This window comes from Equus przewalskii, chromosome X (genome assembly GCF_037783145.1).
Source record: "Equus przewalskii isolate Varuska chromosome X, EquPr2, whole genome shotgun sequence".
Taxonomy (NCBI): Eukaryota; Metazoa; Chordata; class Mammalia; order Perissodactyla; family Equidae; genus Equus; species Equus przewalskii.
This window is the reverse complement of record NC_091863.1, coordinates 24,615,101-24,759,279: the sequence shown is the minus strand read 5'-3', so window position 1 is coordinate 24,759,279 and position 144,179 is coordinate 24,615,101. Positions and strand designations below refer to the sequence as shown.

Below are 144,179 nucleotides of genomic sequence, written 5' to 3'. Positions count from 1 at the left end.
GTAGAGGAAGATGGGCATGGATGTTAGCTCAGGGCCAGTCTTCCTCAAAAAAAAAAAAAAGAATACAAGTTGGTCTAAGGAAAATAAATGAAGACCAGTGCAAAACTATGGAGGGGTGCTCCATCTCCAAGGCGGCCGGAAAAATGGTGAAGAAGAAATGGTTATTGAGTACCCGCATGTTCCTGGTTATCTGCATACATTAACTCACTGAACCCTCAAAACAATCCTATAAAGCAGTGTTACTATCAATCCATCTTACAGATGAGGAAACGAAGGCTTGGAGATGGTAAAAAATTTGCCCAAGTTCAAACAGAATAAGACGTAATAACTAGGGTATGAACACTGGCCTTCAGACTTCAAAGCCTAAGCTATGTCTCTCCTTTCCCTGCCTTAGCTGTTGCCACCCAGCAGACTCAAATTTAAATTAGTTATCATTAAACAGTTTTCTTAGTTTTTATTTTTGCATATTTTTTCCTCTTATGACAGATATACATGCCTGTGAGAAAAATTGGCATAAAAGTGTTATCCATGCATCCAAGATCTTTTGTCCCAAAACATCAACTGTTAAATTTTGGGACATTTTTCCCATCTGTTTTCTCTACATTGGGTTTTTCTTTAATCAAGTAAAAAAGCATTCTAATTATTATTTTTTAAATCATGCATGTCATACATGAACACATGTTTATTATAAAAAGCCAAAGGGGGCTGGCCCCGTGGCCAAGTGGTTCAGTTCGCGCGCTCCCCTGCAGGCGGCCCAGTGTTTTGTTGGTTCGAATCCTGGGTGTGGACATGGCACTGCTCATCAGACCACCCTGAGGCGGCGTCCCACATGCCACAACTAGAAGGACCCACAACGAAGAATATACAACTATGTACCGGGGGGCTTTGGGGAGAAAAAGGAAACAAATAAAGTCTTTAAAAAGCCAAAGAATCAAAAAGTGTACAAGACAAAAAGAAGGTATCAATTTGGTGTGTATACTTCCAAACATATATTACATAAAAGATTGTATTATAGTATAATAAATTATGTCTTACATATATGCAGATATTGTATATTTTTGTTTTACATAAATGGGATAATTCTAGACATATTTATTGCAACTTTCTCTTTCCCTTATCAATATGTCTTGGAGATCTTTCCATATGAGAACATACAGATCTGCCATATTTTTTAAACTATGCAAAGGGTGCACGTACCATATTTTATTCACCTCTCCTCTTATCCAGGGACACTTAGGTTGTTTCCAATATTTGACAGCAACAACATAATTATGCGGATACATTTTCTAGAAACTGCTGCAACAAATGTAATTATCCATATAGTGTTGTAAACATTTTTAATTTTCAAAAATACTCCCAAATTGGGGCCAGCCTAGTGGCACGGTGTTTAAGTTCGCACGTTCCACTTCGGCAGCCCGGAGTTCGCAGGTTCAGATCCCGGGGGCGGACCTACGCACTGCTTGGCGTGCCATGCTGTGGCAGGCATCCCACATATAAAGTAGAGGAAGATGGGCGTGGATGTTAGCTCAAAGCCAGTCTTCCTCAGCAAAAAAGAGGAGGATTGGTGGTAGATGTTAGCTCAGGGCTAATCCTCCTCCTCAAAAAAAAAACCTCCCAAATTTACTCTCCAAAACATACTATTCCAAACAAGATATGACAGTCCATTTCCATCATCCTAGTGAATATTTGATACTATACAGACTTTTTATTTTTCCTAATCTGATTAGAGACAAATTATTATTGCTTAATTTACATTTTCCTGATTTCAAACAAGCATTAGTTCTTATGTTTATTGGACACTTAATTTTCTTCTTTAATAGATTATTAATTTGGTTCCTGTATTCCATCTTACTTAGATTATTTTTCTTTTGCCCATATATACACAAAATGGATATTGATCTTTTGATATATATATTTAAAATATAGTCCTGGCCTGTCACTTATCTTTGATCTTGATTTATGTTATGTTCCACCGTACAGAAATGTTAAATTTGCATGTATTCAGGTATGTCAATATTTTTCTTTATGACTTTCAGGTTTTTAAAAATAATTTCCCCGACTGTGTGTGTGGGTGTGTGTACTTCTAGTACTTCCTAAGGTTTTTGAACATTTAGCTATTTAATTCATCTGGAATTTATTTTTGTATTTGAAGTACAGAAGGGCTCTACTTTTAACCCAATGAATTGCCAATTTTCATAACACCATCTTCTATCTCCCACCAATGCCAAAGTATTTTTATTACTTTAGCTTTATAGCATGTTTTATGTCTGGTAGAGCAAATCCTCCCTCATTATTCTTATTTTTCAAAAACTTCATGGGGGCCGGCCCCGTGGCCAAGTGGTTAAGTTCATGCTCTCCCTTTCGGCGGCCCAGAGTTTCGCTGGTTCACATCCTGGGTGTGGACATGGCACCACTCGTCAGGCCATGCTGAGATGGCATCCCACATAGCACAACCAGAGGGACCTACAACTAGAATATACGGCTATGTACTGGGGGGCTTTGGGGAGAAAAGGAAGAAGAAAAAAAGGAAGATTGGCAATAAATGTTAGCTCAGGTGCCATTCTTTAAAAAAAAAAACACTTCTTTGTTATTATTGTACATTATCTCTTTTAAACTAAATTTAGAATCACCTTATGAAGAGTCTAGTTGACACTGCATTAAATTTATAGGTTAATTCTGGGGGAAAATGACAGTTCTATGCGGTAGGCAGATTAACATCCCCCCAAAGATGCCCACGTCCTAAAGCCTGGGACCTGTGAATATGTTATGCTACATGGCAAAGAGGAATTAAGGTTACAGGTGGAATTAAAGATGCTAGTCAGGTGACCTTAAAATAGGGAGATTATTCTGGATTATCTGGATGGGCCAAATGTAATCATAAGGGTCCTTAAAAGTGACAGAGGGAAGCAAAAGAATAGAGTTAGAGAGGGATATGACTACCGAAGAAGTTGCTGGCTTTGATGATAGAGAAAGGAGACCATGAGCCAAGGAATGCAGAAGCTGGAAAAGGCAAGGAAATGGATCCTCTCCTGGAGCCTCCGAAAAGCAGCGCAGCCCTGCTGTTACCTTGATTTTAGCCCCATGAAGCCCATGTTGAACTTTTAACCTGCAGAGCTGTAAGATAATAAATTTGGTTGTTTCAAGCGACTAAATTTGTAGGAATTTTTTGCAGCAGTAATAGAAAACTAATGCAATCTACAATATTGAAATTTCTGTAATGGTTGGGATATTTGGTTGCGAGCAACAAAAATAGACTCTGGATAAATTAAATATGAAAGAAATGCATTGTAGTGATATTTGAGATCTTAAGGAACCCACAAAACTTTAGAAAATCAGACTGGAAGTGAAGCAAGAACCAAGGGAGGCCAGACAGCAAGATGCATAACTATTTGCATCAGTCAGTGTTCAATTGAAAAATCAGAAACCACTCTGGGTATTCAAGCAGAGGGAATTTAATACAGGGAATTGGTTACATGGATGTTGGAAGTGCTGAAAGAGCAAAATGAAAAAGGGAACCAAAATAAAAGGGAGAAGGAGTTACTATGGATAGGAGTGTTAGAGATCAGTATGCTCCTACTGCCCCTGGGCTGGAGCCCACGAGCCTGCACTCACCATTGAGCTTCTAGAGATGCTGCTATTGCCAATACTACTATTGAAACTGCACCACTACTGCTGAGCAGGAAACTGATATCCCACACTCTCACTAAGGCTGCTGAAGTCCAGAGCTTCCCACACTCACCCTCAGTTAATTCCTCTGATGGTGGTGTTGTCAGAGACCTCCTCCAAAAGTGAAAAACAAGACTTCTCCCCTGCCTTCAAATCTTCCATCACTACTTTCCGTCAGCAGAATCCAACAGAAAGCCAGCTAATAAGGGAGTTTGGGGAATGTTGCTTGCAGGATTTTAAAGATTTTATTTTTCTTTTTTCTCCCCAAAGCCACCCGGTACATAGTTGTATATTCTTAGTTGTAGGTCCTTCTGGCTGTGCTATGTGGGATGCCGCCTCAGCATGGCTTGATGAGCGGTGCCATGTCGGCGCCCAGGATCCGAACCGACGAACCCCGGGCTGCCGAAATGGAACGTGCAAACTTAACCACTGTGCCACCACGCCAGCCCCTCTGACAAGACTTTGATGGAGGTGTTGGCCAAGGCTATGATCTCATCTGAGTCTCCAGGTCCTTATCCAAGATCATATGTTTGTTGGCAGAATTCAGTGTCTTGTGGTTGTAGGACTGAGGTCCCCGCTTTCTTGCTGGCTGTTGACCAGGGACTGCTCCCACCTCCTAGAGTTTCTTGCCATGTGGCCCTCTCACGATAATACAGCAGCTTGCTTATTCAAGGTAGCAGAAGAATCTCTTTATCCAGTCTTCTGGGACAGAGTTTTATATAATATAATCAAGGAAGTGAGTCTCTCCTCATATTTGCATTATTCTATTGCTTAGGAGCAAGTCACAGGTTCCACCCACACTCAAAGGGAAAGGATTATGCAAGAGTGTGACTCATTGGAGGGTCACCTTAGGGTGTGTCCACCATAGTTAGGATATAGTTGCTGGCACCAGCACCACTTACTGGTGGTGCTGGCTTTTTATGATCACCATGCCTATGAATAATTTCTAAACTTCCCTGAATCTTGATATCAGTCCAAGATTCAAGGAGTGTAGCATCCATTGGCCGAACCTTTGTCACGTGCTCCCTCATCCTCTCCTCCAATAATAATAGGTAGTATTTCTCTCCTTTATTTTCCATACTGGTTCCACCAACGCTACACAAAATAGAGGATCCGTCCCAAACAGAAAGGTGTCTTCTTGGATGCTCGCTTGTTATATCTTTCCATTTATTCAGGTCTTCTTCTAGAACATAATATGAAGTATTGTAGTTTTATTCAGATAAGACTTGCATGTTTTTGTTAGCTTTTTTTTTAATTAGTTACGAATCTCAGTTGCAAATGACAGGAACCAGAACAGATGAGCTAAAAGAAAAAATAAAATATACTGGCTCAGATATTGAGAATACCAGGCATGAAGCTAATTTAGAGACCCCAGGAACTATTGAGAGGGATAAAGAGATAACAGAAATAGAGATCGAGACAGAGACAGAGTTAGAGACGGAGAGATATGTAGATATTTCCTGCCTACAACCCTGCAAGAGCAGGAGACCTTCTTCCACGAGACAGGAAAATGTGCGACTTACCTGCACAAAGGTAGTGGATATTAAATTCAGAACCCCCAAATTTGAGTGTGTAAAATTGTAACTTTGAAATCTGATGTGCAAATATTTTACTGGAAATTAGAAAACATGAACTATGAGACAATTTTTTACTGTTAGAGTAATCACTACAGAAATCCCTTAAATAGTGTTCTAAATATATTTTACTTAAAATAATTAAATTTTCAAATAACCTAAAAAATGTAACTTTCTTCCTTTCTCCTTAACTATATTTAATTTTACTATGGAGCCCCCAAGGCAGCCAGCAGTATAAAACTTATTCTTGCGAATTCAAGGCAACTCAGCCATTTCCAGCTTGAAACGCAGATTCTTTTGAATAACTTAGTACTCCCCACTCCTGCTCCTCCGAAATAAGCTAGGTTCTTTCTGGGTGACTTACTACAAATCAGGCTTCAATATGAAGAGGGTTTCTAGGTACAGAGTTCTCGTCTTTCACCAGAATTAATTGGAATTTAACTTGCTCGTCTGGTCTTTGTCATTGAGTTCTGGCATTCATTGCTAGAGTTCATAATCCCATCATGACCTCTGGTCACCAGGACACAATTCTGATTCTTCTCCATCCTGACTCCAGGGACCCGCAGGCCCACTGGTCCTCTCTCAGACTCTCAAAGGTTTAGGAACACTCAGCTGCTGTCCCCACACCAGGCTGATGTGCGTGGGCCCCTGTGAGGCTGATATCAGGTACTCCTGCTGGGGGACCTCTCTCAGCATCAGTATCCTCTGTTCTGGTGATTGCTTAATGAGAAGCTTCTCTTGGAGGCTTCAGTCTCTTGACTACGCCTGAGATGTGTGGCACATTTCCTTCTGCCCTCAGATCCTATCGGAGGCTTGCATCACCCCCTCCCACTCCAGCCCCGCCCCAGAGAGTGGGGACCAGGCCCATGCTCTTTAGGGACACTCACTAATCTCTAACTGTCTCATTTCCCCTTTCAAATTCCACCCCTTCCTCACCCTGATAGAATCTTCACCTGGGCTGGGGCAAGAATTACTCTTACAGCATCACGAATTCTTACCCACTTTATTGTTTATGGATAATCCTCATGTTCTACTTCACTTAAGAGGTTATAAAGAGAGTGAAATAGAAAAAAATTGCTCTTTGAAAACTCTAAAGCTCTTTAAAAACATAAGGTGACATTTCAACTAATGTCTTCATAATGGATAATATCTTTTTCCTTGAACTTAGCATTTATTCAGACTTCTGGGGGAGAAAAAGAAAAACAAAGCAGTTCACAATGAACGATCTTAAACTCTGAATTTATAAAGTTGTTTGGACATGATATTCTTTAACAGAATATCCTATTTCTCCGAGCCATGATTCCCTTTTGCAGAAATTTGCATTAGCTGTAATAGCAGCTGATTTTTCTTCTAGGCATCAAAACTAGTTTTAGGCTTCATTTTTCTTCTTGTGTCACACACAATTAATTATAAGACGACTTCCTCAAAAAACATTGACCACACTATTAACATATTCAGGTCACAGTCAGCCCAAACAGTCCATGGTCTTGATTTAAAATGAATAGGAGGGGTCTGCCCGGCGGCACACCGGTTGAGTGCGCACGTTCCGCTTCAGTGGCCCGGGGTTCGCCGGTTAGGATCCCGGGTGCGGACATGGCACCGCTTGGCAAGCCATGCTGTGATAGGCATCCCACATATAAAGTAAAGGAAGATGGGCACGGATGTTAGCTCAGGGCCAGTCTTCCTCAGCAAAAAGAGGAGGATTGGTGGCAGATGTCAGCTCAGGGTTAATCTTCCTAAAAAAAAAAAAATGAATAGGAAAGTGTGTGACATTCAACTTTGAAGTCGGAAATAAGGTGCCCAGGATGTATCAGAGGGATTCTACAAGTTGAGGGACCGTTTCACAATCCTTTCTCACTCTGGTCCTGTAGCAGGCTATCCCTAGGGCAGTTAGACCCACAATGCTTGATATTTTATGCTTCTTCCTTCTACTTTGAACAATTTTACCCTGATATAATCTGATTTTTAACAATTAGATGCAAGCTTAAAGAAAAAAAATGTCACCGTAAAGAGAGTGCATGGAAGGGAGGCAGGCTGGTTGCATTTACCCGATTTACTTTGGTGACTACACCCTATAATAACAATAGTAGTTGATATTTATTGAGCCCTTACTGTGAGCAAGGCACTGTGCTAGATCTTGCACTTACATTATCTGGCTTAATCATCACAACAACTCCACGAGTTAGGTACTCTCATTATCTCCATTTTATAAATTAGAAAAATAAGACCCAGAGGAGTTAAGTGACTTACCCCTGATCAATCACACAGATGAAATACTGGGATAATGAGAACACCTATCTCATAAGGTTGCTTGAGCACAAAATGAAATATTCCATGTAAAGTAATTAGAATATTATAGAAGCTTAATAAACATTAGCCATTAGGATGAGAAAGAGGAAGAGAAGAGAATTAATCTGCAATGAAAGAAAATCCAGTGAAAGCAATGAGAGACGCAAAGATAGGATTCAGAGAGAAAAAAATACTGGCAATCACACCTCTGGTTCCAAATGTTGCTGAGGCCCAAGTACATCCGGGAACTCTATATGTCCATAAATGCTGCTTCTGATTAAGCTATTGCTATGGTCTGAATGCATCCCTCAAAATTCATATATTGAATCCTAACCCCCAAAGGTGATGGTATTAGGAGGTGGGGACTTTGGGAGGTAATTAGGCCATGAGGGAGAAGACCTCAGGAATGGGATTAGGGCCCTTATAAAAGAGGAAGTGGGTCCTCAGCAGCCACCATGCTGAATGTGCTGGCACCAAATAAGTTTCTGTTGTTTACAAGCCACCCAGTCTGTGGTCTTTTGTTATAACAACTCGAATGGACTAAGCTACTCTGAGTAAGTTTCTGAAATTTGCAACCAAACTAATAGCCTGCTTCCCCTCCCTGCTTTTCTACCTGAGTATAGGCCCAGTTCCATCAACTGCAAGGATGGACCACTCATTCAGAATCTAGATAGAAGAGACCCACTGAATGGGTAAGAAAAAACAAAAATTTAATCTTGGCATTTATTTTTGTAATTGTAGGCAAAAAACATAATCTTTGGAGGGGGTCCATCATGGTAACAGCTTATACTATACACAGGGCAAATTAGATGTCTGAGCTTGGGTTTTCCTAAAAGCAGACCCTAAAACAAGGATTTTGATGCAGATAGTTTACTTGGAAGATGATCCTAGGAAGTACATGTGAGGAATTGGGGAAGGTAAGAAAAGGGAGGGAGAAAAGCCTAAAAAGAATGTATTAATAACAAGGTTATCGTTGTAGGTGATTAAGGCTCAATTGTGCTGGGGATCCTCTAAGATGTAGTATGAAACACTCCTCAAAATGGTCCCAATGGAGGTCGAGGATTCTTAGGAATTTATCCAGCAACTCCCCATCTTGGTTGGGAGTTGTCCCCAGGGCCATCAACGGCCCCTCGCAGGTTGTGCCTACGTGAAGCTGAGCAAACTTTTGCAGTGCTAGAGAAAGCCCTTGGCAAAACAGTAGAGACATACAGATATTTTGCAGTGGGAAGCTATTAGCTTGCTGGGACTATCCATAGCTTCAAGTGACTCAGGTAAGCCAAGAGGATATGGAGCAGAATATCAATAGCATGATTATATTAGATACCCTCTGTCCCCCAGTGGCTCCTGGAACTGTTCCAAGGTCTCCAAGCAAATCTCTTATCACTACCGAATTTAATTTCTCCAAACTTATCTTTCTCAATAACTCAGGAGAGCCGCAGTTAACCATGATTCTCTCCAAGTAGACATCATACCTGAATTATCAGAAAACTATTTTTCTTTATATCCAAGCTCTTCATGAGGAAATGTGGCTTTAAAAACTCAAAGACTGGGGACTGGCCTCATGGCCAAGTGGTTGAGTTAGCGTGCTCCGCTTTGGCGGCCCAGGGTTACGCCAGTTTGGACCCTGGGTGGAGACTTAGCATCACTCATCAAGCCATGCTGACGCGGTGTCCTACACAGTACAACTTAGTAGGACCTACAACTAGAATATACAACTATGTACTGGGGGGCTTTGGGGAGAAGAAAAAGAAAAAAAGTAGAAAGGTTGGCAGTATATGTCAGCTCAGGGCCAATCTTTAAAAAAACCCTCAAAGACTGAAGTTTCTACTTCTAGCCATGGTGGAATAACTGGGACTCAAATACCCTCCCACCATAAACAACTACAAAACTGATCAAAATATATGGGACAATAATTTTTGGACATTGGACAACAAGAAGTACAGGACCATAAGGACATAAGAAAACCAAACAAATGAAGTGAGTCATACGATCACCCCAGTTTTCTGCCTAGTGGCGATTTCCAGACTTTGGTGCAGAATCCCAAGCACAGCAGGAAGGTGTTGCCAAATTGAAGAGACAGATAGTGTTCAGGAAGACTTAGATGGCTGGAATTTGTGGAGCAGAGGACCAGGGAAGAGGGAGACATGCAGAGAAATAGCTCCAAAAGTAAACTTAGGGGGCCTATTGAATCTATTGCTAAATACTAAGCTACATATGTATAGGGTGAAAATACTTGATGTTGGGCAAAAGAGAAATTGGAGCTGTAATCTGAACAATTCCCAGAGATCACACAGGATTGTGAGATGTTTGAGTTCTGACCAGCTAGAGAAATTTTGTGTTGGAATCCAGGCCTTCAGTAGAGAGTTCGGAGCATCACACTTCAGTAGAGAGGCTAAACAAGCCTCGAGTAAAGGCTATTCTACACCCACCCTAATAAAGCTAAAAACAAGCCTCAAAGGGATCAAACTCATCTGTAATTTAAATGCCTGTCAGTACAATGCCCAATACTTTTTAAGGAAAGACAAAACCTGGCACCCCACAATGTAAAATCACAATGTTCAGCATCCAATCAAAAATGATTAGACATGCAAAGAAGCAGGATGATGTGATCCATAACCTGGAGAAAAAAAATCAGTCACCAGAAGAAGAATCAGAAATGACAGAGAAGGCGAATTTAGTGGGAAAGGACTCTGAAAGAGCTATTATAACTATGTTCAACTATTTAAAGGAAAACATGAATATAGTGAGAAGAGAAGTGACAGATAAGATACATAACAAAATAGAACTTCTATGGATGAAAAGTTCTCTGTCTGAAATGAAACATTATAGCTACTGAAATGAACCTCAGTAAATGGGGCAGAATAGGCTGAACTTATTTAACGAAAGGACTAGTTCATTGGAAGATAGTACTGAAGGGTTCACACAGACTGCAACATTGAGAGAGACAAAATGTATCAGAGAGAATATCAAAAGATTCAACAACAAAAAACCAAACAGCCCAATTCAAAAACGGGCAAAGGACTTAAAGAGACATTTCTCCAAAGAAGATACACAGATGGCCAATAAGTACATGAAAAGATGGTCAACATAATTAGTCATTAGGAAAATGCAAATCAAAACCACAGTAAGATATCACTTTATACTGATTAGGATGGCTATTATCAAAAAAAAAAAAAACCTTGAAAATAATTGTTTTTGAGAATGTGGAGAAATTGGAACCCTTGTGCATCACCATTGTGCATTGTGGTGAGAATGTAAAATGGTACAGCCTCTGTGGAAAACACTTTGACAGTTCCTCAAAAAGTTCAACAGAATTGGGGCTGGCCCCGTGGCCGAGTGGTTAAGTTCGCGCGCTCCGCTGCAGGCGGCCCAGTGTTTCGTCAGGTGGAATCCTGGGCGCCGACATGGCGCTGCTCATCAGACCACGCTGAGGCAGCGTCCCACATGCCACAACTAGAAGAACCCACAACGAAGAATACACACAACTATGTACCGGGCTTTGGGGAGAAAAAGGGGAAAAATAAAATCTTTATAAAAAAAAAAAAAAGTTCAACAGAATTGCCATGTGGGGGCTGGCCCAGAGGCGCAGCGGTTAAGTTTGCACGTTCCACTTCTCGGCGGCCCGGGGTTCGCTGGTTCAGATCCTGGGTGCGGACATGGCACTGCTTGACATGCCATGCTGTGGTAGGCGTCCCACATACAAAGTGGAGGAAGATGGGCACGGATGTTAGCTCAGGGCCAGGCTTCCTCAGCAAAAAGAGGAGGATTGGCAGTAGTTAGCTCAGGACTAATCTTCCTAAAAAGAAAAAACTCTCTGAACCTCAGTTTTCTCATCTGTAATATGGGATGATAATATCTACCTTAGAGGGATATTATGAGGTTTACAGATAATGTACCATGCCTAGCCCTGTGTTTGACATAGAATAGTTGCTCAATAAATGGTAAAAAAAGACGTGGAAAATACATTGTGAAGTTACATAATATGTCTGATAGGGTTAGAGAAGAAGAGAAAGAGGGAAATAGCAAAAAGAGTAATATTTGAAGAAATACTATTTGAGAACTTTTCTTTTTCTTTTTTTGAGGAAGATTAGCCCTGAGCTAACTACTGCCAATCCTCCTCTTTTTGCTGAGGAAGACTGGCCCTGAGCTAACATCCATGCCCATCTTCCTCTACTTTATACGTGGGACGCCTACCACAGCATGGCTTTTTGCCAAGCAGTGCCATGTCTGCACCCAGGATCCGAACCCTTGAACCCTGGGTCGCCGAGAAGCAGAACGTGCGAACTTAACTGATGTGCCACCGGGCCGGCCCCAAGAACTTTTCTGTATTAAAGAATTGAGTTCTCATTTTTTTTAAAAAAAGATTTTATTTTTCCTTTTCTCCCCAAAGCCCCCCCCCCCCCCCGCCCGGTACATAGTTGTATATTTTTTAGTTGTGAGTCCTTCTAGTTGTGGCAAGTGGGATGCCACCTCAGCATGGCCTGATGAGCGGTGCCATGTCCACGCCCAGGATCTGAACCGGTGAAACCCTGGGCTGCCAAAGCGGAGCACGTGAACTTAACCACTCGGCCACGGGGCCGGCCCCGAGTTCTCACTTTTTAAAAAAGTGCATGCTATCAGCAGAAAACATGAATCCACAATCATATATATTGTGGTGAAGCTGCAAAATATCAAAAATTGAAAGAAAATCTTTGTTATCTACTCTACTATTCAGGGTAAGTAAAGCCAGATGCTGTAACAAACAAGTTTCAAATCTCAGTGGCTTAAGAAAATAAAAGATGTATTTCTTGTTCATATCAAAGATCTAGTGGGTATTTAAGAAAAGGCTTCCACTATAATAACCAAGACAAAAAATAACAAATGTTGGAGAGGTTGTGGAGAAAAGGGAACCCTCATCCACTGCTGGTGGGAATGCAAACTGGTGCAGCCACTATGGAAAATAGTACGGAGATTTCTCAAAAAACTAAAAATAGAAATGTCATATGACCCAGCTATCCCACTACTGGGTGTTTAGCCAAAGAACTTGAAGTCAGCAACTCAAAGAGACTTATGCACTCCTATGTTCATTGCAGCATTATTCACAATAGCCAAGACGTGGAAGCAACCCAAGTGCCCATCAACTGATGATTGCATAAAGAAGATATGGTACATATATACAATAGAATATTACTCAGCCAAAGGAAATGACAAAATCATCCCATTCACAACAACATGGATGGACCTTGAGAGTATTATGTTAAGCGAAATAAGCCAGATAGAGAAAGACAAACACTGCACGATTTCACTCATATGTGGAAGTTAAACACATGAACAAAGAGAACTATTTAGTGGTTACCAGGGGGAAGGGGGGGAGGGGTGGGCACAAAGGGTGAAGGGGTGCATGTATAAGGTGACTGACAAATAATAATGTACAACTGAAATTTCACAATGTTGTAAACTATCATGACCTCAATTAAAAAAAAAAAGAAAAGCCTTCTAGATATATATATATACACAATGGAATAATTTTCTGCCATGAGAAAGTAGGAAATTCTGCCATTTGTGACAACGTGGATGGACCTCGAGGACATTATTCTAAGTGAAATAAGTCAGACAGAGAAAGACAAATGCTATCTGATCTCCCTTATATGTGGAATCTAAAAAAGCCAAACTGATAGAAACAGAGAGTAGAATGGTGCTTACCAGGGGTCGGAGGGTGGGGGAAATGGGGGGATGTTGGGCAAAGAGTACAAATTTCCAGCTATGAGATGAATAAGTTCTAGGGATCTAATGTACAACATGGTTATTATAGCTAATAATACTGTGTTGTATACTTGGAAGTTGCTAAGAGAGTAGATCTTAAGTGTTCTCACCACACGTAAAAATATGGTAATTATATGACCCGATGGAGGTGTTAGCTAAGACTGTGGTGGTAACCATTTTGCAATCTATAAGTGTTTCAAATCAACATGTTGTACACCTTAAAATTACACAATGTGGGGCCAGCCCTGTGACCAAGTGGTTAAGTTTGCACGCTCCGCTTAGGTTGCCCAGGGTTTCACCAGTTCGGATCCTGGGCGCAGACATGGCACCGCTCGTCAGGCCATGCTGGGGCGGCATCCCACATAGAACAACCGGAAGGACGTACAACTAGAATATACAACCATGTCCTAGAGAGCTTTGGGGAGAAGAAGAAGAAGAAGAAATTACACAACGTTATATGTGAATTATATCTCAGAAAAGCTGGGGTGGGGTGGGGAGAAAAGTCTTCCACGTGACCTTCCAAAATCCAGTCTCTTTCTATTTTCTAGGTCCTTGGGATCTCTGTGGTCCTTCCTCTGGAACCGCTGTGACCAGCCAGGAGATAAGGAAAAAGAAAGTGTGTGGCTAAGACACACACCAGCTCCTAACTGCCTCGTATCAGAAGGGACACATCGCTCCCAGCCACCCTACACCGGCAAGAACCACTAGTCACATGGCTCCACTTCAATGCAAGGGACTGGGAAATGTAGTTTAGCTTTGTGCTTAAGAAGAGAAAACTGGGTTGTTAATCATATGCTAGTCTCTACCACAGCTACTAAAGACAGAGAGAAAAAAACCCAGATTATCTATATCAGAATGACAGTCTGACAACGGACTGCAAAACTATAATTCAAGAGTGAGGGACGGTGTAACACAGACTCACAGACTGTCCCAAAAATAAATATTAAAGGAAAAACTTCAGCAACAAGAAAATGAAACTAAAGGGAAGAAGCAGGAAAAGAAAAAGAACAGTGATCATGGGACTCACGAATATTTTGGTAAATTTGATGGCCTGTTATATGGAGAAATAAAATTATTTTTTTTACCCATAAAACTAAGAAGTATTTAAAAAGAGAGATTCCATTTGCAACAATCACAGAAATGCATGGGTACCTACAAACCAGTTTCACTGTTATTAAAGGACAAAAGAATATCTAAAGAAACTAAGAGCGAGATGGCATTCATGGCTGGCGCATCAGTCAGCTTAGGCTAAAGTGTGCTGACTTTGGAGTTAAGAATCTGTTGCTTCATCTATTCCTACGAAGTCCCTGAATTCAGGGCTCACTCTACTCCCTCTCATTCTTGCTTACAAAGCATCCAAATCTTGCCTGTGCGTATCTCTTACTTGTAGTATCTCTTCCAATGCAGCCAATACGAGCAAAATCCCATCACTAATATTGTTTCTTGCCCCCTCTTCCTAAACCCACAGGCTCGTTCAGCATCATATCTGTCTCTCCAAGGTATCACTAGTGATGTTTTACCAAATGGTCATCACTTCACAATATGATTGCCTTCTTCCCAGTCTTTAACCGTTTCTTTTCGAAACACCACTTAACTTCAGAGCCAATGCCCCGTAGTTTTATGGCAGCACCTGACTTCTGGTACTAATTATCTCCTTTAGTCAGTTTAGGCTTAGTTACAAAGCAGTAACAAACAACGCACAAAGAGTTCAGTGCCTTACGACAACGAAGTTGACCTTTTGCTTTTGTGACATTTCTGTCACAGGACATTGGTGGCTCTGCTCTAGTTTGTCTTCATTCTGGCATGCTGGCTAAAGGGGCAGCCTCTGTCTGGGGCATTGCAGAGGGAAAGGAGGCATGGGATGGCTCTTCAAGTTTCGTCCAAAATTGGTCAGGTTACTTCTCACATCAACTTGATTAAAGCAAGTCACAGACAAACCTTACTTGAAACGGGCAAGGGTATATGATGCTCTCCCAGAAAGGGAAAGTGGATATTTTGAATAATCATGTAATCTACCCCAGATATGAAAACTCAATACTGGAAAGATGTCAATTCTTCCAAAAGTGATTAGTTTGATGCAATTCCAAAAAATTCCCAGCATGTTTATTGCTGTTACGGGGGAGGATTAATTGATTAATTGCTTGCCTGATTGATTTAGCTTTTGTTTCGCTCATCTGTTTCGCTTTTGCAGAACCTGCAAAGCTGATTCTAAAATGCGTGTGGCAGCACACAGGACCAAGAGTTGTCAAAGCCATTTTAAGGGAGACAATTAAGGAGGGGAGATTTCCTTTATGAAATATCCCTCCTCATTATAAAGCTATATAAACTATGAGATTGGGACATTGGGACAGAAACAGACTCGGCAATTCCGCTTCTAGGAATATAGTGTAAAGATACTATTACATGGGCGGTTCATGAAGAGATGCAAAAGAATTTTTATCTGTGAGTGGAATTGCACTGTTTTTAATAGCACAAAACTGGAAATAACCTAAATGTGCATCAGTAGTTGAAGGAATAAATAATTTGTGGTGTATCAAAAAGTAGAATGCAATATTAACTGTTTAAATGACCCAGGGCTATACGGCAATCTATCAATATGTTTAAATCTTAAAAACACGCTAATAAAGAAAGGAAGTTGCAGGACCCATACTTTATAATAACATTTATATAAAGCTTTAAAAATGCAAGCAATACTGTACATTACATACCTGTAATATATATAATACCTATGCTATTCGCGTATATACACATATGCAGGTATAATATTTGCATTATTATGTATATTAAATATATAATTCAGGCAAATATAACATTTTGGCAAATTTAGGATAGTGGTGAACTTGAGGAGGGAGAAAGAGGAATGGGTTGGAGGGGCAATCCAGGGGGCTTCATCTATCTCGGAAATGTTTCATTACTTGGAGAGTAACTGAAGCAAATATGGCAAAATGGTAACATTTGATAAAACCAACTGCTAGGCACACAAGTATTTGTTATTTTATCTTCCATAACTTTGTGTGCTTGCAATATCTCATAATAAAATATTTCTAGCACCTAGCGATAGTCAGTTAACATCTACTGTAAACCTCCAGACATCTATGCATATATACATGCAAAAAAAGTTCAGGTTTTACAGAAGATTGAGCTCATAGAATTCATAGTACTTTGTTACATGCTTTTTTCACTCCACAGTATCATGAATATCTTTTACATTAATGAATATATATTTAAAATATCTTAATGGCTTATAATATTTCATTACACATTTATATCATAATTTTTAACCAATCCTGTAGTGTCATATATTTATTTCCATTATCTTATTGTCACATCCAAACTAAAATAAATATTATTTTACAAATGTCTGTTCAATTATGTGATTATGTTCTTCTAAAACATTCCTTACAGTGAAGCTGTTTAGATAAAAGAAATGCACTTCGTAAAGCTTCAATACATATTGTCAAGTTGCTCTTCAGAAAAATATATTCCAATTTACACTGCAAGTGTATCTGAGATGGTGTTTCTCTCTGTTTTAGTCTCTCCCGGTTTTAATAGTCTTTATTTACGGGTCTCTGGAAACCCAAACTTCCCAACTAACAGAAGGCTGCTAGGCTGCTTCTCCATAAGCTGGTTGTTCTAAGCGAGCGGTGTTTGTTTAAATGTAAAATTTCCCAACAAACCACCTACAATTAAAAATTGCATTTTGCTGAGTCATAGGAAATGCGACAAATCTTGGGAAAATAATGTCTATACCCTTGAGGCCAGTGCTATATATTTTATTATAGATACTTTGAACTCGGTAGAAAGTATACAATTCTCTTCCACTTCAGCTGGTGACTTAACTTGTCCTGAAGTCTAATTAATTTAATTGGATGGGCAGATTAAAAGGTTGAGAAAAGTAATCGAGAGCAAGGGTTTTTTTGAATTCCATTAGCAATTTCCTGCTATTTCTTGAAACTGCCCTTGGGGCCTGAGCGACACTTCCCCTTTCGTTTCCAACAGACCAATGAAAATTAAAATGATGTTGCAGGTTTTGGTAAATGAGGCCTCGCCCTTACAGTTTCTGGTTTGACAAGTACTTGTTGGGATGCAACAAAACAAAACAAAACCAAACCTTAACTAGGTGAGTGCGGTGCCAGAAGAATGGAGATAGAAGAGGCCACCTGGAGGGGTCTTATTACAGTTAACCCTTACTGCCTAAGAAATTGCTTAAGTAAAATAACAATGTTTTTAAATGTTTTAAGTAAAAGAAATTGCATAGGTGAAGCAGGTCCTTGTTAAATTATACGATCATCCCACATTGGGCCTCTGGAAGCACTGATGAACACAGTTCAGAGGACGTAGTGAATCCAGATTTTGAATCTAGCAAATGAAATTGAAGAAGCGCGTTCAGATTTCAGCTGACACTCAGGCAGCTTCCTTGACTCAGCTTTTATGATCCAAGGACAGCTACCTACAATTTTATTAAGCCCTCTTAAATTGTGTTGCTGGTAAGTCTTCTTCATACAGTATCAAATTATTTTTATGTGCGATCTTCTGAGTCATTCCAAACTACAGACATATTGGCCTGCTGATCACTCAATTTAAATTCAATAGCTGTTCCTACTTAGCAAATTTTGTGTATGAGATTGATCAGACAATATTTTACACGGGCATGAATGGCTACTAATATACTTTTTCCTAACTTTTAGGGACATCTGTTAAGAATAACAAGTTATGTGCAGGTTTGATTGAATTGACTGTTCCTTAAACATTGACTCATGATTATTCATACCTACTAGGGCTCCTCCCTCAGTGCTACTGTGAGAGTTAGGCTCTGTTCAAATGGCCTCCTGATAGATAAGTGAATAATTTTAATTTTACAGATCTGCATTCTATCTTCCTCCCCTCACTTTGTATCTTGACTGTATATAAACTTCTTTTAGATAACTTAGAATCATACCATCTCACTTTAACTCCCATTGTAGAATAGGAAAATCAGCATGTTTATTTATTGACATGAACTTGCAGCAATATGGATAGGCAATTAGTTTTGTTATCCAATTACCATCAGAAATACTTCTTAAGATCAATTACTCTAAAACACCATTATTTTGGGCAAATCATCCTGTATCACAATTAGGATTGGCTGTGAGTGCCAGTAACTCAAAAAACATTAGCTTAAACGCAACGGAAGCTTATTTCGTTCTCATATACTGAAGCATACGGTTTATCTCTCATGCTCTGGAGTGCATGTGACTTACCTTGGCCTCTAGCTTACTAGCCACTTTCTTCCTCATTCTTCCCAATCAGCATAATGTCACCAATGTAATGGATCGATGTGATATTCTGTGGGACTGCTCAGATCTCTTTGGACTATGTGATGACAGAGGACAGGCAAGTAAACATAGCTTCGTGGCAAAACTGAAAATGCATTTTTGTCCATTTCAGGTAAATGAGAATGATTTCTGATCCTCTTTACTGACTAGGATAGAAAAGAAGACATTTGCCAAATCAGTGGCTGCATATCATGTACCTGATGCCACGTTAATCTGCTCTAACACAGACACCAAGTCTGGCATGGCAGCAGTGGATGGGCCTATCGTGCAGCAGTCCCTGATCATTCCCCAGGATCCATCCGGTTCTACAGGGGCCAGACTAGCAAATTAAAGGATTCATGAGCTCCTTTCAGACCCTTAAGAGTAGCAATAATCTCTACCATCCCTTGAAACAGACTATTGTTTTTGAGTTACTACATTGGCTACTGGGGGTGAGGGTAAGGGAGTAGAGGGTAGAAGGAGGGTTGTGTTTCATCCACTTGGTCTTCTCTCCTATGATAGCTCTTACCCCACACACAGGCCAAGCACAATGTGGGGGGCAAATCAATTGCCAAGTACGTCCATCCCAATTACACATTCAAAGACTGGGAAAATGACTACCAGGTGGATTCATTAAAAAAAGAGACATTGTAAGCTAGACTTTGGCCCCCATATGCCTTCATGCTAACAGGGGTCCATGATGATGCCCTGAGTCTCTGTATATCAATGTCAACTCAGAGCCTATGTCCAATAGTCCTCAAAATGTCTGCATATTTCCCTTTCCCAACTGTAGGGGAGCAAAAATAATTTTCCCTCTATTCTTCCAGGTTCTTGGCTGAGATCCTCCTGTAATAAAAGACAGATTAACAGGAGAAAAACAGAAGTTTAATAATATGTATGCCTCCCATATACATGGGAGAGACCCAGAAAAACTGAGTAACTCCCCAAAATGGCCCAAGCCACCACCTTAAATACCATCTTCAACTAAAAAAAAAAAAAGATGTTGGGGTTGAGGGAGACCAGTTGTGGGAGGTGGCCAGGAAAAGCACGGTAAACAAGGATAAGGTTGTTATGCAGATTATGTCTTTGCCTTCTCCATTGATAAAGATTCTAAAGATTTAGAATCATCCTTCTCTTGCTGGTACAGAGAGGGAGACACCCTTACAAATGGAGATTTCCCTTATAAATGTAGACTATCTCTTACCAAAAGATAATTTTTACTCGATTTTCAGAACTTCTCCTGTGTCTGCAGTTTCTTAAAAATAAGCAGCCTGTAATAATCCCTATGCCAAAGGCATATTTTGGGGTGGCGAATTCTGCTCCTTTTCACAAGTGTCCAGTCACCTGAGTAAACGACAGCTGGTTCCTTTGGAAAAACACTGGGGGAATCATTGTGGTCTATATTTGCCATAGTGTTGCAGGCTTCTTCTACCTGGGGACCTAAGGACATGGCCCCCTCGCCATCTATTCATTCAAGGGGCTCCAATTCTGAAAACTGGCTCACTAGACAATGAAATGAGCAATGGGTCATGACTGTTTATTGGAGCAACACTTTAAGCCTTTTACACATGCATGTTTGCTTCCTTTTGATTGTGTATATTAAGCAGCACTCTTGTTGTGTACCCATCAGTTTTCCCCTAGGGAGCTATAGTGTTGCCCATAGGGAGCTGTAAGTTTTTAACCATCTTCACAATTTTCTCCTAGTTAAGGCCTCTTGGTGGCTACTCCAAACTTTCTGGTCACGATGATAATTGCGCTCCCATGGCTTCTGAAGTTTAAGCACCACCACCTGGCCTCTATTGCTTTTGAGTCCCACCCCATCATCTCCCTTGCTATCAACAAGCCAAGCTTTGCGACAGTCTCTCTGACTTAATCCCGGCCTTCATGCAGAGGAAGCCACCACTAAATGTCTTAGTAATGCTGAAACCTGGCTCCCCAGTGCATTTCTGATGGTCTTGGTGAATGGTGTGTTCTCTGGGCTTTTCCATAGGGCATAATCCACTGGAGAGTCATCTGGTCTCATATAATATATGCATTCCTGTCCGCCCGCTTCTCTCAGACTCTTTATTCCTCGCTCTACAATTTGTTATGGCAATTTAGGCATTTCAGTTTGGCTCATCTTGGGCCATCACTTTCTCAGGGCATCTAGAAGCCACCCTAACAATGAGTTTGCCTCATCCCCTGGGATCCTTAAGGGTGTTAAGTCAATAAACTCTCCCCCATCCAGTCATAGTTTTTGGCCCCAGTTCATTGGTACCCCTCAGCTCCTGCCTGTACATGCTTAACAGGTCTTGCAGCTCCATTGGGGTATGGTCCCTTTCCTCCTTTATCAGACCCAGCACTTCCCAGCTGAGTCATGCTGCCACGTGATCCTAGTTATTGGCCTGGCAACCAGGAGATAACGTAGGGCAGATCCTGAGGGTGGACTCCGTTGCCTCGTTAGGGAGAAGTCTCTATAGCATCTTTCTACACTAGAGGTAAGGAGCATGCTAGCTCTTAATAGGGATGAGCAGGCCGCCTCCGAAGGCTCTCGGGGTTCAAAGAAGTCTGGTGCAAAGAACAAAATCCAACTGAGTAAATTTTAAAGATCTTATTGGCTTTATTCAGTGATTTGTGAATCGGGCAGCATCGAATCTATCAGATAGAAAGGAGCTCCAAAGAGTTGTACAATTTGATACAGTTTTATAGACCAAGATGAGTAAGAATAAGTAAGTAAGAAGAAGAAAATTATGCTGGGCATTTGCTAGTTGGTTAAAGCAGGATTACTTTCTTTGTACCGAGCAAAGAGAAGTGTTGGCGCCAGGTCAGGCAACCTGTGCTGAGCAGGCAAGCACTGATTGGTTGACCTAGGCCTTCCTTTTCGGGGAGAACTGGCATAGAAATTTAGTAAAGTTTTGTTTTGCTGATGTGAGGCTTAGCATGAGTGACTCCATCTTGAGCCTAATGTGGTTTCTTTAACACTGGGAAGCCAACATCTTCAGGGGCATCCACCCACACGTCCTCAACCCACGTAGCAGAGTCCCGCGTTACCCCAAATAGCGCTCTGACCTTGACATAAACTGCCTCAGCTGAGCGTTCCATCATCTTTGAAGGTCAGTGATTATTAAATCTTGAGTTTTGTTTTCAGCTTTTCTGTTCTCCCACTGCAAGAGATAAGGGCCTCTTTGTAAACTACCAAAGAAGTCTTGGGGCCTCCGCACCTGTTTTTTTCAATTGTTTACTAACCGCCCTCAGTTTTTCATTATCTCTCTGTGGGCTGTCATTGAAACTTAATAGCAACCAGACAATTCCATTGTTCTTATGTGCATTGCCACCTCCCTCCCTTCCCCATCCCCCACCTCTGGACTTTCAAATCCTTGCACCAGCCAGAGCATTCCCTTCCATTGGAACCTTCTCCCAGTCACCACCAGTGCAAGTTTTAGCAATTAGACCGTGACAATAGGTCAGGGACTCTCCATGTCCTACATGCTATCCCAGATGGGGTCCTCATTGCCAAACAGGTGATGAGTGACCCAGTCACCAATCCCCTTCTTTCCTCCAGCTTTCTCAGACCATTTCCAGTACCAACTGCGTCAGTTCAGGTCCTCTGGGCAGCAAACGGTGAGACAGAGCGAAGAGTGCCTACGGTTTATTGGGGGGAGGTTAACACTTGGGAAAAATGAAGAGAGAGGAAGAAGAATCAACAGAGAAAGGCTTCAAACCGTGACGCAGATCTGTCACCTATGATAAAAGGCAGGGGAAAGTCGAATTGGGCAGAAAGAGCCTCAGACTGCAGTGCAGATCTCACAAAGTCTCAGCCAACCTGGTGGGGAGTTCCGAACAAAGATTGCCCGATAGTGATTACCTATGTTCTGCAGAAATGGCCGGGCCTTTATAGGCACATCATGCTCAAGCTTTGGCTAGGGCTGGCCCCAGAACAGCAGAGCCTCACAATTATGTGCTGACAGAGACCCTGAAGACATTGCATGTGGAGGCTGTCATCTAACTGCACTCCTTGCAGCTGGTGAACAAGTTCTTTCTCGAAGGAAGATGCAAGTGGTGCATCTCTTTGTTCTCCTTAGCAGGCAGTAACACCAGATGTTGACCTCATTTGCATCAGTAGTATGAACACCTTCTATACTAAACAAGTAAGTCGTAGAGGCTTTTATTCTTATGGTTCCTTTTTAAAGAAAACTGCCTCACCTACAACCTCCACAGAGAGAAAAGTAGATAAAGAGTGTGTCACTGCCTTTATTAAGCACCTGCTATTTTTAGATGCTAAGCAAGGTGTCTGGTATAAATTCTCTTAAACCTTTACACTATTCATTGTCCAAGGGTAACCCTAATCTCCAAGGATGGGCCATCCCACGCTATTGTCAAAACTGAATAGAACATAAGCTGCCACCCTCACTGACTCAGCTTCAGATTCACTCTGGTCCCCTTTCTCCCACTGCTTTGTTTTTTCAACTCCAAACTTGTGTGTGACTTTGGCTGACACACATTCCTGGCTTTATCTCTGGGTTTCTTCTCCTTTTGACTATGCCTTAGATTTTTTTTGGGGGGGGGGATTCTTTTTTTTTCAATTATTTTATTGAGGTCATAATGGTTTGTAACATTGTGTAATTTCAGGTGTACATTATTATTGATCAGTTTCTGTATAGACTGCATTGTGCTCACCACTAATAGTCTAGTTTTTATCCGTCCCCATATACATATGTGCCCCTTTACCCCTTTTGCCCACCCACTATCCCCTTCCCCTCTGGTGACCACTAATCTGTTCTCTTTATCCATGGGTTAGTTTATCTTCCACATATGAGTGAAATCCTATGGTGTTTGTCTTTCTCTGTCTGGCTTATTTCACTTAACATAATAACCTCAAGGACCAGCCATGTTGTTGCAAATGGGACAATTTTGTCTTTTTTTATAGCTGAGTAGTATTCCATTGTACATATATATATATATATATATATATATATATATATATACACACATCTGCTTTATCCATTCATGAGTTGATGACTACTTGGGTTTCTTCCACGTCTTGGCTATTGTGAATAATGCTACAATGAACATAGGGGTGCATAAGTCTCTTTGAACTGTTGATTTCAAGTTCTTTGGCTAAATACCCAGTAGTGGGATAGCTGAGTCATACGGTATTTCTATTTTTAATTTTTTGAGAAATCTCCATACTGGTTTCCATAGTGGCTACACCAGTTTGCATTCCCACCAGTAGTGTATGAAGGTTCCCTTTTCTCCACATCCTTGCCAACATTTGTTGTTTTTTGTCTTGGTAATTATAGCCATTATGATAGGTGTTAGGTGATATCTCGTGGTAGTTTTGATTTACATTTCCTTAATAATCAGTGATGTTGAACATCTTTTCATGTGCCTGTTGGCCATCTATATATCTTCTTTGGAAAAATGTCTGTTCATATCCTCTGCCCATTTTTGGATCGCGTTTTGTTGTTGTTGTTGTTGTTACTGAGTTGTATGAGTTCTGTATATATTTTGGAAATTAACCCCTTGTTGGATATATGATTTGCAAATATTTTCTCCCAGTTGGTGGGTTGACTTTTCATTTTTTTCATGGTTTCCTTTGCCTTGCAGAAACTCTTTAGTCTGTTGTAGTCCCATTTGTCTATTATTTCTTTTGTTTCCCTTGCCTAAGTAGACATGGCATTCAAAAAGATGCCACTAATACTGACATCAAAGAGTGTATTGCATATATTTTCTTCTATGAGTTTTATAGTTTCAGGTCTTACATTCAAGTCTTTAATCCATTTTGAGTTAATCTGTGTGTCTGTGTAAGATAATGGTCTACTTCCATTCTTTTACACAAAGCCATCCAGTTTTCCCAACACCATTGATTGAAGAGACTTTCCTTTCTCCATTGTATGTTCTTGACTCCTTTGTTGAAGATTAGCTGCCCATAGATGTGTCATTTTATTTCTGGGCTTCAGATTCTGTTCTGTTGTTCTGTGTGTCTGTTTTTGTGCCAGTACCATGCTGTTTTGATTACTATAGCTTTGTAGTACATTTTGAAGTCAAGGATGGTGATGCCTCCAGCTTTGTTCTTTTTTCTCAGGATTGCTTTAGCTTCAGGGTCTTTTGTTGCCCCATATGAATTTTAGGAGTCTTTGTTCTATTTCCATGGATAATTTGACTGCTCCTTAGATTTGCTGCTCATTTTCACTTGATTGGTCTTCTAGGCTTCTGTCCCTCAGATACAGTGACCCAGGCTTTGGTCTATTTCCTGACCCACACCCTGGTACTCTCAGGTCTTTGCTCCCAATCGTGAGTTTAAAAGGCACCCAAGTGCCTACCAAGGGGTCATCCCTGCTTGGTCTCCATTAGTTGAGGAGTAAGAAAAAATAATAGGACAAGATAGATATTTTTACCTCTATTTTACAGATGCAAAAACCGAGTCCAAGAGAATTTAGGTAATTGCTCAAAAGCTAGTATTTTTCATAGCTAGGTGTCCTAGCTACTGTTAAGAGACATATTTAAAACTTGGGAAATAAGGGGAAAATTAGGTTGCATGTCCTTTCAATGCCATCTTAGGATGTTTACAGGATCGCCTAAGGATTATTTAATTATTTAAGGGATATATCTGTGTGCAACTGACATTTGCTATTAATTAAGGGCTCAGACTCTGAAGTTATATGGTCATTTTTATGTCAAATAAAAAATATAACCCAAAATTACCATTTCATTGCCCTTCAGACATTAACCAGTTTTGTCTCTAACTTAACAAACTGATTTCAAGCTTCCTTTTCTGGTGGACTGTAAATATTCCAGTCCTCAAAATGCTGTTTGAACCAGCATTACCATCTTATTCATTCCCTCCTTAATGAGTTAAATACAATCTTTGGCATAGTCCCACTCTATATTTGTATGAGAGCCATGTTTTTAACTTTTGAAAATCACTCTTTGACACCATGATAATGTCTTCAAAGTTCTTGATCTTTCCCTCTACTAGATGACCTTTCAGTATGGGCATGTTGATATACGTTGGAACAGAAAAAGAGCTGTGATCCCCTGAGGTTAATTTTCTCTAGAATTGAGAGAGATATCTTATGCTGCTTATTTCTGCTCATGTCAAGGATAGGCCCCCATCTTGGGCCATTTGTGTGAGAAGAGCTTTCCTCTTGTAGAGATTTCCGGGGAAAGGAATATCACAGGTACACTGACATCAGATCTGCCTAAAATGTTGTTCCTGAGATCACTGAAATCTTTTTTTTTAAAGATTTTTTATTTTTTCCTTTTTCTCCTCTAAGCCCCCGATACATAGTTGTGTATTTTTTTTAAAGATTTTATTTTTCCTTTTTCTCCCCAAAGCCCCCCGTACATAGTTGTATATTCTTCGTTGTGGGTCCTTCTAGTTGTGGCATGTGGAACGCTGCCTCAGCGTGGTTTGATGAGCAGTACCATGTCCGCGCCCAGGATTCGAACCAACAAAACACTGGGCCGCCTGCAGCGGAGTGCGTGAACTTAACCACTCGGCCATGGGGCCAGCCCCATAGTTGTGTATTTTTAGTTATGGGTCCTTCTAGTTGTGGCATGTGCGATGCCACCTCAGCATGACCTGATGAGCAGTGCCATGTGCACGCCCAGAATTCAAACTGGCAAAACCCTGGGCTGCCGAAGCAGAGCGCGGGAACTTAACCACTCAGCCATGGGGCCGGCCCTGGAGATCCTTTCTTTTTTTTTTGAGGAAGATTAGCCTTGAGCTAACATCTACTGCCAATCCTCCTCTTTTTGCTGAGGAAGACTGGTCCTGAGCTAACATCTTTGCCCATCTTCTTCTACTTTGTATCTGGGATGCCTACCACAGCATGGCTTGCCAAACGGTGCCATGTCCGCACCTGGTTCCAAACCGGCAAACCCCAGGCCGCCAAAGCAGAACATGTGAACTTAACCGCTGTGCTACCAGGCTGTCCCCAGATAACTGAAATCTTAAAACAAAGCCTAAGTGCTTGAAGTGGATGCTTATATTCCTCTTTGAGGGCTCTTTTGCTTTGGGGAGCCTTTGGGATATATAAAAGTAAAGCCAAGATCCTATTCCAGAATAGACTATGAAGAGCTAATCTACTCTGTATAATGTACAAAATTGTCTTCATTGTGAGCAGGGTGACATGCTGAGAGTTTATGCTGCTTTGTGTTGTAGGGGAGGAGGAAATTTTCCTCTACTCTTCTAGGTTCTTCTGGGTGATATAAGAATTAAATTGACACAAGACAGAAGAACAGGAGTAAATCAAACAAAGTGTAATAACATGTATACATGGGGGAAACCCAGGAAAACTGAGTAACTCACCAAATATCCAAAGCCACCACCTTAAATATCATCTCCAACTAAAGATAAAAGAGGATGTTGGGGGCAGTGGTTTGAGACTTCAAAGGGGAGCAAGGCAATTCACACGGAAATGGAAAAGCAAATGTTTCATATACAAACGTTTGCTATGCCTTACAAAGACAATGGGACCTGGAGAGGACTTTAATCAAGTGGGCCTTGCTAGGTTCCTCCTTGTCTACCACACCTAGTTCATGTTATACTATAGTTATCTATGGTGATAGCTCCTTCCTGGAATAGGCCTTCTATCTTAAATTCTTTTTTTTCTTTTTAGGAAGATTAGCCCTGAGCTAACATCTGCTGCCAATCCTCACCTTTTTTTCTGAGGAAGACTGGCCCTGAGCTAACATTCGTGCTCATCTTCCTCTACTTTATATGTGGGACGCCTGCCACAGCATGGCTCAACAAGCAGTGCATGGGTCTGCACCCAGGATCCGAACTGCTGAACCCCGGGCTGCCGAAGCAGAACATGTGAACTCCACTGCTGCACCAGCAGGTTGGCCCCTATCTTAAATTCTTTTAGGCAGTTAGGGGGAAGGTCAAAATTTCTTCCTGAGCCTTTTGTTCTTAAAAATAATCAAACGAAAGAGACACATTTTGGGGTAGCAAATTCTGCTCCCCTACAGTATCATGGTGACCATTGTTGCCTGGCAAGATGCTAGAGTCCCTTCTCCTATTTCTAACACACAGAAATTCTAGATAAGAAATGAGAAAATATTTTTAAAACATAGTTGAGCTCCTAAGCAAATCCCCAGTTGTCAGAAGAATGAGGGATGTTGGAATCAAAGCAGTGAGGAAGAATTGAAGCCAGGCAGTTTTTGGAGTATTGGGTCTGGAGATACAACTCAGGGGTTACACTATTGACACAAGAACAGGACTGGAATCCAGGCTAAAGGAACAAGTCAAATCAGAAAACCAGACCTAGCCTCTCTAAATAAAGGTAGGCACTAGGAAGGGGTTTCCCTGTCCTTAGTCAGAAAGTAGAAGTAGAATATACACAAGCAGGGTGCCCTCCTTGAGCCACTGGAGGAAAGAGAGCTACCTGCAAGCAACTGGAACCCCAAGCATGACCTCTGCCTGGGGTGGCTACAAGTTTGCACTACCTTAGAGTATGAGTTTTCTCTGCTGAGAAACTTACTTGAAACTGATCTTGAATTGATGAATTTTGCAAGACTAGAAGAGAGGCAAATGTTAAGCCATCCAGTTGAGAGACCTCCTCAACCCAGGGCACGCAGAGGACTCTAATGGAAGCTAATTCCCACTGAAAATAAGCCCACAGCAAAAAAATTACAAACTACATGAGAACAGTCTCTTCCCTGAAAGTCTGCCCTGGGTGATGCTATTAATCAGAGAATCCATTGCAAGGAACCACAGAAAAATCTAATAGGTGTGGGGGAAGCATCTTCTCCTTTTTCCTTCTTATTAACGGGCCTATTAAGAGGGAGAATTTGCCTCTTTAAGGAATGGAAAGAACTGTGCCTTAGTTTTGGCACCTCCAGAAGCTGACTCTGAGACAAGGATTCAAGTGCAAGTAATTGACCTGAACTGTACAGAAATCACTGGAAGTGGTTGGGGGTGGGGGAGGTGGAGGAGGGGGTGATGCAGAGAAGGCAAAGCAGATAAGGTGCATTATTAAGCCAACTACTCTGGTGGGCACCTGGAGCTTGACCCCATGAGGCAACTCAGAGAAATGGTATAAAACACATACCTCAGAATTATCCTGCCCAAGAGCGGGCCAGAGCTGGGGTATTAATAATGAGATGCAGTATGATTTATAATGAAGGGAAATAATTATAATGAGAGTTTTGGCTGAGAGCTGTTCTCAGAGAGTTGATTCCCTGGCACTTCTGCACTGCTGCACCAAGCAGGGTAGTTCTGGGGGGAAAAAAACCTTTAGACACAGATGCAGCTATTGGCCAGTGGAGGCAGAGACAGCACACTGAAATGATTAAGATGGGAGGGCCATGGATGGGGCACTGAGAGTGTTGGCTATAAGCAACATTTGACTGTGTGTCTACCTTTTCATTCTCTTTGCCTAGGTGGGAGTCAAGAGAGTGCACACAGAATATAAAGCCCCTTCTCAGGAACACATTTGTAAGTTTCTTTTTCCCCTCTGACTCTTCTCTCTTCTAGTCCTGGGAAGCCTTTATATAGCTTTAGGTGGTTCTGATTGATCTGGTCTTCTTCCAGATCTTTCTGTGTATACCCAGAAGCCTTCAGTGCCTTGGCTTTTGATACCCAAACCACTCAAGGTCTTGCAATCCCAAAACCTTTTCTCTCATAAATATCAGCTCTGCAAACAGTTTCAAAAGCTTGTTTTATAGCACAAAAGTAAATGTTTCTCTTTCCTGTGTTTCTGCTCACTTTTAATAAGGGAGGGGATATGGAGGTATAAAGAAATTATCAATAATGAAAAACATATTGGTTTATATTTCAAAATACTATTCTGCTGAGCCAGCCCTGATGGCCTAGTGGTTAAAGTTTGGTGCACTCCACTTTGGTGGCCCAGGTTTGGTTCCTACGCGTGGAACCACACCACTCATCTGTTAGTAGCCATGCTGTGGCAGTGGCTCACATAGAAGAACTAGAAGGACTTGCAACTAGAATATGCAACTATGTACTGGGGCTTTGGGGAGGAAAAAAAAAAGAGAGAGGAAGATTGGCAACAGATGTTAGCTCAGAGAGAATCTTTCCAACCAAAACAAAACAGAACCTATTCTGCTACAGGAAATATGACATTGCTTTGTTTTCTATAAATCACCTTAAATTCCATTTTGAGGCTCCATTCCCTCTGGGAAGATGATCTCAATCAATATTGGAACAACTCCCCTCTCATTGTAACATCGGAAACCAGGAATCTTATAGAGAAAAGGGGAAAAGATCCTGTGTAACAAGGAATTTGGCCTTGCCAAAAGAGTGTTGGCAATCTTGTCTCCTGGAGGTAACTTCTAAACCCTTGGAAATTCCCATGTGATAGGAGTGTCTTTGTTTTTCATAGTGAGCTCCTTGGACCACACCTGATAGTTTATGCTAACAAGATGACTCAGGGTGGGGCCAGCCACACTAGATAGTCTTTCTGTGTGGACTGGCCACACTAGAAAGACTAATCATGTGATTGGGGGTGAGGCTGGAGATTGAATTCAACCACAGTTCAATCAATCATACCTACATGATTTAGCCCCAATAAAAACTCTGAACAACAAAGCTTGGATGAGCTTCCTGGATTGACAATACACGTGGAATATTGTTGGCAATGCTCTGTGCACATTATTACACATCGATGTCAGGAGGGTAACGCATCCTGAGGAGAATGGAAGCTTTGAGTTTGGAACCCTTTGGAACCCTTCGCAACCCTTCCAGACTGTGCCCTGTGCATCCTTGGCTGATTTTAATGTATACATTTCCTGTGATAAATCTAATTGTGAGTATCATAGGTTTCAGTGAGTCTTTCTAGGGAATTATCCAACCTGAAGGTAGTTTTGAGAAACCCCTGCTTGTACACTGTTGGTGGGAATGTAAATTGGTACAGCAACTATGAAAAACAGAGTGGAGGTTCCTCCAAAAATTAAAAATAGAACTACCATATGATCCAGCAATTCCACTTCTGGGTATATATCTAAAGAAAACAAAATCAGGGGCCGGCCCCGTGGCCGAGTGGTTAAGTTTGTGTGCTCTGCTGCAGGTGGCCCAGTGTTTTGTTGGTTCGAATCCTGGGTGTGGACATGGTACCACTCATCGAGCCACACTGAAGCGGCATCCCACATGCCACAACTGGAAGGACCCACAACTAAGAAAAAGGAAAAAAAAAAAAAAAAGAAAACAAAATCACTATGTCAAAGTGATATCTGTACCCCCGTGTTCATTGCAGCATTATTAACAATAGCCAAGATATGAAAACAACCTAAGTGTTCATCGATGGATGAATGGACAAAGAAAATGTGAAATATACATTATATATATAGTATACATATAATATATGTAAAACATATATAATGGAATATTATGCAGCCATAAAAAAGAAGGAAATCCTGCCATTTGCAACAATATGGATGGAGCTTGAGAGCATTATGCTAAGTGAAATAAGTCAGGCAGAGAAAGACTAATATTGTATGATCTCACTTATATGTGGAATCTAAAAAAAACAGTAAAATAAAACCAAACTCACAGAAAAAAGATCAGATTTGTGGTTGCAAATGTGAGGGGTAGAGGATGGGGGAATTGGAGGAAGCTGGTCAAAAGGCACAAACTTCCAGTTATAAGAGAAATAAGTACTGTGGGTGTAATGTATGGCATGGTGACTATAGTTAACACTGCCATATGGTATGATGAATAAATGAAAAGCTGTAAGAAAAATATATATATTGACGTATATGAGGAAACCATTTGGTTTAAAACTAATTCGACCTGAACTTGTTTTTCCAGAAAAGCCTGACGTGGCCTGTCCAGCATGTGTTGTACATCTGCTTTAAACATTTACAACATCCCAAAGCCAAAAGTGATGCCCTTAAAGACAGAAATGTATGCCTCCCCCTATATCAGCATTTCTTTAAAGATAAGCATTTCTTCCCAGAAACTAAGGGCCAAACTGACCTACTGTGCTCATCTTTGACCACTGACTGCTGTGCTAGCAAAACGTCTTATGACTGTAGTAAGAGAGATGTTCCTATCATACTTGATGTATGTTCCTTGTTCCAAGAAGGTATATAGGCATACTGTGCACCTCACTTCTTCAGAGTGCTTCCTTCCTTGGTGAAGGTGTTCTCCTGGGCAATATAGACCTCAAAACTGGCTCATATGATAAACTCACCCCAATTTTGATTTATAGATTGATTATTTATTATTTGCCTGGATAGGTACATTTGAAAGTTGCTAAGAGAGAAAATCCTAAAAGTTCTTATCACTGAAAAAAAAAATTTTGTGACTTAGGAGGTAATGAATGTTAACTAAACTTATTGTAGTAATCATTTTGCCATATATATGTGACAAATCATTATGCTGTATACCTTAAACTTATACAGTACCGTATGTCAATTATCTCTCAATAAAACTGAAAAAAAAGGAAACCCCTGCACTTGTAGTTGGTGTCAGAATTCTTGAGCAGACCCAGCAGTCCGGAGGGTTGTGCCCTTAACCTTGCAGTTTGGCTAACGCCATGTAGGCCCATGAAAGTTATCCTTTCATCGTGGCTGATTGTTTTGTTGTTAAAGACTGACTTTCCCTTGAGGTACAGCAATCTCCTGCTTTTGTGCCCTGCATGAGTCACAGAATTTGCAAAGGTGAGAACCTCCATGGCTAGGGTCAATGTCCACCTTGCACCAACCCCTTTGAGTGTTTGCTGCCTCCCTGAGATTCTGCCAAATCACTGGCCCCTTTCTCTCCTTCCATCAAAAGTATTCATAGTAGCACTGTTCGTAATAGCCCCAAATTGGAAACAATCCAAATGTCCATCAAAAGTAGAATGGATCAGTAAATTGTGGTCTAGTCAGACAATGGGATATTATACAGCAACAAGAATGAATAAACTAAATGACACACAACAACATGGATGAATCTCACAAACTTAATGTTGAATGAAAGAAACTAGAAACAAGAGTATAAACTGTATGTTTCCATATGTATAAATTTTAAAAACAGGTAAAACCAATCTAAAGTATTTTAAGTAAAGCTGTTAGTGCACAAAATTGGGCTTCTCCTACCTGATGCATATAAGCAAGCAAATTAATTACAGCATCAGCTTTTGGGAAAAGAGATCAGCTTTATTCTGCGAGATCAATTGGCAGAGAGACACAGGGCTTGTGCCCTCAGATCTGTCTCCCTGATTCAGGATTTGGGATGAAATTTAAGAGGTTAGGGAGAACAGGCTGGCACATGGAAACACTGGTAGGACAGGTTTTGATCAGTGGGCTTCAAGCATTTATGGTAAGGTTCTAAACATTTATGATGAGATTCTAAACATTTATGGTAAGGTTCTAAACTTTTATGGTAAGGTTTTAAACATTTACGGTAAGGTAGGGAAGGAATTTTAATGCCAGATATTCCCAAATGATGAACCCCTCTGATAAGAGTCCAACTTGTAAGTTCAGGTCCTATTCTGTTCCCTTGGTTCTGTAGGGAGAAGAGTCTTTGGTTCTGCGGTCATTTCAGGTCAAGATTTTTTCTGTGCATGCTCTGGCTACATGACTTTGCAACTTTCTGAAGGACAATTTCTTAATCACTCTGTTGATAAGAGATGGGTTCTGTTGAACTGGTCCTGGAGGGCCCGCGCTTACAAGGATAACAATTGAAGGGTCACAGAATAGGCCACGCCAAAATATGTTTCTCTGGCATAAGAATTATTTTGAGGTGGTGTATTTTTGAGAAAAAGCAGACACAAGAGAAGCTCTAAAAACAGAGTAGAATTTACCCTTTTGTGAGGGACATTTACATTTATAAGGTTAATCTCCATTTACATGGGTTTCTCCCTTTCCACACCAGGAAGAGAAAAATGACTCTAAATCACAAAAAACTCTTATCAATGGACAAGGTGCCCAACTTAAATCTGCATAACAGTCTAACTGTGTTTTTCTTGATAACTTCCCATCACTGGCCTCCCTATGCTCACACCCCAACATCTTTCTTTTGCCTTTAGCCAAAGATAGTACTTAAGATGGTGTCTTGGGCCATTTTGGAGAGTTTTACTCAGTTTTGCTGGTAACTCCCATGTATCCAAGAGGTATATATGTTATTAAGCTTGTGTTTTCTGTCCTGTTGATCTCTTTTACTACAGGGGTATGTCAGTCAAGAGCTCAGTCTAGTAGAGGGAAAATTGTGTTTCCTCCTTTTCATGGTTATTCAAGGAGACAGTGACTTGAAAGGCTGCACAAGGGAGCTTCCGGGATTCTGGAAATATTCTCTTTCTTGATCTGGATACTGGTGACATGTGTGTTCACTTGGTGAAATTTTGTAGAGCTACACACTTATGATTTGTGCATCATATATATGTTATATTTTAATTAATATGGTATCCCACTCTCCTTTTGCCCTTATGGACATTTCTCTTCAGTGAACTCAGGGTTTACAAAAAATTCCAAGATGGGAGACGTCTTGTACATGACTTTTGCCCAGGGTGACCAACTTGTCCCAGTTTGCCTGGGACTTTCCCAGTTTTTTTATGGAAAGTTCCACATGCCAAGAACCCCTTCTGTCCAAGTCCTGGGCAAACTGGGACAATTGGCCACCCCACTTCTGCCTACAAATATAATATAAATTTGGGAAGAAGCACGAAAACAATTAATTAACTTTTTGGAATGGGGGGAGGAGGAGCATAAATTATGATCTCCATAAATTACCTCCCTACAACACTTGCAGTTTACTCATCATCACAATTAACAAAAGATCTCTCTGTTTGGGAAATCAAAGACACACTACATCACTTTGAAAAGTCAAAATCTGCATTAACCTAAAAGCTCAAGTCACACGTGCACGCGCGCGCACACACACACAGAACCATCTGAACTTAGATCCAGAGGGAGATATTCAGTTGGAAAGTTTACATTTAAAAAGGTCAAGTTATTCTCGCTGAAGTTCCTGTAGACAAGTGATTTTAGAGATAGAGGCCCCTTGAGATCTACAGGAAATGCTATTATAATACAAATAAACCTTCATGCAACCCAGCTGTGACATTTGATACCAAAGAGAATATGACTGAAAATACACAGCACCACTCTGGCTTTTCTCAAACAAAAAGGGAATTGTCAGAGACAACTATAACTTGCAAGGACAAAAACCAAAACATGTGCATTTCCTTTTATAGTTCAAAGGATAAAGATGCTGGGGGCAGGTGGTAAGGGTGGGCTGCAGAATAGCTATCAAACGGAAGTATTGAGTTCAATCTTGGCCAAACATTTCCAAAATGGGAAGCCAGAGAAGAGAGGACCCGGTTTAAATGAACTTCTCAGTCAGTAAGTCCTTTAAACAAAATGTTGTTCCCTTAACGTCTTCTATTACACAATGATTAAATGGGCTCCCACACAGATCTGATTAAAAACATTTTCTGGGGCCTGTTTCTCCAATTCTAGTTCCATAACACTTAATGTTCCCTCCAAAATTGCTTTGGGGAGAGCAATCTCCTGTCAGGGAAATGAATTCAAAGTGCTTCCCTGCAAGGGCTGAGGGAAATTCGCACCTTCAATCCCCAACTCAGAAAGTATCAGGCTTTAGATTGCTTTTGGAAGTTCACAGAATAAATTCAACAAGCCTGATATTGAATGAGATCATCTTAGACAGTCTACATATACACTTAGTCTTTAAAACTGTTACCTCGCAAAAATGGGGTTCTCCTGCCCAATGCGCATAAAGAAGCCAATTAATTATGGCAACAGCTTTTGGGAGAGAAATCAGCTTTATCCTGCAAGATCAATCTGCAGGGGGACAGGGGGCATGTGCTCTCAGAGTTGTCTCCCCGATTCGGGATTTGGGGTGAAATTTAAGAGGTTGGGGAGAACAGGCTGGCACATGGAAACACTGGTGGAATAGGATTTGATCGGTGGGCTTCAAGCATTTATGGTAAGGTTCTAAACAATTACGATGGGGTTCTAAACATTTATAATGAGGTTCTAAACATTTATGGTAAAGTGGGGAAGGAATTTTAACTGCGAATCTTACTGAATGACAGACCCCTTCCTTCTGATAAGAGTCTGACTTTTAAGTTCTGGTCATGCCCTGGTCCTTTGGTTCCATGGGGAGGAGAATCTTTGGTTTTGTGGTCATTTCAGGTCGAGATTTTTTCTTCTGTGTGTGGTCTGGCTACGCGAGTTTGCAAATTTTCTGAAAGGCATTTCTTTTTTTTTTTATTTAAACATAACTTTTTAATTTTTATTTTGAAATAATTCCAAACTTACAAGAGTTGCAACAATAATAGTACAAATAACTTTTTTCCTGAAACAGTTGAGAGTAAATTGCCAACATGATACCCCAGTGACTGCCTAAAACTTTAGTGTATGATTGCTGCAAACAAGGATGTTCTCCTACATAACCACTATACAACCATCGCGATCAGGAGATTAACATTCATCCATTACTATCCACTAATCTACAAGCCCTGTTCAAGTTTTGACAATTGTCTCAAAGGCAATTCTTAATCACTGTGCTGATAAGAGATGGAGCCTGTTCGAACTGGCCAGTGGTTACAAAACTATCATTTTAAAATAGGTGATTACTGATATTCTTCGGCAGAATGTACTTGTTTACGTAAGTAAACTGTTTGAGTAGCATGTTTTGTAAGCATTCACATTTGTAAAATTTCTCCTTTTCAGAGACAGTACTTTAAACTTTTGCCTTCATGACATTTGGACACACTGTGTATTTCAACCCTGCATGTACACAGCTTAGTATTCAGCCATAGACCTCAAAGGGACCCCTATACAGGTTTCTGGATCTTTTCTGTCTAGTCCCCTCCCCTCCAGTACTTTACTCAGCATACACATCTCCCTTCACCAGACAATCTTTCTGGACACATGGATAAAGGAGAGCAGAATTTGCCATCCCAAAATATGCCTCTTGGGCATATTGATTATTTGGGGCTGATTGTTTCTAGGAGGCTTCAGACTCAAGAATATCTCTGAAAGCAGAGTAGAGGTTGCCCTTTTGTAAGGGACATGTACATTTATAAGGGAAACCTCTGTGTATCAGGGTGTCTTCTTCTCTGTACCAGGAAGAGGATGACTAAATCTCTAGAAACTGTCACCAGTGGAGAAGGCAATGACCTAAATCTGCATAACAACCTTACCTTTGTTTACTGTGCTTTTCCTGGAAACCTCCCATAACTGGTTCTCCCCACATCTTCTTTTGTCTTTAGCTGGAGATGGTATTTAGGGTGGTGGCTGGGGTCATTTTGGGGAGTTACTCAGTTTTCCTGGGTCTCTCCCACGTGTATAGGAGGTATACATGTTATTAAACTTCTGTTTGCTTTTCTCCTATTAATCTATCTTTTATTACAGGGAGGTCTCAACTAAGAACTTAGAAGGGTAGAGGAAAAATTATTTTTCCTCCCCTACATGGGCAATGATGTACATTAGAAAAGTTTGCTTGGCTTTGTGTCTGCTTGGGAACAAATCCTTCACAGCCTTTGTCACACATGACTCTAATCCCTCCAAATGGATCCTCTAGCCAAAGCCCTAGCTTAACACAATTCCAGGGAGCACCATTCACGTAATCCAACGGGTGCTACTCAACTAGAGTTGTGTGATGTCTAGGCCTTGTCTCACCCTCCAGTGTTATTTCTTTTCACCTGAAATGAGTATTGGTCAGTTGTTCACGTTGTCCTTAAAGCCATGATTTCCACGCTTTTTTGATTGATTGCCCCATCAGTAAAAGGATTTTTTGATTGCACTCTCAAAATATATACAGCCAGCCCTCTGTATCTGCAGATGCGAAACCCATGGCTATGTAGGGCCGACTGTGTTCATCGTACTATGCTATTTTATAGAAGGGACTTGAGCATCTGTGGATTTTGGTATCTGGGGAAGTTCCTGGAACCAATCCCCCTCAGATACCAAGGGACAACTGTTCATACTTATATTTATAAAATATATACATGTGCCAGCACACACAATAAAGAATTTTTTAAAGTTTGAAATACAAATTAAATAGGTATAGAATGTCTAATAATTTTTAAAATCATCATATTGGATGAAAAAGCAAGATCCAAATATGCTGCCTATAAGAAACTCACTTCGAATTTAAAGATGTGAATAAGTTAAGAGTAAAAGCATGGGAAAGTATATCCTATGCTAACACTAATCAAAATAAAGCTGGAGTGGTTATAGTAACATCAAAGTAAATTTCAGAGCAAAAAATAATACCAAGGATACAGAGGGTCATTTTGTAATGATAAATGAGTTAATTCATCAATAGTATATAACAATCATAAATGTTTATGAGCTTAATAACAGAGCTTCAAAATACCTGAAGCAAAAACTGATAGAACTGAAAGGTAAAGTAGATAATTCCACAATTACAGTCAGAAATTTAAATCCCCTTCTCTCAATAATTAATAGAACAAGTAAACAGAAAATCAGCAAGTTTATAGGAGACTTGAAAAACACTATTAACTAATGTGACCTAATTAACATTTATAAAATATTCCATCCACCAAAAGCAGAATATGCATTCTTTTCAAGTACGTGTGGAATATTTACCAAGATAGGTCATACTCTGGGCCATAAAGCAAGTTTCAATAAATTTAAAAGGATTCAAATTATGCAAAGTGTATTACATGACCACAGTGGAATTAAATTAGAAATCAATAACAGAAAGATCTCTGGAAAATCCTCAGGTAACACAACTCTAAATAATGCATGGGCAAAGAAGAAATCAAAAGAAAAATTGGAAAGTATTTTGAACTGTATGAAAATGAAAAATGACATATTAAAATTTGTGGGATGCACCTAAAGCAATGCTCAGAGGAAAAGTTATAGCACTAAACACCTATACCACAAAAGAAGAAAGGTCTGAAATCAGTGACCTCAGCTTCCATGATTAGCTGGGAACTTAACTGATTCTGTACAAGACATGTACAGAGATTATCTCTACATAGATTCTCTTCCTCTGGATTCTCTTTTTTGAGATTCTTACTCGTGGCCTCTTTTGGTGACTGGTAATGACAATGGGCCATATCCCTTCTTTCTGTCACTACCCTCTCAGCTAGGAAGAAGCTCCCCACCCCCATTTGCATCCCCTTAGAAGCTTGAGCAGAAGCCAAGTTCAGGTTCAGGAGAAAGAACACATGAGAAAGGGCGTTGAGGCTAGTTTCCAGTCTAGGCAAAAACAGTGCTCGCTCCTCACTAGTGATCCAGTCCACCTCACCTGGGCTGATGTGCACCCAGAGGTTTGGGGGTCAAAGCACTACAGAGTATATACTAACCAGCTTAGGCTGCCATAACAAAATACCATAGATGGGGTGATTTAAACAGTGGAAATTATTTTCTCACAGCTCTAGAGAATGGGAAGTCCAAGATCAAGGTGCTGGCCAATGCAGTTCCTGGTGAGCTCTCTCTTCTTGGAATGCAAGTGATCAACTTCGTGCTATGTCCTCACATGGCCTTTCCTCAGTGCACTGTGTGGAGAGAGAGAAGAGATCTGTCTCTCTCTCTTCCTCTTCTTATGAAGCCACTAATCCCATCATGAGGGCCCTACCCTCCTGACCTCATCTGACTCTAATCACCTCCCAAAGGCCCCATCTCCAAATACCATCACACTGGGGATTAAGGCTTTAGCATGTGAATTTGCAAGGTAGGCAAACGTTCAGTCCGTAATAGAGTGTTCCTACTAAAGAGCTCTCCCAGAAGTCCGTAACACGGCAGGTTGCTTGTGAAGAATTCTGGGACTTTGGTTCCAGTCATCATTATTTCCTCCTTGAAGACCCAGCAAATATTGTACTTCCCTTTGGATGCTAGAAGAGAAAAGAAGCCCTTTATGAACTCAGAGCACATAGCGCCATTACAATGTTAGTACAATATCCTTAACAAGAAGAAAGGGAGATATGCTGCAGAAGCGGGTGAAGGGCAGAGAGAACTGCCGAGTAGCTGAATGCCAATGAAGCAAAGGCATGACTTCTTATCCAACGCGACCTTGATTATCAAAGACCTTCAGGTCTTGGCTCTACTAATCATCAGCTGTGGACAAGTTACTTATCTCTCCAAAGCCCAAGTTTCACATTTGTAAAATGAGAATAGTAATAGAAAGCACTTCTCAAGTTTGTTTCGAGAGCAAGAGACTATTTGAAGGATACTTGAAAATGTTTATTTCAATATTAGTGTTGCTAATTATTTGGGTCAGTGTCTTCTCACCCATTATCTCCCGTCAGGTCCACACATCTGAGACACTGTATCACATAATTGTGTTCCCACAGTTTGTACCCTTCCTCCTATCTCCTGGTATGAATACTCAGAGACATTAAACCGAAGTTCAATGCCTTTTCACCCAGTCTGAATGGTTTCATGAATTTTAATAGTCTGAATTATATCATCCCACCATGACTTCTCCTTGTTAGAATCAAAAAGATCCAACTATCTTCCAACTATTTTGGTTAAATATTTTCAGTGTCGTTTAAGATTATTAAAAAGAAAAATCTATTAATTCATTAACTCAATAAATATTTATTGGGTCCACCAACTACTGTCCTAGGTACCAGGTATATGGCAGTGAACAAAATAGACCAAAGTCCCTTATATTTCATACTAGGATAAACAATTGTAATAATATAAACTTCTCCAAGTCTGCTGACTTTGTTCCAGAACTAGTGTTTAGACTGGTCATTGTCTCCATTCTCAAATAAAACTGGTATTTAATTTGTATTTTGACATGCAAACTGATGAAAGTATCTTTAGTGTTAGAGATGAAGGGATCTGGAGTAGATTTATCAGATGAAATGAACATCAAGAAAATGACACGTAGGGGCTGGCCCTGTGGCCGCGTGGTTAAGTTTGTACACTTCACTTTGGCGGCCCAGGGTTTCGCCAGTTCGGATCCTGGGTGCAGACCTAGCACCGCTCATCAGGCCGTGCTGAGGTGGCGTCCCACACAGCACAACTAGAAGGACCCACAACTAGAATATACAACTATGTACTGGGGGGCTTTGGGGAGAAAGAAAAAGAAAAGATTGGCAACAGATGTTAGTTCCGGTGTCAATCTTTAAAATAAATGACATATAATAAGAAAATAAACATGCTGAGAAGAAAAAGAAAAATCTCTGTGGCAATCATTAATTTCTCATTCTCTTTAAAGGTTTATTTCATAATGTAAGGAGGGAGGAAACATCATGAGGTATTTAGAATATATTACAAGCTCTAAATCCACATTAAACATATCTAAAAGAGAAATGAAAATTTTTGTAAGTAACTTCAGCAATCCGATAATCATATTGAAAAATTATAATGGTGTGTGGGGTTTCTCATCTTTACAGTTTTTAAAGTCACCGTGCAGCTGTTTTGCTAGACTTTCAAAATCAAGTTTGAACAGGGCCCAGAAAGTCAGCTTCATTACTAGTTATGAGATAATCTTTGAGCATTTATCCCAATCATACCAAAACTAGCTAAAGCTTAGCTGCAATTTTTTTTTTTTTGCAGCGGGAGAGCTGTCTGTGTCTCCTTTTTCATAGTGAGTCCTTTGATACTGTATGATATGGCAATCTGAAGGTGCCAGTTTTCTAGTTCGCTGGCCCCATGCCTTCTCCAAGTTGCTGACTCACTTTTCGGAGTAGAATTAAGAACGCGGCTGAATCAATAGGCATCTGTGGCAGAGAGTGCTAGTTCTTCCCCAACACCCATTTTCTCTTTCTTCTAAGGAAGCAGAAATTTTAGCTAGGCACAGCATTAACAAAGGTCGGCCAGATCTTGGAAAGCAGCTCACCCGCATCAGAAGCAATAGCATTAGGGTAAATAAGAAAGATTTATAATGTTGAACACTGTCTGCTGCTTCTCACTACTTTTAGCAACATCCTACAGAGGGATGGACCCCACTCAGAGGTAGCCAGACAGCAACCAAAAATGGAAGAGAACGTAGCTCTGTCAGGAGTCATTCGATGCCTGTGGCCTGCGATTTCAGAGCCCCATACAGTTGAAACAGCCAACTGCTGTCTGCAGCTCCACAGTGAAGCAGTTTAAAGAGGCTGCAAAAAGGGGAAGATTTGGCAAAAGATACTACTTTGGCTCCTCAAGCACCTTCCTTCTTGACTGGTAAATGAGAGCCAGAGCAGAGGTAAAGAGGATATTAAGGATGACAACTTCCCAACCAAACCTATTAAGAAGAGCTTAAAGAAGCAGCTACCAAGTTGAATGAGAGGACAATGAGTCAGCACAGAGAACCGTGAAACAGCAAGAGAATTTGCCTGGAACAGATCCTGGGCTATGGTTACTTCCTTTTTATTTTTTGTTTTTCAAACTAGAGTTTCTTTTTTGTTATCTTTTTACATTTCTTTTTTTTTAAAAAATATATATTTTATTATTATCCTTCTTCCTCTGGAGCTGTGCTCAGGGCCACTCTGACACTCTGTCTTTTCATTATCAGCCAAGGAGAGAGGGTTTCGGTAGGGCATAGCTGCAGGGCCTCCTTGAAGTACTTGGGAAGCAGGAAGCCATCAGCTTTCCCTGGAGTCAGAATCACTTCATTGGCAGAGCTGAAGAAAAGGGCTCCATCTGCCAGGGCCAGGGGCCTGTTGATGAACATGACCCGTCTGCAGTTTGACCACATGCCACTGACACCAGGATCCCCAGGCAGTCCTAGGGCCAGGTGGATGTGCATCCTTCCCCAGCAGGACAGGCCCTTGAGCAAGATGGATGGCCAGTGCTGCCAGAATGTGCCATGGATGAGCATCAGGGCAGGGCCTGTGGGGTCCCCAGGGGCATCAACTCCAACTAAGGTACCTACAGAGAGTGTCCCTGATTGGCCTGGATGAGAAGGCCAGTGCTGGAGTCCCCCAGCTGCAGGGCAAAGCGCTGCTTCCCTTTGGTGTCCACCACACAGTGCACACCTTTAGCTGAGATGCTTCGGAACTGGGGAGCTGCAGGAGGGCGCCCAGGGGCACAAAGCTGTTGGCCCCCGTGGGAAACCTCAGCTTCAGGGCCCCGTGGCACAGGGCGCAGGGCAGAGCCTTGGACAGTTGCACATCTGATTCTTGGGATCTGTGAGTACTTCTGCCCCCAGGCCCTGCTGCTTCCTGCCTCCTTCCGCCAGAGGAGTTCATGGCCAAGACACACTCCTGCTGCTGAGCAGCTGACCGTGCAGGACGGTTACTTCTATATCTAATTGACAAGCAACAAATAGACCAGAAGCCTATTAAGTGTTACAGGGAATCTAAAAGCCAAAGCAACCAAAAGCCTGGCAAATGTCTGTGATGATTAGAGCATCTGTAAGGCAGGAAAAATGATTTTCCCTCCACCCTTCTAAGTTCTTGGCTGAGAACCCTCTGAAATAAAACATAGATTAACAGGAAAAAACAAACAGAAGTTTAATAACACATATGCCTCTTGTATACAGGAGAGAGATCCAGGAAAACTGAGTAACTCCCCAAAATGGCCCAAGTTATCACCTTAAATACCGTCTCCAGCTAAAGACAAAAGAAAATGTTGGGGGTGGGGAGCCAGTTATGGGACATTATCAGGAAAAGCACAGTAAACAAGGGTAAGGTTGTTATGCAGATTTAGGTCATTGCCTTCTCCACTGATAAGAGTTTCCAGAGATTTAGAGTCTGCCTCCTTTTCCTGGTGAAGAGAGGGAGAGACTTAGAAATAGAAATTTCCTTTATAAATGCAAATATCTCTTACAAAAAGGTAACTTCTACTTGGTTTTCAGAGCTTCTCCTGTCTCTGCTGTTTCTTAAAAATAATCAGCTCAAAATAATCCTTATGCCAAAGAGACATATTTTGGGATGGCAAGTTCTCTTCCCCTTCACCTCCAAGCAGTGTTGGGACCCCCAAACTGCTCAGCAGGAAGCAGGCTGTGAAAGCTGAGCAATCGTTGAGAAAGGCCCACTGCAGATGTGACCACAATAATCACTGAAAAGCAGTTCCTTTAAGAGAGCAGAGCTAAGGGCTGTCAGATGAGCTAACTAAGGAATTTAACCCAATGCTAGGACACGGAACTTTTGCATTTCTAAGCCAGTAGGACTCAATATTTGCCGTGAACTGATGAGCACTGAGTGGTTCCACTTCTCCCTTTTGACAAATAGAAGTGGCAAGCAATAGGATATATTGGAGTATATGAGGAAGCCATTTGGTGTAAACCTAATTCGGCCTGAACTTGTTTTTGCAAAAGGACCTGACCGTGGCCGTTGAGCATGCATTGTATATCTGCTTTAGACATTTCCTATGGCAAGAACAAAGGCCCTTAAGATAAAGGTGCAACTTCCCTCCCCCTCCCAACATTTGCATTTCCTTAAAGGTTAAGCATCTTTCCTTAGGCTAGGAACTGATTGCTGCACTCACCTGTGACCACCCAGCTCGAGACAACAGACTTGCTTCCTGCTGCGCCCAGCGAGATAGCAGACCCACTACCTGCTGTGTCCATCAAGCGCTGTGCCAACAGGGCAATCTTGTGACTATTGGGGGAGGGACCTTTCAATCATATGTAAAGCATCCTCTTTGGGGGTATATAACCACTCTGTACACCTCACTTCTTTGGTGTCCTTTCTTCCTTCGGGAAGAAAGGCCCCAGGCCATGGTCCTCACATTTTAGCTCAGAATAAACTCTCCCAAATTTTCATTTATAGATTGGTCATGGATTATTTTCGTTGACACTTTCTAAGATCAGTGTTTCTGTTCTTGTCACCTTGCTCCTGCTCTACCATTATGTTGTGGATGGGGCATATCACTTGTCTTATTTTTTATAGTTTCCAGGATCACAAGGAGACACATCTGAACCTGACATAGAGGATCATACATCACTCAGAGATCCTGGACTTTGAGATGTATGTAGTCTAGGGGAAGAAAAATAATTTTCCCTGTACCCTTCTAGGTTCTTGGCTGAGGCCCCCATGTAATAAAAGATTAATAGGAGAAAAACAAACAGAAGTTTAATAACACGCATGCTTCCTGTACACGTGGGAGAGACTCAGGAAAACTGAGTAACTCACCAAAATGGCCGAAGTCACTGTCTTAAATACCATCTCCTGCTAAAGACAAAAGAAAGATGTTGGGGAGCCAGTTATGAGACATTATCAGGAAAAACACAGTAAACAAGGGCAAGGTTGTTACGCAGATTTAAGACCCTGCCTTTTCCGTGGATAAGAGTTTCTAGAATTTTGGCCACTCTCCTCTTCCTGGTGTAGAGGGAGAAACACTCTTACAATGTAAATTCCCTTATAAATGTTAAGTCTCTTAAAAAGATGATAACTTCTACTCAGTTTTCAGAGCTTCTCCTGTGTCTGCTGTTTCTTAAAAATAATCAGCTCGAGATAATCAACATGCCAAATAGGTGTATTGTGGGGTGGCATATTCTGTTCCCCTTCAGTAGCAATGGAATTGTCCTTGGGAGTTCTCTCCCTTGGCAACACATATTTTCTATGTGCGGGAAGAAGTGCATGCATAGATGTTTATGTGGCCAGAAAAGCAGAGTGGCAGTGTTGTGGCACAACACTGGGGTTCTGTTGCCTGATGCACATAAACAAGCCAATTAATTATGGCATCAGCCTTTGGGAGAAGAAATCAGCTTTATCCTGCAAGATTGATCTGGAGGGAGACAGGGGGCATATGCCCTCAGATCTGTCTCCTTGATTCAGGGTTAGGGCTGAAATTTCAGATTAAGATTTCTTCTTCTGCACATTTTCTGAAAGGCAATTCTTTGGGGGTTTTTTTCCCTTAAAGACTGGCACCTGAGCTAACATCTGTTGCCAGATGTTGATCTGGAGGGAGACAGGGGGCATATGCCCTCAGATCTGTCTCCTTGATTCAGGGTTAGGGCTGAAATTTAAGAGGTTAGGGAGAACAGGCTGACACATGGAAACGCTGGCAGGACAGGATTTGATTGGTGGGCTTCGAGCATTTATGGTAAGGTTCTAAACGTTTATGATAAGATTCTAAACATTTTTGATGAGGTTCTAAATATTTGTGATGAGGTTCTAAACATTTATGGTAAGGTGGGGAAGGAATTTTAACACCAGGTCTTCCTGAATGACAGACCCCTCACTTCTTTTAAGTTCTGGTCATATCCCAGTCGTCTCCTTTCATGGAGTGGAGAATCTTTGGTTCTGCAGTCATTTCAGATTAAGATTTCTTCTTCTGCACATTTTCTGAAAGGCAATTCTTTGGGGGTTTTTTTCCCTTAAAGACTGGCGCCTGAGCTAACATCTGTTGCCAGTCTTCGTTTTTTTCTTCTTCTTCTCCCCAAAGCCCCCCAGTATATAGTTGTATATTCTAGTTGTAGGTCCTTCTGGTTGTGCTGTGTGGGATGCTGCCTCAGCATGGCTTGATGAGCGGTGCTAGGTCTGCACCCAGGATCTGAACTGGCGAAACCCCAGGCCGCCGAAGCAGAGTGCATGAACTTAACCACTCAGCCACAGGGCTGGCCCCTGAAAGGCAATTCTTAATCACTCTGTTGAGAAGACAGGATCTGTTGAACTGGTCCTGGAGGGCCTGCAGTTACAGCAGAGGCAACAGTTTTCCCCCAATATCTGTTTGCCTCTTCTTCTATCATAATACAATTTTGAGCTGAGTATATGACCACCGAAAATAAAAACTTTATTTCCCAGTCTCCTTTGTAGTTGGATGTGGTCATGAGACTAAGTTCTAGCCAATGGTGTGTGAGAGGGCACGTGTGCAACTTCCAGGTTATGCCCTTAAAGGGAAGACACATGTCTTTCCCTTTCCTCTTTCCTGCTAGTTGGAATATTGAGGTGGGAGAGCCATCTGGGATCAGGAAATCATGGCAGCACTCTATGAATGGCAGGACAAGACAAAAGGAGCCTGGTTTTCTGACACTTTAGAGCACTATACTAGCCTAGGCTTTTATAGGAGAAATTTTATTTATCTGTTATACATAGTCAAACTTATATCTTAATTAATAAGTAATTATACATCACAATCAAATTCTAGAAACCCAGAAGAAAATAGTTGTCTAAGAATGACAACTTCTTTAGCTTTGAGCAATATGAAATGTAAAATGTGATAGACAAAGGATTAATAACTATACCATATTAACAAGTCATTTAAATTTATAAGAAAGACATCTAAATCCTGTAGTTAAGAGAATAAACAGTCAAGTGATTCTTGAGGAAATACATATGGTGAAGGAAAATCACTTGGAAGATGTTTATCCTCTATAGATATCAAAGGAGCAAAGATTAAACTAATCAAGAAATTTCATGTTACCCCCTGATAATTATATTAGCTAATGCTTATTGAGGACCTATTTCATGCTAGGCACTATGCTAAGTGTTTTATATCACTTAATCTTCACAGCATTTTATATATGAAAAACCAAGACTTGAAGAGGTTAAGCAACTCACCGAAAGTCACATAATTAAGAAGTACTTAGAGCAGGATTTTAAATCCAGGGGTTTCTGACTTCAGAGTCAGTACTCTCAACTACTAAACTATATTACCTCCCATGCCCAGAGTCACATTTATACTGATGATAGCACACATTGCTGGAAAGACCGGTAAGTGGTTTCTCATTCATGGTTGTCCAGTTTGCTTTCAGATACCTTGCTGCCCTTCTCTTGCTCTGTTCTGCAACATGGGAGACTAAATTTTCCAAGTTCCTTTGTTCTCTGGCTTCTAGGTGGTTTTGCCCAACGGACAGTACTTGCGGAAGATTGGAGAGCAAGAAGAGAGTTCCAGTTCTTTTCTCTCTCTCTCTTTCTGCTTGTTACAGCATCTCTTCTGTGGACCCAGCTTTTGCCAGACCAAACCTCCCTTGATAGTCCCAGAAACTACTGGACGGTTCTGACTAGGCAGACTTAGTCATGCTTCTAGTTCCCTTTATTTTTATTTATTTATGTATTTTGAGGAAGATTAGCCCTGAGCTAACTACTGCCAGTCTTCCTCTTTTTGCTGAGGAAGACTGGCCCTGAGCTAACATCCATGTCCATCTTCCTCTATTTTATACGTGGGATGCCTACCACAGCATGGCTTTTGCCAAGCTGTGTCATGTCCGTACCCGGGATCCAAACCGGCAAACCCCGGGCCGCAGAGAAGCAGAACGTGGGAACTTAACCGCTGCGCCACCGGGCCGGCCTCCAGAAGAAAGGCTTCCCTCACTGGGAATCGAACCCGGGCCGCGGCGGTGAGAGTGCCGAATCCTAACCACTAGACCACCAGGGAGCATCTCTAGTTCCCTTTAGATAGCTCTGGTTTCTGGGCTCTGGTAATACCACCTCATCCCTCCATCCCTAGGGGTGGCAGCGTATTTCTGCTGTTGCCAATCTCTGAGTTATTTCACCACTGACTTCTCAGCTTCTCTATTACTTGTAAAGTCAATTTCCTGTTTTATTTTTCTTTTGTTAAAACTACTAGAGTGGTTTCTGTGGTTTTTGCTGGAACCTGACCTAATACACAGACAATATATCCCTTTTGGGAATAAGGGCAATAATGATGATGATACATGTTGACGTAGTTTTCTACCCTTAAAAATGTAGCCTAAGGAAATAATTTAAAAGAAACAACAGCGAAAGAATTTGCACATAGATGTCTATTTCAGCATTATTTATAATAGGAGAAAATTGGAAATCACCTGAATGTTCAATATTAGGAGAACGGACTAAAAAATCAGGGTATATAATACAATGAAATAAAATGCAGCCATTATAATTATTGTATCAGTCAGCTTTTGCTAGATTATGCTGCAGTAAGAGATGATCCCCAAATCTCTGATTTACCACAGGCTTATTTCTCACTCAGTGATCTATCCTTTGCAGGCTAGCTGCAGCTCTGCAGGACCCAGGGTCGCAAGGCAGTGGAAAAAGAGCAAGAACAGAATAATACAATCGCTCTTAAAGCTTATGCCCAGATGTGGGATATGTCATTGCTGCTCAAATTCCACTGGCCAAGTAAGTCATATGACCAAGCCTGATATCAATGAAGCCGATACTGGTCCTACAGTGAATGCCCATCAGGAGCTGGCTCTGTAAATATGGCCCCAGAGGAAAGGGCAGCAAATATTTTCAACCATAATAAAATCTACCAAAGTAATGAAGACTATGAAGAAACATAGAAAATGTTTGATATAATGATAAGGAAAGTAAGAATATACAAAAAGATTTTATATACACTATCGTGGTGGCGTCTGCTAGCTGTCCAGCAAAATCCATTCCAATCTGTTTCCTAGGCATATGAAGTTAGATGTAGTCATACGACTAAGATTCTAGTCAATAATACACTCTACCTGGAGATAGCGTCAAATCCCACAGGTTAAGAGCTCAGTCTCACGGTGCTGCCCACCCTCCCCACTTCAGATGCCAATTGCAAGTCCGGGTTGTCACTCATGCTTCTGACCAACTGGCTATAAACTGGAAGTTCCCACGACCCCCTTCTTGGGCTCAATTAATTTGCTAGCAGAGCTCACAGAATTTAGGAAAACAATTTACTTACTGGATTACCAGTGTATTATAAGAGGATAGAACTCAGAAACAGCCAGATGGAAGAGATGCCTATGGCAAAGTATGGTGGAAGGGGCTTGGAGCTTCCATGTTCTCTCTGGCATGCCACCTTCCTGGCATCTCTACATGTTCACCAACTAGGAAGCTCTCTGAACCCAGTCCTTTTGGGTTCTTATGTAGGATTCATTAAGTAAGCATGATTAAATCATTGGCCATTGGTGATTAATTCAACCTCCAACCCTTCTCCCTTCCCCAGAGTTTTGGAGGTGGGGCTTAAAGTTCCAACCCTCTAAATACAGGGTTGGTTCCCTTGGCAACCAGCCCCCATCCTTAGGGATCCTTAGGGGCTTTCCAAAAGTCACCTCATTAACATAAACTCAGGTGTGGTTGAAAGGGACTTGCTATGAATAACAAAAGGCACTTTTATAGTTCTTATCACTTAGAAAATTCCAAGGGTTTTAGGAGCTCTGTGCCAGGAATGGGGACAAAGACCAAATATACATTTCTTATGATAAATCACAAGGGCCCACTCTCTTGCACCCTGATTTACTATCTCCCAGCTATTCCCTCCTACATCATTAGGCTCATGACAATGGGTCAGAAAATTATAAAATGAGAAGTTAAGAAAGAATTCTTGTGATGTCACGAATCTCTAATTGAGAGCATGAAGTTTGAGAGTAAACAAATGATTTTTTTTTTTTTGACGAAGATTAGCCCTGAGCTAACATCTGCTGCCAATCCTCCTCTTTTTTGCTGAGGAAGACTGGCCCTGAGCTAACATCCATGCCCATCTTCCTCTACTCTATATGTGGGACGCCTGCCACAGCATGGCTTGACAAGGGGTGCCATGTCCGCACCCAGGATCCGAACCGGCGAACCCCAGGCTGCCAAAGCGGAACACGTGCACTTAACTGCTGCACCACCAGGCCGGCCCCACAAATGATCTTTTTAGGTACCAAAAGGAGAAGTTTAAAAAAACCTCTCTACATAATTTTTCCCTGCTAAAACTGAAATAATAATAAACTTTACTTTTAAATATTTATTATTTCACTAATAACAACTAACATATATTTACTCATTTTCATTATGAGTTTACACATGACCTCTTTAAGGATAATATCCCCAGACAAATTTCTCCATCCTATAACTTCTCCCATCCCCAACTCTCCCAAATACTTCTTCTCAACCCATAGTTTCTAGAACACCAAAGATGTGAACTATAGCTTCATTTATTTCATTCCATTATGCTTATTTGTTTATGTGGCACTTTTTTCGAATGGACTGGAAATACCTTGAAGCCAAGGGCATTGTTTTATTCATCTCTATATCCTCAAAACCTGGCTCAGTAAATGTATGTTGAGCAATGAATGAATTCCTAAGGCTATGAGTAAATGACACTCACTGATTCTGGTGTTCCTGACAGAGTTCATTGCATTTGGGAAGGCAAGGGCCGAATTCTCATTTTGGCTGGACCAGTTACCTATTACCTTGGGCAATTCTCTTAACCTTAATCTTCATCTGTCAAATGTCTCTTTGTACTATGCCATGTTTACTATGAAAAGGAAACTCTGTGGTCCAGAAAGATCTCAAGACCATCTGGGAGAGAAAGTGGCTGAAACAGAAGCCATTTTTTTATTTAATTAAATTAATTAATTAATTAATTAATTTGAGGAAGATTAGCCCTGAGCTAACTGCTGTCAATCCTCCTCTTTTTGCTGAGGAAGACTGGCCCTGAGCTAACATCATGCCCGTCTTCCTGTACTTTATATGTGGGCCGCCTACCACAGCATGGCTTTTGCCAAGTGGTGCCATGTCCACAGCCAGGATCTGAACGGGCCAACCCCAGGCCGCCTAGAAGCAGAAAGTGTGAACTTAACCGCTGCGCCACCGGGCTGGCCCCAGGAGTCATTTTTTCATATGTATTGAGGGCTTGGCTCTAATCTTCCCAAGAGCAATGAAGACTCAGTTACAACATTTTGTCAGCAGTATTAATCCATAAATCACTTACTTTTGGTGTGGAAGGATTTAAATCCTGCCTCTGTCCAAACTTACTGTGTCAACTTAAATTCTCCAGGTTTGTTTCCTTTTGTAGAATTACAATTAATTTAAAAGATGTTTATGGAGCACTTATGTCTTGAGCACTTATTATATGTTTAGCACTAAGCACTAGGCAAAGATAGGATGCATTTTATTAACACAGAATATAAATATTTTTGGTCACTTTGCTTTCCCTACACTCAATCATGGTCTTTGGTGTTCAAACAAGTTATTTCTTATACTCATTGATTCATGGCATATCAGTTTAGAATTTTTTGTTTGCAAGCAACAGAAAATTTATCCTAAACAGGCTTATGTAAAAGGAAAATGTATTAGTTCATGTCACTGAATAGGATAGGGGATAGGACTGGAGTTGAAATGACATCCTCCCGATCTAGTTCTTCTCTCTTTCTCTCCAGCTCTAGTTTCACTTCTTTTGGGTTGGTACCATTTTTTGAGGAGGATTAGCCCTGAGCTAACTACTGCCAATCCTCCTCTTTTTGCTGAGGAAGACTGGCCCTGAGCTAACATCCATGCCCATCTTCCTCTGCTTTATACATGAGACGCCTACCACAGCATGGTTTTTGTCAAGCAGTGCCATGTCCGCACCCAGGATCTGAACTGGCGAACCCCAGGCCGCCAAGAAGTGGGATGGGCGAACTTAACCACTGTGCCAGCGGGCCAGCCCCGGTACCATTCTTTAGACAGGAGTTCTCACTGCAGTCATGACATGGCTGTGGGAACTCCAGATCTTCCATCCTCTAGAAAAAAGTGAATGTGTCTTTCCTAGATGTCTCAGCAAAAGTCTCATTGCATCTGATTGGCTCTGCCTAAGTCATGTGCCCACCCCTGAACCAATTACTGTGGCCTGAGGATTGTGCAGCTCTGATTGGCCAGGACTGAATAATATAATTACCCTTGGAGCCAGAGTGAAGCCAACTTCACTAGAGGCACATACAGTCAAAGAGAGGAGTAGTCTCCTCCATCTCCCACCAAGGAAAATCTGGAACAATTACTAGAAGAAGGGTTGGTAGGCACAAGACAATAAAACAACTCAGTCCAGTATACATAGGTTTATTATACAGAGGTCTTAGATTAGGTTCTCTGGAAACAGATTTTGAGATGAATAACTGAGTGCAGGTTTATTGAGAAAGTCTCTTGGGAAATACACCTGTAAGGAAGTAAGAAAAGCAAGATTGGACAGAGGGAGACACTGACCCATGATGAGGTTGTAAGCAAGGCTTCAGCCTATCTTATATAGAGCTCTGAAGCTAGACCGGTCCTGTCACCGACTGGCCGCCCTGAGGAACTCAAGGAGGGGTTTGGAAGCATTTAATTGTTGTTCCAATTTTTTTCCCTTTGTTATGTTAAGGAGATGCAAGCACCAACCAACCACCCGGAACCAGACCAAGCCTCACCATAAGAGCTATGCCTATGAACTTTGCTTTATTTTTAGCGCTAAGATCTCTTCAGGAGGAGCTTAGGTCTTATTACCATCACCTACAGTGTATGTGGAAACATGTTTTCCAAGTGAGCCCGAGAAAGTCAATACCCACCTCTCCCTTTTGACTATTCATTCCCCATCCAAAATAAATGTCCCTGCTTCCCTTTGTTTGGGGATGCCATGACTTTGGAAATGATTCCTCATGGTCTCCTATTTGCGGCAAATATGCTTTACTTTGTGAGACAACTACTTCTGGTATAGAGTCTGATTTAACTCACCAGGAAGGGATCCACTTCCGTTTTGGTAACAGTCCTTCAAAGTTGACTCAAATTCATGCAAGGATGCCAAGTCTTTGTATTTCCACGTCAGCCAGTCATTGGCTGTAGGCCACCCACTGGGAAAGTGTATAAACTTTGTGAGGCAGATCCTTGAAGCAAAGGCACTTCCCAGTGAAGGACATAGATGTCAGCTGTCAGGAACTGATAGTCCCAGCAACTTGGGGATAGATACATTGCCTTGAAGAGGGGATCTTGGTGGAGCACCATAGTGTCCACTACAAATGCTCTCTACCATTGCTGTAATCTTAGTGAGGTCACTCCATATGAACTCTTCCTAATTCACCTATCTACTCATTCTCTTGTACCTGCCTAGCCTGAAACGGTGATGTTTTGTTTTGGAAGGCAAAGTTATGCTCAGAGACTGAGACTGTCTTTGCCAATAGTTTATTTCACAGATTTGCTGTGGGGTTGATAATAGTTTCACAAGCCAACAGCATATAGGATAATGTGTCTTAATAAGCCAGTCAAGAAATACCAGAACATACTCCAAAACAACGATAGATTAATCACATTATTGTTTCAGGCAAGGGGAGATGAAAGGAATCAAGTCCAAATTAATTAAGGTGTACCTTTTTATATGAGTAGGTACTCAGGAGAGATGGCTTGATCAACTGAGAGCTGATGTCTGGCTGCCAGTGCAAAATGAAAGCGAAAAGTCCCCTGTTGCTAAAGCACGTTGCTAGGGAATGATGGCGCTGGTGTTGGAGGGCAGGCTAATCTTCATGGGGCCACTGCGTGATTTGTCACCACTACTGATAAGGCAGTCACCCTTACCACGATAGGAGCTAATGCCCCCCAGTCTTCGGATAGTTTATTTAGGTCAGCAAAGAGTGCCATCCCCAGACCAAAACTCTCGAATAATTTTCACCAACTCTTGGTATTTATAGTCTAAATGTCCCCTTGCCATAGTTGCTTCTCCACATGCTCTTATTGATAAGCCCCAATCAAGTCCCCTCAGCAGCTAGGCTACTGAGTTACTAATGACAACAGATGAGATGATGACATCTTGACACAATTTGCTTCATTTTTATATTAAGACAACTTTTTTCTTTGTCATAAACAAATGAATTAAAATAACTTCACTTAAGTCATAAATAAGTGGATTTGAAATCATATCAAACCAATACACAACAAATGTTTTCCTCTGCTGTCTTCTCCTACCACTGTTATCTACCCACTGGATCTATAGCAAACTTACCTACTAGCTCATTAGAGAAGAGATTTTTTTTAAAGAAATCTATTTGTGATTCTCTCAGCTTGAGAATTGAGGAAGGTGGGCAACTGTCAGCCTGTGTATGAGGATTCTCTAAGAGCATCGTTGAGCTTATCTAGCATTGAGGAGAGAAAACTGAGAGTCATAATGAGTTTATTTAGAAGTAGATATTGAGCATGTTTTCTACTTTAAATGTGCCTGAGTAGTCCCTCACTGACAAGGTTCCTTGTAGGCTTGCTCCAGAAGAAGGGAGAGCAAGGGATCCCATCAATGGAACCCAGACTCACCCTTCAGGTCCAACAAAGATTTCCTCTCACCAAGGCTCAATTAGCTACTCTTGGCCCAACCCGCCACCTGCAGAAATCAACACTGAGCCACAGTATGGCACCATTTCTAAAGGAGATAGCCAGCCACTTGGGCAAATTGATTACTTTGTATCCCTTCCACATGAGGTGTGTGTGACTGTGCAGAAGAAATTCATTCTTTCCAGAACTGATTCATACTGTTGTTATGTTTGCCTTTCCTATCCACAGTTCCTCTAGCAGCACTACCATTCAAGAGTTTACAAAATGGTCATCTATTGACGTGGTATCCCATACAGTATTGCCTAAAATCAATGGACCCCTGTTATTGCAAAGGAGTTGCACATGACCACGAGAATCATGGGTCTCACCAAATATGTCATCACCCAGGAGCACACGGCCTAATGAAATGGCCCATTAAAGGCCCAGCTAAGCTTTTTGCTTTTAGACCATATCCTGTGGAGTCAGGGTGCCTTGGTGAGAGGAAGCCTTGGTTAGTCCCATGAGTAGCTATTATACTTGTCACCATGAGAGACCCTGAGTAAGACTAGAAGAAGAGCTGACCAGCTGAGCCCAACCCAAATTGCTGACCTACTGCACAATGAGCAAATAAACAGGTTATTATTTTAGACTATTATGTTTTGGAGTGGTTTGTTACATGGCAATAGATTATTGATACAACAAATGAGGCCAAAATATTTGACATAGTACATAAGACGTATGTGATACAGCTGAAGAAAATACCTGCAAAGTTCTATCACATGCTAAAGAGAGCTTCTGGGCCCTTCCCTAAAGGCTCAGAAGAGGCAGCAAAACCGGTTCTATGACTATCACCCAAACACTCCCTCCAGCCTAAATAGAAGAGGACTAGAAGGAAGAGTTTTATTAGTTGTCATTTTTGAGGGAGTGTTGTAGATTTTCCCTCCCATTGGGGAAGGCAACGCTAAGAGAGGGGGGCCTCCGAGAGCTGAGTTAGGAGCGTCTTCACGATGTATCACCCTTCAGCTGCTTGCTTACTGAACTGCAGCTATCTACAGGGCCAACTCACACAGAGAATTTTAGGGAGAGCTGACCACATACCCTTGGAGTTTGGAGAGTGGAGTCAGCATAGACACTGCTGCCCGCCTCTTGCCAGAAGAATTCAGAAGACAGGAAGCTTGCCGGAACAGCAATGACAGGGCAGCATGTCTGTTGCTCCAGCATGGCAAGGGTATGTGAGTTTCCCACGGATCAAGTGACTATCACAGAAAGCAAAAAAGCTTGAGCCTCTTGCTTGTGCCCTCCCAAACGCCGTGCCAGTGGGTGAGGGGATCCTGGCAGTTTGGGTATTCCAAGAGAGGTCTTCCACAAGAGGCAGAGGTTGAGAAGAAGTTAGAAAAGGTTGAGCCTATTTCGAAGAACTGCGCTGCGTGGAGGGTGCTGGAGAAACACATTCACCTCATGAGAGAGCTGGCATTTGGATGCCAGTCACATAGAAGGCATGGACAACCAAGACGGGACTTACAGCAACATCAAAAAGTAAAAGAGACCGGGGGCTGAGGCAAGAGAGGCCAGACAGAGGAAAGGGCATCATTTGTGTCCTAAGATGTACTATCAAATCTTCCCAGTGGGAGATAAGAAGAACCCCCAAAAGAAACCAAGAGAGCAAGAGCCGATTTTAGGCATCTGCCATGTCCAGAGAGGACAAAGCCATCTTATGACTGTACCTGTAAAGCAATCACTTGCCCACCTCCATTCCCGCCCTCTTCATCTTTGGAGGAGAAGAAACTGGTTAGCAAAATGGAGGAGGAGAAGTAGAAGCCTAAGTAACAGAAAGAGAAGGATTATACCCTCTTTGACTTCAAGCTCCTCACAGGTGGCAGGACCCAACTGGGAGACAGGACAAGATATAACTTTAAATCAAATTTAAAGTTTTGATTATTTTATGGGACTGCTGGTTGTCCCCCCAACCTTTTTTCTAAAGTCATAGAATTTTTAGCTAGGTTCAAGACTGCTTAGAATAAGACCACATTTCCCAGTCTCCCTTAATCACAGTAATGTGATTAAGTTCTGGCCAATGGATTGTGAATATAGGTGATGTTAACGACTTTTGGGTCATTCCCTTAAAGGAAATGGGTAGGCCTTCCCTTTCCTGATGACTGGAATGTGACATGGTGCTGAGCCCTTCTGGACCAAATATATTATGGTGTACTCTAGGGATGGTGGAGGAAGAAGACAGGAGACAAACGCCTGCTCACTTTGTGGAACGGAGCTGCTGTATTAGTCCACTTTGGCATTTAGTAAGCAAAAAGTCTCAGTGCCGTACTATGATGTACATTTGTTTCTCACTCATGGGTTTGTGAGTCAGCTGGGGCAGCTCTGTTTAGTATAAAACCCTGAACTTGAACAAGTCTTCTACGAATGTTTTAATATGATGGTCCCCACTACGTGAGGTGTGTGACAGGAGTGAATGGCCCCTTTCTGACCAGATCTGGCTTCCAAAATGAGTGGCTCTCAACACTGGAGCTGCTCTGCTTTGGGATGTGGGTCAAGTTAGGCTCCGCTCCAGGCGTCTCATTCTCATCCACAGGCTGGAGGGAGACTGCAAGTTCTCAGAAGGACAGTGACAGTCCCCTCCTATAGCAGCAGTTGGATCCAGCTTGAAGTTTTCCCTAAACCTGCAGACACGGCATCTTGAGGCCCCCTCAGAGACACCAGCACCAGCAGTTGCTGCTCCATCCTCAGAGGTCTGAGTTTCGGCTCCACAAGGCTCCCCCTCTAAATGTCTAAATGATAATAATCCCAACCTCTTGCCTTGATCCCCCTAGCTCTTGCATAGCAGCTGCTTCCTGCAGTTGCTATCTCTGTGATATAGTGAGTTCTCTTCTTGCTTTTTCAGTTATCTAATTATTAATGCTTTATATTAAATTCTGTTAAAATAATGGAGGTGGTTTGTTTCCTGACATCATCCTGAATGATTCACTGGACTAAATTCAATGCCTGTGAGACTCCCCTTCACTATTTTCTCTCTGATACACTTCATGACATCCTGCCCCCAATATCTGTCACTCTTCTCTGTACTCATTTTTATCATAGAATTTACTGTGCTGAACTGTCATCATTGTTTTTTTCTCATCCATCTCCATCCCAGGCCAATAGCTCCCTGAGGTCAGAGCACGTGTTTCCTCAGTTTTTGGCACACAGGCAACTCTGAACAAGACACGTTTGAATGAATGAACAGATGAATGAGCGAGGAAAAATAAAACAGAAGCAGTTAATAGTATGAGATTTGGACGGCTCACGGAGCGCCAAAATGAAAGAGAAAGTTAGATGGTAATGTGAGAAACAGGAGGGCTGTGGCTGCCAGCTGTGCGCCCAGCTCCGATCACACGGCAAGCTCTCAATAACACGAATCAACAAGAGGATGGAGGGGCCGCTAGGACTCTGCAAAGAATACTCGGTGACAAGGAGGGTAGGGAGAAGGAATGGGATGGAGGACTCCCGGGACGCCAAAGTGTGTTGGCCCTTCGGGCTCTCGAGAGACTGTTATGCCTTTAAGGGACGCCTCTCACTCCCCCCAGGCTCCCGCCCCGCCCCTTCCTGGGTTTCGTTCTGGGTTCCTCCGCCCCCTTCGTCTCCGCCCCGCGTCTCTAGAGGAAACAGGTAAAACACGGAGAACCGGGTTTTTTTTTTTTTTTTTACTCCGGGGCCCGTTCTGGGCATGCGTCACTGCCCGCCCGCGCGCAGGCGCAGTAGCTTCCGCAGTAACCGGGACTGCCCATTTTCGATGCAGGGGAGCGTTTGCTCCCAAGCCAGTTCAGGCTACCCTAATTGACCACCTTTCCCGTGGGCCCCCGCCCTCCGATGGCTGTGGGGGAAGCCTCGCGAGATCGCCTTCGGCAGTCCCCGGCGGCGCCATCTTTGTGCCTGGCGAGCGACGGCGCCCGACGGGAGCCCTGAAGCCGGCGGTTCGCTTGCCAAGCACTCGCCGAGACCGGATCCAGGAAATACGAGGCGGGCCTCGGTGGGAGGGACGCATTGAGGGAGGAGGGAGGAAAGGGGGCGGCGGCGGCTGCGGCAGCGGCGGCGGCTCTCACCAGATCCGGGCCCCGCGCGGCGCGCACCCGAGGGGGGTCGGGCGGGGAAGCGGCGCCGGCCCGGACCCCCCGTGGGAGCAGGCGGTGGCAGCGGCGGACGGGGAGCAGCGGCTGCCGGGTGAGTGTCCTCGAGGAGGCCCGTCACCTGCCCAGTGCGTCGGGGGTGGCCCCGGGGTCGTCCCGGTGACCCCGCGCCCGGGCGGTGGGCGTGTGCGCGACTGCGGGTGCCCCGGGGGCTCGGCTCGGCCTGGGGCTGCGGCAGACACCGGGAACCGCGGGGCGGCAGGAGGTCTGCGCAGGGCCTCGCGCGCCCGCTCCCGCCCTGGACGCCCCGGGAGGCCGAGGAGAGAGGGAGTGGCCGGGGGCCTGGGTTGGCCTTGGCCCCTCCAACGGAGGGGATGATGTCCTTGCGAAGAGTGAACCTCTGTGGACGGGCTTCAAGCCCCAGCAAGGCGTTTGGGGATGAGGACTAGCACCGCCAAGGTTGGGGCTGTTGAGGGTTTTGAGAGACGTGGGGAAGATTAGTAGTGATCGTAATAATTGTTCTAAAAGAGGTTTGCAGATGGCTGTTGGCAGGTGTGGAGTCAGGAGAAAGCGTTGTCTCTGTTCGTTTAAAGAAGATCACAGAAGCAGTTCTGTGAGGTCCAGTAACAGATGTGAGTTAGTCCCAGTTGGAATTCTCTAGTTTATTACCATGTACCAGCTCGTTAAAGCGCATAAAAGCAGGACTTGGGGGATGGGATGGACGGACAAGGTGGGTTATCAAGTAAGCTACGTATAAAGTCAAACTTTCATATTGGTGATGAAAAGCACTTCTGTCTTTACTGAAACATAATTTTTTAAATTGCTTAAGACATCTTGTCACTTTGGGTCCAGACAGGGCTTGTCAATTCCATGTGTTCTTTCGGGATGTTTGTCAGTTAGACAATAATTTTGGCTTGTGATGTATTTAACTCTGGTTTGTAAAAGGACAAGAATGAATGGGAAAGAAGAACAATTTGACAAACTTCGCTTCTTTGGCACACTTTTTCGTTTTGGAAGGATAAGGGGATTTACTTTTTTTCTTTGCTTTGCAAATGTTTTGCAGTAGTATGCAAGAACATTTGTGAGAAGAAAGAAACATTTCAACCAAGAAAGGGCTTTTGAGATCAGAGTTTAGTTTTTCACAGTATTAAGTTATAAAAGGCGTCATCACCCATGGTAAGTTTTGTGATGGTGTCTTTTGATGAACTCTGGAAGAAGAATGCAAGCATATACATGTACATAATTTTAAGTCAGTGTGTGATACAAAGTTTTTCACCTTTAGACCTCCCCTGCCCCCCATTTGCCTACAACTGGCTTAATCAAGGGAAACGCTTTAGTGAAGGTAAATATTAGATACGTGATTTCCATCTTTACATTTGGCAGAACATAATAATCTGTGTTTTGTCACTCTTAGTTTTCTTCCACGTTTATTTGACACAGCCTTCTCAATTATGGATACCATAGTTTGTGTTGGAGTGAAGGGAGCTAACGTTGAATATATTCAGGCACTGGGCTCAGTGAGTTATGTCCATCTGCATGTAATCCTCGTAGCTACTCTGTGCTAAAGATAATGTTATCTCTGTTGTACAAATATCGACAGTAACCCCAGTATTTTTCACTAACTTTTCCTTTTCATATAGCTAGTGAGTTGCAGAGCTAGAACTCAAACTCATGTGTGTCTGATTCTAGAATATGTGCTTTTTCTACTGTACTCTGCATAAGTGTATGTGCTGACTAATACAAAGTTTATGAAAATGGAAATTTTTGTTTCAAAGAAACCTTTCAATTCTGTTGGTAATCGCGAAAGCTTTCAGTGTCCTTGACTGAAGATAATCTTGTTTTTTTTCTTTTTATGTCCATTTTCTAGCCAGAGGTAACATTTTAGCAGAAGTCTGCTGATTATTAAAGATTCCCAGTAGCCATTAGAGACCTAGCTGAAATTCAGATGTTCAGTAATTTTGTGTCCAGTTTCAGTACGCCCAAGATAATTCAAAGATCAAATATTTTGTTTATTCTGGTCCTGAATAGTTTTCCAAATTGCATTACTAAAATAAAATATCAGCTGTTTGTAGGGGTTTGAATTTGCTTTATCGTAGCTGGGAGGTACACACACCCATACCCTCCCACCTACTCACCCACCCACCTACTTCTCCAACAAGTAGAGTACTTGATAACAGACACTGTTTTTCTTCTTTTTAATTTAGTACAGAGGTTTCAGACCCAGTTCGCAGTTTCCAGAAAATACGGCAGCTATTCTGGGATCCAGCATAATCTTCTATGGGGCTAGGGAATAAAAGACTTTCCGGGTTCCCAGGCAGTATCTGAGATGTCTGGCAAACAGGAGGAACGTCTTGCTAGTGCACAGCCATTAGTGACTTTTGTCCCCCACTGGTCTCTGCTCTTGCATCTTTGATGTGCTGCTGAGTTGCCAATCCTGGCCATTATCTCTACTCAAGAGAGAGTTCATCTGGAAGAGTAGCTGCTGAAATTTAAAAAAAAGGAAAGGTTGTTAAGTGTCTGGCATTCATCCTCCAGCAGGTTATTTGATTAGGTTTACCTGTTGAATTAATTACCCCTGGCTGAAAGTTCTGGGAAAGTTATTATGGAACTTGGGATTTGCTGCTGCTGCTTTTAAGAAATAAATTATTTGGGAGCCTTCGGTTAAGTAACCGTATCTCCCGGAAGCAATGGGCATTAGAGGCTGGAGGCAAAAGAAGTTCTGTGCTCCTCAGGACACATCTGCTCGTGTGTGTGTTATATGGAGTTTGGAGCTTTGCTTGAAATACCTTGGAGTCCTGACAGGTAGCGTTTGGTCTGAAGGAGCAAGTTTTTCATTATAGTTATACTCCCAAGAAAGAGTTAAACATACTTCCTTATTTGTGAAGGTAATTACTCATGGTATTTGGGCTATTGGGTGAAAAAATCGACGAATGATAATGTAACTGAGTGCTCACCAAGTAAATAAAAAAGCTTTTCTGAAATGATTTATATTGCCACTATATAAAGAAAAGACACCAGGAAATTGTCTCAGATGTCTTTAGAAGTTTATTTTTATACCTTCCCCATAATAAGCCTCAATTTATTCCCATGGCCACAAATATTCGTTTGTCTAAAAGTGAAATGGACCTGATGAAATATTTGGAACTGTCAAAATGAGTTAATCCTAAATATTTAAGAGCATTTATTATAGTTTACCTCATGGGCAGTTCTATTCGTTTATTTGTCCGACCCTTCAACATCCCACTTCCCTCCTGCTTCAGATTTCTCTCCTTTTCTTCCTCTTTCTGACACTGCTCTACTGATAACTGGAGCCTTGCTGTAGTTCTCAGTTGACGCTGAAGTCTTTGGGCAGAGTGGCTGCTGACACGGTGGGCAAGGAGACTCCTCTAAGTCGATTCCCCTTCTCCGAATCCCGGTGCTCTAGAAGGTCAAGAGGGACTTGGACAAGACCCCTTAGCCCAGTCCGTTCTTTCTTGAAAAGGAGAGTGAGAGTAGCCAGAGTGAGGGAGGCAGTGTTAAGACTCTTGCCATGGTTTCTCTTTTTCTTTTCCTTTCCTCTCCTAAGCGTTAAGGAGGAGAGTGTGTCAAAACCCACTGCTGCAGGAGCAGGCATTGTTCCCTCGTCCTCTTCTACAGCCCACGCCGCCCCCCGCACTTTGTCCTCTCTCCTTTTAGCTGCCATCTCACCCTTCATCCTTCTCTCCCAAGTAGGTTTTGCCTTTCTTATCTCAGGATCTCCTCCCACCGAAGCTCTGCCTTTTTGTCCTTCTAACTCTGCAGCCTAATGCACCGCCTTTCCTCGTGGCTCTGCCTTGAACATGGAAGCCTAGGCCTGTGGTCCTAGGGGAGCTCAGACTCCCAGTTAGGGGAGGAAAGAATAGTTTCCGACTTCCAGAATTGAATAGGGCAGGGGCAGTTGCTTTTAGTTTAAGTTGAATGCTAAATGGGTTTTCCCATAGAAACACTGCCCATGCAGGTCTGGTATTTTATTATCCTTCTGTAACCTTATGGGTGTTTAAGCTTTAAGCTTTTGTGTGCTGATTTGGAAACCTGGTACATAGACCTTTGTTTCCTGGGAAGGCAACTTCTGAGATTCAAATAGATGATTTTAAAAAGTCAGCTTGTGCTCTAGAAGTTGTTGGAGGTTCGGTGCTTTTTGTTAATCATTCGGTGGGATGGTAGGGAGTGCACCTTTAGCTATCCAAAATTAGATGTGTTACGTGGATCAGATGGCTCTTCTAGGAGATAGACTGATAGCCTTTTTAGATTGTCAGTGAAGAATTTCTGCGTTTAGGCACATGTTTTGAAATACAGTTGAAGTTCAGTCCATCTCAGGTTAATGTTTGTCATTAAAGCAGATGTTACAGTGTTGTGGAAAGAACAGTTTTGCTTTGTCATGAAAGGAATATCTTGTTCCCACTATTTCTTGCTGCTGTTTTGAAACTTTTCAAGGGTCTTGGAACTCGTGCAGTTATTTTACCCTAGTTTAACTAATGGTAAATGTGGACAGTATGTTTTTCCTGAAGATTTTGAAGTAAAGTTTTAGTAGTCTTGGTGAAGTTAGATGCTGTTAGCGCTATCTGTAGTGTTCAAACAGTTAAGCGAGGGATTTCAAAGTGATCAAAGTAAAATATATTTTAAATTTGTTCTCCATGAATGTGTTCAGTCTTAGCTTGGTTGAAGAACATTCCTAATAAAAGGCAAGATGGGTGTTTTTTTTTAATCTCCAAACCACTCTTTTTTTAAAAATGAATTTGAGTAAGCACCCTTTATTTTAAAAATGAGTTTACCAAAATCAGTGTTACCTCAATTAAAAAAAAGAGTTTACCAAATTATTTCATTACACACAGAGTGCAGTGGTTAAAAACGTGATCTCTAGAGGTAAAAGGCTCAGATGTTCGAATCTTACTTTTGACACTTAACTAGCTTTGTGATGGTCTTTGGCAAATTGCTTAATCTCTGACCTGTTGCCTCATTTTTGAAATTGGGATCGTGTAATAGCTACCTCACAGGACTTTTTTGTGCAGATTAAATGAGCCAGAGGATGTATAATGTTTAGAACATGCCTGGCAATGGTAAATGCTCAAAGTTGGTTCTTCCTGTTATTATTACATTGTCATTGTCATTATTACTGCTGCTGTTACTACTTTAGCTACCTTCTGAAATGACACCTCTTCTGTCTTGGATGTGTGTGTGTGAAAGATATACTTGTTTATTCAGTAGTAATTTTTTGGTGCAAAGCTTATGGGGGTCCCGGGAGAACAGTGTATTAACTATTAGATATATCCAAAATTGGCCATAGGGCAGGAAATCCATAACATATTAAGCTAATTTTTTTCAGTAACACCATTCCTATTGTGTTAAGTATAAGGAACTATGCTACTTTGATGTATGAGCGAAACTGGTTATTTGAATAACCACAGTGTCTTTATTAAAATCTGTTTTATTATCTTGGCATCTATAAGACCAGAGTCTGCGTAGACAGAGCCTCAATTTCTAAATGGTCCATTTATAAGACTTTCTTTTTGGAAATCAGCACCATTTTCCCACAGAAATAATGTCATATATGGCCTTCAGATTCCCTGTCCAGCCCAACATATCTGAATTTGAAGACTGATAGTACTAAAAACGAACTTCTCTGTATAATAGTGTCTCAGCAAGAACATGCGCTGAGAATGGGTACTGAGAGATTATGAGAACAGTCTCGAAGATGCGGCAGCTGGGTCACATTCCTTTGTGATTTTAGCAAGGACTCAAGCCTTGGGCGGAGGGCTTTCTCCTCTGGTGGAGGCTGAGGAGAGAGTGGAGGGTGGGACCTGATCTCTAGAAGGCGGGAGCTTTTTCCTGGCTTGGCTCCTCAAAAGGCTGTGTAGTATAGTGCTTGCCCTCAAATCTCTGTTCCATTGCTTACAGGACTTCTCGTCTGTAAAATGCAGGTACAGGTACTGCCTAGCTTACAGGGCTCTTGGGAGGGTTACATGTATGAATATATATAAAGCACTTAGAACAGCACCTGGCCCATAGGTGAGTGCATAAGAAGTGTTATATATTTATTATGAAGCTTTACTGTTTTAGAGCCTTTAGAATTACACCAACTCCCGCCCCTTTGCTTGGGTGTCCATGCCCATATCTGTTGTACTTAAATAGGATTGGTCTCCTCCTTTATCCACTGAGATGGTTTCATAACTTTTTATTTTCATCCCTGCCTAAAGTAAGCATCTTTTTTTTTTTTGGAGGCTTTTCTGGGGTTTACTTTATTTAGTAACATTGGAGAAATAGGTAACATTTCTTCTGTGAACCCACCCCTGTCCCCTATGCAGGCCTTGCGGGGATGGCGATACATTACTTGAAGGTACTGACTGTGGACATTTGATTGGGTTGGAATTGAGGTACAAACTTCTCAACCTTTGGTAGTTCACGCTAAGTCCTTTGTTTTTAAGTAAGCTTTTTATTTTGGAATAATTTTAAATCTATAGAAAAGTTGCAAAGATAGTACTGAGTTCCCGTATACCCTTCACCCAGGTACGCATAACCATGCTTCATTTGTCAAAACTAAGACACTAACATTGGTATATTAAGATTAGCTAAACTGCAATTTTATTCGATTTCACCAGTTTTCTTGCTAATGTAGGATACCACGTTGCATTTAGTTGTTTGCGTTTATATCATTGAGATCTCCTGTTCTTTAGTGAATGAGTTTCTGTGGCCACAAAACCATTTTCTGATTTGAGTTGTCTGCAGGTCCTCAAAAGGCCAGGGGTTTCCCCTGGTGATGGCAAGTCCAGGGATTCATCTTAGCCCTGAACTTTATAGTTTGACATAAAAGTAGAGAGACTTAATGAGAGTGGAAAGAATGCTATAGGGATGGGGTAGAGACTAAAGCATTTTTATAATTTAAAAATATGTTTTCACAGGATTAAATGGGTTGTTTTATGTACTGTTCACTTTTGATGGATTTAGCTTCAAAATGACAACTCATCCTTCCTTTTAAAAATGTTATAGTTATATAGAAAGCATATTTTCTTCATATTGGATATAGAAGGTAACTGGAATGAATGGGAGAAATTAATTTTTTGTACTTATGATTTAATAAGAAATTAATATTTAGTACAATAATTTAATGTCAATTACTTAGCACATTTGTTTATACGTACTGGTTTCAGTTTGTCGTCATGATTGATTTTTTTTTAAGTCTTTTTCAGGAGTACCATATGCTGTGGTGCCATTGTCATTCTAAATTATCACATATGCCTTAAGTTTGACGTAAGAGTCATCATTTAGCGTAAACAGAAAGTTATCTGTTAGGCTGCACAGCATGAACTTGACTTCTAGAAAGTCTTATCTTTTCTGCCTCAGAAAGAGCTTTTGGCTATTAGTCATGGATGGCAAAGAAATTAATTTTGAGTTGATAACATTTGGATGAAAATATTTCAATTGAATATGATATGCATTGAGACACACTGCCAGTAAACAAATTCTCTTGGTGGGTGGAAATCCCCTAGAACTTACAGAAAATTGGGAGAGGGGTGAACTTAACTTAGGTTGTTTCTACTTACTGAGAGCTGCTTATGACCTTGTATAAATCACCCAACTTCAAAGGACCTTGGTTTCTTCATTTGTAAAGTTAGGAAATTTGACTAGATGTGTGAGTTTATTAGTTCATTTCTGAGGTTTGAAAGACCCTCTTATTTAATAAAAACCTGTAAGATCGAGTTGCATGTCTTTGATCTTTATGAATCAACACTAGTCACTAAATCTAGTTATAAATCAGTTTATCTTTTTGGATTCGAATAGTTTCTAACCAATGTTACTGTAAGTTTGAGAGTCACTAGTTGGTTTGACACCTCTATTAATATTTTTTGGTAACTAGCATGTTGTCTAATACCTGCTTTTTTAGTTTTTGTTAGTTATTTCTGTGCTTTGACCTGAAGCAATGGACTTCAAACTTTTTTGCTGTTGTATCCCTTAACCAATTTTGAAAAACAGATACTGCTTTACACTTAAAAAATAATTTATTAAAGTTTAATATATGTGTAGAAGTACACATCAGTAGTGAACAGCTCAGTGGATTTTCACCAACTGAGCCCACTCGTGTACGAGCACCCAGATCAAGAGAGTGAATGTTACCAGCCACCTAGGAGCCCCTTTGTGTGCTCTTCTGGTCACTTATCATCCTGTCCTCCAATTATTTCCCCACTTTTAACATCACAGATTAGTTTTGCCTACTTTTGTACTTTATATAAATGGAATCTCACTGTGATCTCTTGTGCACCCTTATGAATGTGAGATTTAGCTACATTGTGTGTAGTTGTAGACTACTGGTTCTCATTACTGTATATATCCCATCGTGTAAATATGTTACTATGTATTGTTCTCTTGTTGAGGGATGTGTAGGTAGGCTTCAGTTTTTGGAGAATGTCTTTGTGACCTTGGAGTGGGCAAAGCTTTCTTAAACAGGACTTTTTCAATGATAAATACTTCTTTTAGAATTCTGACTGGAGAAAGAATAGGAGAACTGGTTTGTTTTAATATGGGCATCTAAAAATTTTTTGAGTTAATGTATAATAAACTCCTTTACTCTGTAAATCTCAGGGAAAGTGTCCGTATTCATAGCTAAATCTTCTAGGTGACTGAGATTTGTGCTTTCATAGCTATTTTGGGTGGAATTCCTTCAAAAATGTGTTATGTACTTCTTTGCCTATTTTGTTGCTGATTTTTAGAAGTTCTTTATTATATGTTAGAAATGAGCCCTTGCTGGTTGCAAGGGCATGGTTTTTTATTTTTAATGCGTCTTTTGATAAACCAAAGTTCTTAATTTTAATGTAGTGTGATTTATCATTATTTAATGTTTAAACTAGACGTCAGATCAGGTTCAGTTTAAAATATCCTCTCCTGTTCTCTCGCATCCTCCAGAAGCTTTATTATTTTGGCTTTCATGTATAGGTCTAGCATCTGCCTGAAATTGATTTTTGTGCATCATGTGAGAAAGGGGACAATATTATTTTTTTCCACATGGATGGCTAACTGTCCCAGCACACGATCTTTTCCTACTGTTGTCAGGAGTCAAATATCCCTATGTCTAGGGTTCTGTTTCTTGGCTGTCTATTCTGTTCTGTCAGTCCTTGGACTGATACCACACTGTCTCCTTTACTATGGCTTTATCGTAAGTCTCGATGTTGAGTAGAACAAGTCCTTCCACCTGGTTGTCCTTTGAGAGCGTCTTGGCTATTCTTGGCCCTTTGCACATTAACATGAATTTTAGTATCATCTTGTCACTTTCCACACACCACAAATACACACACACACGAACTTGTGATTTTGATTGTGTTTGTATGGAATCTACAGAGCAGTTTAGGAAGAACTGACATGTTTATCATATCGTTTTCTGATTCATGAACACAATATACTGCTCCATTTATTTAGATCCTTTTTAATTTCTCTTGATAATGTTTATAATTTTCTCCAGAAAGTCGTTCACGACTTTTGAGAGTTTTATGCCTAGATTTTTGATATTTTTTGATATCGTAAATTTTTATAGACTTCATTTTGTTTGTTGTTTATAAAAATACAATTGACTTTTTTATATTGACCAAAATCTAGCAATTGTGCTGTTTATTGCTTTTAGTAATTTTTCTTTAGAGTCTTTTTATTTCTTCCTTTCAAATTGTTATACTTTTATTTGTTTATTACTGTGCTAACTAGTACTTAGCTTCTAATATTGAATAGTAGTAGTGATAGAGGGCACCATTGTTTTGTTGCCCTTCTCAAAGGGAAAACTTTCAACATTTCTCCACTAAATGTGGCATTTGCTTTAATTTTTTCCCACTCTATTAAATTAAGGAAGTTTCTATTCTTGGTTTGGTAGGAGCTTATATCATGAATGATACTGGATTTTATCAAATGCTTTCCCTACTGTTAATGTAATCGTATGATGTTGCTCCTTGAATCAAATTATATCAGTTGATTTCCTAATGCTAAATCAACTTTGCATTCCAGAAATAAACCCAGTTTGGTCATCATCACATTTTCTTTTTATTTTTCTAAGGAATTTTGGATCTTTGTTTTTGAATGAGATTGGCCTCTAATTTTGTTTTCTGGTACTGTCTTTGTGAGATTTTGGTGGCCTTGTAGAATGAGTTAAGGAATATACCTCCTCTTTCTTTTTTTAAAAAAAATTTTTTTAAACTTATTTTAACTAAAAAACCCAGTTTACCCATTTCTCGCACCCTCACTCCCCATCTCTTAAAACCACCAATCTGTTCTTTGTATCTATGAGTTTGTTTTTTAGATTCCACATATAAAAAAGACCATATGGTATTTGTCTTTCTCTGACTTATTTCACTTAGCATAATGCCCTCAAGATCCATCCATGTTGTCACAAATAGCAAGATTTCATTCATTTTATGGCTGAATAGTATTCTATTGTGTGTGTGTGTGTGTGTGTGTATACACACACGCGCGCCACAATTTCTTTATCTGTTCATCCACTGATGGACACCTAGGTTGTTTCCATATCTTGACTACTGTAAGTAATGCTGCATTGAACACGGGGGTGCATATATCTTTCCAAGTGAGTATTTTCATTTTCTTCAGATACATACCCAGAAGTAGGATTGCTAGATCGTATGGTAATTCTATTTTTAATTTTTTGAGAAACTTCCATACTGTCTTCCATAGTGGTTGCATCAATTTATATTCCCACCAACAGTGCGCAAGGGCTCCTTTTTCTCCACATCCTCACCAAAACTTATTTTTTGTCTTTTTTTTTTTTTGAGGAAGATTAGCCCTGAGCTAACATCTGCTGCCAATCCTCCTCTTTATGCTGAGGAAGACTGGACCTGAGCTAATATCCGTGCCCGTCTTCCTCTACTTTATAGGTGGGACGCCTGCCACAGCATGGCTTGTCAAGCGGTGCCATGTCTGCACCCGGAATCCGAACTGGTGAACCCTGGGCCGCCGAAGTGGAACGTGTGAACTTAACCACTGCGCCACCGGGCCAAGCCCTCTTGTCTTTTTGATAATAGCTATATTTTGTATATTATTCCCTTATCAGTTATCTGATTTGGAAATATTTTCTTCCATTCATTAGGTTGCCTTTTCATTCTGTTGATTTTCTTTGCCACGCAGAAGCTTTTTAGTTTGATGTAGGCCCACTTGTTTATTTTCGCTTTTGTTGTCTTTGCTTTTGGTGTCAGATCCAAAAAATCATTGCCAAGACCTATGTCAAGGAGCTTACCACCTATGTTTTCTTCCAGCAGTTTTATGGTTTCAGGTTTTACATTCAAGTCTTTAATCCATTTTGAATCAATTTGGGGATATGGTATAAGATAGTGGTCCAGTTTCATTTTTTTGCATGTGGCTGTCCAGTTTTCCCAACATCATTTATTGAAGAGATTCTCCTTTCTCCGCTTTATATTCTTGGCTCCTTTGTCATAAATTAATTGATCACATGTGTAGGTTTATTTTTGGGCTGTCTGTTCCATTGATTTATGTGTCTGTTTTTATGCCACTACCATGCTGTTTTAATTAGTTTTGTAATAAAGTTTGAAATCAGGGAGCATGATGCTTCCAGTTTAGTTCTTCTTTCTCAAGATTGCTTTGGTGGGGGTCTAAGGATTTGCCCTGAGGTGACATCCGTGACGGTCTTCCTCTATTTTTTGTGTGTGGGCTGCCAGCACAGCATGGACTCTAACAGCAGTGTAGGTCCAGTCCTGGGAACTGAACCGAGGCTGCCAAGGCACAGCACGTCAAACTTAACCACTAGGTCAATGGGGCTGGCCCGATTGTTCTTATTTTGAACATTTCCGAGTGTACATGAATAACAAGTTCAGTGAACCTCTGATGCTGCAGTCATCAGCGTTTCACCATACTTGTTTCATCTTCCCCCAACCCTTTTTTCTGCTGAGAATTTATAGCCTATCAAAGACATTTAATCTCTAAATAATGTCTATAAAACAAGACATTTTCTTACATAACTGCAATGCATTGTTATATACAACACACCTGATAACGGTTCCTTGGTAACATATATGATACTTAGTCCATGTTCAAGTCTTTCCAATTGTCTAAAATGATTTTTTTATAGTCGGTTTGTTTGATTCATCAGAGGATTCAGGTGGTGACAGCTTGATCCCTTCATGAAGGTCCACTTTTCACCTAATGCTTTTACCGTCCATCGACTGTCATTGCATGGATTAACGATTTAATTGAAAGGTGCAAAATTGTGATTGTTCTAATTTGATCAGTTCTGCAATGATTAGCTGAAATTTTTCTTTATGGAAGAACTTTTTCCTCATTCACTAGGGCTATTTGGTTAACCTGAAATATCTACTAATGAGTTCTTGAGTTGTTAAGGTCCCCTAGTGAGGAACCAAGAGTCTGCTTTCTTCTTTAGCTCAGACTCTTTTTTAATTCACTAAGGCTTCTGATAAGTACTTTTGTCCCTTCTTGAGGAAGTTAAAGTTACTCTTGAATGGTAGACTAGTGATTTCATGGCTTGGCTTGTCGAGGGCCTCCCGGTCCTGAGTGAGCAGTTGTGATTCTACTGAGAAGGGGTAGTGAGGGGACAGAGAAAAAACCGTCAGCCCCTTTTGCTGTTGGGCCTTGCAGTGAGGGTATGGTGCTCACTTGGGGTGTGGAAGTTTTAAAAATTCCGCTTCTTTACCAGAGAATAAATCAGACTCAGTATGGAGTTGTTTAAATTTAAAGACCTCTGGCCCTCAGGGCTGGCCCAGTGGCACAAAAGTTAAGTGTGCATGTTCCGCTTCTCGGTGGCCTGGAGTTCACCAGTTCGGATCCTGGGTGTGGACATGGCGCCGCTTGGCACGCCATGCTGTGGCAGGCATCCCACATATAAAGTAGAGGAAGGTGGGCACGGATGTTAGCTCAGGGGCAGTCTCCCTCAGCAAAAAGAGGAGGATTGGTGGCAGTTAGCTCAGGGCTAATCTTCGTCCCCCAAAAAAAGACCTCTGACCCTTAAAGGCCCTCAGCACAATTTTGTAGTCAAACTCATTACAATTTAATAACTTATTTAATACAATAGTTTAATGTACTTATTATAGGGAGCTGCAGGGACCCCTGATGGTTTGCCAGGAATGCAACTAAGATTCCTCTTGCCAGCTTTCTCTGAAGCCAAAACCTCAGAAAAGCTTTGGCTGTCCCCTCTGCTTTGCCAGCTCTGCCTTAGCCACTAGAGGTGACTGGAAAAGGGTAGCAGGGTGACTCAGGCAGTCAGGTAAACTTTCTTTTCTTTTCTTTTCTTTTTTTTTTTTTATTTGCTGAGGAAGATTGGCCCTGAGCTAACATCTGTGCCAATCTTCCTCTATTTTGTATGTGAGTTGCTGCCACAGTATGGCTGACGAGTGGTGTAGGTCCATGCCCAGGAACTGAACCCAGGCCACCCCAGTGGAGTGCACCAAACTTAACCACTAGGCCATGGGGCCAGCCCCTGAACTTTCTTTTAGTATCTATGGAATGTAAATCTTATTCACTAAAATTTCAGTTAGTAAAGGTATACAGATGGCTGCTTTCTTTTTCCTGACCTTTCATTCATATACTGTATCACTTGCTTGTGCTGTCTTCTTTAAACCTTTCACAGTTTGAATCTTACCTCTTTGGCCTTTCATTTTTTTAGGACAGTGTCTTCAGCCTTTTCTTCAAGATTTTCACCGTGACTTGTTGCATGTCAAACTGGACAAGGTATCTTAGTTGAAGTTTCACCAATTGAAAAATTAGAGGTAAGGAGTGTATATCTGTGTGTCTGTATTCTTGTAGCCATATTAGAGCAAAAAACTTTTTTGAAAACCAATCTGTATTGCTCTTCACATGTTTGTTTAACCCATCCCCTCATCCTCATCCCTTTTGTGCATTTAAGAGCAAGGATGAAAAAAATAAAAATGTCCAGGTGATTTCATGTTTAGATTTAGGCCCCAAGTCAGGACCCTAAGCAAATTCTTTGTACAATTTATTTGCTACTAGAAACCTCACCAGCAGACGAAAGGGTAATTTAGCAGTTGATTTGAAATCAAAGGGGCTCATCCCACTCAGAACCTAGACACGCAGTACCTGAAGCTGCTGGAGCTTGAAAGACCTGCTCCAAGGAGTACTAGGTGTGTGTGCATGTGCTGATCTTCCAGCTTTCTAGTTTTTATTGTAATGTTTCTTAATCTCAGATCTATATCAGTACCTCAGTTGTATAGATGATAGATCTAGTATTAATGAATAAGGATATAATTTTTAAAGTGTTATTACAGTATAGTTCTTTTTTTTTTAAAGATTTTATTTTTCCTTTTTCTCCCCAAAGCCCCCCGGTACACAGTTGTATATTTTTAGTTGTGGGTCCTTCTAATTGTGGCATGTGGGATGCGGCCTCAGCATGGCCTGATGAGTGGTGCTGTGTCTGCACCCAGGATCCAAACTGATGAAACCCTCGGACACCGAAGCAGAGCGCACGAACTTAACCACTTGGCCGTGGGGCTGGCCCCCCACAATATAATTCTTGCTTTGAGCCGGTGGTAGATCTATATCAAGAAAGACTATATAGCAGTGTCAGCTTTGGTTTCTAGATAGTTTGTTTTTCCACCTTATAAAAATGTTCCCACTCTTTAACATCTGTTTCGTAGTGTAATAACATACGTGGGTGTGTGTTGTGAATTAAACACTGGACAAGATGTTATGAGGCCTGTTTTATAATCTTAGCTTTTTAGCAAGTTTTTAAATCCATCTAGCCTTTGGTTATCTCATGTAAAACAAGGGGATTGTACTGACGTTGGGTTCAGGGTTCCTCAGCTTCGGCACTATTGACACTTTGGGCCAGATAATTGTTGTCAGGGGCTGTCCTGTGTACTTAGGATGTTTAGTAGTGTCCCTGGCCTTTGCCTGCCAAATGCCAATAGCACCCCTCCCCAGTATGACGGCCAAAAATGTCTCCAAACATTGCCCAATTTACCTTCCGGGGCAGAATTGCCCCCAGCTGAGAACAACTCGGGTAGATGATGTGTAGAGTTCCTTCCAGCTTTATAATTCTATTGTTTTTATTTTTAAAAATCCTGTGCTTCTTTGCAACCCAGCTTAAATGTTCTCTCTTCTGTGAAGCTTTCCTTGGTGCTACTTTTCCTTGTCCTTAATTGTTTCTTTTTCTCACAACTTATAGGACTTAATCCCACTCTATTAGAACTATCAGTGTGTCTCTGTCGCTTCGAGGCATGGGCCTCCTGTATCTCCAAGCTGAGTGCTCAGATTTTATTAAATGAGTGAGCCGTGGAGTCAGGAGTATTGTCAGGTTAGACGTTGTTAAAGAAGTGATTATGAATGGCATTTTTGTTAATCTTTCAAACTCTTCCAGTATGAAATTCCAACAGTTTGTGGTCTTGAATTTCTGAGTTAATGAGACTGGTTACTCTTTTTTTTTTCGTTTTAATTTTTTAGAAGGTTAAATAGTGTGTGTGAGGGAGCTGCAGAAAAGACATCAAGGCTGCATTTGAGGAAAATACAGTCACACAAAAATTGATAACATAAAGGGTTAAGTTGTTTCAGCTTTCATATCCAGATGTTTCTCAGATAACTCCACTTTGTTAATTAGAATGCTGCCATCTATTCAGATAAAAAGGAAAGGTAGCAGATATTTTTCTTGTATAACCTAGAGCCACCATATTCTGTCAGTATTTCTCAGAGCAACCCACAGTAAGAAATACATTTTAATCATCATCTTGCACATAAACACATACCTCAAAGAAGTTTTTTGAAATAATGTTACCATACAATGTGTGAAGCACTCTGATATTTTCTGTTATGTTTCTTTCCTTCTTTTTTTTTCTTAAATACTTGTTATCACCCAGTAAATTTATTATACAATTCACTAATAGGTCACAACCCACCATTTGAAAAACACTGTTCTAAGTAATCTCCTTAAGTAATAAAATGTGGAGATGATCTGTGTCTGGCATATGTTACCAGTAGGTTGTCCTGTCTTTCTTTTTAATAAGTCAAATAAGAGTTGTCCCAACAAAGACCTTGGAACACCTCAGCCAGAGCAAGTTAGATTTCCAATTATTTTAAAGTCCTATATTTTGTCATTTATACTAAGTATTTAGTGTGCACGAGGCACTATAGTTCAAAGAGCATGTTTGGTTTTCGTTCTCAAGATTTATGGTGATAAAACCTAGAGGGGAAGAAAAAGTTAATAAACATTTCAAGTGCTGAAAGTAGTAATAAACACACAGTGACTTCTGTAGGCGTTTAGGAAGGGGAGAAAGTTGTGCTGAGTCAAGTTGATGGGAGAAGGTTAATATGAATGTGGGGTAGATTTTGCATTGTCGTATCAGAGATTAGAAAAAGATTACACGGGGTAGAAAACAGCATTCATGTAGGTGCACGGTACTTCTTGCTCATACTTAAAGTTTATTTTTTGTGTAATGTTTAAGATAAAGTGAGAAATTAAAAAATAAAAAGTATGATAAAGCACTGAAAATATACAGTATATAAATAGGGTGTGTCATTTTAGTTCTATTGTGGTTATAAAATGAGGTTGAGTCAGGAGATTAATTAGAAAGTTATATGCATGATAGCTTTGATATAAGCCAATATTTGCCCTAAAATGATAAAGTTAACATTGAATGACTAGGTTTACTGAGAATGAAGATAATTTCTAAATGATGGGGAGAGAGAATGCTCATCTGTCAAAATAAGCTATTAAGGCTACTATTCTTTAGATAAATTGCTCTTCATGGAACAGAAATGGGTTATATAATAGCATTTTTTTAAAGTTATATGCTATTTTGGCTATGCAATTGAAATTTTATATATGCTTCCTAGGCCCAGGCTTCATCCTTTCTTCTCTAAGTAGAATGGGGTCTCAGGATAGTAAGTCACAACCAGGTGTGCTACAGAAGCCTTAAGAAAACAAGCCATGGCCTATCTTTTTGTCTCTTTGAACTGCTGCTCTCTTCTGTGGGATAATGTAGAATTTAATTACTGTGGAAGATATTTGTGACCTAAAGGAAAAGAAGGAAATTCAGCTTATGATGATACTTGGGAAAGAACCACCTGACCTAAAAGTATGGTCTAGCATCCTGTCTGCTGTTACTTTAAGGCACCAGAAGTCTATGAGTTTTTGTCATTTTTCCGTATTGAGTTGAGAAGTTAACAAAAGGATAACTATCTCATTTTGTTAGATTTCCAGACTACTGAAAAGAAGGTGCTTTCAGAGCTGGAGATGTGTATAAGACTCCTGTGCCAGGGCTCATAAACCATCTTGAGGTAATTAAAAGAAAACTTTTAAATATACTTTATTTTTTGGAACAGTTTTAATTTTACAGAAAAACTGAGAAGATAATAGAGTTCCCATCTACCCTGCACCAAGTTTCCTCTATTATTAACAGCTTTCATTAGCATAGTACATTTGTTACAATTAACTAACCAGTATTAAAACATTGTCACTAACTAAAGTCTGTACTCTGTTCAGATTTCCTTAGTTTTTACCTAATGTATTTTTTCTTTTTCAGGATCCCACCAGGATACCATGTTACGTTTAGTCATCATGTCTCCTTAGGTTCTTCTTGGCTGTGACAGATTCTCAGACTTTCCTTGTTTTGATGACCTTGTCAGTTTTGAGGAGACCTGATCAGGTATTTTGTAGAATGCCCCTCAGTTGGGATTTGTCCGATGTTTTTCTCACGGTTACACTGGGGTTATGGGTTTTTGGGAGGATGACTACCGGTAAACTGCCATTCTCACATTCTCATCACATTGTATCAAGAGTATATACCGTCAACATGATTTATCACTGTGAATGTTGACTTTGGTCACCTGGCTGAGAAGGTGTTTGTCAGGTTTCTCTACCTGTAAGAGTACAGTTACTCCTTTTTTTTTTAAAACCCCTTTTTGTACTGTGCTGTTTGGAAAGAAGTCACTATGTGTAGTCCACACTTAAGGAGTGGGAGTTATGCTCCGTTTCCTGAAGGGGAATTCTTCTGTGTGGGAGATTGTCTCTTCTCCCTCATTTATTTATTTATTCATTCATTCAGTTATTTCTTTATATTAGTATGGGCTCATGGATATTTATTTTATCCTTTGGGTCATAATCCAATATTACTTTATTTATTTTTTGGCTCAAATTTTTCCAGCTTTGGCCATTGGGAGCTCTTTCTGTTGGTTCCTGTGTCACTTAGACATGCCCCTATTGTAATAGGGTTCTTCTTTTGAGCACATCCTTACTTTCTGGCACTATAAGATACTCCAGGCTCATCCTGTATATCCCCGTCCTAGTTCTAGAATCAGCAATTTCTCTACAAATCCCTGGTTCCTTTTATTAGAGAGTGCTATTGGAAATCAAGATCTGGGTGCTAGGTGTGCTTGTTGCTACTGGGATATCGTTGCCTCTAGGCCCTCTTAGCTGAAATCCCGTGTATATACTATCTGTATATTTATGCACATCCATAAATATTTCTGTGTATCCCATTTCTGTATATCTGTCTGTATCAATATTAAGCTAAACATGAGATCATACTGATATCTCCAACTCTAATCCATTATCATTCTAGCCTTCTCCCCTTGCTTGTCTGTAACCTTCCACTATAACAGTGAGAAACCTGGCTCCTACCATTCACCATTCATTTTCTTAATTGTTCAGCCCTAGTATACGTGTATAGATATGTATCAGAATTGTCAACCTGTACCCCCGTGGGAAACAGTTTTATCAAGTAGAGTACAATGCTTATAGACTGTACTTTCAGGGATCATTTCTGTAGGTTGTTACTAGAGTACAGTGCTTATGTACAGTTCCCTCTGCTTTTAGTCTTATAGATTCCGCTCATTTCTAAAGTTATTTAGATCAGCATTTTCCTCCCTCATCCCCTGCAGTGGTACTGTTTCATACATTTATAATACAGTTAGATGCTGTCATATGGTCTCCATTCCTTCCTGGGATTCCCCTGACCTCCTAAAAGGCTTTTTAAAATTTGCATGCTTTAAGGTTTGCTCTTTGTGTTATAAAGTTCCATGGGTTTTGACAAGCGCATAATGTCATGTATCTACCGTTACAATATCATACAGAATAATTTCACCGCCCTAAGCATCTCCTATGCTTCACCCATGAACCCTCTCTTCCTCCCCACAAACCCCTGGTAACCAGTGATCTTTTTACTTTCTCTATAGTTTTGCCTTTTCCAGAATGTTCTTGAGATATTTTTAGTCACTTTATAAAGGAAATCTTTGATTTCTCTAACCTAGATACCATTTTTTCCCAACCACCAATTCAATATTCTTAATTGAACAAAATATTTCTAGTAAATAAGAATGAAGGCTTTTGCATTTCTTTTTCATACACCATTATAGAAGGTCATTAAACTTTGTTTGTTTTTTAATATCTTACCTCTTTGTTACTGACCTCGGAACTGGGAGGAGATGCCAAGTACCTTTATTTTTGTTTTTGTTGGACAGGTTAGTGGAGGAAGGCAGGGGGTGGCCTGTATGATATGTCCTGCATAGGTGACAGCTGGCAAACAGATAGTCACTTAGGGGGAGGATGTTAAGCTTAAATTTAATCTGAATATGTTTCTATTTGTTTCTGGGGGGCTATGTTTAATGTGAAAATGCTTTTGATGATGGGGCTGGCCCGGTGGCACAGCGGTTAAGTTTGCATGTTCCGCTTCTTGGTGGCCCGGGGTTCACTGGTTCAGATCCCGGGTGTGGACATGGCACTGCTTGGCACACCATGCTGTGGTAGGCGTCCCACGTATAAAGTAGAGGAAGATGGGCATGGATGTTAGCTCAGGGCCAGGCTTCCTCAGCAAAAAGAGGAGGACTGGCAGTAGTTAGCTCAGGGCTAATCTTCCTCAAAAAAAACAAAACAAAACAAATAGACAAATGAAAATGCTTTTGATGATTCTTTTAATATGAATATTATTTTGATCCATAGTATATCTCTTTTGAGAATATAACAGTATGAGATAGATGTCGTTAATATGTAACTATTTCAAAATGGTTTCCACTGTAAGGAAAATCATATAGGACGATTGTCTTAGAAATTATTTGGAAGGCTCGTTTAAGGGAAATAATAATCACCATATTCCTATCTCTCTGTTGTTATTTTGGTAGCACCTTTGCATATATATGTGCAAAATCCTGAAATTAGGACCCTTACCTCTGCCAGTAAAAGACCATTTGTTATGCCCCAATGTCAGCCACTTCTTGTTGCTGTTTACCTTGAAGAATTCACAACCTGGTACAAAAATTCTTGTTTTAAAAGCAGGTTTTGGTTTAAACTTTACACTGTCTTTAAGAGTTATGATATCATCAAAGTCTTACCATGTGGCCAACAGTACAGGAGAATAATGGTTAAAGCATAGCCTTCAAGTTTGTATCCTAGCTTTGCTGCTTGTTAACTGTGTGACCACAGGCAAATTATTTGCCCTTTCTGAGCCTCACATTTCCTCATTTGTAAAATGTGGATGATGTTATTCTGTCTCCCATGGATGATAACAGAGATTAAATGAGATAAAGCACTTAGCACAGTGCCTGGGACATAGATATGGCTCAAGAAATACTATCTAAAATTAAAACCTCTAAAGCAGCAAGAAGATGGATGAATGTTCCAAAGCTTTATACTAGTATACGTGTTTTTGTTCAACCATTATTACTTGGACCAGACCAGTCAGAAAAATGAATGATTCCTTTATTTTTAATCTTAAAAGTCCTCTCAGGACGATGCTAACTTTTCTTCAAACTTGGGAAATGCTCGCCTCACCAAACAACATGCTAGTAGTGGTTGTCAGCCCGAGATCCTATTGCCTGTCCAGGGGCCACTTGGGGGGGCTGCTGGGATTTTACAGGAGGGGCCAGGATGCTAAGCACCTTGCAACACACACAACAGGCTCGCATTATGAAGAATTATTGTGCCCAGATTACCACATCAGTAGCATACTGTTGAGACACACTAGACTAGACTGATAGAGTATTATCTTTAAACCTCACTGTCGAACACATTTCAGGTGTCACAGACCCAGCAAGTATATCAATGAGTGAAGCAAGGCTGGCCTGAGTGTGTGGGACACCCTAGGGAGTGTAGGAACTAGGCAGGCTGGAGAGTATGTGTCCTTTCTAAATGGGAGCAACGCCTCAGCTTTAGCCAATTGTTGCCTACTGTTGCTAGCTCTTCTGATTTTTTCGGAGAAAAGCTAGATATCCACAGTTTTATGTAAAATTTCCCTATTTTAAAGTGTGGCTCAATTTTTTTTTTTTTTTTTTACACTGCCAGAGCCAAACCAAGCAGATCAATGAACTGGATGCGGCCCACAGAGCATTGGTTTGTAACCTGTGATATGATTATTTTAGGAAGTGAACTAAAATTCTGGCAGAGGTAAACAGTCACGGCCACAGCAACACTGCCCTGCACGTTTGCTGAGCTTGGAAAAGTCTGTGGAAACAAAGCACTCGGTGTCGAGGTCATTTTCTAGAGTGTGGAGAATGGCGGCATCAGAGCAGAGCTCTGGGGGACCTGCCTCTCTGATTGGGAGCAGGAATTCTGTGGGAGAAATCCCAGCACTTGCTTTCTGAGGGACACAGCCCACTGGGCCTTGTGGTGCTGGCACTTCTGAACGAGGTGGGTAGCTGCCCCCCCTGGAGGAAGCCTCAGAGTGGTTCTCCTGCTAAGCGTACCATCCTGGCCCCCCATTCTCCTCCTGCTTCAGAAGTTACAGGAGTCCCTGCAAGGCTGCGAGGCGGTAAAGGCTCCACCCTGCAGCCTCCTGGTTTATGTGGCTTCGGGACTGGGTGACGATCAGAGGATTTAGGCCTTCGATATCTCTGCTTTCTTGATCTAGGGTCACCGCCTACCTAGCTCCACATTCCACAGCTGTGGCCATCTGTGCTTTACTGGAGGTGTTTCAAGGGTGTTCCAGGAGTGGGGTCACGTCCTGGCCTAGCCAGGACAGTTCAGATACTGCTTGAGTCCTCTGCCTAGTTTTAAGGTGTCAAATCATCACCCATCACTTTATTATAAAGTTGTTAAGAAACAAAGTCCATATGTTTTTGCATAGTTGTTGCATTCATCGATATATATGGACTGGAATAGATTGTATGTTTTGATCTGCACCATATCCAAATCTGTAATATACTATATGCCAATGTTCCATTGTAGTTGTATTCTATGGGATTAATTAAATACAAAAATACAGTGTAGTACTTTAGTGTAAAACTTTAAGTGCTTTTTAAGGAAACAGGCCCATCTTATTGGCTGGAATATATTCTGTTTGTTAACTATCTATTGGCTTAACCTCCCAGTGGGCAGAAAGGAAATTGCTTTTTTTTTTTTGAGGAAGATTAGCCTTGAGCTAACATCTGCCACCAGTTCTCCTCTTTTTGCTGAGGAAGCCTGGCCCTGAGCTAACATCCGTGTCCATCTTCCTCTACTTTATATGTGGGATGCCTGCCACAGCATGGCTTGACAAGCGGTGCCGTGTCTGCACCCAGGATCCAAACCAGCAAACCCCGGGCCGCGAAAGCAGAAGGTGTGCACTTAACCACTGTGCCCAGGCCGGCCCAGGAAATTGCTTTTTTAAAAGAAGTATATTAACATTTTAATAATCATCAAGAAATTACTAAGTTTATTTGAGAGTGTTATTTATTTTGAAATACTTAATGATTATCCATGTCTGTTAATGCTTGTGTGAGCGAATGTTTGTACAGGACAAAGTGCTAACCACTATTAAGATTACATACATAAGCCCTTAGAGAGAATACATTTTTATCAGTTTAGATTCCTACTCAAAAAGTAGGTCTACTATTAATCATTTTTTCAGACGATAGCCATCTTTGTGGGCGTGTAAGTTGTTGGCTTCAATTTTAAAGATGCTTTCTAATATGTTTTTTCAAAGGCAAATATTTGTAACCATTTTTTTTTTTTAAAAGGCAACTTCTTCCCTTTAGCTCTGCCTCTTGTGTGTCCTAAAACAGCTTGTTTGTACAAGGATTCTTTCCTCCCCTCTCAGCCCTCCACCTTGCAAATGCCTGTAAGCTCCTATTTGGATGATAAACTGATGAGGGTTTGCTTCTTTTTTTCCCAGCCAGTCAAAGAAGGGCACTCATCATCGCTCTGCTGGGAACGTCCTTGATTCCTACCAATGACATAGTGGAAAGAACAGAGATTTTGGAGAAGGCAGGCTTGTGTTTGAGTCATGTTTCTGCCATATGCCCATTCTCTGAGTTTCTTTTCTTACTTGTAAAGTGGAGATGATAATAGCTACCTTTCAGGGCGTAGTTGTTTAGTAAGTGATAGCTGACGATAATAGTGATAAAATTAATGGTACCTTTGGCCTTGGTAGCATCTGAGGTTCTGATGGCTGACAAAGCTGAGAGCTAGCAGCTCCTAGGAGCTTTGAAATACACGGAGCCCAAGCTCTTGACGCCTGAAACCTCTTTGTTCTTGTTGACCCTTGTTGCCTTTTCTTTCTTCTCATAAAAAGGCAATTGTATTGCCCTTATATTTTAAAGACTTGACATTAGGATTGAGAATGAATAAAACTGTTCTTTGAAGCCACTAGGAAAGCTCAAGTTAAGCCTTTGCGTGTTTCAGAATCTCTTTACTGACAATGATTAGATAGTCATCAAGTATTCGGAATGTGGTTAGCCCCTCAAATATTGAGGAATCATTCCTGGTAGGAAAGCTGTTATTTCTGTAGACACAAGCAGAGTTGATTACCTAAGGTCATTCCTATCATTAAATTCAGTGAATTCTGTTTTTTTTTCATTTCACCTAACAAATATTCAATGAATACCTGGTCTGTGCCTAGTCAGTTGTATACCCTTAAAGGACATGCTGAATTGGAATCTAAGAGTTCTAGGTCTTAGCCTGTCATTTAAATGAAAATCCTGAAGTCTTAAAGCTGTGCTGTCCGATAAGGTAGCTGTGACTAACTACTGGTGGCTGCTTAGCACTTGAGATGTGGTCAGTCCGAACTGAGATGTGCTGTAAGTGTGAAATACACACTGGATTTCAAGGACTTATTTTGAAAAACGTATGTAAAATAGCTTATCAATGATTATTATATTGATTTTATGTTAAAGCAGTAAACAGTATTTTTGATATATTGGTTTAAATGAGATTAAAATTAATTTTACCTGTTTCTTTTTACTTTCTTAATGTGGCTACTAGAACATTTAAAATGATTTACATTATATTTTTATTGGACAGCGCTGCCTTAGAGCTTCAGTGACTTAGCAAGGTTGCTCATCTAGTTAGGACTCCAGTGGCTAGTGCAAATTATGGATTGCCTTACTGTGAAAATGGCAGGTAATGTTTGCTTTGATCAAAAGGGTGGATAATTCAAACCTTGTTTGAGAAAAAAATTAACATTAAGGACTTTGAAATAGTTTGCATTTTAAATTAAAGCCTAGATTGTTAATCTGGTAGAATCTCTTAGCATTTTGGATTTGGGGTATTTTAAAAGGGGCAAACTGTAAAAATATTCTCATTGATTCAGTGGCCTAACCCTATTTTCCTTTTTTTATAAGCATTCACAAATCACTCTACATAGGTGATCTCTGATACCCCCAAATTTTTATTGGGAGTTTGTGCAGGAGGAGGGGGGCAAGGTTCATCTAAAGGTTCATATATATATTTCTCTGTCTTACTAGCTAGATTGGTTTAGTATAGTAAACTTAATTCTTCATCATTTAACAAACACTTGAACAGGTACTAGGTGAGGCTCTGCAAATGCAGTGGTGAACAATGCATAGCCCCTAACAGAATTGCAGGCTTTCTGTTTGGTTTTATTTTGTTTTGACTTTTTATTTGGAAATAATTCCAAACTTGCAGAAGTTGCAAGAATAAAAATAGTACAAAGAACATGGTATACCTTTTAACGAGATTCACCTGTTGTTAACATTTCTCCCTTTTTGCTTTGTAATTTGTTCCTTCCCTCTGTGTGCATGTGTGCATACACACATATATAGGATATGTATTTTTTCCTGAACAATTTGAGAGTAAGTTGCATATGTCATGCCCTTTACCCCTAAATGCTTCATTGCTTAATTCCTGAAAATAGGGATATTTTCATATATAACTACAGCAGTTATCAAGTCAGTAAACTTAGTAGATTCAATAAATTTAACATTGGTAGAATACTTTTCCTAATCTATCATCCACATTTCAATTTTATCAGTTGATCCATTTATTTTTTTAAATATTTTCTTCATTTAGTATAGGATCCAGTCTAGGATTTAGTTGTTATGGCTGTGTCTTCTTTAATCTGTAATATTTTTCTAGCCTTTGCCTTTTATGACGTTGGCAATTTGTGGGTTTTTTTTGTTTTTTTTTTTTTGAGGAAGATTAGCCCTGAGCTAACATCTGCTGCCAATCCTCCTCTTTTGCTGAGGAAGACTGGCCCTAAGCTAACATCCATGCCCATCTTCCTCTGCTTTATACATGGGATGCCTACCACAGCATGGCTTTAGCCAAACAGTGCCATGTCTGCACCTGGGATCTGAACCAGCAAACCCTGGGCTGCCGAGAAGTGAAACGTGCGAACTTAACCGCTGCACCACTGGGCCGGCCCCGACATTGGCAATTTTAAGATGACGTTCTCACTACCCTACTCCCTGCTTTTTTTTTTTTTTTAAAGATTGGCGTCTGAGCTAACAACTGTTGCCAATCTTTTTTTCTTTTTAATTGCTTTTTCTCCCCAAATCCCCCCCAGTACATAGTTGTATATTTTAGTTGTGGGTCCTTCTAGTTGGTGGCATGTGGGACGCCGCCTCGACATGGCCTGATGAGCAGTGCCACGTCCGTGCCCAGGATCCAAACTGGCAAAACCCTGGAGCGTGCGAACTTAATCACTCGGCCACAGGGCCAGCCCCCTCCCTGCTTTTTTTTTTAATAGAACATTTCCCATTTTGGATTTATCTGTTTTCATGAGTAGTTTCAGGTTATGCATTTCTGGCTGGAATACCATATAGTGATATATTCTTCTCAGGGTATCACATCAGGTGTATGCTGTGCATCTGTCCCTCATGGGTGATGTTTTGATTACCTAGTCAAGAGACTGTTGGCTATATCCACTCTATAGTTAAATTTTTCCCCCTTGCAACTAATAAGCAATTCTTTGGGGAAACACTTTATTAATATATCCTACTCTTTATCCAGATTTCCCCCTAGATTTAGCATCCTTTGATGATTCTTGCTTGAAGTAGTCTGTACTGTGATGGCTGCAAAATGATGATTTTTCCAGCTCCAACACTCTCTGCACATTTACCAGCTGGATTCCACTGTAAGCAAAAGCCCTCCCTTCTCCATCTATGTATGTTTGTATTTAACTGTCTACTTATTATTGATGTGGACTCATGGGTTTCTCTTTTCTACAGGCCTATAATTCATTACTATTTTTAATTATTTTGGTGCTCAAATTGTCAGAGATTCAGCCAGCGGGAGCCTCTTCAAGCTGATTTCCAGGTTATTCTAACAAGCTCCCACCTTTTTTTTTCCCCCCTGAGGAAGATTGGCCCTGAGCTAACATCTGTGCCAGTCTTCCTCTATTTTTGTATGTGGGTTGCCACCACACCATGGCTGTGGACAAGTGGTATAGGTCCATGCCCAGGAAGTGAACCCGGGCCACTGAAGTGGAGGACGCTGAACTTAAACACTTGGGCATGGGGCTGGCCCCTACATAACTCTTGACAGTCTTGGCTTAGAAAGAAGAGAGAGAGCTAGATGCCCAGTAAAAGTCAGCAGATTGCATGCAAAATGAAATTCCTTTCCTATAATGAAAGTCAAATTTCAGATTACATATTTATTTTTTAATTACGTATGTAATTATAAACTAGCAGAAGTAATTCAATATTTTCCTTAAGCATTTTTTATTTTTAAAATATTCTCCATAGTTCTCTACATTGCCCCAAGTAATGGTGTAATTTAAGTTTTGGGGCCTATTTGCAAGAAATAAAAGATCTGGTGTGGGATGATACTCTCATATGTGTGTGGTTTAGACATGTATCTTATAATCATGGTTTCCGTGTATCCTATGAATATGCAGGTGTTTACTTCTCATTCTTAAAAATATTTGACTATCTAGTGAGTGAACACAGGAAAAATATTACGAGATTGTATGGTATACACTGTATGTTTTTTCCCTTTTAAAAATGGGAAATACGGGGCTGGCCCCATGGCCGAGTGGTTAAGTTCGCGCGCTCCGCTGCAGGCGGCCCAGTGTTTCGTTAGTTCGAATCCTGGGCGCGGACATGGCACTGCTCATCAGACCACGCTGAGGCAGCATCCCACATGCCACAATTAGAAGAACCCACAACGAAGAATACACAACTATGTACCGGGGGGCTTTGGGGAGAAAAAGGAAAAAATAAAATCTTTAAAAAAAAAAAAAAATGGGAAATACAAGTTAAACAGTGGATCAGTTAATTGTCCCTTGATGCTACCAGTTGATTTATCATTTCATTATTACTTTACTACAGTCAAGTGTTGCTTAATCACGGGGATTTGTTCTGAGAAATGTGTCGTTAAGCGATTTTTTCGTTGTGCGAACATCATAGAGTGTACTTACAAAACGTAGATGGTACAGCCTACTATACACCTAGGCTATATGGTACTAATCTTACGGGACTAGCCTTGTATATGCAGTCTAGCGTTGACTGAAATGCTGTTAGACAGCACTTGACTGTAGTTGCCTTTATTTATATGGGTGCTTAATTTGACTAGTGCCAGTGAGATTTGAGGTCAGTTACCTCTAATCAAACTGTCCCCGCCAATCCCACCATCTTCGCACCTGTGCCAGTCGCACAGAACTAGGCGAAGGCCTAGCTAGGCAGGTCTGGCTGATAGTAGGCTACCAGCATCATCTTTGAAAACAAAAGATTCTCCATTTTCATTTTTCTTTGCCCAGTTGTTTCATTTAGACGTTGGGTTTCCTTTACCTGGACTTCAAATTTGAACCTTTTGGCTTCAAAGTATAGGGAGAATATAAGGCAAACAGGACAAGTATGCCTTGCAGTGTTGTTATCAAGTCTTTCCTTATTTTATTATTTCAGACATTAAAATGATTCCTCTGCTTTAGAGGAGTGATGTGATAGCCTTTGGGAAACTGAATGATTATACACAAGGAGGATTTCTCAAGGCTAGAAAAATATGGTGGCCAAAGAATAATACTCTATTTTTAATCTAGCTGCTTGTGTTTTTTTAAACAGTAAAATGAAACTGAAGTTTTGGGGAATTTTTTTTTTGGCTTTTTTTTAAACCAGTGATTGGCTGTATTACATCAGAAGGGCTTTGGCTAAATTTAATTTGTCAATTTTCCAACTTTGGAATTAGATATACTTATTTTAGTTCTCTCCATTTTAATATATTGATGATTTCTGTTTGAATAAAGTGAAATATGTAATTAAATTTAACCATACTTTAATTTCTTTTAATAGAAAATGATTGTAGCGTTGGAAGATCATTGCTATTGGAAGGCCGGTTAGCATCCATTTCCTGAGAGAAACTTGACCACCATTTGCTCTGGCATGGCGCAAAGCAGTCCACAGCTTGATATGCAGGTTCTCCATGACCTCCGACAACGTTTCCCTGAGATTCCAGAGGGTGTGGTGTCTCAGTGCATGATACAGGTAGATTGCCCACCATTGATAGTGATATTAAGTTACAGTTTTCCTTATTAGAGCTGGCTTTGTGTCGTGGTGACTAGAACTCAGTTAAGTTTTCTTAGATATGTGGTGCGGGGGCAGCATTTAGAGCAGGATTTCTCAACCTTGGCGCTGTCAACATCTTGGGCTGGATAATCTTTGTTGTTGGAGTCTGCCTTGTGCATTATAGGATGTTTCGCAGCATCCCTGGCCTCTACCCTCTAGATGCCAATAATATCCTTGCAGTTGTGACAACCAAAAATGTCTCCAGACATTGTCAAATGTCCCATGGGAGGCAAAATCTCCCCCATTGAGAACCACTGATTTAGAGAAAAGAGTAGAGGCATGCAGCAAAAAAAAAAAAAAAAAAAAAAAAAAAAAGGTTCTCCTCACATTTCCCTTCTTAAATTTTTTGGGTTGTCTCATCAGTTCCCAAATCCTTAGAATTGAATTTTGAATCTCAAATTTATCATTATAACTTCTTAGACTATGTTCTCTTGAGCCTATTTTTCAAAGTTTGTAGAGTCCACTTCTTATTGTTTTTCTACTTGGTAAATGCTTACTAATGCCTAATTTGTAAGTGTAAGGCTACTTTCTTTAGTTTAATCATGTTCTTTTTGTCTTGTTGTCTTTTATTGAAATAAGTCTTTCATCTCTGATAGAACATGTCTTCCCAGTCAAGGGGCAACAGAGAAACAGGCCTAACACTCCCCGTGTTGAGTTTTGCATCATCCTTCACAGGATCTCAGTAGGTTTGGGGTTATAACATTTCCCTATTTGGTTGACTTTTGGGAGCAGCACTTCTGTCCTGCCCACTGGACTTCTCGCACACACAATCAGTTCAAACTCTGCCTTATGGCGTAATATGCAAACTGTACCTTATTGCAGTGTGAGCGGCTCAGGATACAGCCTAAGTCTATATACAGTTGAGGTTAATCAGAAATAGAGACTCACTGAACAGTGGTGGTAACAGAGCTGCTTCCTTTATTTGCAAGCCCGTCTACTAGGTCTAGACTTTTGGGCTTATGGGTTTTGTGCTATAGCTTGCTTTTGTTTTTTCTAACGCACATTCCCAGTCTGAATTTACACTCTTTATTTTAGCCCCATTTTGGTCTCTGGTAGAACAAAGGTACTTCCCACTGACATGAAACCAAACATGAGTGAGGCCTCTAGTTAAAACCACTTCCTAGCAGTCACCTTCCACACCTATCTTAGGACCGCACCTAGCTCTAACCTTGTTTTATTTTTAACTTAATTTTATTTAGCCCTTTATTACCTGTATTTTTTCATAGCTTAGTGTCTTCATCTCACTTAGTAAACTGAAGGAATGGAATTTAAATTCAACTCTGAACATTTGTTGATAACTTACATTGTCCTAAGTCTTTTACTTATTTTGTCCCTTTGGCATTAATAGAGTTTATTGGTAGGAAGACTTACCACCTACTGGCTCTGGAAAGTTTCTCTGTTGGCATGAAAATATGAGACTCAATAGTTTGCATTTCATATACAAGCCTTAAAGCCTCTCTCTGGTCTGTCATCCCTTGATTTAGGATCACTTTTTAGGAGTATGACGCTTATGTGCCTAAGTCCTTTCAAGAGTGTTCATATGTTCTTAAAAATTCTGACCCCTTACACGCCACAACTAGAAGGACCCACAACTAAGAATATACAACTATGTACCGGGGTACTTTGGGGAGAAAAAGGAAAAAAATAAAATTAAAAAAAAAAAATTCTGACCTCTTTATCCAACTAAACAATTTTGATTTCTTTAACTATTCTTCATATTTACTGTTTGATAAATTTTTATCCAGTTTTTTTCTTTTAAGACATTTAGCAGGTCAGATATGACATTTGCATCTATTCTGGTGGTATTCTTTTGAAAATACTTCCATAAAGATAATACTTAAATATCTTGTATTTGTGGTTTTAATTTTTTTTTATAAAAAAATTTACACAACTTGTCACTGTAGACATGCATTTAAATTGGCTGACAAATCCAACTTTGTATCATTTCGAATTTGGATCCTTTTTGTGATGATACTGATTAGGCTACCTAATTCAGTGTAGAAAACATGAAATTTCCCGATCATTAATAAAAATGTCAAATAGTAAAGTGACCACGACTGCTTTAGTTTTCAAATAAAACTCTAGTTTTTATTCTCCCCTTAATCCATAGGTTTATAAACAACTTGAAGGAGATACTTTATTTTCACTTTTTATATATTTTTTTCTTTAGATAGCTGTCAGTGACATTTTCTAGTAGGCACTCAGTTTGAATCCTTTGGCTCCAAATTTGCTAAACCTAAAAGGCTAGTATTCATTCCCTTTGAAATAACTTAAAGTTTCTCAATTATGATGACCTTCTCTCTAGTTCATAAATATACATAGATATGCACATACATATATTACTATATATTTATTTTAGGAAAAAGTACATTTTATGTAAAAATGAAACACTTCACTTCTGCTGAGAATCAAATAAGGTTAAACCTAAAACAGGACATACAATGCCACAATTTCAGAGTGGGGAGAGTGCTTGGGGTTCATCTACTCAAGTAATTTACAGATGAGGAAAGAGATCCTGGGAAGTTACATGGCTTGACAACAGGCGCTTAACTAGTTAACTGGAAAGCCAGTTCTAGATTCTTGGTCTCCTGACTCCCACTGTTCTTTCCACTATAACAGTAATTTCAAGAGAGAGGATGTCAGGCCAAAAGTACATTACTATACTGAAGCTTTAGGAAGTAGAAGAGATTCAGTCAAGCAAACCTTTGCAAAATGAATTCTCAGAAATTTAAACAATTGGCTTTATCAAACTCCATAGATAACTTTTATCCTTTTCCTTATATAAAGTTTTTGATATTAAAATTCAAATACTTTAAAAAATATTTTCTGAGCCATAGGAAAAAAACATAATTGTTGAAATATAAGAATAATAATGAAAACTCAAAGTTTGGGCTTTCTCTTTCTTTCTTTTTAAATTTTTTTCATTTTTAAAAAAGTTTTTTTAAAGATTTTTATTTTTCCTTCTCCCCAAAGCCCCCAGTACATAGTTGTATATATTTTAGTTGTGGGTCCTTGTAGTTGTGGTACGTGGGACGCTGCCTCAGTGTGGCCTGATGAGTGGTGCTAGGTCCACGCCCAGGATCCAAACCAACGAAACCCTGGGCCGCTGAAGCAGAGCACGCAAAATTAACCACTCGGCCACAGGGCCAGCCCCTGGGCTTTTTCTTATCCTGTTTGAAAATCACGTTGATCAAGAGAGAGAAGCTTGATATTAAGCAAATTTGGAGCCGGAGGATTCAAACTGAGTGCCTACTAGAAGATGTCACTGACAGCTATCTAAAGAAAAAAAAATACAAAAAGCGAAAATAAAGTCTCTCCTTCAAGTTGTTTATAAACCTATGGATTAAGGGGAGAACAAAAACTAGAGTTTTATTTGAAACTTAAAGCAGTCATGGTCACTTTACTATTTTACTAACCTAATTTTACTATTACTCTGAATTCTGTGTTTTAATGGAAAACCTACGTTATAACATCCTAAAATTAAAAAAGCGGGAACCTTTTATTAGTTTGACTACTGCTGATTGGAACATCTAAAATGTCAATTTACTATTACCATCTTTGCGTGTGTATATAACTCAAAAAAATCAAATCTTTAAATGATTTTGCAAGTTTACCCAGCTACCTTTCAGTGGATAAAGTTTTGAGACTCTGGGAGCGTGAATGAATTTCGTTAAGGCAGTCAAGACTTGGTTTTTTGTGTTAAATTGCCATAGCTTTGGTAAAGTCATAGAACCATAGTTCAAAAAGTGGGCTTATTTTTTACTGATTTCTCTGTTTAGCTTAATTTTTCATAATGATACAGACAGTTGAAGTTATGTAGTGATAACTTTGGTTAAAAGGAAAGTGAAGGCTGCTTTAGAATTTTTATTGTTTTGACTCTTCAGGAATTTCATTATAATTTTTTTTCTCCTTTTGTGGTCTTTTGAAAACTAAAACATCGTTATTTTCATGTTTATCAGTTTAAATATTAATGATGGATATTACTTATACTTGTATATTGCAGCAATTGTGGTGAATCCAAGATTAGCCCAACATTTTAATTTATTGAGATGCAACAAGTATAAAATGAGTCCTGGATTTGGAGTCAGAACAGTTGGGGTTGAGTCACAATGTTCATTAGTAGGTACTTTACGTTTCTGTAGCAGTAGCAGTAGTGGTAGTACTAGTCACGTGAGCTAAATGTCTGTACAATAATATGAAATGTTTGGAATCTCCTTTTCAGGATAGATGATCGTGAAGCTTTTTGTGCTTGAAGTAGTGTTCTCTAATTATTCTAGGACAATTGTATTTGCATAACTCTTTGGCAAAGCTTGACTTCCACTATTAGGGTGTGTTAATTTTGCCAATGTTACTTTTACCATTTTTCTCCCTTAGAATAACAACAATCTTGAAGCCTGTTGCCGAGCCCTTTCACAGGAGAGTAGCAAATACTTATATATGGAATACCATAGTCCAGATGACAACAGGATGAATAGAAATCGCCTTTTGCATATTAACCTGGGTATCCATTCTCCTGGTAGCTACCACCCAGGAGATGGAGCACAACTTAATGGTGGTCGAACACTGGTACATAGCTCAAGTGATGGACATATTGATCCACAGCATGCAGCAGGTAAACAGCTGATATGTTTAGTTCAGGAACCACACTCAGCTCCAGCTGTTGTGGCTGCTACTCCCAATTACAATCCTTTTTTTATGAATGAACAGAATAGAAGTGCAGCTACTCCTCCTTCACAGCCACCTCAACAGCCATCTTCCATGCAAACAGGAATGAATCCATCTGCTATGCAAGGGCCTTCACCACCACCGCCGCCACCTCCTTCATACATGCACATACCTCGGTATAGTACAAATCCAATTACTGTTACAGTATCCCAAAACCTACCCTCTGGACAGACTGTACCAAGAGCTTTACAAATTCTTCCACAAATTCCAAGCAATCTCTATGGGTCTCCTGGTTCTATTTACATTAGACAGACATCTCAGAGTTCACCAGGAAGACAAACTCCTCAGAGTGCGCCATGGCAGTCCTCACCGCAGGGCCCCGTGCCTCATTATGGCCAACGTCCTTTACCTGTTTATCCACATCAACAGAACTATCAGCCTTCTCAGTATTCTCCCAAACAACAGCAGATTCCTCAAGCTGCTTACCATTCACCACCTCCTTCTCAGTGTCCTTCACCCTTCAGCTCTCCACAGCATCAAGTGCAACCTTCCCAGTTGGGCCACCCAAGTTCTCATGTCTTTATGCCACCTAGTCCTTCAACTACTCCACCCCATCCATATCAACAAGGACCTCCTAGCTATCAGAAACAGGGAAGCCATTCAGTAGCCTATCTCCCATACACAACATCTAGCTTACCCAAAGGATCCATGAAGAAGATTGAAATTACAGTTGAACCTTCTCAGAGACCTGGGACAGCAATTAATAGGAGTCCTTCACCTATCAGTAATCAACCGTCTCCACGGAATCAGCATTCTCTGTACACAGCCACCACGCCACCTTCAAGTTCTCCTTCAAGAGGGATATCCAGTCAACCGAAACCTCCATTTAGTGTTAACCCTGTGTATATTACATATACACAGCCAACCGGACCTTCGTGTGCTCCATCACCATCTCCTCGGGTGATACCAAACCCAACTACAGTTTTTAAAATTACAGTAGGCCGAGCAACGACTGAAAATCTTTTAAATTTAGTGGACCAAGAAGAGCGTTCTGCAGCCCCAGAACCTATCCAGCCCATTTCAGTGATACCGGGCTCTGGGGGAGAAAAGGGAAGCCATAGGTATCAGAGGAGTTCTAGTTCTGGATCAGATGACTATGCCTATACACAAGGTAATTTTCACCCTTTTATGAAATTTGATCTTTGTGGGGAGGCAGCAATCTCCTGTTCAAAACAAAATAGTTTAGTTTAATTAAATATTTAGTATTTATTAAATATTGGGCAATAGCATTACTATTAAGAATAGGGTTAGTGCTTCAGAGTCATCTATAGACTTTGTTTAAAATATGAAAATGTAGGGCCAGCTCCAGTGACCTAGTGGTTAAGTTTGGTGAGCTCCACTTCGGCAGCCCAGGTTTGGTTCCCGGGCATGGACCCACACCACGCGTCTGTCAGTGGCCATGCCATGACGGCAGCTCACATGCAAAAGAGGAAGATTGGCAGCAGATGTTAGCTCAGGGTGAATCTTCCTCAGCAAAAAAAAAAAAAAGAGAAAAAAGAAAATGTAGACATGATAATAGTGATGTAATAAGCCTTTGTTTTAGGAAGAACATTGGGAGAAAAATATAGACAAGTGAAGTTGATAGTGTCAAAAATACAAACTACAGAATGGGAAAAAGGATTCATAGAGGGTGGACTAGTGTTCACTAGGTGAAAGAATTTGAATCTTTTCTAAAGAAGATCTCCTGAAGGGTCTAATGATATTTATAAGTAATGTATATTTAAGAGAAGCGGGATTAGTAATGAAAAACATTGTTGGATTAGTTAATAGTGGGCCTAACTAAATGTAAAGGAGAATAGAGTATGTTAGAAGTCTATCTATTTCAAGATACCTGAGAATTTACCTTATATACCTTTCAGTATATAAGAAGGGAAGTAGTTATGATTGTAATTCACTATGTGTGGTATTGAGCCTGTTTAAAACACACACAGCTATAGTTAAAGAGATTCTTAGGGAAACTAGGGAAAGAGGGATGTAGAGGTGGTGTCATTTTGGCAGTAGTTACAAGAGCTAAATTAAAGCAGATATGGAGGGAGAGTAGTATTAGAAAGACATGAGAATAAATGCCAACTCAAATTGGATGACAGGGTTCCTTATGGGTATTTTATACATTAGCAGTGCATATAAAAATTTCCTGGTCACTTGTTCATTGTTATTCTCTGCAATGACTTTATCTGTAATGCTATAGCCTTGCTGTTACATCAGCGAGCAAGGATGGAGAGGTTAGCAAAGCAATTGAAACTTGAGAAAGAGGAGCTAGAGCGGTTGAAGGCTGAAGTGAACGGTATGGAGCATGACTTGATGCAGAGACGGCTCAGAAGGGTCAGCTGCAGCACTGCGACCCCAACGGTAAGTGACCTGTTGGGATGTATGGATAGGAAGGTGGGCGCTTTGGCTGTCTAGGCCGCTTGTTTTTCCTTTAGGTTCTCTTCCTTGGCAGAGTTTTGTTTCTGTTTTCTAAACAATAGATGAAGGACTTTGCCTTCAGTAGTTCTCAAATTTGATAATTTGACATAATTTGATGCTTTATTTTTTTCACATGTATAAATTCCATAGGCTCATCAGAATTTTCAAATACTGACCATTACAATCAGGGTATAGCATCTCATTTACCATAAATTGCTTTCTGTCAAAATAGAAATGAAAAGTGCACTGTGACCACATATTTTGTAAATAGTTCTTATGTGTTCATTTATTCTTCTAAGCAAAAATATGTTATTTTTCTAAGTACATTAATTCAAACGAGTTAGAATGAGATCAGTTTGAATTTGGGGAAAGTGTTGACTCTAGACTATTTTAAGGCAGAGCAATTTTGTTAGGTGTGAATAGCTGTAGAAACTAAGACGACAGTATTGCCGGTGGTCCTAACAGGAACTGCTCTCATGAAAGGATTCAGATAATATCTATTTAACATGTTATTAATATTTATGAATTCTTAACATCGTAAACAAGTCTGAACATTTTGAAACCAGTCTTCTAAAATCTTGTGACATCACAAGCTTTCTATGATCCAACATGTCATTTCACCTTGTCACATTCATCCATTCAACAAGCATATTTTTAGTTTATGAATGTGGTCCTATGCTAGGTACTTAGTGCATACCTGCTAGTGGGAGAAATAGATCCATCAACAGATAACTATACTACAGTGGTAAGTGCCATGTATGCTCACGGGTCATGAGAGAACTCATACATCAACTAGTTTCTGTATATACTTGACACACTTCTCCACTCTCTCACATTATCCTCCAGTTGGAATGCCCTTCTAAAGCTCTGCATGTATAAATACTATCTGTTCTTCAGGGCTCGCCTTAACCTCTGCTTTTTCCACAGAGCCATTCCTTATTTTTCTACCTTCTCTAAATGGAGAGTAATCTCTCAGAGTTTGCAAGTTTAGAGAAGTGGGCAGGTATGTCAGGCCTCTTGGAAGACAGCATGTCTGCAGCTCTGCCCTCATAGAGCAGTTTTTAACTGAGGTTTGTGGCTTCAAAGGAGATCTGTAAATACCTGAAATTATGTGCAGAGTTTCACATGTGTGTTGATATGGAAGCGGGTCTGTAGCTTTCATCTGATTTTTATAAGGTTATTAGGTTGAAGGGAAAAACAGTGAGGAACCAGTGCCCTCAGTGGTATAATATTGCTATATAGGTAGTGAGCAAAGGGGAAGGCAATTTAGAAGGGGAAAGAACAGGAGGTAACGAAGGCTTGAGGGCAAGACGGAGACTGACTTTAGGGAGGCAGTGAATACAGTTCTCACTTCAGCTGAGATTTCTGATGTCGTAACAAGTTAATGGGCATAGGTGGAGTGGGGCTTAGACCCTAAGCTTGAGGTGTTTGAACTTGATTCTGCTGGTAATAGGGAACCAGTGGAAGTTTTTGAGGAGGAGATAATTGAGAAATAGGCATATTTAATATTTTAATGAAATTTTTTCTAATATTGCCTAAATTCCTAAGTATAGTCAGTATTAAGAGTAAGAAGGGAGGGTTTTACTTAAAACACTTGGAAAATTACAAAGCTATCTTTAAGTGAAAGGTAGTATTAGTGTAAATCAAATTTCTACCTCATTTTTTCCTCACTTGAAATCTTAACTGAACCCCCTGATTGGGGGCGATGCTGAAGAGCGTAACCTATGTGGGAATCCACCTATGGTTGTTGGGCACTTTGGAGCCCTTTAGGTACTTGTAGAGCATAAACAAATTCTTTGTAGCATGGAAGTCATTGTCTCTAAAATAGTCCTATAAGCTTTGTCTAGGAAGCTCTTGCTGTGTGATAATCCCTGCTCAATAAAGCCCTGTTGACTTTTTGTTGTTGGAAGTGGAGAGCTGTCTAATGTAGTATAGGTTAGTGCTACTTCAAAACAACAGATTTTAGATGAGAGCTTATATTGATAAGACTTCCTTAGAAAAAGAGGGAAGTTGGTGAAACTGCTGCCCTGGGCTGTAACTTTATTTTTAACTTTTTATTGTAGAGCATTTCAAAGATATATAAAATAGGCAGAAAAGTATAGTGAACCCCCCCTCCCCCCACCATAGCCATCACCCAGCTTCAGAAATTGGTAGCTCATTTGGGTGATAATATTTGAGAGATGAGAAATTTGAGTGTGTGATTCCCATGTGTTTCTGCTGCCAGGCCTAAAGTAAAATGCAAGACTATTAGGAGTGCATGGCTGAGGGACAATTATATGTGGTGGTTAAGACAGTGAGCTTCCAATTCAGGTGTGAATTTGAAACCTACTTCTGCTACTTATGTGTCACTCATATCTTTGGATAAGTAACTTTCTCTGTGCTTGTTTTCTTATCTACAATATGTGTGAGTACCCATCTCATGGATTTTTGTTAGGATTAAATAAGATAATATACATTAAACAGTTTATACAATGCCCAACAAATAGTAAGTCTTCTTGTAAAATAAATGTTGAAAAATCTACTTGAGATATCTATATGTACACAAATCGGAAGCATTTTGCAAAACTTTGATTTCCTTTTAACTTTAGGACCATGTATAAGCATGAGAGTATATTATGTAGGAAATTAATCAAGAAATAAATACTTTGTTAGAATTTTTTTTTTCTTCATGGGCTCATTTGAGGCACAATGACATAGTTGCAAGCTTCCATATAGGCTGTGGAGCCAGAACAGCTCTGGTACTTGCTGGCTATATCTAACTTCTCTGCATTTGATTTCCCTTATCTGTAAGAGGGCATTATAACAAGTACATTTTAATCTTGTCAAATAAAGAGACATTGTATGTAAAGTACCTTAAGTGGAGTAGGTGCTCAGTAAATGGCTATCCTTATCATTGTCCCACTCATGTAGGATTACGCAATAGAGAATTGACTTTTTTTACTTTCAAGTTTTCAAACTAATTTCTTATCAAGCAGTGTATAAAAAAATTGGTTAGAAATGTGTGTGCCTGGTGAGACTGGAAAGCACATTTGAGACCAGTTACATATGCAGTTGCAGAAACTTAGAGGGATTTAAAATAATCTTTCTAAGAAGGGCAGAAGTGCGAGATGCATGAGGGCCATCATTTTCTCAATCTGCTATTTGCAAAGCATTGTATTAGATGCTGTGGAAGATGTCATCTCTTAAAGAGATCTGTATGTGACACGATATGCATTTGTGTGTGTGAGAGAGAGAGAGAAGATAACATAAGACAGTAAATCAGAAGTGCTGGCCAGCTCAGTGGCAGTGATATGAAGTAGTTTCAGAGTTCTGAGGTAGAAATGTTAGCTTTTTGCTAGTAGGGGTCAAAGATGAGACAGTTTCCTGGAGGAGGGGAATTTAAGTTATACCTTGCAGGGTAAATAAGATTTTAATAAGTAGAGAGCTGCCGACTACCCCTCCCCCAAGTCCGTCTCCCCGCCCCTCCCCCCCAATCCTGTTCTGATTTGATTTTCGGACTAACCCACAGCTTTGAGTCCCCAGCTGCACGATTGGGGCCAAGCCACCAAAGAATATCACTGGTCTTACCTTGGTCTCTGTGAGACAACTTCTTAAAGTGCTGAAACAGTTGACTTAATAAGGTATTTCTGGTCGCCTTTTGAAAAAAGCTTAGAATTTTTTACTTTGAGATGTTAGATATAAACATCCTGGTATTTTACAAACAACTCTAAATTACACACAGTGAATCTTGAAACCCCTCCTCCATGAAAATACAGCATATTTTTTGACAAATGAAACAGCTTTTTCCCCCCAAATTTAATCAGAAGCTATGAAAAGGGACATAGGAATCATCAAACTGTCAGTTTGGTGAGTTCCAGTGCTTCTACTGTCTTTGGAAGTGAGCCTGTTGACCAGAGCTGTTTTTGTTGTTGTTATAAGCAAATGTGCAGTAGCCTCTTGACTATAAAGTGTATTATAGTATTTCCATACTTAGTTACAGAGCTTTACTATTTGGGACCACCATGGCTGCAACATCCCCCCATCCCCAAAATAAAATAGGAAGGATCAGCTCCTTCAAGTAGTTGACTTCCCAGTATGATTCTACAAAGAAAATAGCTTCTTTCACAAATTCCTAGGAAGACAGCATCACTCTTTGAAACCCCTGAACAAGTGTTTAATCTTTACTATAAATGCTCAGGTATGTTTTAAACTCATTTAATATTGCCTGATAGACAAGCTGTAAACATGTAAACATTTTACATGTTAATGTCACATAAGGTTTGCCCATAGGAAGGAGAAAAGAAAAGCAATCCCTAATATTTCTAAATGCCTTCTGTGTTCCTCTAGCATTTTAAGGGATTATGGCCCTTATTATATGCTGCCCGTTTTATCACTTATTGTAAACTTTTGATAGCTTTTAATTTACTGGGCATTCCCACCTATTCCGATGACACCTCCTAACAGCATAAGATCTTGCGTTACTGTGAATTAAGATAGCCCCTTTTGCTCATTTTTCTTCACTCTTAATATATTTGGTTTTTAGCAGAATACATCTTTTTAACAGAAGAGGATTTTATTCTGTCTTCCTATCATAGCAGATATTTATCTTTTACTTTATATAGTTGAAATCACTTCAGTAACTGAGTTACCACCTGGCTGTGCTGAAGGCTTCATTACCCATGCTTCTGGAGTCTAAACCCTAACTTTACTTTTTACTATATATATATGTATATGTAAATAGTAAAGAAAGTCAGAATGTCAGGGGAAATAAAGGCTTCCAAAAAGCTGTATTTAACTGAAGAGTAGGGCTCTCTTCACATTTGTGTCTCATGTATGCCCTTCAAAGGCCTAGGGAGCAGGCTGGACTGGAAAGGTCAAGGCAGAAGGAAACACTGTTGGAGAAAGAATGGAATCCATTTCTTCCTGAAATTTTCATGTGCTACGTTAATTGCTTCCTTCGATCTAGGAAAAAAGACAAAAAGATTTCTTATATAAATTTATATAGAAGACTTCTGTGTAAGTTCTAGCTTTACCAATTACTAGCTTTTATAACTTTGGGAAAATCATATAACCTCATTGTGCCTTAGTTTCCTCATCTATAAATTGGGAGTTATATTAGTATTTACCTTGAAAGATTGTTTTAAGAGTGAGAGAATTCTGGTGAACACGGTGCCTGGCACTTAGTAAGCTCTAGTTAAAATTAGTACTGTTGTAATTTTTACCAGCCTGGACAAGACTAAAATCATGGACATTGCTTGTTTAAAAGATTTATCCTTACAGTTTTCCCTTATCATGAAAACATAGACGTAAAGTATTCTCAGTGCTCTGTGATTAAAATGGGAGTATTTTGTGTGATAGAACACAGTCTAGTATTAGTCTGCCACATTTTATGCAGATTTTGTTTATATGTGGCCACACTGACGTCCCCATTATACCTGACTATTCCTTGAAAAACATAACATATAGGACTTCTTAAACATGCCCTCTTGTGGACTAAGGCCATATTCTTGATAATAACCAATCAGAACGATTAACATGAATAGCAGTTCTTAAATGTTGGGCTTGATAATGACTTTCCCACAATTGCTATTTTGGGTCCTTTCTTACTAGCCTGAGGAAATGACAAGATTGAGAAGCATGAACAGACAACTCCAGATAAATGTTGACTGTACACTGAAAGAAGTTGACCTCCTTCAATCTAGAGGTATAGACTTGATTATTTGGTAAACCATAAGTAATAGTGTGGTGTTTTAAGCTGCTTAAATAGCAATCATTTGGTTTTACAAGTTTAAGAGAGAGTTTTTATCCATTATAAGATTCCAGTCCTGGTAAAGAGATCCCTCCAACCCCATGGTCAAGAGATCAGATTTGAAGGATCAAAAAATAGTTTTACTTCGGCAATTTCATCATTAAGTTCTTATCATTAAGATTGTTCTGTGTTGTTACTCTGCGTTTATCCTCTTTTAGTCATTTACTGTGAATATTTTATAAATTGACGGGTTTTAAGTCTAAAACTTATTCGATTCATACTGTGTGATATTCATCTAAAGTATCTGTAAAAATAGGGATCCCAAATCAGAATATCAGATTTCTCAGTTTTAAAATAAATTCCATATGCCACTTTTTTATATTTTATCTATTGCATGAAAACATCCAACTCTATCTTAGAGGTTTTGTTTTATTGGATTTCTTACAGAAGTGTACTGCAGTAAGTAGAAGCTCTCTTAACTGACTTTCATTTACCCAGCTTACTAGGTTAGAGATGTTCTTCATTTCCTTTGTAAAATAGAAACTGACCGAGTCCACAGCCACTGCATCCTCCTGACTAGGAGGCTGTGTTCTGGCATGGCCATGTGCTTTTGCCCATCAGTTGGATTGTCTACTTAGCAATAGTCAGTTGTGCCTCTTCCCCAAACGTGTCTATGCCAATTACTGTACTTCTGTAATTTAATTTAATGTCTCTTAAACTGACATGAATGCAGGAGAAGCTTTTTCTATAAAAACCAAATGCTTTTTAAAGACTCAAAGGCAACTCACTAAGAAAAATAGGGACTGTGCATTAGATATGGGTGAAAACAACTGAAAAGGGTTAAGGAGGAAAATCATAAAAATCTCTCTCAGAGGATTCTATCCTCAAATTAAAGTATCTTTCTTATTCCATTCTAAAGAAATCAAAACAGGAAAGTACAGATCAGGGTTAAGCAAGTTAGCCTGCTGCCTGTTTTTGTAAATAAAGCTATAGTGGAGCCTAGCCATGCCAGTTTGTTCGCCTATTGTCTGGGCCACTTTTATGCTTCAGCAGCACAGTTGAGGGCTTGCAACAGAGGCTGCATTACAGGTCCACAAAGCCGAAAATGTTTGCTATCTGGCCCTTTACAGAAAAAGTTTGCCCACCCCCACTTTAGGTCATCATAGGTATAGTTTAGGTAAGAAAGACGATAAAGAACTTGAGTCAATAGACGTAAAGGAAAGATCTTGGTCCAACATTAAAATATTGCTATGTTTATATATTTTGTTATATTAAAGTTGACATGTGATTTTTCTTAACAATTTTGTGTTTTAATTAGCCCCCCCCCCACCATGGCAGCTAAGAGAGCTTCTACTGTACGTTAAGAGTATACAATAAAGTACCCCATTGCCATTTTTAGGCAAGACTAAACAGTAGAAGCAAGACAACCCGAAAAATAAGGAACTGTGTGAACAATAGGCAGAAGCAAATTTGAATGTGAAAGTTGAGCAATCTAGTCAGGTACCCTTAAAGTTATTTTCAGAAGCCTAGTCACTCTACTGCCTACTAGTTTTAAGCAATGAAAGAATTAGTATGCATAATGTGGGGGTTATACAAACTATGGCTACTATATTAGAAGATTTCATCAATTTTTTTTTTTTTTTTTTTTGCTGTGTGTTCTTTGAAGCAAAGAAAGAAACACTCAAACATTTGGTTAGGCTAATTATAGTAAGCCTTATGGGATCTAGAAATTAGAACATCAGCTGTAACTTAAGTAATTGAAGAAATATATATGCAGCATCTTAAAGTATAAAAAGACCCAATTAATATAGCATTGTGGCTTTCATGAGCCATCATAGGAATTATTTTCAGAACTATCTTAAAATAGCGTATCCAAATGGATAAAAGCATTTGTAATAAATAGTTCCTGCCGGGGAAACCACTACTAAGGTTTTATAAGCGAAGAGCTGTGTTTTTGGTCTCCATTGGGCAGCGAAGAGCTCTTTTTGGTGCTTAAGCATTTCTAAATCTCCTTTCATAAAGGGTCCAAATATATCCATTTTACACTAAACTCTACTCTTTCGTGTTCTGGAAAAATTTTATTCTGAGTTTCCAATCTAAACTTTTAAGTGAGAGAAGGAACCTGGACATTTTTTTGGGAAATTTAGACTAGATGCAAATCAGTGAATGATTTGATGAAGAGCATCTTTATTGTTGGTTTTGGTGAGGAAAACTTTTGTTGGGAAAAAAATTAGGTCTAGAAATAAAGAGATCCAATATATTTGAACTACCAGTACCATATAGCATCTTCTGTAAGTAAGCAAAAGTACAGTTATAAAGCTTAATTAGAATTGTGCAGAACAAGCAGATTGCAGTGTTAGGTTCACAGCAAAGCTGCCACTGGATCCGAAGTGACCTTGGAGGACTCATGGCAGGAGATGCGGCTGAAAATAGACATAGAGATCAGAGAGTGAACATTTTGAGAGAGGTGAAAATTTTGTGGCAAGACAAAATTCTCAGGGATTGTTCTCTTATTCTGAAATTGGCGCCATGTCATCTTTTATCATTGAGAAATCTGTAAGCAACATTTAAGTTTTTCTTGGATAGGAATCCATGAGCTACTGCTATCGTGCAACTTGATTAATCTTTGTAAATTTATATATTTGGCTTCTTCCCCAGTTGAATTTATAATGGATAAAATTTTAAGGTAAATTATGAAAGACATGAAAGTGAACTTTCAATATTTAAATTTTTTCATTGTTCATTAAAATTTTTTAAAAAAGGCGAAAACAGTTCAGCCATCCTTTCATTTCTCTTCTTCATTTCCCTCCCTAAATGCGCCACATGCTTAATCCTGCCTAAGGACACTTAGCTTTACAGTCAGAAAAATATTCCTTTGGGTGACAGATTTTAGACAGGACACTGGTGTGGTAGTTTGCTTGGATCTTTTCTCACAAATTTCAGTGGGAGGAGGGTAAGATGATATAATGAGTTTTAAAACCCTGGAAAACAGTTTCCCCTCTTAGATAAATAACAAAAAATTCAATAGCAGGAGAAAGAGTCCTAAATGCCTGGTGATTTTATTTTCTTTACAGGAAACTTTGATCCAAAAGCCATGAATAATTTTTATGACAACATAGAACCTGGCCCAGTTGTACCACCCAAGCCATCTAAAAAAGGTGAGTAGGGAAATGTCACAAACATCATAGAAGTAAATATTAAAATTTAAAAGTCTTACGTTAGAATGGAAAGTTTGATCTGCAGTAAATCTAAGATTATTTAATTGACAGGCCACGAAAGAATCCTTGTGTTCTCAACAGGGAGCATAACAATTAGATAGGGACTAGGTGTTTTTTCACCAAAAACAAAATACATCCTGGGGCTAGCCCGGTGGTGCAGCGGTTCGGATCCCAGGTGCGGGCATGGCATTGCTTGGCATGCCATGCTGTGCAGTAGGCGTCCCACATATAAAGTAGAGGAAGATGGGCACAGATGTTAGCTCAGGGCCAGGCTTCCTCAGCAAAAAGAGGAGGATTGGCGGCAGATGTTAGCTCAGGGCTAATCTTCCTCAAAAAAAAAATAAAAAATAAAAATAAAAATAAATCCTACATAACCAAGATTTGGAAGAATCACATTTCTATGTAATATTAAAGGCATCAAACCTGTTCTCATTTTTATGTACCAGATGTTCAATTGGCATTTCAGTGTGTTAAAAAATTAATTTGAATTAAATTTAAATGTTGTCATTGAATTTAGATAAACTTCTGCCCCCTTATTATAATAATGGCCCATGTTTTTATAAATTCTCAAGACTGAGCTAGGGGCTGGCCCCGTGACCGAGTGGTTAAGTTCACACGCTCCGCTGCAGGCGGCCCAGTGTTTCATTGGTTCAAATCCTGGGCGCAGACATGGCCCTGCTCATCAAACCACGCTGAGGCAGCGTCCCACATGCCACAACTAGAAGGACCCACAACGAAGAATATACAACTATGTACTGGAGGGGCTTTGGGGAGAAAAAGGAAAAAATAAAATCTTTAAAAAAAAAAAAAAGACTGAGCTAAAGTATATGCATTTCATATCTTAATCCTTTTTGCTTTAAGCAAGATAGATTGATCATGAAGATAGAATAGTGGAGAATGCCTTACTTAAAAAAAAAATTACCTAAGGATGTAACATTTTAAAATCTCATCAGACATTTTTAATCAGAGAATGTATAAACTCTATCTAAATAATGTTATCTGACCTAAATTACTTATATTTTGGTTGAATAGCTTTCAATATATTTTAAGCTCAGTACGGAGTGTTTTTAAGTATTTCCTTTATAGGTTGCAGTGAAGTATTTGTTCTTCTTTTTATTGTTTAATACTACCATAGATGTTTCATCTGATCTGCATTTAAAATCACTTTAACCATTTGGATTAATAATATGAGAGTCTTTAAACTTGATTTTGCCTGAGTGTCTTTTAAAGAAGCATTACTTACTTGATTTAAAGGAGTGCACTGAAAAGTTGTTAACGGAACAGAGGACTAAGTTGATGAGAAATGGTGGACAGTATGTCTGACATGAGCTACCTCATTAGCATAAATTCTCAGGTATGGTCTGAAGGGCCCACCATAAATAATAAAGACACTCCTATCACTTGGAGAAATTTCAAGATTTTAGAGGTTGTCTCCCAGGAGCAAGGGACACCTTTCTTTGGGTAAGGGCAAATTCTTTACTACACAATAGTTAAAACTTGTGTTTAGAAAGAAATTTTTATAGCTTTAAAAACTTATATAAGACAAGATCTAAAATCAATGACCTAAAATTCGACCTTAAGAAACTAGAAAAGAACAAAGTAAATAGAAGATAGAAAATAGAAATAACAGAGTTAACAAAGTCTATAAACCCTAAAGTTGACTGATCTAGAAAAAAAGAGAAAGAACACAAATTACCAAAATCAGAAATGAAAAATGGGTTATCCATTAAAATAAGGGAATGTTGGGGCTGGCCCCGTGGCCGAGTAGTTAAGTTCGCGCTCCACTTCAGCGGCCCAGGGTTTCTCTGGTTGGGATCCTAGTGACGGACCTAGCACCTCTCATCAGGCCATGCTCAGGCAGCGTCCCACATAGCAGAACCACAAGGACCTACAACTAATATATATAACTATGTACCTCGGGGCTTTGGGGAGAAGAAGGAAAGACAAAAAGGAAAATTGGCAAAAGATGTTAGCTCAGGTGCCAGTCTTTTTAAAAAAAAAAAAAAAAGGGAATGTGATCTTTATGCCAATCAACTCGACACCTTAGATGAAATAGACATGTTCCTTCAAAAATATAACCTACTGAAAGATTAAATAGGAAATATTAATAGCTATATATCTGTTAAAGAAATTGAATCCATTATCAAAAATTTTTCCACAAAGAAAACTCCAGACCCAGATAGTTTCACTAGTGGTTGACTTCTCTCAAACATTTTTTTTTTTTAAAGATTTTATTTTTCCTTTTTCTCCCAAAAGCCCCCTAGTACATAGTTGGGGGTCCTTCTAGTTGTGGCATGTGGGACACCACCTCAGCATGGCTTGATGAGCAGTGCCATGTCTGCGCCCAGGATTTGAACCAGCAAAACCCTGGGCCGCCGCAGCAGAGCGCACGAACTTAACCACTTGGCCACAAGGCCAGTCCCCTCTCAAACATTTAAAGAGATAATGCCAATCTTAAACAAACTCTTGGAGAAAATAGAAGAGGAAGGAAAACTTCTCATTTTTTTTTTTAAATGTAGCCAGCAGAACTGATTCCAAAACCTGAGGCGACATTACCTACTCATCCCCCGAAAAGAAAACAAAATTACAGATCGATATCCCTCATGAACATAAAAGTAAAAATATCCTTAATGAAATATTCACAATATCTAAAAAAGATGAAACATCATGACCAAGTTGGGTTTAGCTCAGGAATGGACTATCAACAACATAAAGGAGAAAAGGCATATGATCATTTCATTAGATAGAGGGAAAAGCATCTGACAAAATTCATTTACAAAGAAAACCTAAGAATACTGAAAAATAGCTATTAGAAATAATAAGTCAATTTAACAAGGTCTTGGGATGCAAGGTCAGTATACAAAAAACTCTATTTTTATATATTAGCAAACAATTGGGAAATGAAATTAGAAAGAAAATCACACCATCAAAAAACATGGCACAAATAAATTTAACCAGAGTTGTGTACATTAAGTAATATACCATGTTTGTGATTAAATCAATATTGTTAAGATACCTGTTCTTTTCATACTGATTTGTGGATACAATGCACCACCAATTGTAAATCCACTAGGCTTTTCTCTTTTTTTTTTTAAGATTTTATTTTTTTCCTTTTTCTCCCCAAAGCCCCCCGGTACATAGTTGTATATTCTTCATTGTGGGTCCTTCTAGTTGTGGCATGTGGGACGCCGCCTCAGTGTGGTTTGATGAGCAGTGTCATGTCCGCGCCCAGGATTCAAACCAATGAAACACTGGGCCGCCTGCAGCAGAGCACGTGAACTTAACCACTCGGCCACAGGGCCAGCCCTAGGCTTTTCTTTTTTGTTAGAAATGAATAAGCTGATTCTGAAGTTCACATGGAAATGGAGAAGACTTAGAATATCCAGAACAGTCTCAGAAAAGAAGAGCAAAGTTTAAATTCTTATGCTAACCAGCTTTAGGCCTTACTATAAAGCCACAGTAATCACAGTATGGTAATGGCACAGAGATTAAAAAAAAAGATAATTGGAACAGAATAGAGAGCGCAGACTAGAACTTCACTTATACTGCCAATTAACTTTCGACAAAAAGCACCAAAGCAACCAGTGAAGAAAGGAAAGTCTTTTCAACAACCAGTGCTAGAAGAACTGGATATCCATATGGAAAAAAGCCAAATTTGGATTCTTACCTGATTCTATACACAAGAATTTGAGAGAGGTCGTACACACCTAAGTGTAAGAGCTAAACTATAAAGCTTCCAGAATAAAACATAGAGCTAAACTATAAAGCTTCCAGAATAAAACATAGAATATCTTTGCAACTTAGGTGTAGATAAAAATTTTTAGACAGGACAGAGGAAGCAATGAAAAGAAAAACAATTGGTAGATTACCCTTCATTAACATTCAACACTTCTGCTCATCAAGAGACACAATTAAGAAGAAAGTGGAAAGGCAAGCCATAGAGCGGGAGAAAATATTTGCAAAACATATCTGGTAAAGAACTGGTATCCAGAATATAAGAAACTTCTATAACACAATAATAACAAGACCCCGCCTCCCCCCCCCCCAAAAGGGCAAAACATTTGAGCAGACACTTCACAAAAGAATATACATAAATGGCCAATAAGCACATGAAAAATGCTCAACTTGAGTAGATATTAGGGAAAGGCAAATTAATATCCTGAGATACCACCTCACACCCACAAGAATGGCTAAAATTCCAAAGGTATATGAGACATTAGTGAGGATATAGAGCAATCAGAAATCTTACACATTGTTGGCGGAAGTATAAAATGGTGTGACCATTATATGAAATTCTAGAACAAGCTAAATTATGGTTTTAAAAAAATCGTCAGAACAGTGGTTGTCTGTGGGAGTTGAGGTTGGGGATGAACTGGGAAAGGGCATGGGAGGATTTTCACGGGAGGATGGTGATATTCTAAGTCTCGATAGGGCTTTGGACTACCCAGGTGTGTACGCGTTTGTCAAAACTCGTCAAGTGGTACACTTCAGGTTTGTGTATTTATTTCATTGTATATATTTTACCTGAAAAACTCACAAAGAAAAGGAGAATTCACTCACAGTTTTCTAGCAGTGGTGATATTAGTGTTGCAGGGATGTCCTTCTGCCTTCTGTGGTTGAGACCAACACCAGGTATTTGAGGTGAGAGGTTCCCATTTGGGTACTTCTCAGCTGGGAATTGGCAAGGCTTGCCTTAATGTGCCCTTAATATCAAGCTGCATCTACCCCTCTACAGGTGCCTCTACACTAAAAGGGCTCTTTTCTATGGCACTTTGAATTCAAACAAAATTAGCTCCAACTATCTTGGATAGTCCCTTAGAGTCAGCCATAATGGGATTCCAATTTCTCTCAGTTTCTTAAATAAGTCTCCAATGCACAATATGTAGATGGATGATGTAGACAGATGCTGGGCGCCACAGAGGCAAAACACGACTCCTACCCCGAGCAGCTTACACCCCGCACGCAGAGCTTTAGTAAAAGTAGACCAGAAAGCCAACTAAGGAACATCTTCACTATAAGTGAATTTCTTTAGAAATCGAATTGAGGTTTAATTACTAGGTAATACATGCTGTTGGTGAGTATAAAATGGTGCTGTTATATACCGTGTAGTTTTTAAACCTTTCACCTTTTTCTGTTAAAACTTATAAAACAACAGAACTTGATTAAATTCTATAATTCTTTAGGAAGCCTTTTATCACAGATTCATAAAAGCTATTTGTTTTTCTCTTTGAAGTCAAATTTGTTTTCTTTTAAACTAAATCGGCCTTTTCTACAAGTTTATCTAGTTTAATACAGATTATCTTGCAGTACCACTTAAGTTTAAAAAGCAATTAAAATGTAAATAACTCGTAGAATTGGTTTATTGGTTAGAATAAATGTCTTGGAGTTTATGTACAGATGTATGCTAGAAATCCAAGAGGAATTTACACGTTGATCTGAATAATAAGTGTGATAATTAGGAAGAAACAGAAGGAAAGACAGGGAACCAGAGAAACCTATTAGGACTGGACTTTTCAGTTAAGCAATATAGTATGCGTGTAAGCTCCTCCCTCAGCTGATTCAGTAAGTACCCCTCACCCTATCATTCGTAACTCATAGCGGAGAGGGCGCTGGCCTTGGTGTCCCCGGGCTTGCGTGCCAGTCCCGGTTGTCTTGGCCACCTGACCTTGTGCAGATCCAGTCTGTGCACCAGAGAGGTGATCAGTCCAAATGCTCAGCTTGTGTATTTTGTAGGGTTGTTCCTAAGAGTCAGTGAAAGGAGGTGTGACACTATAATAGAACTTTAACCTTATTCTTTGGAGCCTAAGGAGATGTTTATTCTGCTTTTGTTTACGCTGATAATGGAGTGTTTAAGTGCCTGAGCACCAGTTTAGGATTCTGGAGCAGTGATTTCCAAACCTGGGTTGTGCTAGGGGACTGTTTATATATAAGGGCTCAGAACTAACTAAAAATGCAAGATCTTTTTTTGGTTCTTAAGGGCAAACAATGTGTGCCATTTTTTGTTTTTACTTAATACAAAGGACTACTTACTAATAACTTATAAATTAATAGAAATAATACCCTAGCAAGAAATGGGGACACCTGCAGTACATGTTGTAAAGTGTCTCCTGGGCTTTTATACACATCGGTAATTGGAATTTGTGAAAATGATTGGGGAGCACGTGGGATCAGTACATGGTGTTGAGTTCTGATTTTTCAGGTACTGCTATTCTTCCTCTTTAATTATAAACTGTTGTAGTTTAATATTGTAATGGTTTCTTTAGTTAGCCCTAGGTGGACAGTATACTTTCTAGTAACTTGCTTAATCAGGGAATTGCTAAAGTATAATCTCCTAAATTTTGCTTACACGTTGACATTGAATTACTATCACTAAGTTTGTGCCCCTAACCCACTAGAAAGTGGGAAACTGATGAAATAAGGCACTTATTCCAAGTAATTGCAGAGGATGGAAAAAGTTGTCGAGCCACTGCTCTGTATAGGTTGTGAAAGCAGGATTAAATATGCCCTCAGAGGAGAAGATGAGGCAACATGAAGTAACAGAAAGGGTAGCACTCACCTGGGCGAGTCCTGTGAGCGATCCTTGTGAGCTTGTCCACTCTTCTAATGAATGGCTTGATCCCTTCTTCCTGGCTTCACTTCTTATGCAGACTCGTCAGACCCCTGCACAATTGAGAGGAAAGCCCGAAGAATTAGCGTGACCTCCAAAGTACAGGCGGACGTCCATGACACCCAGGCAGTAGCTGCAGATGGTTCGTACTTGTGTGTCCAGAGTTTTTGCAAAATGTCCAAAGACATGCTCTAACCCACAAAGAGTGACGTGTAAAGACCGACTTTTTCTTTAAAAAATTACTCTCTCTATTGAGTTTCTACGGCTGCATTGTCCCATAGAAGTGTAATACAAGCCACATACATTACTTAAAATTTTCTAGTGGCCAAATTAAAAATGTAAAAAAGAAAACAAATGAAATTAATTTTAATATCTTTAATCTAGTACAGTCGTGCCATTTAACAACAGGGATGCATTCTGAGAAATGTGTCATTAGGTGACTTCGTCATTGTGTGAACATCGTAGAATGTATTCACACAAACCTCTTAGATGCTATAGCCTGTTACACACCCAGGCTATATGGTACTAACCTTATGGAACCACCATCATATATTCAGTTCATCGTTGACCGAAACGTCATTATGCCGTGCATGACTGTATATATATATATGCAAGGTATTATAATTTCAATAAGAAGTCAATATAAAATTAGTAGTGAGATATTTTACATTCTTTATTTCATACTACATCTTTGAAATCTGATGTATATTTTACACTTACAGCACATCTCAATTCAGAGTGGCCACATTTCAAGTGGCCACCATATTGGACAGATCACTCTAAGATACTAGTATCTAGAAAGCAAGGCCAAGTAAATAATTTTAAAAACTTGAAAGCTCTGGACTTTATAACTTCTCGCTGAAGTTTTCTAATGCTTCTTGCACTTTATCCTGGGATTCAGTTGAAATAAGGTTTCTAAAAATATTATATATGTTTGAGTTTGTGCGAGTATTCTACTTGATATTTCTTAAATTCCCCTTAGTACAGAAACAATAATGATGGAAAGATCCCAACCTAAGAATAAGCCAAGAATGAAACTACATTATACTTCATATAATTAAAAAACAGATCCTTCCTCCTTTACCGTTGGCATATTTCCCATTATTGGAAAATTAACAGCTTTTCTATGAGTTTTTCATTTATCTTAGAAACTAGAAAATATTTAGAATTTTTGAAATTTTAGTTGCATCCTTTTGAGTAGTTTGTTTTCTATATTCTAATTACTATATAATATAAACAGTATTGATTAAACTGATAAATTGTTGATTTGTGATGTTTCTGAGGATGGTCATTTTAATGGAAATTTAGTCTATTGCAATTAATCCACTTAAAAATAGTCTTAAAGGGTATTATGTTAAGCGAAATAAGCCAGTCAGAGAAAGACGAACTCTATATGACTCCACTCATAGGTGGAAGTTCATATATTGACAAGGAGATCTGATCAGTGGTTACCAGGGAAAAGGGGGGGTGGGGGAGGGCAGAAAGGGGGAAGAGGTGTACCCACAACATGACTAACAATGTACAACTGAAATCTCACAAGGTTGTAATCTATCATAACATTAATAAAAAAAAAAAAGTCTTAAAGGAAAAACCTATTTACTTCAGTTCTTATTTGTGTATAACTATGCGTATCCTTTTCAGTTTTTATTTTCCATGAGGCCTGAAATATCTTAATTTCTTAAGTATTCCATGAAACAGAAAAGATTTCTTACCTGTAAATCAGATGAAAGCAGACAGCCAAAACATCTTTCGGATTTTAGATGCTTCCCTTTAAACAGTACTTCCCTATGACGGAATGAACAGTGTCTTTTGTAAGGATCAACGATAACTCTAAATTAGATGCCTTTTAAATATATTTTTTGCTAAATTACTTCAGAGTGATTTATTCCAAATTAAAGCGTTATGGTGCTGAAGGGTAGCAGAATATGCCACCCTAGAATGTGCCTTTGGCCTTGGGATTGTTTTAAGAAACTGCAAGAGCAGCTCTGAAAACAGGATGAAGTTACCCTTTTGTAAGGGATATTTACATTTATAAAGACAATCTCCATTTTTAAGTGTCTCTCTGTACTTAGAGTCTTGTGACTCTGGATCACGAGAATCTTATCAGTGGAGAAAGGCACTGGCTTAAATCTACATAACAAACCTGACCCTTATTTACTGTGCTTTGCCTGTTAACCTCCCTTAACTGGCTCCTTCACCCCAACATCTTTCTTTTGTCTTTAGCTGAAGATGGTATTTAAGGTGATAGCTTGGGCCATCTGGGGGAGTTACTCAGTTTTCCTGGGTCTCTCCCGCGTATATGTGAGGTAGACGTGTTAATAAACTTTGTTTTTCTGTTATTAATCTGTCTTTTTACTACAGGGAGGGTCTCAGCCAAGAATTCAGAAAGGTAGAGGGAAAAATTTTTCCTCCCCTACAGTATTAAACAGTCAAGAGAATCCCTAGGTATCCTGGATTAGTTAGGTTCAAAGAGGTTTATCAGTTATGTGTGTAGTTTGGAAAAAAGAGGAGTGTGAAAAACCTTTTCGTATTAAACATTTGCATTGCCACAATCTAAAATTGAAGGCTGTTTGGAGTTAGCATAGACGGACAGAATGTAACCATTTAGTAGTTTAATATCTTAAGTTTTCCACCCTGTGATAAATACTTCATAACATAAAAAGTCGCCTGTCCTAGAAAAGTATTAAAGTGAGTTTTTAGAGCCTGTCTATTAAAAACCAACAGCAGTAAGATAAGGTTTTTTTTAAGTGTTCGGTTTTCGGAGCATTTTGTTCTTTTAAAGGGTAAAGACTACTATATGAGAAAGGATCTTTTCTGGAAATGGCACACAGAACATTTTTTCTGTAACAGAAAGCTTTAACAATATACATTTTATTCTTCCACGAGACAAAAAAGAAAACTGTTTTAAAAATCTGCATCTTTTTGGAGTTATGAGCCAAAAGATACAAGGTGGGTGATAAGGGCAGTTAAAAGCGTCAGTTGAGGCTGGAGAAACAAGTTCATCTCCTTTTTCTAGTCCTAGGAATAGGCTGAAGAACCCAGGAGTTTTTGGTTCTGTTATAAGGCCCAGATCACCTTCCTGGTTGAGCCCGAGCCGCCTTCTGCCTCCGTAAAGGTTCAGGGTCTAGAACTCACTTCTCTTTACCTCCTGGGAATGTTCACGCCAGCCATTTGGCATGAAAGACAAATTGATAAACCACAAGTCAGCTTATTAGTTTCCAGTGGAAGATGTGCTTAAGCCCCAATGGTAACTGCTGAAAGCGTCCCCAGATCTCAGTGCCTTTTGTCCCCTGCTTAGGAGGGCTGCTTACCTTAGATCGTAATCTCGTGTACAGTTCACAGTGAGCGTTTCCAGTGTTTTCACACGTATGTTTTCTGGCCTCCTGACCTTGCTCCAGATTCCAGGGCGAATTCCATCTGGAGGTCTTTAGCCTTTTAGTCACTGACCTCACCTTCAGTAGGGACTGTTCCTATAAGAGGATTTACTGATTAACCTAGAAGCAAAGAGCCTTTTTGAGCACAAGGCCAGAGAGAATGAGGACCTAGGAGGCATGTGAGATAAGTTTCAGGTTTTTAACATAAAATCCCAAGAACCAACATAAGGTTGCCAGGTATAGACATTTTTTAAAACTAAGATCTGAAGGACATTTTAATGCCAGAAAGGTAGGAAAGAATCTGAGAATAAAAGACCTTTTATTTTGAATTAATTTAGCTTTGTGAGAAACTAACTGTAGAGTCGTTATCTTTTTACCATTCTGGGAAAAACTTTGTTATGAAATGTCAGTGCCATTTATGAACCAGTATTATTAAAGCCATGCATATTGTGGAGCTGAAGATCTCCTGGGAGAAGGCCCACATTTAATATCGTACAGCTAGTACTATGCAGGGAAGACGCGGCAGGCTGAAGTTGTCAAGGACGACCCAGGCAGAATGTAACGTTTCTCATTTTTTTCGTTTGGCTGGAATGTAGCATAACTATCCACTATCTACGGATACTGAACTAGGAAAGTAATCTATGCTAGACTTGTATCTATCTTCTTAGAGCGAAAAAGAAAATTGTTCAGAACAAAGTAGAATACATATCATGAACTTCCTGTTTGGTTCTGCATTTCGAGTAGCTGTGTGTACTCATTGGCTTTCACATTAGGTAAGGCAGGAAACGACCTCCGGGGCTTTTTTTGGATAGTTTTTCATTTCAGTTTGGATTATACTTGGAAGAAATTCAGTCTATTTTCTCTCTCTCTCTTTTAATCCTAACTTCCCTCAGAGCATCTAACTGGCTCCAAACAGAGTCCTCGAACACAACCCCGAGATGAAGACTATGAAGGGGCCCCATGGAATTGTGACAGTTGCACCTTTCTGAACCACCCAGCACTAAATCGCTGTGAGCAGTGTGAGATGCCACGGTACACTTGAATTCAGAAGAGTCTGCACCAGGTTGAGAGTGAAGCTTTGAGCACCCATTAGAAGAAAAGAAAACCCCGGGAATCTGTTCAGCCTTTTCATTTCAGCTTCCGTGGTGGGGGGAGGAGGAACACTGTAGCTGCTTGTGCTCACTACAGGAGAAATGGGGAGGGTTTTTTTCCCTTTCTTAACTCACTGCAGAGTGAGAGATAGAAAAGGGTACTTGAAACTGGGAAAGGAGTCACTCCTGAAAGAACGTACACAGAGAAGCCTAGAGCTCTTCTGTGGAATCCCAATTGTTAAAGTTACTGCTGAGCGACCCTTATTTTATAAACTAGAACTCTGAATCACAGTGTGGCATGTTACAGTTGATGCAGACAAACTGTGAATTCCCAGAGCAGACTTACCTGGTCACAGCTCTCTGGAAAGCCAAGGCTCCCCGTGCTTCTTCCCGTTGCTTCCTGCTGAAGAGGAGGACAGGAAAAAGCACCCAGGATGGGGGTAGGGTTTTTTTGGGCAAAATTATAAGGCTATCTGTAATTGCTGCTTTTTTCGGGGGTAATTTCAAACACACAAACAAGATGTTTTACAATGTGATTTGTAGCAGTCAGGAATTAGGCATATGGTGCCCTTTGTTTGAGAGTACAATCAGAGGTGATAAGATCCCTTTTGCTTGTACAATGATTCATCAAGCTGTATCAACACTGGTAACTAAGACCTAATTACACCACATAATAGATAGATTTTTTAAGTTACTGCATGCTTTTATTAGGCCATTGGTTTTAAAAATAACAAACAAGTCCTTACAAAGTATGATTTTATGAAGGACCTTCTCGTAAAACTGCGCTTTGCCAATAGCACAGTGAATGTATGCCAAATATAAATCTATTCCAAAATCCATTTGGAAATCTTGATCTCAGCTGTGGTTCTATAAGAAATATTTGCAGTCCATAGGGCCTTTTTTTTCCCTCTTTCCAATTTGTGATAAATTCATGATGTTTACAGCACAGATAATACTTTGTGCCATAATCCTAACTTAGCTGAAAGAAAAATGTTATCTGTTCAATAAAGATTTATTTGCATGTATGTTAATAAACCAGCGTGAGGGAAATTGCACTTGGCCAATATCATAAAAGTTGCACACTGCATTATTTGGGGAGGAAGAGAAGGCTAGTCAAGAAATATGATTAAAAGAAAGGTGATGACAAAGGACTTTGAAAAAACTTAACAAACTGTATTCAGAGATAATATTGAGTTCATTCAGGTAGTTCAGGTGATAATAAAGCACTCCTTATTTATGAAACCAGAACTTTAGGGTGTGAATAACTGAAGAGATATAAAATCATATGACTCAATGGGTGCACCACTGGAAAATTATCAATAAGACATTTAATTAAGGTCTCTACCATGATTGAATTTCCTTCTTAGCTCAGAATTGGATTTTGGAATCTTGCCCTTATTTGGGTGAATACAGACAGCAACAAAATTGGTATATTTTCTAATCCTAAAAGATTTCACCTGATAGAACCTTAGGAATAGCCACTCTCCCATACCAGGTGCCCCCAGTGTGCACACACGCACTCTTAAAGCTGTCCTTGTGTTCTAATTTAGCAGTCATCTCTGGCAGACCTGGAAAAACAAGCTGCACTTAATAGCAAAATGAAACCAAAGGCATAATAACTCATCAGTTTTCCATCAAAATTATAATTTCACACTCTACCTACAACTTTGAAGACGTTTTTTCCTATGTGGAAAATTCTCTAAAAAATATCCACTTGTCTCACAGTAAACGTGGCTATGTAATTACACTGATAAAACATCTCTCCTACAACAACTGTGGCAAAACTGTGAAAATCATGGTGAGAAAGCAGATGGGCTTAAAAGCATTAACCTGAAAACAGCATTCTTTAACAGCTTTTGTAACACTGGTGCCTGTCAGTCTCCCCTAACAGCTGTCAGTCCCGCTGTTCTTTCATATGCCAGTGCCTGTGCCTTTGTATGGTTTCATATCTCTTTAGTGATGGTCAACCCTACTGGTAGTAAGTAACCATTTAGGGGAATAATATATATACTGCTTGGTGTTCTAGCTAAAGGTTTACCAGTATTCTTAGTGATATGCTGAAGTGGCAGCAATTAACTTGGCAGTTGTCAGTTGAGAATGAAAGTAGCATGTATGAAAACAACCTGATGCTTTATTAAAACCATGTAGATGACTTTAAAACTATTGCATGACCATCCGTCCAGGTTACTGAGCTGTTATCATACAGTAGATGCATGGTTCCAGTCCTTTGGTGATATATCTAGTAAATCATTGTTTTCACCTGCCAGGAAAATGAGAAACCAGTCTGTTTGAAAGGTGTAGAGGGTGGGATATGAGACATCAGAGACTGATTTTAAGGAAGTTTTGTTATGTGTTCATTTCTGGTTGTGCACAAGTTTCATACGCCAACATAGGCTATGTTCAGTTTTTAAAATAAGCAAACTTATTTGACAGTGATAAATTTGGTATATTTAACTGTGTCCCATATATAGACTACTACTTGCCTGTGACCAGTTTGAATAAGAATTCAGTCACCTTTCAAGGTGCCTTTTCAGCAGGATCTCGCGGTCAGCCTGCTGTGACAGGCCATCGGCGTTTCAGTGGTAGGACATGCAGCGGCTGGCGCCCGCCTGCCAAGGCGCCTGTGCTCTTTGGATCAGTTGTTGTACATCTTGTTTCGAGTAAAAAGTTGTTTTCTTCAAATACGACTAGTTTGATGTATCTGGTAACACATAGACCTGACTCTACATTTTACGTCATTTCGCTGTTTTGGAAACTGGGTTTTTAGAAAGCACATTTGCCGTTTTGTTAAAGTACATTGCCCCTTAAATTTTGGAGTAGGTCTTAAATGTTTAAAGTGCTAATAGAGGAGCCAGAAACTTTCTGAACATTGTAAAATGTTTCGAATTGATAGTGACCTTGTTTGGGAGAGTGTGGAGGCAGGGGGTTTTAAAGAAACAAAAGAAATGCATTGTTAAAAAAAAAAAAAAAGGGTAGTTTTAGAGCAGATTTAATGATGGTGGGGAAAGTGTTGTTAATTTGTTTGTTTATTTCCCTGAAAGAAATGGGAAGTGTGACGAGCAGTTTAATAATTTTTAAGGAGCTGGTCTCAATTTAGTACTTTTTAATTATTAAAAGAAATAAATGTTTCCTTATATCTTGTCATTGCTTTTCCCAGTTATCTAGGGTTCATATCCAACTTTCTGTGGAAACTCAATTTTATATCGTATTTTGAAAGGTAATTGTAATGTCTTTGACAGTATATAAACAAAAGCAAGAATATAAGGCATAAAAAATGATGTATCCTGGAATGTGACGATGTCCCTTTATAGTTAAAGTTGATTTATTTTAATATTGTAATTATTGTTCAGACTTTGAATGAGTCCATGTTACAGTGTGTCTGTATATCTGTAGAGAAAGAAAAATGACAATTGAAATATTACTTTAAAAAATCAGAATAAATTGGGCACTGTCTGTGTTGCACCACTACTGTATCTGTTTGAAAGAATTAACAGTATTTTCTTATTGTAAAAGTTAATTCTGATGACGTTTTCACATTCACCAGACATGCATTTTTTTTTCTGTATTATTTGCATCCCCAAATATTTAATACGAGTAGATTTTGCATGGCTTGGGCATTCAGAGATTAATAGAATGATGACTGAATTTTAGTTTCTAAAGCCATGAAATATTGCTTTGAGACTGAACAATTCTGATTCTTATTTATAATGACACCCAATGTCCATGTTTCTCTACTGTAAAAGAATTGATCAGTTTCTTCATTAAAACAGCAAGAACTTATTAAATCTTGTAAATACCAGTCTCTTTCAGATTTCTGTGTATGCTGTGAATCAAATTATTTTGAGGTGAAATTGTACAAAGCATTTTAAAGGCTATGCATGCATCGTACCTCCAAACAGTACATATTCGGAAAGTCAGATTCCTGCAAAATAAATTAATAAACTAAAAGCAAACACTACATTCTGCATCTTTTCTGTGTAGTTAGAGATGATTTATAGTATCAAACCAGCCCTAGTTCCAACATTCATATTTCTGGACTGAAATATGCTGTCTCAGAAACCTAATCTTTCTGCTCCTCTCTTAGAACGTGTAGTAATGTTAGATTTGGGATATTTAGTGTATGTTAATTCAAAAATTGGGCAAAAGTATATTTAAACAAATTTTATATAAAGGTGGAATATGTTAGGAACTTAGATTTTTCATTCCACTTCAGTATGTTACTTACAAAAGAATGAGTAATTTTCTTTTTTATCTTTATATCATTTGTAGCTAGTTTTTCAGAGACAATCGCAGAGGTCCTGACCCTCATCTTGGTCTGTAGCCAACCTTCCCAACTTCTGCGCTGAAATCACCACAGGTGAATTATAGTCATAGGCTTTTCAGTGATTAAGCAAAGTCAAAATCATTTCCACTGCATTTTGTTAGTACAGTCGTGTACCGCCCAAGGACGCTTCAGTCAGCCACGGACCTCAGAGGATGGTGGTCCCGTGAGGTTAGTACCATGTGGCCCAGGTGTGTAGTAGGCTATTCCATCTAGGTTTGTGTCAGTACACTCTATGATGTTCGCACAACAGCAGAGTTGCCTGATGACACATTTCTCAGAACACATCCCCATCACTAAGCGATGCATGACTGCATATGAAAGTCTGCAAACATACACAAGTACAGAAGAATTAAAAATGCTCCCCCGCTGTCTCATTACCCAGCTTCCAAAATTATCCATGTATAAGCAATCTTACCACATCCATATTCTCATCCACTCCCTGATTATTTTGAAACAAATCCCAGACATCATAGCAATTCATCTATAAACTTTTTTAACATAAGCACCATATGACACCTTACAAGATAATTTAATACCAATATTTAGTGTTAAATTTACCAAGGAATCTGAAACTTTAAAAAAAAAAAATCTAAAATTAGGGTCCAACTGGAATGCTTGAAATTGATTGTTATGTCTCTTACATCTTGAATCTGTAAATATAGTTTCCCTTCCTCTCTACCTCTCTCTATGGGAAATCGTAAGGAAGCTTTCCCTCATCAATTATTTGGTGACCCTCCACCACCTTTGACAGTAAAGTAATGCACAGGAAGAGCATCAAAGATAACTTGAAAAATAGTCTGTGAAGTATTTTTCTTACTCCCCTCCTCCCCTTGTCATTTCCCACATCCTGGGTTGTCCCTTTTAAACAACTGATTCATTTTGAACTAGAAAATTACTTCAAATCTGTTTGGTTACAATAGTGATTCCTTATGGTGCTCATTTTGCTAGAGAGGCACCGTGAGAATTACAGTGTCTATCTGCAGTTCCGCTGTTCAGAAAATGATTTCTCTGTAAGTATTGACCAGCGCTGTGTTCCACACAGAAGTGCGGGGCACTGGTAAGTGTGGGACACCCAGTGTTTGTCTCCTGCCTGCATTCCTCCAAAGACTTCCTGACTTTGGCCTCGGCCTTTTCCTAGGTCATTCCCAGGTGATGTTTCATGATGGAGGCTTCAGAGGTTTTAGTAGAGTATATGCGGGTGAGACTTTGGCTTGCCAGTTTCAGATTCTCAGAGCGCTCCAATCATCTCGCTTGTCCCCCTCTTCGAACGGTGGTGGGTGTGCTCCTGTACATGCTTTCATGACATTCCGGTGCTAAGAAATCCATAGTGTGGGAAAAGTCAGGTGATGGAGCCCAGAGTCCTGGAGTTTTGCATTGTGGTTGGGAAGAAAATGCTAGTTACTATATTCTGTGTTACTTTGCTTCCTTTTGACTTATTTGTACATTTATTCTCTTGGGGACTGAGGCTGTTTGAAGGTAGTTGTACTCCCTGGATGAAGAAGTGCGAATATTTATAACCATTTCTAAATCCCGTCTCCCAATTCTGATTTCTTTTAAATCACTAAGAATAGTCTGTTTTGGGTGTACATGATTCAAAAAAAGATAATCATTTGAAAGGCATTTGGGGTTGAGGGGAGGAGAAAATTGGGTTAGATTGAAATAGCTTGCATTCCCTATACACTTTGACAGTGAACCAAATGGTCACACATGGTGGGGGACTCCTATTTCAAGATTACAGTTTGAGTTTCTCTTCCCAAATTCCACTGAAGTAATTACTGAAAACATTTTTAAGAGTTGGAGAACAGGAAAGGGTGTTCTCGGAGTAGGAAATGTGCAGATGGGGACGTATCGCGGGCTGTAGCAAACAGCGTCAGCCAGCCCACAATTCCAGCTGCCAGTGAAGGTCAACCTGCAAAGCAGGTCCATGGGACTCCCCAGCAGAGCCCACGAAGACCCCAAACTGAGCAGCAGGCAGATGGAAGAATCTGCGTGCTGGCCAGGAAGCACAAGAGGCGGCCACATTCACTGTCTGTCTCTTGCGCCACGGTTCAATAAATAAGGAAGGCACTTAAGGGGAGTGGTTGGCCACGTAGATAAGAGGCGTAACTGCAAGCTGCCACAAAGAACATGGAGGAAAAAACTTGGCTTAGCTTTGGGTTCCAGGGAGCAATTTGTTTTTTCTTTTTGGTAAAATGTCTTCTTATGGAGAGTTAGTAGGCAAAGGTACAATGAATCCTCTTGTAGCATCTTCCTCCTCAACAGCCATCAATTCAGGGCCAAACCTGTATCCATCTCCAAGTATTGCCCCCCCCCCCCCCCCCCCCCCCCGCTCATCATTCGGAAACAAATTCAAGACTTCATTTCATTTCATCCATGTTTTTTTCAGCATGTGTATTTAAAAGATAAGGATTCTTTTGAAAAACAGGAATAATACCATCACCCCTAAAAATAAATAATTGCCTAATGTTATCAAATATCCAGTCAGTGTTCAAACGATATTTTCCCATAAATACAATGAGTAGCTTAAAAAAAAATAGTTCATTGGAATTGGGAGTCAGACAAGATTGATTCTATTGTGATTGGTTGATGTGTTTTTTAAGATTCCTTTATAACTTTTGCCTCCAACCTTTTTTTCTTGACACTTAATTGTTGAAGAAACTAAGTTGTTTGTCCTGTCGAGTTTCCAGGGAGCAGTTTTCAAGCCCACGATAAATACCTAAAGCAGCGCCCCCTGGTGCTCGCTTGTTGACTGGCTAAAAACAAACGCTTAGCAAAGCAGTGAACTTCCCTGTCTTTCCTCTCTACTCTGTAATCAAGTAATTTCTAACCGAGAAAAATAAAGCTACAGGAAAAAAGTAGAAAACTATGCTTTCTTTTTCATTAAGGATTAAAAGATTTGAGCGGTGTGACCCACATAATCTTTTTAAAAAATCCCTTAAAAATCAGTGAATGTATGGAAAGATTTAGCATTCTGAAAGGACCTCATTCTACAGAATCGGCGCAAAAGAGAAAACTTTAATTTCTCATTTTAATTCCAAACAAAATTTACAGCAATGTTCTATCTCTCAAAAAGGATCAGTCAGATCAGAAACGGTTGCTTTCAAATGAAAACTACCTTTTAGGAAATTCTAAACTACACAGGTAGTGAAACTGCAGAAAACTGAGCCCATAAGAGAAATTATTCTAGAATTCAGAGGAAAGGCATAAAGAGGTGAAGAGCTAACACGTAAAAAGAGTGAATTCTAGATCCAGAAAATGCAACAAGGAATACCAGAAGGAAGGAACACAGCAGACAGGGGAGAAGCAACAAATAAAGAAAAAAGAAACATTGGAGGGGGAGGGTTTAAAAAATAGTACCTACAAAGATAAACTATAAGCAAAGCTGCCATCAGAATTCTCCTAAATCTTTCTGTACAACTCGAACACAACTCTGATTGTGACATGCAAAACAGACATCATAATAGTGAATATTATAATCACCTCGGTTAAATCTCCATAATGAAATTTTGTATCTCACATGAACTCAATATTCTTTCACAAGTCCACCAAACATTTGCAAACAAAGAAAAAAACAAATCAAGAAAACCTCAATTTGTAGAACAATTCTACAGGCCATATTTTTCTGATTGTAAGACATTAAATCTAAAAATTACTGAAACAAATCAAGCCACCTGGAAGAAAACTTAAAAACTCTCCTAAATAACTCGATTGAAAACTAGAATTAAAAATAAAGTCAGATTTGGTTCAGGCAAATCCTCAATAAGGGGCTGTAGCAAAGGCATTATCTCAAACTAAAGAGAAGCCTTTCAATTCCCAGAAAACAGGGCAGAATAAAAGAGTGCAGTATGTCAGCGACGTTTTAGAGAAGGCGTCTGTTGAATTATTTCTAGATCCAAATAAATTGTCCACACCTGTCTCAGAACAAGTTGCTCAAAGAAATGATAATTCAGATCTTGAGTTGACGAAATACATTTCCAGCACAAGATGTCTTTGTGCAAATTCCAACAGTGAAAGCGAAATGTGGAAAATCACAGCTCAGCTATCCACTGAGAGAACACGCTGCGTCTGATGTGGCCGGAGTCAAGAATCCTTACAGCTGCAGAGCTGCAGGGAAGAGCTGGAGGAGAGGTACTTCAAGGCCAAGCTGATGTGTGACGCGCATGGAAAAGGGTTTTTAGAAGCCAGCACCTTGAGAAGGTATGTGAGTACACATAAAGGAGTCACACACTAGGCCTGCCACATATATGGAAAGATACCCAGTGTAACCAGCTGAAAATTCAGAGAAGTCATTCAGGCGAGAAGCCGTACAAATGTGAACTTGGTGACAGAGGCTTTGCTCACAAATGCCAGCTCCTCATCCATAGCTGCATGCGTTGTGGTGAGGAAAAACCCTATAAACGTGATGTATGTGATTTACAATTTACAGTTTCTAGTAAACTGAAGATTCACGGAAGGATCCACAGTGGAGAGAAGCTGCTATGTCTATGACAGGAGCAGACGAAGATTCGCCCAGGCCAGCACACTGACCTGTCACATTCACAGGCGTACCAGAGGAAGGCCTTGCGTGTGTCAAACACGCGAGAAGCCATTTGCTGTCTCTAGGTCTCCTATCAGGCGTGCTCGGAACATACAAGGGAAAGCCACACAGCGGTTTTCTGTGGGAAAACTTTAGCTCAACAAAAACGTTTGATCTCATTGAGAAAGGCCACTTATGTAGAAAATTGTTACAAAGCTATTAAAAATGAAAAGCATAAAATGAAAGTCCATTCTGGAACAGACACACCTCTCAATTCCAGTGCTTTGAGAGAACAAGATTCCCTACAGAAACGTCCTGTGTCAGAAAGCCGGGATTTGAAGCTTCCTGAAATGACTTTACCACTAACTAGATCTCCCATTTAGGACTGATCATCAGTCTCCTCCGTCAGATGCTTTGCTGTGGTGAGCGGGGGAGTAGAGTTGAGTTGTTGTTGTTGTTGTTGTTGTTGGAACTGACTTCGCGAGGACTGCGGAATTGCTCAAATGTCTCTGTTAGTAAACTTAAGTATCTGGTAACTTTCCTTCACCGACGTAAAAGCACCTGATGCTGCATCTTAACTGTGCAATGATCGTTTTGATTTTTGGCTTTCAAGTCTACATAGCACCTAGCTTTTTTTTTCTTTATTCAATTTTTTTTTTTTGAGGGAATAAAATTTCCCTACATTGAAATGCAACAATCTTAAGTGTAGAGTTCAATTTTTTTTATGATCTTTTTTTTTTTTTTTTTACTGAAGTCACGTTGGTTTATAACATCATATAGATTTCAGGTGGACATCATTATATTTCGGCTTCTGTACACACTGTATCATGTTCACTACCAATAGTCTAGTTGCCATCCGTCACTGTACACGTGTGCCCCTTTACCCCTTTTGCCCTACCCCTACCCCCCTTCCCCTCTGGTAACCACTAACAAACAAATAGGACTGCATCAAACTAAAAAGCTTCTGCACAGCAAAGGAAACCAGCAACAAAACGAAAAGTCAACCTAACAAGAGAAGAGATTTGCAAATCATATATCTGATAAGGGGTTAATATCCAAAATATATAAAGAACTCATAGAACTTAACAACAACAACAAAAAACAACCCGGTCAAAAAAATGGGCAGAGGATCTGAACAGACATTTTTCCAAAGAAGATATACACATGGCCAACAGACACATGAAAAGATGTTTCAACACCACTAATTATTAGGGAAATGCAAACCAAAACCGCAATGAGAGAGCACCTTACACCCAGAATGGCTATTGTTAAAGATAAGAAGTAACAAGCTTTGGAGAGGATGTGGAGAGAAAGGAACCCTGGTGCACAGCAGGTGGGAATGCAAACTGGTGCAGCCACTATGGAAAACAGTATGGAGATTCCTCAAAAAGTTAAAAATAGAAATACCATATGATCCAGCTATTCTACTTCTGTATATTTGTTCAAAGAACATGAAAATGCTACTTTGAAAAGATATGCACCCCTCTGTTCATTGCAGCATTACTCACAATGGCCAGGACTTGGAAGCAACCTAAGGGCCCGTCGATGGATGAATGGATAAAGATGTGATATATGTACACAATGGGATATTAATCACTTACAAAAAGATGAAATCTTGCCATTTACACACAGCTTTCTGAGGAATGAATTGCTATGGCAGTACTTTAAAATTGTTTTTAATTTATTTATTTACATTTTTATTTTTGAATTTTTAAAATTTTTAATTAATTTTCTTTTCAAGCTGCCTTTATTCCATTTTTATTTTGTAATTTAGAATTGCCCTTCATTTATTTAGGTAGAATCTGCGTTATAATCCATCCCCCCAACATATAATCTATTAATATGATTTACTTTTCATGTGAGATTTTTGTTATTCATTTTTCCTCAAAATTTAAGCAAAATTTATTATAATATCAGCCCAAGAGTTTTGCTGTTTATATGGTTCATAGACCAATAAATAAACTATGGGGAAGAAAATGGAATTTCAGATTTCTGAGCAAGATTTTTGTGCTGTTTTTCTCTTGACATATTCAATTGGAAGTAACTTTTCTAAGGAAGTATGAAAGAAAAGCTTCTCATTAAAACTAGAAAACTGTAGGGGCCGGCCCCATGGCCCAGTGGTTAAATTCATGCGCTCTGCTTTGGTGGCCCAGGGTTTTGCCAGTTCGGATCCTGAGCGCGGACATGGCACGGCTCATCAAGCCATGCTGAGACGGCGTCCCATATAGCACAACTAGAAGGACCTACAACTAAAAAGACACAACTCTGTACCTGGGGGCTTTAGGAGAGAAAGGAAAAATAAAATCTTAAAAAAAAAAAAGAAATCTGTGAGAGACAATTACAGGATCTACACAGATAATCAAGAAAATTGTAGCTTCCCTAGCTTACCAAATCTTGTCAATTTTATTCATACTTTCCTTCTCTAATGATTTTTTTAAAATTTTTGTGTTTTTTTGTTTTTTTGAGGAAGATTAGCCCTGAGCTAACATCTGCTGCCAATCCTTCTCTTTTTGCTGAGGAAGACTGGCCCTGAGCTAACATCCGTGCCCATCTTCCTCTACTTTCTATGTGGGACGCCTGCCACAGCATGGCGTGCCAAGCAGTGCCATGTCCGCACCTGGCACCTGAACCGGCAAACCCCGGGCTGCAGAAGCAGAACATGCGAACTTAACCGCTGCGCCACTGGGCCGGCCCCTATACAGAAGCTGTTTGAGGCCCAGACATAACGTTAGAATCTCTGCTGTTGTATCACAAAATATTTTCATTTTAGAAGGAGGACTTGTACGAAAGTATTTGTACTAAACCAAATAAACAAAAGAACAAACATGTCTTTCTACCGCATCAGTATGCTAGTTTCCAACAGCAAATATCAATTACTCTCAGGATTAACGTTTAGGTACAAAAAACAAAAGTTCACCTGAATGGCCCCAGTGAATGAAGCACAATGAATGAAACACTCCATTTGTGTTTTTTTCTCTAAAATAACCATATTCCTCCAATGATAAGCACACACACTTACGTACTCCATTTTTTTATGCCACACACATTCCTATTACAGGGTTCTCCCTTATTTAAGGAGTGAGAAGTGCCTGGACCATTAATGGTTACGGATTCCAGCTGTTCAGGCGGACCGCCTGTCCTATCTGCACGTTTCTTGTCTTCTACAAGTTGCTTTATTTTCCTCAAACTCACTCACCTCACCTGTAACATGCGGATGATGAAAGCACTCTACCTCACTGGTTGGTGTGACGATTGAGTGAATTATTATATTGGAAGCATGTAGAATAGTTCCGAGCACATTTTAAATGCTCAAAAGCTGTTAGGCATTATTATCATTACGTCATTATTACTATTTTAAAACTATCATTATTATTATAAGATATATGAAGCAAACTGACAGAATTGAAGGGAGAAATAGTTATACAAACAGTTGGAGACTTCAATATAACACTTTAAATACTGGATAAAATACCTAGACAGAAGATCAATAAAGAAATAGAGAAGTGGAACAACACTATAAACCATCTATACCTAACAGACACATAGAACGCTCTATCCAACAACAGTGGAATGTGCAGGGAACATTCTCCAGGACAGAACATATGTTAAGCCACCCAACAAGTCTCAAGAAATTGTAAAAGATCGAAATTACACAAAGTATCTTCTCGAACCATAATAGAATGAAATTAGAAATCAATAAAAGAAGGAAAACTGGAAAATTCACAATCGTGGAAACTAAACAACATATGCAACCAACCAGTGGGTCAAAAAAGAAATCACAAGGGAAATTAGCAAATACTTACAGATGAATGAAAATGAAAACACAACAAAACTTTTGGGATGAAATGATGGCAGTGCTCAGAGGGAAATTTAGATCTGTAAATCCCTGTATTTTAAAAAAACATACACAAAGATCTTAATAACCTCACTTTACACCTTGAGGAACTAGAAAAAGAGCAAACCAAACCAAAAGCTAGTGGAAGGAAGGAAATAAAAGAGCAAAGGCAAATAAAATAGGAAATAGAAAAAGAAGAGAGAAACAATAGAACCAAAAGGTGGCTGTTTGAAAAGAAAAACAAAATTGACAAACCTTTAGCTAGGTTGATGAAGTGAAAAAGAGAAGTGAAGCAAATACCTAAAATCAGAAGTAAAAGTGGTGACATCACTCATGTTACAGAAATAAAATGGATTATAAGAGAATAACAAATTAGATAACCTAAATGAAACGGACAAATTCCTGGAAACACACACGTTACCTAACTGATTCACAAAGAAATAGAAACCCTTAACAGACCTATAACAAGCAAAGACATTGAATCAGTAATCAAAAACCTCCCAAAAAAGAAAAGTGTAGGATCAGATTGCTTCACTGGTGAATTCTATAAAACATTTAAAGAAGAATTAACACCAATTATTTTCAAACCCTTCCAAAGCTAGAAGTGGAGAGAACACTTTCTAACTTATTCTATTAGGCTAGCATTACACTGATACCAAAGCCAAATAAAGACATCAGAAGAAAAGAAAATTACAGACCAATATCCCTTACGCAATAGATGCAAAAATCCTCATCAAAATACCAGCAAACTGAATATAATGGCGTATCAAAAGGATTATACTCCACGACCAAGTGTGATTTATCTCAGGAATGCAGGAGTTCAACATAAGAAAAATCCATCGATGTAATATATCACATTAATGGAAAAAAGAGGGGGAACTCCACATGATCATCTCAATTGATGCAGAATAGGCATTTAACAAAATCCAACAACCTTTCATGATAAAAAAAAAAAAAAAACACTCAGGGGCTGGCCCAGTGGTGCAGCGGTTAAGTTCACACGTTCCACTTCGGCTACCTGGAGTTCGCAGGTTCAGATCCCAGGTGTGGACATGGCACTGCTTGGCAAGCCATGCTGTGGCAGGCGTCCCACATAGAAAGTAGAGGAAGATGGGCACGGATGTTAGCTCAGGGCCATCCTTCCTCAGCAAAAAGAGAAGGATTGGCAGCAGATGTTAGCTCAGGGCTAATCTTCCTCAAAAAAAAAAAAAAAAAAACACAACACTCAGAAAACTATGCATGGAAGGGAACTTCCTCAACACGATAAAGGGTATTTATGAAAAACCCACAGTTAACATCATACTCAGTGGTGAAAGATTAAAAGCTAAGATTAAAATTTCCCCCTAAGATCATGAACAAGACAAGGATGCCTGCTTTTACCACTGCTATTCATCATTGTACTGGAAGTTAGGGCCAGAGCGATAGACAAGAAAAAGAAACAAAAGGCATCCGTGTTGGAAAGAAAAGTAAGACTATCTCTATTCTCAGATAACATATCCCATATATAGAAAATCTCAAAAATAAAAGCTACTAAAGCTAGTTAACAAATTCAGCAAAGTTGTGGGAGTACAAGAACAGCATACAAAACTCAGTTGTTTCTATACCCCAGCAATGAACAATTTAAAAAGGAAATTAAGAAAGCAATTCCATTTGCAATAACATCTAACAGAATAAAATACCTAGGAGTAAATTTAAAAGAAAGACTTGAACACTGAAAACTACAAAACATTGTGGAAAGAAATTAAAGACCTAGATAAATGGAAAGAAATCCCATGTTCATGGATGAGACATCTTAGTATTAACATGCCAACGCTATCCAAAGTGATCTACAGATTCAATGCAATTACTATCAAAATTCTAACAGCTTTTTTTTCAGAAATAGAAAGGCTGATCCTGAAATTCATATGAAATCTCAAGAGGCCTGGATAGCCAAAACAATCTTGAAAAAGAACAAGCTGGAGCACTCAATTTCCCGATTTCAAAACTTACTACAAAGCTACAGTAATCTAAACAGTCTGGTACTGGCATAAGAGTAGATGAGTAGACCAGTGAAATAACATTAAGAGTCCAGAAATAAACCCATGCATCTATGGCAAACTGATTTTTAACAAGGGTGCCTCATCCATTCAATGCAGAAAAGAATAGTCTCTTCAACAGATGGTGCTAGGACGAATGGATTTCCACAGGCAAAAGAATGAATTTGGACCCCCACCCCACACCATATGTACAAATGAACTCAAAATGTATCAATGACCTAAATATAAGAGCCAAAACCGTACAATTCTTAGAAGAAAACACAAGGATACATCTTCATGGCCTTGGATTTGGCAATGAATTCTTATATATGACACAAGTATGAGCACTAAATAATAAATAAATTGAACTTCACCAAAATTAAAAACTTTTGTGCATCAAAGGACATTATGAAGAAAGTGAAAAGACAACCTATGGAATGGGAGAAAATGTTTGCATATCATGTATCTGGTAAGTTTAATATCCAGAATATGTAAAGAACTCCTACGATTCAACAACAAAAAACAACCCAATTCAAAAATAGGCAAAGGACTTGAATAGACATTTCTACAAAGATATACAAATAGCCAACAAGCACATGAAAAGATGCTCAACATCATTGGTCATTACAGAAGTGCAAATCAAAACCACAGTGAGATCCCACTTCAAACCTGTTAGGATGGCTATAAAAAAATTTCAAAAACCCCAGAAAATAACAAGTGTTGGTGAGGATATGGAGAAATTGGAACACTTGTGCGTTGTTGGTGGGAATGTAAAATGGTGCAGCTACTGTGGAAAACAGTATGGTGGTTCCTCAAAAATGTAAATGTAAAATTACCATATGACCCAGCAATTCTGCTCCTGGGTATACCTCCAAAAGCACTGAAAACAGATTCAGATAGATACTTGTACACCAATGTTCATTGCAGCACTATTCACAATCGCCAAATGGCAGAAACAGCACAAAGTGTCCATTAGCAGAGGAATGGATAAATAAAATGCTGTATATACATACAATGGAATATTATTCAGCCATTTTTTAAAAAAAGGCATAATTCTGATACATGCTATGACATAGACAAATCTTGAAAACATTATGCTAAGTGAAATAAGCATAATAAACACAAAAAATGAAATAAACACAAAAGGACAGATATTGTATGATTCCACTTATATGAAATATCTCTAACAGGCAAATTAATAGAGACAGAAAGTAGATTAGAGGTTACTGGGGGCTGGGGGAAGGGAGGAATGGGAGCTATTGCTTAATGATTTCAGAGTTTCTGCTTGGAGTGATGCAAAAGTTTTGGAAACAAGATAGTGGTGACAGTTGCACAACACTGTGAATATAATTAATGCCACTGAATTGTGGACTTAACTGGTTAAAATGGCAAATTGTTACGTCTATTTTACCACAATGAAAAAGAAAGAAAAAAATTATGGGCCTCCATTTAAAAAATGCAAATAATCAGGTCCCCCTCTCAAGAATTCTGACAGTACATCTCAAGAGGGACCCAGAATCTTGATTTTAATAAGCCACTCTTCCCCCAGGGGATTCTGATACAGGGAGTCCAAAGATCTCACTTTGAAAACACTCGTATTGTTCCTCTGGTGTAAAAAGCACACGGGCTCCTTCATCCATGGGGCTCACACCCACAGCTTTTACACCTAAAATTTTTATTTGAACCTTAGAAGGAAAACAAACCTTATTTTTATAAAAGATGAAAATTTCTCACCATTGTATCAAATTCTGTTGGTTTAGAAGGGTAGAAAGTGGCAAGTAACGGTCATTGATGCCCTATTTCCACTTCCCAGAGACAACCACTGTTATAGTATATTGTGTGCCCTCCAGACAGGAAAAGAGGACTTCTCTGCTGTAGGCCTTCTCAAGATCTTTAATATGCTAATATGCCCCACGACTCTCCAAAAGATGGGCATGCAAGGATCCCTAGACCCTTTTCATCATGAATCCCATTTCTTCCTGATTGATACCTGCCGAATGAATCTTCCATAAAATATTCTTTGGGACATGCTAAACCACATAACATATATACATATGGTATTTCCAAATGCGTATATATGTCTTCAGTCCCAGATATTGTCAATTAGCACTTGGCATTCCTCCTTCTATTATGAGGGCTAGAGGGTTGAAAATTTTATTTCCCAGACAGCCTTCCACTAACTAGATACAATTTAAGTTCCATCAATTCATGTGAGATTTGGATGGAGGAGGAGAGACAAATCATCTTGTAGCAGGGGTTGCTGATAGTTCTTAACAGAAATGAATTTTTGCAGTGGCCAGATTCCCCACATCACTGTTTAGACACCAGCTTTGTGGAGAGGAGGGCATGGAACTAGACGCTTTTCTGGAGTTTTCTGGACTTTCCTCATCTTTGGATCTCAGTTCCATCAGTGTGATCTGAAAGACCATGGCAGCCCCTCCAGACTCCTCCTCCTCCATCCCTTCCAACGATTATGTGAGCGTCTAATTCCCTGTGTTAAATAACTTCCCGCTTGGCATGACTAGAGTGGTTTCCATTTCCAACTGCACCAGTAAAATTTCTGAAATACCCGTTTCAGATGATTTAAACTTGTATCATCTGGCTTTTCTTCCTTTCCTAGTAAATCCAAGCTACTAAGTCTAGTAATAAATATTTCAGTTGGTATATTTCAAAATGCTAAGTAAAATGCATATATGAGCAAACTTTGATATAATCCAAAAAAAATTTCAAAGTTATGATTTCTTTACAACCCAAATAGATTTCCTTCATCCTTTAAAAATATTTTTTTCTTGATCCAGACTAGATGTGTTGGCACACCCCTGTCCACACGATGTCAAGATCAGATCAGTGCAAATCCCCTATGTAAAGGATATTTCTTAAAATACAGTTGGAATTATCTAACCTTGTTTGGATATAAAAAGGTAAAGCAAATGATGGGCTCTGAATTGGGGACATTTTTCTGCAGAATATTATGTCTTTCTTCATCTTGAAAAACAGGTGCATAGACCATACCAACATGTTTAAAGGTTCAGTTATGGAAAATGTTCTGTTTAAAAATGCAAAATACGCTTCCCTAGGACCAAGTGTGTGATCAAATTTGCTCTCTTGGTCTTGGCCTTGATGGTTCTCAGCTCCTCTTCCACTTTGCTAGTCCATATCACTGAGGCCTCAGCATGCCTAGAAGGCAAATTTAAGATGCTTACAGAATAGATTATAAACTTAAGTAAACCTAAAGTAAAATACTGGAAGTCTTAGCTCTGTTCATTCATCCACGTGGATGGGTTATGTGGGAGATCAGAATTTGCCACCCTAAAATGTGTCTTTGGCTCGATTATTTTTAAGAACAAAAGACTCTGAAAGAAACTTGGAGTTTCCCCTAACTGCCTAAAAGCATTTAAGATAGAAAGCCTGTCCCAGGACAGGCCATCACCATAGATAACTCGGTATGGCAGGCTGGGAGGATCTGTGCCAAGCCCATTTTTATCAAAGTTCTCTCTCCGGGTCACATTGTCTATAGATGGCCCAGCAAGCATTTGTTTACCAAACATTTGCTTTTCCATCTCCATGTGAATTGCCTTCCTCCCCTTTGAAGTCCCAAACCACTACCCCCAACATCCTCCTTTGTCTTTAGCTGAAGATGGCATTTGACGTGGTGACCATTTGGGACAGTTACTCAGTTTTCCTGGGTTTTCCCCATGTATGCATGTTATTAAACTTTGTTTGATTTTCTCCTGTTATTCTGTCTCATGTCAATTTAATTCTCAGACCAGCCAGAAGGACCTAGAAGGTAAAGGAATAGTTCTTCCTCCCTTACAGCTGCTTTGCCAAAATATCTATATATACTTCAATTAAACAGATATCAAATAGTGAATATGATTATTTATATTGAGATATTAATGTGTAGGAATATCATTAGATCTTAAACTGCCATATCATCTCTTAGAATAGCACAATTTACTCAACAGAATTGAATGTCTTATTATGTGACTTAAAGATTGTCACATTAATTATAGGCAATTGAGTATAGAAGACATTCAACTAAAATTGTGAGGATGTATGAATTTAGAGAGAATCAAAGGTTGATCAGCTAACCATTAGGATGCATTGTGTTAAATTTAAAGCAGATGAAGCTTAAACAAAACATGTCCTAACTAGTGAAGGGCTCTCTTGTGTACATGAATGACACCTCTTCTAAGATTACACATTGTTTATCTGAAAAGAACATGCCACCACTCTTTTTCTGTGCAATCTTCTTCAGTGGTGCCAGATGAAATTATTTGCTCAATCAGCCTGTTTGCTGCAAATCTTGACTGAACCCAAAACCATTATTAATATAAAATGCTATCATGGTATTATCCTTCGGTTACATAAGATGTCACCATTGGGGGGACCGAATGAGGACTCACGGGACTCTATGTGCTACTTTGCTGCTTCCTATGGGTCTGCAATTATCTCCAAATTAAAAAGTTTTAAAAATGATGTCAAAAGTTTGTAAAGACATCAAATTACCTTAGGTACCCAACCATAACCGTGCTCTCCAAAGTGATTCACTGAATGCTGCGTCCAGACTGGATCTAGTTTTCACAATGTTGCCACAAATCTTCATTGACAAGAGTGCTCTGTAACACTGACTTTCAAAAATCTAAATTAGACCCAGGTGAACCTTATCTTAATACAAGAGAATCATAATCTATTTTCCACTTTGATTTTTTTTTTTTTTTTGGAAGATTGGCCCTGAGCTAACATCTGTTGCCAATCTTCCCTTTTTTCTTCTCCCCAAAGCCCCAGGACATAGTTGTATATCCTAGTTGTAAGTCCTTCTAGTTCTTCTATGTGGGATGCCGCCACAGCATGGCTTGAGGAGCAGTTCATAGGTCCGCACCCAGGATCCAAACTGGCAAACCCTGGGCCACCGAAGCAGAACGTACGAGCTTCACCACTATGCCATGGGCTGGCACCACCACTCTGATTTTTAAATATAATTATAGAGATTTCCACAACAACATACCAAGAGTCACTATTTCATTACTCCTTTCTCAGTCATAAGAGTTTGTTAAACTATTGCTTTAATCCAATCACTAAAAAGAGAGGATAATTATGGTAACATGATAGAGATGCTAATTATTGCTACAATGGCAAACATATTACTGTATATAAATTACCCAATTTACATGTGCACCGTAAATTTCACAATGTTATATGTCAGATGTATTTCAATAAAAAAATAGGTAAAAGAAAAATAAATAAAACACTGTTTACTTCATTTAAAAAACCCCACAAAATGGTGACATTAAAATTTACATGTCCTGGGGCTGGCCCCATGGCTGAGTGGTTAAGTTCGTGTGCTCCGCTTCAGCAGCCTAGGTTTCACCGGTTTGGATCCTGGGCGTGGACCTAGCATCACTCAGCAAGCCATGCTGAGGCAGTGTTCCACATAGCAGAACTAGAAGGACCTACAACTAGAATATACAACTATGTACTGGGGGGCTTTGGGGAGAAGAGGAAAAAAAAATTTCCACTTGTGCTGTTGGTGGTGTGAATCTTTGTCACATCCTGATTTCAAACTATACTACAAAGCTACAGTAATCAAAACACTATGGTATTGGCATAAAAACAGACACATAGATCAACGGAATAGAGAGCCCAGAAATAAACCCATGCATATATGTCAATTAATTTATGACAAGGGAGCCAAGAATATAGAGTGGGGAAAGGAGAGTCTCTTCAATAAATGGTGTTGGGAAAATTGGACAGCCGCATGCAAAAGGATGAAACTGGACCACTATCTCACACCACACACAAAAATCAACTCAAAATGGATTAAAGACTTGAATGTAAGACCTGAAACCACAAAACTCCTAAAAGAAAATATGGGTGGCAAGTTCCTTGGCATCAGTTCGGCAATGAATTTTTAGATTTGATGCTAAAAGCAAAGGCAACAAAAGCAAAAATAAACAAGTGGGAATACATCAAACTAAGAAGCTTCTGCACAGCAAAGGAAACCATCAACAAAATGAAAGGGCAGCCTACTGAATGGGGGAAAAATATTTGTAAATCATATCTGATTAGGGGTTAATATCCAAAATATATAAAGAACTCATACAACTCAATGAAAAGAAACAAACAATCCAATTAAAAAGTGGGCAGATGATCTGAATTGACATTTTTCCAAAGACATACAGATGGCCAACAGGTTCATGAAAAGATGCTCAGCATCACTAGTCATCAGGGAAACGCAAATCAAAACCACAATGAGATGTATCACATCAGACCTGTTGGAATGGCTATTAGCAAAAAGACAAGAAATAACAAGTGTTGGTGAGGATGAGGAGAAAAGAAAACCCTTGTGCACTGCCGGTGGGAATGTAAATTGGTACAGCCACTGCAGAAAACTCTATGGAAGTTCCTCAAAAAATTAAAAATAGAATTTCCATGTGATCCAGCAATTCCATTTCTGGGTATTTATCCAAAGAAAATGAAAACACTAATTCAAAGAGATATCTGCACCTTTATGTTCACTGCAGCCTTGTTTACAATAGCCAACATATATCAACAACCTAAATATCCATCAACAGATGAATGCATAAAGAAAATGTAACACACACACAATTGAATATTATTCACCCATTAAGAAAATGAAATCTTCTCATTGGCAACAACAGGGATGGACCTTGAGGGCATTTTGTTAAGTGAAACAAGTCAGATGGAGAAAAACAAATAGTGTATGATCTCACTAGTACGTGGAATCGAAGGAAAACAAAAAACCAAGCTCATAGATACAGAGAACAGATTGGTAGTTGCCGGACGGAGGCAGGGGTTGAGGGGTGGGCCAAATGGGTGAAGTGGGTCAAAAGGTACAAACTTCCAGTCATAAAATAAATAAGACATGGGGATGCAATGGACAACATGACGACTATAGTTTATAACACTCTATTGCATATTTGAAAGCTGCTAAGAGAGTAGATCTTAAAAGTTCTCGAGACTTCCTCCTGCTCCCCTGCTCTGCACTCTCAGGTGTTCCATTTGTCACCCTCTGTGCTTGCCCCATAAGGAGGGAGCCATATCCAAAGGGGCACTGCCACGGCCCTGGGCACCACCATGGCCCAGGGGCCCCCCTCCAGGGCCTGGTGGGCACCCCCCTGGCCATGGCCCAGGGCACCACCATGGCCCAGGAGGCCACCCGCCAGGGCCCGGTGGGCACCCCCCCACACCCACCTGGTCCACATCATTGAAGAAGCAGAAGCAGCAGGACACAAGAATGGCGAGCCTGAGTGGGTTGCCGTGCTAAGCTGGCATGAGGCTTGACCCAGAATCTTCTAATAAACAGCCTCCTGGAGGCCATGTTTTACTCCTAAAAAAAAAAAAGTTCTCATCACAAGAAAAAAAATTCTGTAACTGTATGGTGATGGATGTTAACTAGACTTATCATGGTGATCACTTTGCAATATACAAATATCGAATCATTTTGTTGTACACCTGAAACTACTATGTTCTATGTCAATTATATCCCAATAAAAATAATTGCATATACTTCTGCTGTTGGCGATGTGAATCTTCGTCCATTCATAGAGAAATATAGGACACAAGATGGACCCTGTCTGCTTAGATTTCCATTTTTCCCCAGAATCATTGTGTGTGCCCTGATGAAAATTCTTATAGACCACGCCTTACTCCCCCAATTGCAAATTAATTCTTCCACATACTCTCTCCCTGGGAGCTGAGATGAAATAAACGAAGCAATGTGTATTGTAGGTACAAAAGTGTGTGCATGTGTATCTCGAATGCTATTGCCACTTAAAATGTGTCTAATTTTTAGGGTCTTTTGAACTGTTTCACCAAAAAAAAAAAAAGGTTTAGAATTCTAAATTGTATCTCAAGTCCATGGTTTTAAAACCAAGCTAAAACTGATTATGATTGTTTACAGAAGGAGGATTGGGCGAGGTTTGGCATCAGGTGAGTTCACCACTGTGTGAAGTTAGGACTCGAATGGACTGCTGCCTTATGTTCCTGAGTTCAATGTAACTGTCACAAGTGGGGATTTTGACAGCAGCATCTGCTGATCTCATTTCCCGTCTCTGGGTCTCCTCTGAGGGAGCCCCCTGTCTCATCTCCAGCAATGGGATGGAACTCGTCCATCTCAGTCATAGAAACTTGAGGAGATTAAGTTTCATACCCCAGCTTTGAGCGGATGACTTTTGTCCTTGGTTTGGTCTTTAAGGATGTTCACCTGGAGCATGATACCTAATGATCGGGTCCCCTAAGATTCCGGGAGTTAAGGAATTTCAGTTGATGGATGGATTATTGTTTTATGCCCTTTATTATCTTTTTAAACCAATGTGGACCACAGATTATTCCTCAACCTTCTAAGGCACAGCGCTGGTCTACAGGATTAGATCTTCAGACCTCACCCTAGTCTGCCTGAGTCAGAATTTATGGACGGTGGGACCCAGGAATCATTATTTTGACAAAGCTCCCTAGGTAATTCTAATCTCCAGCCAGGGATCAGAACCACTGGACAAGACAAGCCTGGTTACGGTGTCCGAGCACCAGGATTTTGTTGGGAGACGCCACCTACTTCAGCGAAATACCCGAGATCCTCTGTGCATGAAGCAATCCGTCTCAACAATTTGACTTTGCCAGTTCCCTGGGAGTAGGGCTCCTTCCCTCTGAGACATTTAAGTGTGTCCTTATTGGAAGTGAGTCATAGGTTTGGTTGAATCACATGCTCATCAAAATCTATTTGGCCTCAAGTATCCTCACATCATTAACTCTTTTTCAATTCTGATCAATTTTGTGCTGCTGTTTTTGGCACAAGAAAAAGTCAAATGAAAAGAACTGGAGAACTCGCTCTCCCCGCACCCCTCCCTCCTCTCTTTTCTCCCCTTCCCCTCCCCCTCCCTTTCTCTCCCTAGGTCTCTCATCCCTGCTCCATCCCCCACCCTTCCTTTTCAATCTCAGCCTTAGAACTCTGGCTTGTTTTCTGGTAATCAGTTATTGGGATTGCTATAAACATACTACCTTTGGGTGATGGGCAGGCTTTCCATGTGGAATATTCTAGGCTTCCTCTCTCTTAGAAGGAAACGTAACAGCATTTTGCCTGACTTGGGGCTGGGACTTGAATCTTCTGGTAGGTAGATTTAAGCAACATATTTCTACTTAATTCCATTCCCTAATTTATATGCTGCTGAGGGGACACATAGGACAAAAGAAAAACTCAACCCATGTCCCCAGCGACGTCTTATAGACACGAATACACGGTGTGCACATTGCCTGGCAAATAATAAATGCTTGCTGAGGACTCGGTTGAATGAATGTCTGGTATACTTGGGGCAAGGAGTGGAGGGGGTTGCCGGGGGTGAGGAAAGGGAACTGACAAAAGTGCTATTTTACGAGCGAACAGCGGGACCACTGAGAGAGATTTTGTCATAAGGGAAAGAAGCTCGATATGGTAAGCCAGTCTCAGCTGAAGGTTAAAAGGAGGTGACAGTTCTGCCCCCACTGTGAGACTACGGCTGCATGGCAGTGCCAGAGCAGCTCTGGCTTAAGCCACCCAGGAGGTGTGCCCGATCTGAGCTAACTGCAGGGTTTCTGGGCCGGCGCCCTTCTTTAGGTTCAGTCTCCTACCGAGAAAAACAGAGGGAAGGAGCGCCCTGTGCCTTTCTTCTTTGGAGCAGAAATGGTGGAGAAATTTTGAGACAAGTCTTTTTCTTTTTCTTTTTTTTGAGGAAGATTAGCCCTGAGCTAACATCTGTGCCAATCCTCCTCTTTTCGCTGAGGAAGACTGGCCCTGAGCTAACATCTGTGCCCATCTTCCTCTACTTTATATGTGGGACGCCGGCCACAGCATGGCTTGCCAAGCGGCGCCATGTCTGCACCCAGGATCCGAACTGGCGCACTCTGGGCCACCGCAGCGAAACGTGCGAACTTACCTGCTACACCACCAGGCCGGCCCTAGAAATAGTGGAGAAATTTTGAAATGATCAGGAACGGGCATGAAGGCACAGCTGAGGATTTCACTCCAGTGGCATGTTGGTTCAGCAGTGGAATCCCAGCTCCTCTAGCCATGACAGTCTTCGCCCACCAGAACTGGGGACACATGGAAAGGGTCTTGGGACTCCCAGAAACACCAGGTCTGGGACGGACCCCCTAATTGTCCTGCAGAATTCATTTTCCACATCCGCTTCTTAGTTCTAGAGCCTCTGAGTTTGAGTTTACAGCATACAAGTGTATGGCTTCTGTTGGTGGTATTTCCAAGAGTTTCTATTGTTTCAAGGAGAATCTTTATTCTCCACGCTACTCCAACCTACTCCAGAAACCCCTCCATCGTATCATACAGGGATTTTACTAATATCCTATAACGCAAAGCTAAAGAAAGAGTTTAATACACAAGAGAGATGTGAAAATAATAAACACATACAGGTAAAGAAACATGAGAAGATTAAGTGGAAAAACTCTATAAAGATAGACCAATGTGGCTTTTTTCACACCACCAATCCAATTCTCTGTGACACTGACCAGGGTGTTCTACAATTCACCTCAATTCTGACACCATTTCCCTGGGGATAGAGTCAGATCTCACAGTGTAAGGGCTCAGTCCCACAAGACTGCCCCCTCCCTCCCCACTTCAGATGCCAAACGCAGTGTCCAGGTCGTTCCCTGTACTTCTGACCCACTGCCTATAGATCAGCGGTTGCCACGACCCCTCCGCAGGTTCAGTTAATTTGCCAGAGCAGCAGAACTCAGAGAAACATTTTACTTACTTACTAGATCACCGGTGCATTGTAAAAGGATATAATTCAGTAACCACCAGACGGAAGAGACGTCCGGGCGGGGTCTCGGAGCGTCCATGCCCTCTCCAGGCGCACAGCTCTTCCCACCTCTCCACGTGTTCAACCCGGAAGCTCTTCGGACCCTGTCCTTTTTGGGTTTTTATGGAGGCTTCTTTACATAGGCACGATTGATTAAATCATTGGCCGTTGGCGATTGATTCAACCTCCAGCCCATCTCCCCTCCCGGGAGGTCTGGGGGATGGGACTGAAAGTTCCAACTCTCTATTCACACGGTTGGTTCCCCTGGCAACCAGCCCCCATCCTTAGGTGACTTAGGGGCATGCCAGAAGTCACCTCATTAACATAACAAAGACGTCTTTATCATTCTCCTCACTTAGGAAATGCCAAAGGCTTTAGGAGCTCTGTGCCCGGAAAGCACAAATATATGTGTCTCATTATAAACTATAATATCACAGATAGCAAGAATTATTTTAGAGAGGATAATAAGTCTGTTTCCTTATATGAGTTACTGATAGAAGCACATAAATCTTCACCACACAGCCTGAAAAATTTTACGTATGTAGACATTGCTGTAACCATCGCATCAAGATTTGGAATATTTCCAGCACCTAGAAGGCTCCTTTGTGGTCTCTCAGGGTTAGTTCTCCCCAAAGGGTGACCATTATTTTAATTGATCATCATACATCAGTTTTGCCCACTTTTATATAAAGAAATCATGCAGTCTGTGGGGCCTTCTTTGCGGAGAGGATAGTTTTTAACTAAGATTGCTGTAGCCCAGAGGACATTTGATGGTGGTGATGAGGATCACGGCTGCCCCAGGGAGAGAAGCTCAAGGTGACTTGGTCCTTCATACCTATGATCTATATCATCCTCCGGAAACGTCCTGGCTTGATCCGATCTGATTCTTATCTAAAGTTATAGGACCACCCAATAACCAGACCCCACCTGCACTGCTACCATTTTAACGATATTTTTCATGATCTTTCCTTTGTCTTGTAAAGAAATAACTCACATACCTAAGCCTTATAAATTTAGCTCTAACCCTCAACACATTGCGGCTCTTCACTGCCCATGGGTCCTGTCCCCATGCTATTCTCTGAATAAAAGAGCACTTCTACCAGACCTTGAGAGTCCAAGAAATCTTTCTTTCACTCCTTGACTCACCAAACCCGCATCAGTGGGATTGGGGGGTGGGGGGAAGCAGTGAGTAGAATATAAGCAGTCTCTTTGCAAGTCACACTGTGGAAGCCTCTTCCCACCAGAAAAAGCCAGAGTGTGCTAGAAAACCCTTCTCAGCACAGCTGAGGAAAACCACTGCTTATCTGAAAAGAAGGATTAGTGGTGAGTATAGTCTCATCGGAGGAGGGTGACTGTTAAAGGTTTGAGTGACGTGGATCTACCTGTGGAGGCAAATGGCATCACTAACAGCTACAGCCATGAAGACAGTGGCTGCGATGTGTGGGTAGAGACCAAGAACCCTTTATACTCGGGATGTCCACTCTGCACCCAGGAGTCCCAAGGGTTTAAAACGGTGCTTGGCATACTGTAGGCATATTCAGCAAACATCTGATGAAAGAGTGTGGAAATAAATGAATAAGTTTGAAGGAAGACTTCTAAAATAATTATCATACTGTATTTCCACCACCCAGAAAGTGGGAATAAGCTGAAGGACAATGGTACCTGTTTTTGTGAACCTTCAATTTTCCTTTTTAAAAATATCCCAGTTCTGGGGCCGGCCTGGTGGCTCAGCGGTTAATTTCGCACGTTCCACTTCCGTGGCCCGGAGTTCACCGGTTCGCATCCTGGGGGCGGACATGACACCACTTGTCAAGCCATGCTGTGGTAGGCATCCCACATAGAAAGTAGAGGAAGATGGGCACGGATGTTAGCTCAGGGCCAGTCTTCCTCAGTGAAAAGAGGAGGATTGGCAGCAGTTAGCTCAGGGCTAATCTTCCTCAAAAGAAAAAGGAAAAAATCCCAGTTCTAATTCTCTCCCAAGCAAATAACCATAAAACAACATGAGCACAATTCCCCAAGCAGCTTTGAAACACGTTAATAGCCCCTCAGTTTATTGCTTCAATTTTTCCTCGGGTACTAGGGCAGAGTTTCCTGGAAAAATGTTAAACTGATGTTATTTATTAAATTGGCTGGATTTGGATAGCCTCTTAACATGCACGTATTTTAGGATCAGAAATAGAATTGTTCTATAATTTTTTGTTGTCCAACGCACACTGGATGAATTCTTTTTTTTTTTAAAGATTGGCACCTGAGCTAACAACTGTTGCCAATCTTTTTTTTTTTTTTCTGCTTTTTCTCCCCAAATCCCCCCAGTACATAGTTGTATATTTCAGTTGTGGGTCCTTCTAGTTGTGGCACGTGGGACACTGCCTCAGCGTGGCCTGATGAGCGGTGTCATGTCCACACCCAGGATCTGAACCAGTGAAACCCTGGGCCACCGAAACAGAGCACGCAAACTTAGCCACTTGGCCAAGAGGCCAGCCCCTGGATGAATTTTTTTTTTTTTTTTTGAGGAAGATTAGCCCTGAGCTAACTACTGCCAATCCTCCTCTTTTTGCTGAGGAAGCCTGGCCCTGAGCTAACATCTGTGCCCATCTTCCTCTACTTTCTATGTGGGATGCCTACCACAGCATGGCTTGCCAAGCAGTGCCATGTCCACACCCGGGATCCAAACCAGGGAACCCCAGGCTGCCAAAGCGGAACGTGCACGTTTAACCACTGCACCACCAGGCTGGCCCAGGATGAATTCTTATAATTAAATTAATGCCATAATTAAACACACTGTGGTATCCTAGATTGGATTCTGGAATAGAAAAAGGATATTAATGAAAAAACTGGTGAAATCCAAGTATAAAGTTTGGAGTTCAGTAAACAGTAACGTACCAACATTCACCTCTTAGTTTTGACAACTGTATCATGGCTATGTAAGATGTTAACATTAGGGGAAGCCAAGTGAAGGGTGTATGGGAACTCTCTGTACTATCTCTACAGCTTTCCTCTAAATCTAAAATTGTTCCAAAACAGAAATTTTATTAAAAAAAATAAAGCAGTAAGCCTTTGATTACTAGCCTTTGCTACAGAAGATCGTGAATGTTTGCCATTTACATCATCTTATTAGGCAGAATTAGACTTGCCAGGCAATTTACGAACTAATATTAAGGCAGGGAAAAGAAAGGCTCTCTTATGCTTCTTCTCTGATATCATAGGAGCACACATCTAGAAAGATCTTTGTTTCATTAAATATATACACATTAAGACATTTTAAATAGTTGAACTCACAGGTGGTAAGGAAGAGTGAGGGTGGGAGGTGATAAATAAATGAAAAGCAATAGGATATATTGGAGGATATGAGGAAGCCATTTGGTTTAAGATTAATTCGGCCTGACCTTGTTTTTCCAGAAAGGCCTGACATGGCCTAGTGAGCATGCATCGTACATCTGCTTCAAACATTGACAGTGTCCCAAAGCCAAGAATGGTGCCCTTAAAGATAGGGATGTTGCCTCCCCCATAGCAGCATTTCTTTAGGCTAAGCATTTCTTCCTGGAAACTAAGGATTCATGACAGATCTGCTGACCACTGACTTGCCGTGCTCACCTGGTGACCACTGGCCTGCTGTGGTAGCTCAGCGTCTCGTGACAGTAGTAAAAGAGGGATTCCTGTCATATGTGATGTCTGCTCTTTGCTCCAAGATGGTATATAATCACCCCGTACACCCCACTTCTTTGGAGCGCTTGCTTCCTTGGGAAGGAACCCCCTGGCCTATAGTCCTCAGACCTGGCTCATATCATAAACTCACTGCAATTTTGATTTATAGATTGATTATGGATTATTTACATCAACAAAGGGAAGCGGTTATGGTTATAAAAGGGCAACAGGAGGGATCCTTGTGATGTTGGAAATGTTCTATGTGTTGACTGTATCGATGTGACACAATTATGATACTGTATCTTTGTTTTGTGAGATGGGAAGAAATTGGGTAAAGGCTACACAGGATCTCTCTGTATTATTTCTTACAACTGCGTGTGAATCTCCAGTTGTCTCAAAACAAAAAGTTTAATTAAAAAGACAAAAAAAAGGTAAAGAAAGGGAACAGTAGTTGTGGTCAAACAAAATATTGATAATGCTACAGATATAAGATTTGATAATTATGAGCCATATGAATATTGATGTCCTTGGTCAAATTGGACCTGTAGAGAGAAGAAATTAGCAACTACTTTTCAGAATGATCGGAAAAGTTTTCTTTTTCAATTTGTAGTTTATGATAGGTAATGTAACCAAAAGGCTTATCATCCAAATATTACAGAGAAGCATAGAAAGAAAATCGGCCCCTCCACCTCTGTCCTCGCCTGTCCACTTCTGCTCCTCAGTGACAACCCCTGTTACCGGTTTTAGAAGGAGCACTAGATTTGAAAGGCACTGAAATAAAGTGAATCATCTGTGAATCAGATC

The 144,179-nt window shown here is 40.0% G+C and overlaps 1 protein-coding gene, 1 long non-coding RNA gene and 2 pseudogenes across 16 annotated transcripts; 2 read left to right on the top strand and 2 right to left on the bottom strand.

Annotated features, from left to right (window-relative positions):
• Window positions 1-41,838: 41,838 nt before the first annotated feature.
• LOC103565692 (tRNA 2'-phosphotransferase 1 pseudogene) lies at window positions 41,839-42,615 on the bottom strand (annotated as a pseudogene).
• A 15,292-nt stretch (window positions 42,616-57,907) lies between these two features.
• TAB3 (TGF-beta activated kinase 1 (MAP3K7) binding protein 3) lies at window positions 57,908-118,190 on the top strand. Of its 15 annotated transcripts, XM_070606139.1 has the most exons (13): window positions 58,605-58,856; window positions 72,031-72,133; window positions 75,569-75,653; window positions 75,899-76,021; window positions 84,535-84,658; window positions 86,811-87,002; window positions 91,087-91,202; window positions 91,458-92,919; window positions 93,997-94,157; window positions 99,804-99,897; window positions 103,017-103,100; window positions 109,808-109,909; window positions 114,035-118,031. In XM_070606139.1, the coding sequence occupies exons 7-13, from the start codon at window positions 91,149-91,151 to the stop codon at window positions 114,181-114,183; spliced, it is 2,106 nt and encodes a 701-aa protein (XP_070462240.1). In that variant the 5' UTR covers window positions 58,605-58,856; window positions 72,031-72,133; window positions 75,569-75,653; window positions 75,899-76,021; window positions 84,535-84,658; window positions 86,811-87,002; window positions 91,087-91,148; the 3' UTR covers window positions 114,184-118,031. The 15 variants fall into 15 exon arrangements, 13 of the variants coding, with proteins under 13 accessions (XP_070462235.1, XP_008540042.2, XP_070462232.1 ...); XM_008541820.2 differs by lacking the exons at window positions 58,605-58,856; window positions 91,087-91,202 and adding an exon at window positions 57,909-57,939; XM_070606128.1 differs by lacking the exons at window positions 58,605-58,856; window positions 91,087-91,202 and adding an exon at window positions 58,327-58,491 and having other exon boundaries at window positions 114,035-118,190.
• On the bottom strand, window positions 98,962-109,823 carry LOC139081162 (uncharacterized). Its single transcript, XR_011536239.1, has 2 exons — window positions 109,717-109,823; window positions 98,962-99,155 (listed from the first exon to the last, which is right to left on the bottom strand). It is a non-coding gene; the product is annotated as an uncharacterized lncRNA (long non-coding RNA).
• Window positions 114,531-123,346, top strand: LOC139081105 (myoneurin pseudogene; annotated as a pseudogene).
• Window positions 123,347-144,179: the final 20,833 nt, after the last annotated feature.

Bases quoted from the DNA above. Each gene is read 5' to 3' on its own strand.
- TAB3 (XM_070606128.1), top strand. From the start codon at position 86,901: ATGGCGCAAAGCAGTCCACAGCTTGATATGCAGGTTCTCCATGACCTC. The intron at 92,920-93,996 runs GTAATTTTCACC...GTAATGCTATAG, and splicing joins TGACTATGCCTATACACAAG to CCTTGCTGTTACATCAGCGA. The intron at 99,898-103,016 runs GTATAGACTTGA...TTTTCTTTACAG, and splicing joins TGACCTCCTTCAATCTAGAG to GAAACTTTGATCCAAAAGCC.